This window comes from Notolabrus celidotus, chromosome 5 (genome assembly GCF_009762535.1).
Source record: "Notolabrus celidotus isolate fNotCel1 chromosome 5, fNotCel1.pri, whole genome shotgun sequence".
Lineage (NCBI taxonomy): Eukaryota > Metazoa > Chordata > Actinopteri > Labriformes > Labridae > Notolabrus > Notolabrus celidotus.
Genome location: NC_048276.1, coordinates 23,855,725 through 23,986,521, shown reverse-complemented (window position 1 = coordinate 23,986,521; position 130,797 = coordinate 23,855,725). Strand labels below are relative to the sequence as shown.

General features: G+C 39.7%; 5 protein-coding genes and 1 long non-coding RNA gene across 8 annotated transcripts; 5 read left to right on the top strand and 1 right to left on the bottom strand.

The window, feature by feature from the left end:
- The first annotated feature begins 16,611 nt into the window (after window positions 1-16,611).
- Window positions 16,612-28,736, top strand: kptn (kaptin (actin binding protein)). Its single transcript, XM_034684400.1, has 12 exons — window positions 16,612-17,094; window positions 19,592-19,674; window positions 19,771-19,855; window positions 19,934-19,988; window positions 20,234-20,312; window positions 23,249-23,322; window positions 23,472-23,578; window positions 24,164-24,268; window positions 24,382-24,445; window positions 24,664-24,799; window positions 26,089-26,262; window positions 28,278-28,736. The coding sequence occupies exons 1-12, from the start codon at window positions 16,893-16,895 to the stop codon at window positions 28,440-28,442; spliced, it is 1,329 nt and encodes a 442-aa protein (XP_034540291.1). The 5' UTR covers window positions 16,612-16,892; the 3' UTR covers window positions 28,443-28,736.
- On the bottom strand, window positions 25,476-27,033 carry LOC117813273. Its single transcript, XR_004631384.1, has 3 exons — window positions 26,993-27,033; window positions 26,519-26,547; window positions 25,476-26,277 (listed from the first exon to the last, which is right to left on the bottom strand). It is a non-coding gene; the product is annotated as an uncharacterized LOC117813273 (long non-coding RNA).
- A 4,639-nt stretch (window positions 28,737-33,375) lies between the features above and the next one.
- LOC117812275 (RNA-binding protein Nova-1-like) lies at window positions 33,376-73,506 on the top strand. The gene is made up of 4 exons (XM_034682945.1): window positions 33,376-34,096; window positions 43,410-43,553; window positions 62,505-62,671; window positions 64,517-73,506. The coding sequence occupies exons 1-4, from the start codon at window positions 33,922-33,924 to the stop codon at window positions 65,531-65,533; spliced, it is 1,503 nt and encodes a 500-aa protein (XP_034538836.1). The 5' UTR covers window positions 33,376-33,921; the 3' UTR covers window positions 65,534-73,506.
- Window positions 73,507-92,946: 19,440 nt separating this feature from the next.
- Window positions 92,947-108,758, top strand: LOC117812883 (calpain small subunit 1-like). Its single transcript, XM_034683869.1, has 11 exons — window positions 92,947-93,185; window positions 98,039-98,092; window positions 98,181-98,217; window positions 98,306-98,398; window positions 98,787-98,844; window positions 98,961-99,025; window positions 100,964-101,032; window positions 101,462-101,540; window positions 102,559-102,675; window positions 106,652-106,710; window positions 106,802-108,758. Exons 2-11 carry the CDS (start codon window positions 98,049-98,051, stop codon window positions 106,826-106,828), a joined length of 648 nt encoding a protein of 215 aa, XP_034539760.1. The 5' UTR covers window positions 92,947-93,185; window positions 98,039-98,048; the 3' UTR covers window positions 106,829-108,758.
- A 1,963-nt stretch (window positions 108,759-110,721) lies between these two features.
- On the top strand, window positions 110,722-116,774 carry zgc:153990 (uncharacterized protein LOC768125 homolog). Of its 3 annotated transcripts, none has more exons than XM_034683796.1 (5): window positions 110,722-110,905; window positions 111,566-111,787; window positions 112,015-112,431; window positions 113,539-113,592; window positions 115,401-116,774. In XM_034683796.1, the coding sequence occupies exons 2-5, from the start codon at window positions 111,655-111,657 to the stop codon at window positions 115,820-115,822; spliced, it is 1,026 nt and encodes a 341-aa protein (XP_034539687.1). In that variant the 5' UTR covers window positions 110,722-110,905; window positions 111,566-111,654; the 3' UTR covers window positions 115,823-116,774. The 3 variants fall into 3 exon arrangements, with proteins under 3 accessions (XP_034539687.1, XP_034539689.1, XP_034539688.1); XM_034683798.1 differs by having other exon boundaries at window positions 110,723-110,905; window positions 111,566-111,781; XM_034683797.1 differs by lacking the exon at window positions 110,722-110,905 and adding an exon at window positions 111,003-111,099.
- A 3,984-nt stretch (window positions 116,775-120,758) lies between these two features.
- LOC117813255 (dimethylaniline monooxygenase [N-oxide-forming] 5-like) lies at window positions 120,759-127,509 on the top strand. The gene is made up of 9 exons (XM_034684383.1): window positions 120,759-120,984; window positions 121,641-121,829; window positions 123,080-123,245; window positions 123,352-123,494; window positions 123,611-123,807; window positions 124,666-124,801; window positions 124,898-125,117; window positions 125,865-125,937; window positions 126,871-127,509. Exons 1-9 carry the CDS (start codon window positions 120,853-120,855, stop codon window positions 127,259-127,261), a joined length of 1,647 nt encoding a protein of 548 aa, XP_034540274.1. The 5' UTR covers window positions 120,759-120,852; the 3' UTR covers window positions 127,262-127,509.
- The last annotated feature ends 3,288 nt before the right edge of the window (window positions 127,510-130,797 follow it).

The following is a 130,797-nucleotide window of genomic DNA, read 5'->3' as shown; positions in this document are numbered from 1 at the left end:
TTATCTCCAGATAAAGGCAGGAAAGTCAGAGCAATCCGTTCAGTGCTGGAGCGGGAAAGGAGGCTGGAGGGATCTTATAGCTGAACGAAAGAGGGAAAGAGGGAAAGAGCGAACGGACTTAGTCTGTGAAAATTAAAACAAAGAAATCAGCAGAAGATGGAGACTAAGGCGAGACGGAGAATCAAAGATGGAGGGGGGAAGATGAGAAGGAGCAACATGGACAGAGGCTTCAGCTCATGGGGACCTACATACAGGCTTATCAGTTTTACACCGACCTGGATGAAGTGAAGCATGTGTTTTAAGGAGTCTCACTTTGTTTGTGTGGACAGCAGTGGTGCCAGTGCAGAGAGCATATTGTGCAGGAACAAGTCTGAGATACAAACATGTTCATGTATTGTGACTCAGAGGAAACTCTGTGTTTGTGCTTATATGTTTATATCATGTTCTGAAAGCCTCTGACAAACTTTTATCAGAGTTTTAATTTGACAGTTCTTCTATTCTGACCTGTTTTGACTGGTTCAAAATATTTTGTCTTCACTTATCAGCTGTTATTGTTGAGCTGACTACTGGTTCAACAAGGATACTGTATGTTATACTGAAATACTGAAGGATAATTCATCCAAGGCTTTGCAATCAGTTGCCAAAATTTGGTTGCTGAGGTGGGATTTGTGTAAATTCTGCCAAGTATGACTATCACTTGAGATTTTTTTTTATCCCGATAAAAAACCCTCTATGTTTATACAAACTGTGTACAGATGATGTTGATGATGGAGATGTAGTGTTCACGATAATAGTGGAACAGCTCGTCCTGCAGCTGCAACAAACAGCAAATAGGGAAGTAGGGAAGAGGACTGAGCTGGTTTAATCCCTGCCCGACTGCCCTTCCCCCCTAAAAGCTGGACTCACGGAGAAACTCAGAGTGATGCAAGCAAGCACTTTTATTTTAAGACCGAACAGAGTTTATGTTGGACACAGTGTAAGCTGACGGAGGCCTGAAAACTCAGGATGGAAATAAGAGGGAGGACAGGTACGTCAAGTGGACAGAGGGGGAGAAAAGGAGGAGGAGAAGGGGAAGCAGGTGAAGGGGCAGCGGGTGGGGGAGGCTCCGGTTCCCGTCCCCACTGACACACTGCTGCAGTTAATCCAGATTAGAGTGTCTAAAACAGGTCGGCTAAATCTGCAGGCCAGCCAGCAATACAGAGGCTGCTGTCAGACCCAATCACTCACCCTGCACACACACACGTACACACACACACGTACACACACATACACACAAATAATCTCCTCTGTGCAAACCAGGTGCCACCAGCAGCTCAGCATAGACCGCCACTAACCAACCCACCAACACCCCTCTTCTTCCAGTCAGGACTCCATGCTGTTCCAGTTGGAGCTCTGCACCGTCACATTCAGCACTCATTTATACTCAACACCACGTCACTGTTTTAAGTGTGGGAGATGGGAGATGGTTACCCTGATATTGTGACCTGTGGCCCAGTGAGTGCAAATGTCCAACCTGAAGCCCAGTACAAGCAGATTTCACATGTCCTGTATCAATGAAACTGACCCGCTGAGGGGGGCAAGTGCACCTGAACACCTGTAGATGAATGGGTTACACATCAGTGTACTCACAGGACCATATGAACCTAAATGCATGAAGTAACAGTGCTAATGAAAACTCTGACACACAGGTGACTTGAGGCCTTTAAGTACTTTGTGTTCCTCTAGTTCTATAAATAAACACAAACCAAAAAAATAAAACTACCCCTTCAAGCAGCCCACCACTTTACACATCCATCAGTGTCTCCTAAACAAAAATAGTTAAACTAGGAACAGGGCCCTTTGTCAGTCATGGCCCTTTAACATCAACCTTATTTGTACTCCCTCATTAAAGCACCTCTGATGTCACCCATTACTTTCTGAAGGTGTGTTAAAAAGCCATATCGGAAATGTTGACTTCAACTAATTCGTAGTGGATCCAGAAACCAGCTAGGCTTTAGTAACAACACGCCAACCTGTCAGCCAATTCTGCCATGGCCCCTGATTCTGTCTAATTATGGATAACTTTACCTTTAATATAATAAAAACAGACAACAAATAAAATGTTCGCCCTCTGAATAGTCGTCACAAATAATAAGCTGAAGTATAGAAATCACAGCCTCGTATTTTACCAGGCTGTAAATGTTGATTTGACTGTAAAACATATTGCACATATTAATACAGGCCTGAAACAATTTATCTTGGCTTTTGGAGCCAGCCTCAAGTGGAGACCTGAGGAATTGCAGTTTTGTATATTTCTGCATAGCTTCATTTTTTACACCCTAGGTTGCTAAAGAGTTTACCCTCAAAGCATTCTTAAGATATTGAATTCAAAAGAACAGGAGACTTTAATCCCCAAAACTGATAAGCAGTGCAGAAATGCTCCTTGACAACGGATTCAAATTTTACTCATCTTGCAATGAGCTGCATGTCATCCCTGTTGATGAAATAGCTGCAACTATCACAGCTCATGACTTTGATCTGCTTCAATAACTTTAACCTTTAGAGGAGTTACTATGCACACCTAAGCTAATGTTTTGTGGTAGATGCAATGATGATGTAACCCAGAGCTGTTATTCATGTTCAATACACTTTCCGAAAAATAACTTGATTACTATTTTTAACATTTTTGCAATGTCATACCCTGCTGAAATAAGCATTAGCTTGTTGGACAGCAGGAGCCACTCATCATTTGCCACTGAAGGATGTGCAAGTGATAATATGGGCTGTTCATCCAGGTCTTGCTGACCTTGTAGGTATTCCTAACCCTTATAACAACACGCACCATTATTCGGCTTATAACACAGCTATCTAAAATAGATCAATGTATCACATTACAACAAAAACTAATTTGGACATAATTGCATAGTTTAAATAATTAAAGTGGAAACAGTCTGTACCCTCACAATTTGATCTGCATCCGTATAACACGTCCACGGTGAGCGTTTAGTCTTAACTTAATAACTTATCTTTTATTACTTCCATTAAAATGGACATGTCCATTAATGGTGAAACAAAACATGGTGAACAAACTAGTTTTCAAGTTCCAAAATGCACGTTAATGCCTGCTCTAGTTGGAACAATACCTTGAAAACTCGGGCAAAAATTTGGTACCTGACTCACCAATGATGTAATATTTGTTATCAACATTGTGGGCAAACAATGTTTTGGTAATTTCAAGAAACTTTTTTTTATAAATTCACGTTTTGCACATCAACTTTTGCTGAAATGCAATTTGTAGTATGGTCTCAGCATTAGTTGTCCACATAGAGGGACATAGTCTCATTAGGATAGTTATTTATAAACATTTGTATGGTATTTCACCCTTAATAATACACCAGGTGGGTTAGCTAAAGCTATATTTGAATATAAATCAGAATCCCACCTGGATTAAACAGTCAAATAAAATTAAACCTGACTCTCCTAATTGAGGCACATTAACACCAAAGTCAGAAGCTGTGAATGCAGCATTTATTTTTTATTTTTTTTTAAATATATTTATTGCTTTTATAAACATAGAAATACAGACTTAACAAAAAAACCAGCAAATCTAAAAATAAAAGCTGACCCCCCCACTCCCTCCTAAAAGGAAAAAACAACAACAACAACAACAACAACAACAACAACAACAACAACAACAACAACAAAAACATGTCTGTTGCAATAGCAGCCTTGATCACATGACTCAGAATATTAATCTTTGCCTTGAAGAAAGTTTAGCAAAGGGTCCCAAATCTTATTGAACACACTTCCCCTGTCTTCGTTGTGGAATCTCAGTCTCTCAAGATGCAGAGTGTTCGCCATTTCTCCCAGCCACAGATCAAAGGTGGGCACGGAGTCCATCTTCCACACTATTAGTATTAATTTATTTGCAACCACCATTCCAAACAAAACAAACGCAGCAATTAACACCAACGTATCCCATACTGTGTTGTTTTAAATATTTACCTTCAAGTTTCATCTTGCAGATTTTGTGTCTTTAACCTATCTTACCATTTCTCTGTTGTCTCCATCCATTTTCTGGGTTTTACCATCACAAACAAATCAGCATCAAATTAATTAGGCTTATTTCTGTGCATTAATATGATTACAACTTGTCCCCCAGGGTCTATGATTAGACCTGTATCCATAGCAATATTGTGCTGTTGAAGAGTAACACACCGTTGCTCTAGAGTATTGATTAATGAGAAACAAGTATTCAACACAACTGTATCATAAATGCAACCAGATTATCTATTTCTGTTTTATGGTCTGACAAAAGAAAAATCCATGCTGGTTAATATAGTATAATTCTGTCACATAAAATCACTCGATCAGCCTGAGGATACAAACTAATGATTTGTGTTTTACTTATTGTTCATCTTTGAACATACACAGATGGTGCAACAGGTGATGTGGTTAATTATGTGTATAGCTGAACAGGTGGTTACTGCATAAGAACAAAACTAGCCAACCAAACAGAAGTAAGGTAAAGTCAACCTGGTGTTGCCCCCACAGTGTAAAAAAAAGCCACAGATACACGCCTCTGAGAGGGAACACCAACTTTTTGGGGCTCATGGTGAAGCCAGCAGTTATCAATAAATTATCTCTGACCAAGACATCTTTTGTAAGTGTTTTTAGTAACTTAAGGAGTGAGAATGAAGTTGGACTTGAGAAACATTGTCTCAAAGCTGCACCTGCATGCACTTTTCTGAGTAGACATTAATCAAAGCTCACTCAGTGTGAGATGACATTTGAGGGTTTCTGGGATTGCATTACAGTGGAGTGTGTTCTGCATCTTGTGATCTCTTATACACAATCAATAGAGGTAAAAACATCTCTGTGATTAATTTCATAATTATGTCATTTTTAAACATATTACATTTTTGTGCAAATGTTCTGATTATAGTCATATCATGTTTAACATGGTGGTGAATACGCTTATCAGCATCCTCCCACCAGCTACATAAGAACAACAATGGCAGCTTATTTCTGTTAAATTGAAAGCTGCAGCCACAGGTCAACTTAATTAATCAAGACAATAGGAAGGTAGGGTGAAACAGGTCATTTGGCTGAGTCCAAAGATAGAAAAATTCACCTAACAGCACCTCTAAAGCTCACTTAGGAAAGAGTTATATCATGTTTGTTTAATCCTCGTAGCTATGGACAGAACAAGGCTTGCTCTTCCGCTGTCAGCAGTTTGAATGTCACTATAAACTTACCCTCTGCGAGCATCGAAAAGAGGCATTCACTGTCTCATCTATTTCTCAGGAAGATAGCTAATAATTTATTTCACACAGTATCAAACTATGTCTTTATGATTTCAACTAGGGTTAAATGGATTACGATTCTGTTTTTTTCATCAGCAGTGTCTCAATCCAAACAAATTCATGAAGCCCACTTTGACCAGGGGGTCACAGTATTCAACCTTATCAAGTAAAAAAAGAAATAAGAAGAAATGTCCTGAAGCCTGGGACTTATATTTGTTATCAGAACAGAACTGATCAAATTCTTTTGTGAAAATGTGTCACCTTCAAGTAAAGATTCAAATTTCAAATGTGCCCCATTTTTGTCTGTTTCGAATATTCTGCAGTTTCTAGTTTTTGTTTACTCTTAAGAATAGAGAAAATATTAACCCTCCTGTTATGTTGCGGGTCAAATTGACCCATTTTAATGTTAAAAAATAATTAAAAAAAAGTGTTAAAAGTATTTTTTAACATTTGTAATGTCACAGTGGATGAAAGGCTACTGGCATTAAGAGGTTCCTTCCATCTTAGGCTTTATATACCTTCCAAACCAGCTAAATGCAGCATCAAAATCTGGGCAGCATTTGACAGAAGAGCTGTCTCTTAATTTTTCAACATCATTACATAAAAAAACCAATAGTTCCAAAATGTAAAATAAAATAATCAACAATCTATGTCATGTTAAACTATTGTATTTATATTTAGGGCTTTTCGTACATTGTACATTAGAAAAAGCTTTAACATTCATTTTCATAAAAAAACGAGTGAGTTATCCTCATTGAACCATGATCTGTGAGGATTAAAGAACACCATTGCACTAAGTATTGATTTAAATGGTTAATAATGGAGTTAATAATGAGATTAAAAACATGTTTCTTTTGGGTTCTAATACTTTTGGATTAATAAACAGCCCCGGATCAAGTTGACCCAGGAACATTATTGCTGTCCCTAAGAAACGAACATAACAGGAGGGATAATAATAATTAATAATATTACTTTTTAAAACCTCTTTCTGGTCAAACTGATGGAGCTAACGGATTTAAGCCCCTTAGGATTGTAGTGACAACAGTGAGGTTTAAGGTGTACATTCATGGTGACGGGAATTGTTTCCAGGTGACCCCAAACTGCTTGATATTTTTTCTAAGGAACTTTGATTAAGGTCAATTAACTACATCCGGGTATCATGGTGCACCTGCAGTTTGGAGGAGCTTCTACCATAGCCGTATGCCACAATGCCTTTTAGCATCAGCTTTCTTAAAACTGTCAGTAAAGTTATTTGTCAGAACTCGTTCTGCAAACAGTTTGGCTGATGAACATAGTGACTCTTAATTCTCCGAAGCAACATATTCTGAGTCGTTTAAACAGAATTTTAAAGGACGAGCCGACTACAAATGCCTGGTATCACTTGTATGCTGATGACTCCATTATTTACTGTTGTTCGTCATCATTAACTCAGGCTTTTGAGTTTTTACAGTCTGCCTTTGATGTTATTCAGTCTCGTCTGCTGAAGTTAAAACTAGTCCTGAATGCAGACAAAACCAAACTAATGCTTTTCTCTACTTCAAGCGAGTCCCAAGAAAACGTCCCCTTGGTCGTAACCTCATAAGGGAAACCCATAGAACTCGTCACTAAGTATAAATACTTGGGCTCTATTTTTGACCAGGAGCTTTCGTTTAAAACTCATATAGCCAGCCTGGTCTCCAAACTTAAGGTGAAACTGGGTTTCTTCTTCAGGAATAAATTCTGCTTCTCCCTCAGAGTGAGGAAACTTTTAGTCTCTGTAACATTTCTGCCTCTGATAGATTAGGGTGATGTGTTGTATTTGGGAGCCTCTGCTAAATGTTTGTTGTCTTTAAATAGTGTGTATCACTCTGCTCTGAGGTTTGTCACGGGTTGCACACGCCTCACTCATCACTGTTAACTTATGTCAAAGCTGACTGGCCATCTCTGAGTGTACACTGGCATACACATTGGCTACGTCTAATTTATACATTTCTTCTTGGCTTGGTCCCAATGTATTTGTGTGTGTATCTACAAAGTTCTAAAAGCCACTATGCCTTGCGCTCCTGCAACACTTTACAAATGTGTGTTCCCCATGTTCGGATAGAGTTCGGTAAGAGAGCATTTAGTTTTGCTGCTCCTACTGCTTGGAATATGCTCCAGAAGGACTTGAAATTATCAGATCTTATCTCACTTGACGCCTTTGGCTCCATCTTAAATAAAAGACAGACCCCAGAACAGTGCTTGTGTTTTTAAATGCTGTTTTTTAATCACAAATTGCACTTTATTTGCAAATTAGTTGCATTTTTAAATGATTGATTGTTTCTACATACTGTCTGTATATATGCTCCATGTTGTTGAGTTGTGCTGCTGACCTCTTGGCAAGGTGGCCCTTGTAAATGAGGTCTTGATCTCAATGGGTCTCATCTGGTTAAATAAAGGTTAAATAAAAAAAAAAAACCTAGTTCAAAGGTAAGAAAACACTAAAATAGAATCAAAATGAGCATAATTTGCTTGTCATGGCTAAACACGAGATTACAGAGTCTGGATAAAGGATGTAGAATTGGTTCGCTGAGTTTGGCTAACGTCATCTGAGCTAGCACCACCAGCCTTCAGTCCTCCTTGCAGGTTAATGTCCACATGCCTATGCTGGTTACACATTGCTCTGGTCGAGTGGTTATATGTCAGTTTAACCAGACACAGCCTACACACAACTTTATCTCCATTTTCTAGGTCAAAATACAGCTGAAATTGCGCTGTGCTTAGAAATGCCATCTATCATCTGTGCTTACTTACAGCTACGACTCCTCCTGCAGACCAACAAGGCTGGCAATGTTTTATCATTCAAACAAAGTGTACATCCATCAAGATAAGCCTTAAAAATGTGACTTATGATAAAATGGTCAAAATAATACAATAATAATAATAATTGATGGGACTTGTATAATGCTTTTTGAGTACAGATGCTTAACACAATTACAAAATATAGAAATGTCCATATAGAAGTTTGTCAGGAGTGGCAGAGGGAGTCAGATGTTATAGGCTTTTACGTGTGATTAGAGGTTAGAGAGTTCGAGAGGGTTAGGGCAGCAAAAGGCAAAGGCTCTGTCCCCCAAGGTGAGGTACTGGTCGTATCTGAGGTGGCGAGGGGGGAGTGACGTTGGGGGAGGTCTGTAAGGTAAGGGGACGGGGTCATTGAGGGCTTTGTAGGTGATAAGCAGGATCTTGAAGTGCATGTAATGGTGTATTGGGAGCCAGTGAAGGTGGTTAAGGATAGATACACTGCCGTGAGGCCTCAAAGCTTCTTAGCTAAGTTAACAGCAGACAAGCTGCTGTTTTTAACTTTCTCAACAATATTAAATGTTGGATGGCCCAAAGTTTTTTTTACAGCTCAGCGATTCCAAAATCCTACTCTTCAGCTATCCAAACTTACAGATTGATTAGACTGAAGGCTCTCTTGGTCCACTGTCATCAAACATCATACCAACTGCAAGAAACATAAGAGTAATTTTTAATTCAGAGTTAACCTTTGATCAGCACATTAAGAAAACTGTCCAGTCCTATTTCCTCCACTTAAGAACCATCTCCAAAATGTAGTCAGTTCTGTCACAAGCAGACCTGGAAAAAGTGATTTATGCACTCATCTTTTCACCATTAGACGACTGTAACTCAGTCCTCGCTGGTATCACCCAGGAATCACTCTCTCGACTCCAACTGGTCCAGAACCCAGCAGCTCGGTTTCTTACTGTTTTTAACAGACAACATCCTATTACTCCTGTCCTTGCTTCTCTCCACTGACCACTTTTAAAGCTTGTCTGGGTCTTGCCCCGAGTAACGTAGTAGAAATGTTAACACTGTATGAGCCCAACCCTTTTTATTGTCCTTTAATGCTTTTTTATCTGTTTTGCAATGATTTGTTGCTCAGCTACTGTTGTTCCATCGCTTTATCTGTTTAATTTGCATTCATTCTCATTGACCTTTTGTGTTGTATTCTGTTTTTGCAGTATTAAAATAACCTACACTTCTCTCAATCTGTTAAAGGTTTATTTTATCATCGCCTGTAGTTTCTGCTATGCTTTTTCTGTCAGAGCACTTTACAAACATTTGATTTTAAAGGTGCTACATGAATAAAGTTATGATTATTATTATAAATTACTATTATTATAGATATTATTATTATTATTATTATTAATCTTATTATTATTTTTTTTTATGATTGTTTTTTTTAATTATTATTATTTTTTAAATTTATTTATTTTTATTAAGCTAGTTAAGCTTCTTCCCACAGCTCAAAACAGCAGCATGATATTTGTTTAATATTTGGCTGTTTGATTTAAATTAGATCAAAATAAATGTAAATATTATGTAAAATAAGATGACATAAGGGTTGATAATGCATTGTTGTTTGTTGATATTTTGCCATCCAATGCAGAAATGGTAGACACATGCATAAAAATTAGCAGGGCACAGCATATTAAATATCTGAGGAGCTTATTTTTTTTAATGTATAAAGTCATCCCTGTTATTTTGTGCTTACAGTCATGTTGTTAATACTGTATTCAAATGTTTTAGAAGCACTGTTTTTATCTCCACAAAAAAGGAAATGTTCAGTTAGAGTCAGTATAATGGTTGTATTAGTGAATGAACCAGATTAACATGTTTAACAACACAGAAAACCAGCACAAACTTATTTTGCAAGGCGTAGTGTGTGTATGTGTGTGTGTGTGTGTGTGTGTGTGTGTGTGTGTGTGTGTGTGTGTGTGTGTGTGTGTGTGTGTGTGTGTGTGTGTGTGTGTGTGTGTGTAGTGAGTCAGGAGTGTGAGGTGAGGTGTGTCAGTACTGAGGATGAGTGATTACAGTGGACAGTAATCCTGCAGATGGATTAGCAGGTGGTATTAGGAGAAGTGGGGGTGAAGCACACAGCCACCTCTGAAATGTCACAATATGGAGCAGCAGCTCGCAGGGCCTCACCTCCGTCTGCTCCACCCCAGAAATACACACACACACACACACACACACACACACACACACACACACACACACACACACACACACACACACTATGAGACGACAGGTTAGATCTGATAACTTGGTTATCGTTAATTATTTTTAAATATGGCTGCTGTATCGACTACAACTCCCCAAAGAAGGTGTTTTTTAAAGTTTTTTTTTAGCTATGATAACTGGGGCAAATAATACGAGAAGCCAGGATTGATTTTAACACATAAACACATGTGTATTATAAGTTTTCAGCGGTTGGGATCTTCACACTGAGGCCATTTTCTCTGAAGTCAAACTCATGGTGCAGAGCTCAAAAGCTGGTTAATGTCATACTGCAGGTTTATTTATTTTTTTATTTATGTTTTTCGGCATTTAGGCTTTTAATGAGTCGGACAGCTGAAGAGAGACAGGAAATGTGGGGAGCAGAGGGTGGGGGAGGACATGCAGCAAATGGTTGAGGCTGGAATCAAACCTATGACCTCTGCAACGAGGGCCACAGCCCCTGCACATGGGGCACACGCCTAGACTGCTTGACCAACAGTGCCCCCATTCTGCATTTTTAAAGAAGATTTAATATTGGGAAAAATAGTTTGTTTGAATTTTAATGCTTCAGTTGGTTAGTGGAAGAAACGACAATGGAGAGAGAAATTCTGGAGGGATATCAGCCTATCTTTAGGAGAAAAAAATTAACAACTTTGAAAACCTATTGCCTACAACTGAGTCACAACAATTTTTAACTACTAAATTTAGCTCACTAACAGTATTGTTGACTGGATTTTACACCCTTCCTTTCATATTGTACAACACCATCCAATCATAATGTAAGCTAAAATAGCTGTTAGCTATGCAATCGCTGCTTACACTTTTATTTGATCATAAACCCACATGTATGAGCTTATTATAGTGTTTGATCTTATTTTTTGTGTTTGCTCATTTTGGTACGGCGTCTTATGTTTGCATTTTCACCATGGGCAACTTTCAAAGGAAACTGTAACTCTCATTGAACCCTTTAGAAAACGTTGACTTCCGTTTCAGCATGGCAGCTAGCTTGCAGATCCTGTGTAACAGAGTTAAAATGCACTTGATAAGTTTGGTTTACATTCATATTTGAGAATTTTTATTTTGAAGTCTGTCAATGATTTGAGAATTGTATCTAAATTTGTTATTTAATTTACTGTAATTTGCCCCTTGAGTATTACTTTTTGTGCACTTCTGTACCTCATGTGTTTCCGTAGCTCCACCTGTCGGTCCCTCAAAGTGCTGTTTTTCAATGTTGAGGGTAAGTGATGTGAGAAAACGTTGTTGCGCTATTCTCATTATGTACCTTGACAATGATGTCATTTCAGTTGTAACTTTTGGTGCACATTGGCTAATGTTTATGTTCAGACATCTAGCCACATATGTCATGTTTAAGGCGTCCACTAGGTGTCACTGTTTCAGTTGTCAACAGTTCACAGTTTTCATGAAAAATGTCCATATAATGTTATAATTCAATGTAATCTAAAAGTTTCTCAGCTTACATGATGCATTGAGTTAGTTGACATACTTCAGTGTAATTTGAATGTAATAATGCATTGTCTAAGCACAGTAGCTCCACACAGTGCAGTTTTGCAATCCTGAGGAAGCAGAGGTACAGGAACCAGAGAGAAGGCAATTTGTTTGTTTAATTGTTTTCTGCAGAGCGAGTAAATGCTGGAGAACAGTCCATGTATCAGCTCCTAGTAGAGCTCAACTACACCTGGCAGTATGAATAGCAGTGCTAGCAATATTGATTGACACATGAGCAGACAAATCAGTATTGATCTAGGTCTTGCAGTGCATTTAGGATATTTTCCTATTGGTTTGAACAGCAAAAGCCTTGCCTGAGACATTGATATATATAAAGACAAATCGGCATTACAAGCATGGAGCTTTGTTTTGGTATTTTGATTGACAAAAACTGGGGTATATTTGTATCTTATTTATATTTGTTGGGACTCGGGATGTTGAGCTTTATGCACTTTACATCTTGATATATATTTTTATTCACATTCTATAAAATGGCATTGATGTGTTCTGACACTAGAGGCTTGCAAACATTAATAGATTCAAAAGAGGGACACTACTTCAACGGGTTTTTTTTTGTTTTGTTTTTTACAAAGTATGACATCAGCAGAGACAAAGGCAACCTAACTAGTCAATATAGTCAATACACCATCCTAAATCAGATGATACTTATTTTACAATCTCTAACAGAAAAAAGCAGCAAGTCCTCACTGATGCGAAGCTGGATGCACATTTTTGTTGACATTTCAGCATGTGAAATAAATCAAACATAAACTTCACCTCAGAACTGTATTATATTTACTAATGCTAACATTTTAAGTACCTAGATAACAAAACAGTTGGCTGGCTAACATTAATGTTCTGCTTTTGAGCTGTTTTTTGTATTGTTTCATCAAATGTAAAGAATGTAAGCTCCACCTTTCATATGCTGTGAGTCTGTGACATAGCTGTTTTTTGATGGTGGCCAATGAGGTATCATATGTGTTTTTCTTAAAAATGGCTTGTTTTCCCTTCAGATAAGCTTCTTTCATGTGTTGTGGTTACTCAATGAGAAATTAATTTGTCAGAGATTTATACCTGGAACACAACATTACGACAAGAACTGAGCTTCCCACAATGAGTCAGACTCAGTAGACATGTTATGATATTGTATATTTGATTAACTATCTTGTCCTCAAATGCTCTTATTTTTACCTTTGTAAGGAAAGCTTCACTATCTTAAGAGGATGGAGAGTGTCATCAGATGGGGAAACAAAGCTGCAAAATTATTTAATCTTTATATAAAGTGTAGGAAAATAATGTTACCCCAGATGTGCTTCTGTAAAATACACCCAGTATACTACAGTGAAAGTAGGTCATTGATGTATACAGAGTGTTTCTACTATGTTCCCTCCCCAGACTTTTTGAATTAGTGCCAGGCCTGGCTTCAGACTCTGAGCACTGCCCTTAATGTCTTTTTGTTGTTGTTTTTTTTGGTGTGTCCTCTGCTAATTCCATTAAAAGTGATAACGACAGGCAGGACCAGGCAGGAACTTAGGTTCACCTGTGCTCCCCTTTGCACCTCAAAATAAATACACAGATTTAGCTTAGGTTGAAGTATCTTTGGCCTGATCGCTCTGACATTACCTTGATTCTGAATTGTAATCTATCAACCATCTGGTTTACGGTCAATTTCCTGTAGACTCCTGTGTCATTGATCTGAACCATCATATTTAAAAAAAAAAAATCTATATATATTTATTTTTTTTCTAGTAAATTCTAGATGCATTGTTAAGCCTCTGGTGAAAATGAGGATGTGGGAGCTGGTTTCTCAGATTGACTGCAGCAGAGGATTGTAACTCACTAACGAGTTAGACAGGCATTGGGTCACGTTTAGGCTGAGCGAAGAACAACTCATCCCAGTGTTGGCATATGACTGGTCACAGAATTCAATTCAATTCAATTCAATTCAACTCAATTCAATTCAATTCAATTCAATTCAATTCAATTCAATTCAATTCAATTCAATTAATTAAATTAAATTAAATCAATTCAAGAAAGCCTATGTAATGTTTTCCCTCTTCTTTATCAAATTTAAAGGATTTTTACTATCCCTCATTTCATGTCCTTTTAATTGAAGATGGTCAGATTTCCGGTCAGGATAGAGTCACAATGCTTGGACTGCATCGACATCCACATCTACGGACAAAATATTTTTAAAGTTAAATATTCAGACTACAAAACATATTTGTTGGACTATAAGCCCTCTTTTGTTCCACTTGGTTTTGGCTTTCGTCTCTCTTCTCGGGAGTGAAGAAGACCCTCTAGAGGCCCTTTAACATCTTGATTGTTGAGTTTTACTGACATCTAGTGGACAAACATTAACTGTACTACATTTGACTGATCTTAGCTATAATGTTGAGTTGTTTGTAAAGTGTGCTGATGGTTTGGTGAGTATAATGGATCTAAATTCAATTGAATTTGTTTTAACTGAAATAAATAATTAAACTTTATAGTAAGTTAGTAGATATCACAGTCATGTTCGACTCTTGTGTCTGACAGGTTTTTCTGCCAACCATGATTTTATTTGTCATCACCATAGACATAATGCTCTTTATTTGGACAAAGATTTGAAAAAAAAAAGAAGCATTGCAGAAAAGTATAAATTCAACCGTTAAGGAGACATTAGCCAGATCATTTTAGGAACACAATCGCCTTGGAAAATAAATAATAAAACTCAGTGCCGTTATTATAGCTGAAACGTATCCTTCTGCTAGATCAAGCTGAATCAATCCATCAATCTTTATTTATATAGCTCCTTTCAGGCAAATCAAATGCAATTCAAAGTGTTTTACCCAGACTGAAAACAAGAAAAAGAAACAAAATAATAACTCGAATCAACTCAACTTTATCTTATAGCACATTTGAAACACAATAGGATTCAGCCCAAAGTGCTTTACAACAAAAGAGAAAAAAGGGATGTATAGACAGCAACAGTTAAAATAATAAAGATAAAAAATAAAATAATAACAGTAAAACATTAAACAAATAGAAATCAGAAAAAACGATTAAAACATAATTTGAATCAAATAAATGAATACTCAAAATCAAAACTATTGTGAAGCCATTAAAAACGTTGACTAAACTATTAAAGTACTCTGTGTTGATAGCTAAATTAAAACTAAAATAGCAACAAATTTATATGAAATATAACAAAATATGGGACATTTTAAAACAGGAAAGGGTTTAGAGGCAGAGATTAATGCACACCAATAGCAAGAAAGTATATGTGACTGAAACAATATAGGGAAAGAGTTGGAAATTAATTAAAGCATCATTAATAATAATAACAAATAGTTAAAATAAAAATAAAAAGTAAAGAAAAAAGTTTCATCCTTCACAGTATTTCTCAATTGCTAAAACACTGAACCCTGTTGTCTGAACCAAATGCCTTAGCGGCCTGAACCCATGTATTGAATCAGTCACTCTTTTGGCAAAACCACAAGCACTTTTCACCTGTTAGACACAACCTGCAAACACACTCTCACTCACTAAAACACATGTTGCATCGTGATGCACTTGTGTAGCATAATGGTAAGCACAGGTAGCAAAAGTTAAACACATTTGAAGCACAGGTGTCACAGCTTAAACACAACCACTCAAAACTGATCACACTTGTGGCTAATGATGTGAGGAAACCAATATAAGCCAGTTCAGAGAGCACTGGTTGTTGAAGGTTGTTCAATGAACAGAAATAATCTGAGAGGAAGAGGAAGAGTGTGAGTAAGAGGTGGTCGAGGAGGAAGAGGAAAGGAGCGAAATTGAGAGAGACAAAGAACAGCCACTTTTGATGAAATCCGAGCTACTGTGATAGACCATGTTCTTCTCATTTATATTTGTTTTTACATTATTGTTAGTGTATACAGGTGCTACATTCATTTAGCCTACTGTGAACAATAAACATTATTTCTACAGCTTCATGTCCTGAGCATTGTGTTTTCAATGTTTTGATGTAGTGTGTAATGACTGCTCAGTATTGTTTTTAATTTTGATTGACTTGGGGTATGATCTGACAATATTCTTTGATTATGCAGGAAGAGTCAGAGGTTTGGTGAATGTAGTTTGGAAATTGGGTTTTGTGCTCATAGTGTTGAGAAAAGCATGGTGGATATCAAGAAATATGTTTTAGCAATTGAGAAGTACTGTAAGTGGAAGCATTAAAAACGCCATGAAAATGAGTAGTTCAATAATAAAAATAGAATAAAAAAGTAGAACAACATTATCAAACCATACTTTGACGGACTGAGTTGATAGTTTTCTTAATTACGTTTCAAACTAAGTCTCATTATTTCCAGATGGCAGCATTTTGGAGAGGACGCGTCTAATCCGTCATCAATCTACAACACGAAGAAGAGCAGCGACGTGTTGCCTTTCGGAGCGTCGGATAATAAAGAATGGTAGTGAACAGTTACTTCTTCTAAAGTTACAGTGTGGATTTTAGAATGGACAAAACTTTTTCCCATTCTCCCTGTTCAGTATAATCCCTCCTGAACACGGTGTTTGACATTTTGATGAAAAGAATATTAGTGTAGAACTTAGTATCATTGAATAAGGTGTTACTTGCTATTCAAATAAAATAAACATAGATATATTTTAAAACATCCAAATATCAGAACAGTAATATCAAATTGAAAATCATCCTGATACAAGGATGTTGTCTTTTTCAATTGAAGTCTCACTTTTCGTGAAATACTCTTTCTTCAACACTTCATTAGAAGGTGTAAGAGCATTAATACTTTAAAATCCAATAGCCTTGAACGCAGCTCGTCACAAACCCGGATGTTTTGCTCTACAATGGTTTCCTCGAGCTTCTTGTGGAAATAACGGAGACTTTTAAACACGCTTTTAACAAAATGACGTTTTAAACTTCAACAAGTCACGTCTGAATTAACGACAAAATATTTATATATGTATATATTTTTATTTGAGTTCATCCATTCAAACACACATGAAGTTTAAGACAGATGTTTTGCTGTGAAGCATGAACGGGAAGTCTTATTTTTCCTCGTTTCTGATAAAGAAGTGACTCACGTGTGGTCTTCAAGGATGCTACGGGAATTGTATCCCTTCGTGGAGGACAGTTTTAGTCGGTTCCCCTCTCAGAGTAACATTTATGGGCTCTGTCAGGCCGGGCAGCAGGAGCTGTTAGCGGCCACTCTCAAAGGAAAGGTGGTGTGTTTCAGGTACCAGGAGCTGCAGCACAAAATCAGACCTGTGGCCAAGGAGGTGCAGTTCACCTACATACCAGGTAATCTATGGCAGGGGTTCCCAAACTTTTCAGCCCGCGACCCCAAAATATAGGTGCCAAAGACTCATGACCCCCACTGTCCCTCAAAGTGATTTAATGTGGCTTAATTTAGCTATTCTGCAGAAAATGACCCTACCTATATGAGCATGTGGCTGTTTCCGGCTCCTTTATGAATTAACTTGCTGCTACTGATGCTTTTGATAATTAACTGTTCACTAACCCTAAACTTAGGAGTCATCTGGCAAAAAGTAAGGCAGAAAACTCATTACATTTTCAATTTTCAAGGTTTTATTTCAAGGTTAGCTACTGTTTTTGTCGATATTTTTTTTTATTATAATGGGTAAAATTTACTATTTTTAGATAACTTTTGTCATTCAACTTTTTTTATTACATTTTTTCAGTATTTCTTTGTTCACCACAAGTTAACAAATTCTATATAAATAATACAAAACCAACAAAGAGAAGAAAATAAATACAAAAAAACGATAATAAAGAAATAATAATAATTAACGGTACAAAGAAAAAGGAAGATAAACATGAGAAAACAAGGTAAATTAAAAAATAAATTAAAAAAAGATTAATATTTTTAGATATCTTGCAAAAAAAAAAGACATTCTGGAAGACATCTCACATCCCCCATTTGTGTCTCATGACCCCCCAGGGGGTCCGATCCCGACCCACACTTTGGGAACCCCTGATCTATGGGAAACCTGGAGACGGTAAAGGCAGCCTTTGGCACCTTAAAACAAAATCGATAGTAGAGCATTACAACTTCATCTTATATCGGCTGCATTAAAACAAAACAATGCTAACAAACATCCACGTATATGCATATAATGTGACTGAATATACATCTGAGGTTCAATTGATCAATTCCATGTAGTGTTTCTTATAAACACAGTGCAGATTAAAGCTACTGTAAGAAGCTTGCTGTCTGTGTCGATATTAGCTCCCCCCTGTGGACAAAACGGGATGTCAACTTAGTGTTGTAGTACTGAAGACTGGTCTCAAGACCGCTTATTGAAGGTCTCGGTCTCGTCTCGGAATTGAAAGCATTTGTACTCGGTCTTGTCTCAGTCTCAGACTGGGCGGACTCCGTATTTTATATCAAAACCGGTCGAGACCACCACTGATGCACTCTGTGTCCCTCTGTCATTAATGTGATAAGAGAGGCAATAGCAAACACAGTTTTACTTCTAATCTAAAGCGAAAATTAAACTTCAGATGACCAAAATTAAACAGGAGTCAAAAGGCTCTCACAGCGCATCAAAATAAAGGCAAAACAGACAAAACCAAACCTTGTTTGTTGCTGTCAATTGTATTTAAAGCAAACTTAAATAAAGTTATCAGAAGTATTTTATTTTGGAAAATCTCATGATGATTTTTCATTGATATATTTGGTCCTGGTCTTGTCTCAGTCTTGCCCTGCCTTGGTCTTGGTCTTGACTCGGTCTCGATCACTAAATGTCTTGGTCTGGGTGCACTCTGGTCTCTGACATGTCTTGGTCTCGGTTAATGTGGTCTTGATTACAACACTATGTCACCTTGCTGATCTCATCCTATTCATGTGGAAATAGTGTTCACTGACTAAATATCTGATCCTGCTCTCTGTTAATAGTCAAATTAAGAAATTATTGTGTATAGTAACGACCCAAAGAGATTGTCAAATATGTGCTATCATCAGTGAAACCAAAGTAAATTTACTGTGCAGTACATAACAGTTAAATTAGGGATGCATATGCGTTTTATTCCCTAAATCGTATTTTCCACAGCAACACAGTGTAAAAAACTAACAGTATTAAATAGCTATGGATCATATAGAGGCGTACAAAATGTTTAACGCTGAATATCAAATTGTCGAGCAGGCCCATAAAAATAATCTCCTTGGACACATAGTCTTATAAAGTGAAGGCACAGACTACAAGATGAAGATTTACTGCAACAAGAGAACTGAACAGAAACATTTCAAATTCACAGTGTCCAGTTTTCTGTCTACGTGTTCTTATTGAATAGAATAAGTGGATGTTGTCAGGTGTCAGTCTGGAGTGAAAACACATACTCAGGCAGCTCTGATGTTGGCATATTAGCATGCCAGCAACATCAGTGCCTTCCCAGTATAGTACCTGCTGTACAGCTGCAGTACCCAGCTGAGCGCCTTGGCTGTGTGCAACACCTTTTACCAGCTAATTCACATTGAAACATGCTTTAAACGTTAAACTTGCCTAGCATCTAAGTGTAAAATGAAGCCACATGATGTTTGGTCCATGTGATAGAAATTCGAAAAAAGAATACATGTCCGAGTACATTCTTAACAATTAATTAATCGTCACCATCCCTCACCTCAGTCAGCTTACTGTAACTGCCTTTAACAGTGAGCATTAATACTTTGTAATAAAAAGCCACACTATCAGAGTTTATTTAGTGATGCACTTGTGGATAATTCAGTTCTGAAACTTGTGTTGCAACATGAAGATCTGATCATGTCTCCTTTATTTAGTTGATGCAGAGATTGTTTCAATCGATGCCTTCAATAAGTCTCCGCCCAACAGAGGCCTGGTGGTGGGAATCACATTCGTAAAGGTATTGGCATATTTAACTTGCATACTTTAAAAATCAGTTTTAAAATTCTCCCACACAACAAAAGAAGCACAGTTTGTAATATCTGATTTTCTGCAGGACTCTGGTGACAAAGCCACACCATTCCTGAACATCTACTGCGACTATGAGCCGGGCTCAGAGTTCAACCTGGAGTCCATTGCACGTGAGTAAAGCTGAGTTCAGATGATTATAGTGCCCCCTCCGACAGACAATTTCACATAATGTCTCTATCTCTGAACAGAGAGCTGCCTCAACCTGGAGCTGCAGTTCACTCCCTTCCAGCTCTATCACACAGAGTGAGTGCAGGGAAAGTTCAGCATCTGGTATCTGGACTTTCATCTTCTCTGACTTAATATGCTGCTTGAAATCTGTTTAAGCGACTTCTAAAACTACCATTTCTCTGATCAGGTTTTATACACAGATTTTTTGAATGTGTTTGTGTTTTTATGGATGTCGCATGGCCTGTTAGAAGCCTCTGTACAGACTGTGACAGGAAACATGACAGATGTTAAATGTCAGCAACCTTTTCTGTCTTGCTCAGAGTGCAGTGTGACGACGGAGGCAGGGAGACAGTCTTTCTGCTCAGTGGACACGACCAGAGGATCCACCTGTACAAGGAGGTCAGATCAGAGACTGCACTTACCTGTGGGTGTGTGTATGTGTGAGAGAGAGAGAGAGTGTGTGTGTGTGTGTCTGTCTGTGTGTGAGAGAGAGAGACCTTCAATTAAAATAATTCCTACTTTCCTATTTGTTTACTGTAATGCATATTGATTAGCCATGACATTATGACCACTGATAGGTGAAGTGAATTTCCCTGATTATCTCGATACAGTGGGAGGATTATGTCAGGCAGCAAGTGAAGTTTTCTTTTTGTCTTTGAAGTTGATGTTTTGGTAACAGAAAAAATGGGCTTGAGCGGATATGAGCGTGCCAGATGACCGGGCCAGAGCATAATAATAATAATAATAGTAATTCATAGAATTTATATAGCACTTTTCTAAGTACTCAAAGTCGCTTTACATAGGGTGAAAACTAAAGAAAGAAAATAAATCACATAAATAAAACAAACAAAACAGGGACAGAGGTGGGGCGGGGGGAGAGGTCATGTGTGGTATGCTTTTTGGAACAGGTAGGTCTTGAGGTGGTTTTTGAAAGAGAGGAGAGAGTCAGAGTTACGGATGTGTGGAGGGAGAGAGTTCCAGAGAGTGGGGGCAGCGATGGCAAAGGCTCTGTCCCCCAAGGTGCGGTGCTTGGACTTGGTGATAGGGGAAAGGAGGTTGGCATCTGATGATCTGAGGCTGCGAGATGGGGAGTGGCGTTTGAGGAGGTCGGTCAGGTAAGAGGGGGCGAGGTTATTGAGGGCTTTGTAGGTGATGAGCAGGATCTTGAAGTGGATTCGGTGCTGAATGGGGAGCCAGTGGAGGTCCTGAAGGATGGGTGTGATGTGGGCTCTGGAGCAGGAGTGGGTGAGTAATCGGGCAGCTGAATTTTGGACATATTGAAGCTTTTTGAGGTCAGTGGAGGGGAGGCCGTAGAGAATGCTGTTGCAATAGTCCAGTCTGGAGGTTATGAAGGCGTGGATGAGGGTTTCTGCAGCAGAGGAGGAGAGAGAGGATCTGAGCCTCCAAACCTGCAGCTCTTGTGGGCTGTTCCTGGTCTGCTCTGGTCAGTGCCTACCAAAAGTGGTCCAAGGAAGGAAAACAATGATGAGGTGAAAGGGCCTTGGGTGGCCAAGGCTAATTGATGTGTGGTCATCAACAGAAGAGCCACTGGAGCTAAAAATATTTTAAAAAATAAATATGGGCTCTTACAGATATGAGTCACAACACACACTGCATCACAGTTTGTTGCATATGGGGCAGCCACAGATGAGTCAGGGTGCTCCTGCTGACTCCTGTCCACTCCGAAAGCACCTACAACGGTTATGTGAGCATCAGAACCAGAGAAAGATAAAAGAATGAGGTCTGGAGGAACACAACATTATTGACTTGGTCTCCAAAGGTCACCCGATTTCAGTCCAGTCGAGCATCTGTAAGATGTGCTTGACAACATAGTCTGATCCATGGAGGCCCCACCTCAAAACTTCCAGTACTTAGAGGAACTGCTGCTAACATCTTGGTGCTAGATACTACAGCACACCTTCAGATGTCTAATGGAGTCCATGTCTCATCAGGTCAGGACAGTTTTTGTTCTGACCTGGTGAGAACAGCCCCACACAATGTAAAATATAAAACAGCTTGACAGGTGAAACTTATGTGGAGGCCTGGGGAACCTCCCTGTAGGCTAAGAGAAGAAATAGCAGCCACTTGTCCAAGTCTTTACCCGTTTCTGACACAAACTTTCTGAGCTTTCCTTTCAGGGTGTGGTTGAAATGCTCCACCAAGCCATCAATCTGAGGTTGGTAGGTGGTCCTTAGTCTCTTCATCCCTAACAACTGATAGGCCTGTGAGAGTGTACGGCTCATAAAGTTGGGACCCTGGTTTGTCAAAACCTCCCTGGGTATCTACCTGAGCAAAAAACTTCAGCAACCTGCTTAGCTGTGCAAGGGCAAGCCTCTGGGTATCTGGTGGCATCTACTCTTATGCACTCAAATGGAGTACTCATGACCTGAAGTGGGACAAGAGAGACCGGGGCAGCTGTCAACAGGCATTCAGGTCAAGTTGTGCAGTACTCCTTTTCTTGGCTGTACCTCCCTGGCCAATAAAACCTCCTTTGAGATGAGCATTAAGGTTTTCATGAAGCCTAGGTGACCTGCCTAAGGAGCTGTATGACCAACCCTTAAAACTTCCTCTCTACAGGACCTGGTGAGAACCAGCTGTCTGACATAATCACTGCGTCTGTAAAGAAGGTCTCTGCCTCTTTAAAACACTGCACAGTTAGAGTCTTCGCGCTGCTGCTCAGCAAGGTCAAAGGGCAATAACTCCATCTGCAGCTCTGGAGTTAAAAGTACCTGCTCTGTTTGCTCTGGTTGCTTCAACATAAGTTCCGTCACCTGCTGCCTGAGACTCTCTGATCTGCCCTCTCTTGTGACCCTCTTCTGTGTTACTATCCCTTTCCCATGGAATGACATGAGCTTCAGTTTGTCTGCTTGAGTGTACTGACACTTCCTCAGGTGCAAAGTCTGGCTCTTCCAGGTGTGTTTCTGAACCCACTGATGACAGTGGAAAAGACATTGGATCAACTTGGACTTGCCTTGCTCTGCACCACAAAATCCTTCCATGATCTGATGGATGAGATCATAAAGGACTGGCAGATCAGTTTCAATATACGGCAATTCTGGAGAAACATCCACTTTGTGAGGGCTATGTCGCTTCTATTTAGCCGCACAGTGGTCCGAAGGGAGGTTCGGGGGAAACAACAAACTCAGGTCTTGGGAGATACCAGAGGCTGGTCTCTTTGTTTGTAGTTGGTTTGGTTTTTATGGAGACTAAGATGTTGACTGTCAGCACTCTCTGATAGGTAAAGGTTCAAAGCTTACTCAAGAAAGAAGCATGATGGTGATGAGTTTTGCATGTCTGTAGAAAACTTTGACCTTGACACATGTCTGTTTTAACAGAACGCCTCCCTACACCAGTTTGAAGAGCAGCCAGTGGAGAGACTCTTCCCTGAACTACAACAATTACCCAGCAAGTCAGTCTGACTACCTTTAGCTCTGATAGCTTTGTATCTTTCCCCATATGATCACATATAGGACATCATTAGGTGACCTGTAATTCATGTTAATCAGTCTCATGAGTCTCCTGTGTAACAGTGTTCTTCATTTCGAAATCCTCCTGCAGTGTGCTGTGGCTGGATGTGTTGAGTATCGCTGGAGGCAGGCGACTCTCTGCGTTCGGCTGTCAGAACGGCTGCGTTGGACTGGCTCTGGTCGACCAGACGGGACCAGGTGAGGCAGAAAACATTTGCAGGAATGAGCAAGATGTTCAAGTTGATCATTCTGGCTTACTTCAGACCCTGAAACAGAAACAAAATTTCTTGTGATTTATTAACATTTCACAGGTCATACGTTTTCCTAAATAACATCAAGCTGCAGATTTGTAAAAAGTAATAATCCAACCTTTGTTGGGTCTGTCCTCAAGAGGAGAAGAAAATAACTTTTAAGATATTATTGAAAGGAGGTCGCATCGATCATTTTTGATACGTTCCAAGAAGTCAGGAAATTTGATTCATGCAGGTTTGTCACTCGAATTGAAACACATAATTAACTGCACTTGTATTCAGATATCTGTTCATAGAGATGAATTGTTGTCAGATTGTGACAATGCCGGATATCATCATCATGGGCTGTGTTCGCCTGTTTTTTGCTCTCCGTACAAACAGTTTTTCCTGAGTATGCCAAAGCCTTCTAATGCATAATTGGTCACTACTACTCGGAATACTACAAAACAGAACAGGCAGCTCACACGGTTGGCAGATAAGAGGAAGAACCATACATGAGTAATAAACATGGAGATGTTGTGCTTTGTTTCAGTGGTTTTGCAGAGCTGGAGGTTCCAGTTTGACAGTCCGATCTCTGCGGTGCTGCTGTTCCCTCTGAGACGCCAAACTGAGCAGGGCCAGTCCAGCGGACAGAAAAGTAAGCTCCTGGTTTTCCTTTCTGTGTCACTTATCTGCTGCTTTTAGATGTGCAATTCAACCGTTGTGTGGCTGTGATTATTGGTTTGGACTAATCACCTGTGTCTTTAACAGATGTGGAAACTGACAGCTACAACCTTCTAGTGACGAGTACTATAGAGATGGCTGTTGTCTACAGGTCAGAATCATTACTTTAAAAAACATCAGTGCAGTTATAACTTTATTTTATGTACTTCCATGTGTCTGATTCTGAGTTCAGCACAGGGTATTTAGTGTGTTTGTGTGTTTGTGTGTTTGTGTGTTTGTGTGTTTGTGTGTGTGTGTGTGTTTGTGTGTTTGTGTGTTTGTGTTTGTGTTTGTGTGTGTGTGCGTGTGCGTGTGCGCATGTGTTGTCAGGGATGTGGAAGGTCGAGGTTTGTCGAGCCCAGTGTGCCTCTCAGAGAGTGATCAGTGGGATGCTGTGCTCTGCGCTCTGGTCATCGATCTGGATTTCGATGGGCAGAAGGAGGTGCTGCTTGGAACATATGGGCAGGTATAATATTTTACTGACATGAATCAAAAGCTAAAGCTGTTGATATTTACATTTGTAATTAATCCCAGGGGTTAAAAATGTATGAGTTACACCCAATGCTTTTTGTCTCCATCTGCCTGTTGGCAGATCAGAGCTCTGTGTTCCTACTGAGAACATCTTTGTGTTAAAGGTAGTGCTTCAGGCAGTGGAAAAATTATTACAGTCAATTGACTGATAATAATTACTCAAAATGAACCTCATATATCAATCATTTTTGTAAAAGGAACTACACACCTGCACCCCTGCATAGCAGCATTCGTTCCTATGTTTGTCTCTCAAACTGAATGCCAGGTTAAGTCTTATTTAAGTTATGTTCCTGTCATGTTTGTAACACTACTGCAGATGGTTCTATGATCAGTTACATATTACCAATCTGTGTTAATTTATTTTATGTGCTTTCTTTTCTACGATTAATTAAACTAAATAAACAAATTAACAAAGTCTGCAGTGTTTCAAATGATCTCAGCTTTAGAAGCCAAACAGTGCTAATTCTGTGTGAGTGTATGTAAACCTCTAGCTGTGAATGTATTTTAAATCCAGCAGCTCTACTGTGTGTGTGTGTGTGAGATGAAGTCAAAATAAACTACAGTGAGTGTGTGTTAATGGTGATGAAGGAACAAGCTGCACAGTGCAACAGTTTGGCTCATTGATGTATTTTTAATAGTTTTTAGATAACAGTTCTGTGGCGCAGAGCAAAAAGTGTCTGGGAGGCTTCACATTGTTGACAGGTAGAGAAACAAGAAGTATCAGCAGACTTACTTTTCAAGGACAGGGAATAACAACAAAATATCAAATCACATACTGTAAGTGCTGTTTATGCTGACAACCTTTCATAGTCTTCACTCTGGATGCAGTATCCATACAATTCAGACATACCACCTTGGCACCTTGAAATGTAGTCATCTTGCCCCTGCATCCCTCAGAGTCTGCAGCAAGAAATTAAAAAAAAAGGTGCTTTGAAGCTACAACATGCTGTCCACCTGCAGCTCACTCGGTGTGATACATTTACTGCTGCAGAGGATTATGGGTCAGAATAACACAAAGCATACTGGCTTGCCTGCTGCAAAATATGACCAGACATTGAAGGACATCTTGGTGTTCTGGATGTGTGCATCTGTCAAACACGTCTTATCTGGACATATTGGTGTTAGGGAGCAATCATGTTTGTTGGTTCTTTAAATGATCAGAATGAAATAACTGTGTGGTGACATCTTTGTGATGACATTGTTACCTGCCGCTCTGTCGTGCAGGAACTTCTCTGTTATAAATTCCAGCCAGCGGGGAGCGGAGGAGACGGACAGTTTCAGCTGCAGTGGAGGCGGAGCTTCAAGAGTCCTCTGTTGTCCATCATCTACTTAGACCTGACAGGGGACGGAGTGAGGGAGCTGGCTGTACTCACACTGAAGGGGCTGCATATCTTACAGGTATGCTGCAGAAAGCTGTGGAAAAAAATGATAAGTAAGACTAAAAGATGGAGTCAATGCTAATCTGTTGTGGTTCTGCAAATCATCTTAACCTAGAACTCATCTGCTTACTAATTAAACTCTAATAACAAATCTGTGAGAGAGGGAAAAGATTGAATGTACTGAGAGGTGAACAGAAACAAGCTTCAGCTCCTTGCTGACCTCTACTGGCCAACACTATAAACTGCAACAGGATGATTGAACAGATTTTACAGACCTGTCTGCTGGATTTATTGTCGCCTGCATCTGAAACACATTTTTTATCTTCACATTAGAACCACACACAGTTACAAAAACTTCAACTAAATTACTTCCTTATGCTTTGTTTCCAAAAGTCATGTCTTTTCAAGTATTTCATGAGGTCTACAGAAACAATGAAGGAGGAAAATCATTCTGATGATGGTCCTTTTTAAGTAAGATGACTTGGAGGGGAAATTCTCTGTTTGTTGTTGTGATCCTCATTTTGGCAACATGAAACTGAAGTGCAACAATGCCACATGTTGAAAACAGGACTTTCTTTTTGGTATGCTTTGAATTTTACATGTTGATAGAGATCCTCTGTTGTGTGTGCAAATCAAAATCAGATTTATGGGATAAGCAGGTTTACTCATACAAGACATTTGTTGTGATGTTTTTGTGTGAAAAGAATGAAAACACAAGTAGAATTATAAAATAAGAGAGCTACTCTTACCACGAAGAAACTTCAAAAGAATAACCTTGAACCTTGAACCCTGGAATAAGATTAAAAGTAACAGCAATGAATGAAAATATATGAAAACAATATAAAACAATACCAGATACATGAACTGGATTTCATGGATGAGCTGTACAGTTCTGCTAAAATGTGCAAGATGATGGTGAGTGCAAAATTCTTGAAGTATAAAACTAAAAAACACTGCAACTTGAACACACAATATAAAACACTATATACAAGTCCACTGCTGCATCAGTCAGGACCACTTACGTCTAAATAATCAAACATTTGCATGCAATAAGTTATACTTGTCAGTATGCCTCTGATCTTGAAGCTCCCTGCCCTTCCATGTGCCTATGTGGAATGCCAAAGCCTGAGGTGGGGAGAGCATACCTCCCTTCTCCTTCATGTGAATACATGAAAAGCCAAGGCAGGGAGAGCAGCAGTAAAGACCACCAGGGCTACATAACAGTGTGGGCATCAGTGACATATACTGTACATACCACACTAGTTTCCTCTCAGGGTTTTGCCTGTTCTTCATTCAAACAGTCCTGACAGTTGATAACAATTAGCTGCTAATTAGCTACAATTAGCAGATTGTTATAGGGAAGGGACCCCTTCAGAGTGAGACCAGACACCTCTGCTTGGAGTCTAGCTCACTCTGCAGGGATTCCTCCACTATAACAACCCGCTTACGTTACATTATCCTGCTTTTACCCACTTCCTGACTTAATACATTGATTTTTATGCACTAAATATTGATGACCAGTGATTTTATTTACAAATGATATTTTTTCTGTTGATATTTTGTTAAACTTAGTTCAATCTGCTTCAGTTGTAACAGTTTGACTTAGCTGTTAGCTGTTTGACTCGCATTAAACTGAGCACTATTGTAGATTTCTTTGACTAAGCCTGGACTGTTTGTCTTTGACCTTGCCTGACTTGTCTCCCATGTTTACCTTTTTTATTTTTGTCCCCCGTAAACATAACGGCATCAATTTAAGACTTTTCTGTGCATTGATATTGTTCAGTCAGTCCTCCAGAGTCTGTGATTGGAGCTGTATCCCTAGCAGCAGTCTCTTCTTTATAGCAATGATCTGCTATTAAAGAGTAACTGACCATTCCAGTGAAGTGTTGCAATGTAATGACCAATCAGAATCAAGTATTTGACATATTATATCACATCCACTTCTCCAACAACAGCCCAAAACAGACCCCACAAAAGACACCTGATACAGAACCTCTGAAGCAAATCTTCCTTTATCGCTCCCTGTTTTTTCAGCACTCTCTCACCAGTATGGCTGATTTGGTCCTGGAGCGGCTCGCCTGCAGGGTGTCAGCGCTGACGGTCGGCTCTGATGAGCAGAAATCGGACAAAGCTCCAAACACGGAGGGGGACGCTGCACCTGAGACAGAGGAATTTAAAGATCAGACACCATCTAATTAAGGAAAGAGGTGCATCATGTTTACACAAGGAAGTCCCAGAGGGTCAGACTGAAGAGTTCACCTCATTCACAGGCGTGATGTGAGGGATGTCTTCAGGATGAACACGTTCATTTATTTGTGATGATGGACACTAGCTTTAACAGCAAACATCATACTCAACAACACCAACACCAACAAAATCCTGTTTTGTTCTGAATGAAGGTAAAATAAACTGAAAAACTCAAATGAATCATCAAGCTTTACATTGTGTAGTGACATTTGTAGATAATAAATTAAACATTTGGATGTACACAAATATTATTGTTGACTTTTTATTTTTCCAGGCCCAACTGTTTAAAAGTAATCTGATGGGATTAAAGCTGTCACACTGGATCAAATCTTATTAACAAATGAAAACATTAATGTAAAATTAGACGAGCAGAGGGATTTCTCATCTTGTTTTTTTGTTTCCACTTTGCATTCAAAAGTTTTGAGTAAGATTGGGATAACTCTGATCCTAAAAATCTGGATTTTTGTGATTCCCACAGAATGATGGATTCAGTTTGGATCATAGGTACAGAATTGTGTAAACTTTTAAATTGGTGATACTTGAGACATTATTTTGCTATTTTGCTGTTGAGATGTTTCATGGATGCGGTGATGAAGTAGTTAGGATTTCAATAAAATAAGGACTTTGTTACCAAAAAGCTTTTACTATCAAGCATAAATATTTGATATCTTGTTCTTTGAGCGTGTGTGGGCTTTGGCAGCCCTTGAGGAAAATCAATGATATGTAGTCCCGTTAAGAACTCTGGAGATCTCAGAGCCTGTCGTCTATCATTGTCTGATGATACTTTTTGATATAAACCTCTAGAGTCAGATGCCAACTTTTCAGCAACTCCAGTGAAGCCAGCGATTAGCGTGAAATGACTTCCAGGCAAGAATTCACTTTTCATGCAGCTGCAACGTAGACGCCATCATTTCTGGTCTATTAAATCCCCTGGGGTAGCACCCGTTCATCTGTTTTAAGTAGGTCTCTGTTCAACAGCAGATAGTTACACAGAGGTTTCACTCTGGCTTACTTCAGCTACATGAATCTAAAACAGAAACCAGCTTTCTTGTTTTTTACTTATATTAAATAGGTCTTGAGTTTGCTGAAATAACATCATAATGCAGATTTGTAAAAAAGTAAAGAGTCAAGTTTTGTCAGGTCTGTCCTCAAGAGGAGAAGAAAGGAAGTTTGTTTGGAATGGAAGTCAGACTGATCCAGTATTTTGGGAAGTCTAATGACTGGTTGGATTTTCAGCGCTAAACAGATCTGTGTCTCAAGTTTAAATTTTTGAAGAGAACGGTTAACAGAGGTAAAAAAAATTGACTGCAGTTAGGAGCTGCATTGTCACTACAGTGGACTGTGTTATGCCTGCTTTTGCTCTTCATACAGACAGTTTTTTCTGCAAACACCAAAGCCTGCTGATCTGTGATTGGTCAATACCCTTTGGACTATATTTGCAGTTTTATATTAGGACAGCTGAAGAGAGGCAGGAAGGGAGAGGAGCAGACGGTGGGGAAGAAAGACATGCAGCAAAGGGTTGTGGCCATGAGTCCCAACTGTGACCTCTGTATATGGGGCGCATGCTTAAACCACTAGGACAACCAGCGCCCCATTTATACACCTTTAAGCTGAGGCTGTTACATACGTATGAACATTTATATTTGTCAGGACCTTTCCAGACAGTAGCAACACTACTAATGAAGCCCTGCACCACCAGGTAAGTCTCTCTATATTTCCTTAATACCTGATTTTAAAAAATGTGCTTTCCATGTTGAACCCACAGACCCACAGTTGTTTTTCACATCCCCTAGTACTGACTTTTTTAGAGTCGTTCTGAGTTAGGGGGTTGAGCAACCATGGCAACAAGTTACAACTGTGGGCAAAGGATGCTAAGGAAAATAAATTCATTTGTAATGCACATTTTGTGCACTACAAATAATGCCCAAATTGCTTTGCAGAGTACACAGACAAAACAAGAAACAAATTGATTTTTAAAAGAACAAAGAAAGCAGCAAAGGAAAGCACTCGGATGATAATAAAGGCTGGAGAACACTTCATAAAAACATTACATGACAAAATGTAAAGCACAGAATTAATCATTAATGTAATTGTGGAAAAAAATGATCTACTTACAATGTCTCTCAAAGGTGTGATGAATTATAGTAAAGATCATTATTAAAAAACACAAAGATGTTCTGCAGACTAAACAAATTATCTGATTTAAAAGGTACAGGGAGATCTATCACTACATTAAAACTATCATTAGTTTATACACCAGCCTCTACTCACCAAGTGACATCAGGTGGAGGCACAGCTGCTTCAGCAACACTAATGTCAGGCTATAAGTATTAAAGAATGTAGAACATAATCTTCTATTCACAGTAATGTACACTCAGAATAACAGGCAGAGGGAAACGGTTAAGTAAAGGATAATGCGTGGTGAGACAACACCTTTCCAGGTCTCACCCTGTCGGGATTCTATTTCGCATATCCACTGCTAACCATACATTACCCCTTACTCCCTTACTCATTACCCGGCTTGCCTATCACCAAATACTTGACTCTGATTGGTCAAAACCCCTTGACAACAGTTATTTACTTTGACTAACCTGAGAAAACGCCACAGACAACCACATCACACACGTCATGTCAAATCAGTCCGTGGAAGAGAGTTCCGGCAGGTTTTGCTTCTGCTTATTGAAACACTGGACCGTACGGGAAACCGTTAGTTTTCATTAGCATCATGCTGGTAAATGATGTGACAAAAAAATGTGAATTTCAGTTAGCATCATATCAGTACACAATGTGACAAAAAAAAAACATTGATTTTGGTAAGGCCTAACATCCGGGATACTTCCATGTCAGACCCTGTCCGACAATCCTAGTAACGCCAGTGGAGCAGGTGAGGTTACTGTTCGCCAACATAGACTGTATGATCGCCACTAAGCATACCATGAACGCGGTGATGATAGCAGCAGTGTTAAAAGTTGACATTTGCCTGATTTATTGTCACAGAGCTCAGAAAAAAAGAAGAGCTGAAGTAGGACCAAAGTTAACTTTTTATAATCTTACAGGAGACTCTTTTATAACTTTACTGTCAGTGTAATGTGAGCAATAACACATAAGCTAGCTAATTTGTGACCTATTAATGTTTTAATCAATATGTTTTTTGCTAATGTGTTTGTATCTTAAGTTGATAGCCGAAATCGGAAAGTTTTAATAATAATCTAAACTGTTTCAAATAGGCTAATTTGACTAAATAACGTTTGATATCATTATGGATTCATGGAGTCAGAACACCATGTTCTTAAAAAACTACATGATGGCATATCTTAATCAACCCAAGCATTGTTTCTCCAAAAAATCCAGTATACTTTGAGGACGATGAAGCAGCTGTAGGATAAAAATCAGCAATAATACCAGGTGACAAAAACCCTGTACTGTTATCCTACTCAAGACTGTGACACCTGTTACTGCAGATGTCCAGATACATGTGATATGTACTGTGCTGGAAATAAAATGCAAAACAGGCATGTTCTATGATCTCATATGAATAAAAATCAAATGATTTGAAAAGAACATCACACATACACTTATTACCTGTGTTTTGAGGTTCCTTAAAAAATTAATGACAGACAATATTACTACATAATAATGGTACAAATATAAACCTACATAGTGCTCAGCTATTGAATGAATTATAATAAACGAAAGCCTTAATTATTTCAAGGTTTATCGTACATTTCTGATCAACACGCAAAGCTCCTGTGAGAAGCTTTCTATTTGTGTTGACTTTGGCGCCCCCGGTGCACGAAGCAATATCACTTGTCTTTTTCCTGATCTTATCCTGTGCGCGTATGACAAAAAACATATCCAGCTGTTCTTTTACAGATGAAACATTTCCTTCACTGTGAATATTTGGAAAAAGTGAAAATGGCCTTTTCTTCAGCGTGCTGTCAGTCTTATGATCTGACACCTTTCCCCTCACAGCGGTCACAGGCTTTAAAACTTACAGTATAGAGATAATCAGTCTTGTTGCTGATGGTCTCCTGGAGCCAATAAACGGACATCAGTGTTGACTTCACTCTGTTTCGTAAATGGTCAAAAACTCCTCACAGGAGCTTTAAATAAGATCGAAGATTTAGTTTGGTTTGCTCTCAATAGAGTTCAATGAATTACAGTCAAATTAATCTTTATTTTAGACTGAATTTGCTCAGCCTCTCTGAGGGTAGATTATCTGTTTCATATAGTAATTGCTGTTTAAAAGAAGGATTGTCAGATGCAAACACTAATAAGAAAGTCTACATACTGTTACATTATGTCGTAAAATCTAGCTAACTAGAGTTGCATCAGTTTCTGTATTACGAAATAATTGATTAACAAAGTATTTATTACTGTGAAGTTATCAAAAAGTGATTTACAATACACAAAACAATAGAAATGAATAATAATAATAATAATAATAATAATAATAATAATAGTATTAATTATATTAATAATAATAATAATAACAGTATCATTATAATCCTAAGCGTTAATGTCCCTTTGTTTACTACAATCCAGATTTATTTCAATATATAAAGTCACGAATTATAATTCCTAACTGATAATCTCTAACTGTATAGTCCTTCCAAAACGTGTTGTTTTAAAGAATCCAGGCAGGTCGCATTTTCTGGTTTGTTGATTTACTTCAAGACATTCCCAAAGTTGATTAATTTTCAGTCTTTTTTTTTTTAGATCTGACTTCAGGTAAATATTATTCGATAATTTTCTTATTTATTACTTAAAAACAAAGGTCTAAATGTAAGACACGTTAAAAAAAACCCCCGTTCTTTAATATTTGGAGCTGACATGTAGAAACATGTAGAAACATAGTAGGAGTTCACAGTTTGTTCTCATCAGTCGGATCTGTTCCTGGCCTCGTCTTCGGCCGGTCAGTGGCACTGTGGTCCTCTGTGAGGCTCTCTAACTATATTTCTGCCCTCTTCACTACAAAGAAACAATAACAACAGCTGCTCTGATCACACTGAGGACTCACTGAGACATGACGCGGAGATGACTTGAAGAAAGCTGTACTCCTGCTCCTTCCCTCTACTGAAGCTGTTGCACTTGTCTTAATGGCTGATCTTCTCTCTGCTGCTTTATTTTGAGGCTGTTTTTTTGCGCGTCAACAATGAGGAGCATGCTGCTGCTGCTGCTGGAGAGACGCTGAGCGCGTATAATGAGCGCGTTTCACTCAATGGGATTTTTATATTTAGCTCTGTGAGAGAGCGGAAAGAGGAGACCCTGATCCCGGTCTTGTCTGACATTTTGATCCCTTTGAGATCGCTCGAGCCCCCAAAACTTGTCGTCCATATCGCGGTGCGCGTTATCAGGCTATGTGGTGGTGAGGAGGGCGCTGTGTGTGAGGAGGAATAGCGCAAATTTATCTACACCGCCGGTGGAAAAGATGATGATGGCCGGTGGTGGCGGAGCAGCCGTGGACCACAACGGGATCTACTCAAACCCGAATCTCCTAAGCCTGCAGCAGCCACTCATGGAGGCGGATAACCCGGACTCCCGCAAACGACCGCTGGAAACTCCGGCGGAGGAGGCCGGCTGTACCAAGCGCACCAACATTGGAGGTAAGAGAGACTCAATACGCAGCTCGTGCACCGTGTCTCCTCCACCTGAAGTAAAAGCTGTTGTTGGAGAAGCCTTCGCATGCACTGGTTGGAGTATACAAGCAGAGCACTGCCTTTAGTATCCCCCTCAGTGTATGCAAAGAAACTCCATGCAGCATGGAGGCAGATTATGGCTGCACATTGGGATCTAACACGCAGCACCTGTGCAGTTGGCACTTAGAACACTGACCGTGTTTATAGCTGTTACTTCATATCCCAACAGGGAGACTGACTGAGTGTCCAAGTGAGTAAGTGGCCTCCTCAGCTCAGGTCAGCTTTGAATTTGACCCAAATCACCCCTTTCATCTACATCTATAGAAACACCATGAAGTGTGATTTGTGTGCAGATCAAGGCTTTGATATAAAAAAGGACGAGTATTCAAAAGTCCTATCAGTGTTTGTAGTTGATGTTTTGCATGTAGTTTCAGACAGGGATTCCCTGGTGCTCCCTTGTGCAGAGCCCAAACATAAATCAACATTTTTTCCTGAGAAACATGGTGACAGGGGGTCTTTGTCGACACACAACAGGAGTAGGTGCAGGAGGGTCTCTGTAAGAGAAATAGCATTGTACATGCTTCTAATTCTGGCACCATGTGAATTAGGAGCCACACATGCTGTTGTGCCCTCTGTGATTTCTGGATCCTGTAGTTCAGGAACCTGACATTGATCAAAACATGTCTCGCACTGATGCTGTAATGTCTAGCCTTGTGAGGAATAACCCTGTACATTAGAGCCAAACCAATACGAGACTTTAAGGTCAGTACTGAAACTGATTTAAGAAGGAGAGTGGTGAATTTTGGAGCTGGAGTGAAAATAGACCTGTTCTTTTATAGTGAACCCATTCTGCAGCAAAATAGTGGCAAATGCGTTGTCAGGTCTACCGTCTTAAAGAATCATCAAAGCTTCTGTTGGGAACTTCCTGTCCTGTTCACGCAGAAGTAGTGTTTTCTGACCATAATCCGATCCTCCTGTCTTTTATCAGTCAAACTTATCACTCGCTTTGAACCTTTGCTTTGGAAAAGGTCAACAAAAGCTGTCCCTGCAGTGTGCAGTTAATCGCCTTGTTGAACACCGACCAGGATGTGTCAGTTATTGACATTCAAACTAATAAAAAGAAACAGTCCATCTTCAGTGTTGATAGTCTCATTTGCTTTTGTAGGCCATATAAAGCATCAGAATCAATTTGTGTTTCATATGGTACGCCTCACATGAGCTTCAAAGAGATTGCATTGTTATAAAGCATTGTCAACCAGATCTAGTGTTGACCATTGGCTCAGCTGTGGTGCTCTGCTGTATGTTCTGCAGACAGTGCTGTGAGTGTTGTAGTCCATTGAGTCAGAGCATGCTCTGCTGATTGATATCTCAATCTCTTCAATCATTGTTTTTAGGATTTCTGGTTTGCTTAAACAAGTTTTTACAACTCTGCTTTCATGAAAAATACAACATGCCATTCATCTCTGTGATAGGCCCCTATTGGCCAGTTGTATGTAATGTAATGGTCCAGCTTTTTTAAACACTAGGTGGATGGCTGCAACCTTAACATAAATTGATGTTTTGAGGCATTGGTTTGGCTCAGCGGTAAAAGTATGAACACCTTATACAGAGGTTTTAGTCCTCGCCACAGCGGTTGCTGTACAACTCCCAGCCATGACCATTTGCTGCTCGTGTTCCCCTCCTCTTTGTTTTTTATTTTAAAGTTATTTGGGGTATTTTTGCCTTTATTTGATAGGAAATGTGGGGAGCAGAGAGTAGGGTAAACATGCAGCAAATGGCCATGGCCGGGCGCCGAACCAGCGACTGCTGCGTTGAGGACTATAGCCTCTGTATATGGGGTGCACGCTTAAACTGCCAGGCCAACTACACCCCACCCCCTCTCTTTAGAGCTGTCCTGTCCAAAAAAGGCAAAAAATGCAGAAAAAACATAAAAAAAACATGAACTTGTCTTTCATCATGTAGAATAAAGTGTTGATGAGTGAAATCAAAAAGAAACATGCAAAGCAGAACTGCTCACTGCAGATGTACAGTTTTTGCTGCTTAAGTGTCAGACCAAGTTGTGTGACTTCTTATTGGGACATTTCATCTACCAAGGGTCAAGAACTAGGATCTGTCAGTGTTTTTTATTTTAACAGTCAGGTATTAGTTGTGTGGTTATGTAAAAATGTTGGAGGTGCATGAGATGAGCAGGGAAACCATTCGGTGAAAACTGTACAACTCTGTCTAGCAAGTAGGGTACACACTGATCACCACTTGCAGCCTAGATTCCGATCAAAGTGAGGTTATTTATAGAGTGCAGGGTCAGCCAAATCTCAGCATCTGTTTGGTATTTTTTGTTAGGCGGTCATGATGCTCCCTGTACCAGCTTCAAGGCAGTCTTAACTTCTAGACAGCAACACAATGTAAATTAAAAACACGTAATCACTTCAGGCAAAGTTTATTGACAATGTTTGAAAGTTGAGATATTAAACTGAAGAAAGTGGAAGCCTTTATCTATCCTTGTATCAAAATCTTCAGTCATCTTTAAATTCAAAGGCTAAAAGCAGATGGTGGATCGCTATAGATGCATAACTGATAATCAGGCAGCAAAGTCAAGTCACACTGCAGCGCCATTTTAGAAAATTCCTCCTCATTTATTTTTCCTTAAGGAGAATAAGTGGTGTCCAGCAAGCAGGGGAGATGTGTGAACACTTGCTTTATTACTCATCAGTGTGATGTCGGGGTGCAGCAGTGAGGATGACAGCTGATTCAGTGTGCCAGCTTCTGTACATCTTATTTCCTGTCATTGTTACAGTCTGCAGCTCAGAGGGACCACTTATTTTGGAGCTTAATGTTAATTAGACGTCCGCAGAGAACAGGCAGTTTCTACACCATATGTTGCTGAAAATTGTCTGTCTTTGTGTCCCAGTCAGTCGATGATAGCAGCAAGTAATGTATCCCATTTCTAACAGCACCGGTGTGCCTTTGCTGCACCTCAGAAATGTAATTTCAGCAAGACACACAAGGACCCTTGTGCCACAAGATAATATTTTAGTGCAGATTCAGCCCCCGGATGTCCTCCATTAGCACCCCGAAAACCACTAAAGAACAGAGATGATGAGAGATTTAGACGTTCAGCTGCAGCACAGAGACTTTACTATTATCTTTCCATCCACCATTCAGGTGACATGAATGACTAGACAGTAGGGAATTGCACCTGAGAAAGCTTAACAGATGCAGGAAATTCACCAGTGGGACTGGAGATTAAAAAATATTTATAATACTTGAGCAGTGTATTGCATGGTTTTTAGTATTGTTTTGAATCTCAGACACACCATCGATTCTCTAAATTGAAAAGATTTCATTCACACATATAATTGTGTTGTTTTTTTTTTTTTGTTGGAGCAAGTGTTTGATTTTAGCTGTCTGTGACTATCACAAATCCAGATTAAATGTTCTTACTGCAAAAAACATGAAGGTCAAAAAGAAATGAAATATTACCTCACCTGCGTTTGGGAAATTTATAATATATGAAACTGAACCCTGCTATATCTGATGTATGGTATTGCCATACTCCTGCCAAAAACAGCCTTGATTCAAACAGACTGCTCTAACCCTTTCAACCGCTTTAATTTCGGTGATAAATTACATTTTACACACTGGACTCCATGTCCTCTTCAGGATACATCATGAATGTGGAGCTGCACAATTAATAGTGTCCTGATGATGGATGCACTCCAAGGCAGGCTTCTGAATAACTGAGCATTTAATGGGAACAATGAAGAAACCTTATTTGTAAACATTAGCATCTTTAACTGTACGTATTTTACGATTGTAAGAAAACCATGGACGCATGCAATTCTGGGTATTATAAATAAGTATGCAGGGTGTAATGCCAGAATGAGTGTTATGTAGTGAATGCAGGGAATAATATATGAGAGTAATTTCTTTCTTAGGACCTTTAAGAGAAGAGCCATGTTGGATTTTTTAACCTACATGTTCATAATCTGCAAACAGGGCAAGTTGTTTTTTTAATGCTGACCTGAAAGTGTCAAAAATAAATCAAAATGCTGAAAAATGTCAGAGCAGTGATATGACTACAGAGTAATAAGTCCATAGTGTGTACAGCTACACTGATGTAGGTGACACAGATTAATTCAGACACTAAGTTGGTATATTTTGGTGTCTAAACCCTTTTAATGTGTAAATTGACCTGAGCAGTTGATACCAGCAGCTTCCATGTTCTGTCCCGTCGTGCAGTAACAGTCCACGGCTCTTTATTGCTCTCTAAAGTCAGCCTATAAAAGCATTTGACTCTATGCAAACAGACCTCTGCAGCAGCTGCAGGAGATCTTTGTCTCTGTTTAAACGGATCTTGAGTTAAAACCATGTCAGCTAGAGCATAACTGATGTAACCTTTAGGAGGTTCATAGTTAATGAAAAAGAAGCATTAGCAGATATTTAGAAATTATATTAATGTAAGCAGAAATTCTAATGTAGGCATTGTATTTGTAATGCAGATAAATCGCTTGTGCACTCAGCTCATACATATTTTCATATCCAAACCTAAAGTTCAGATAACTCTTGAGTTACAAGACATATTTTATAATGTTTCTACATTCAGAACAGTTCATGTGTCCATTAAGCATAGTTAGATTTTTGGGATATATGAAACAGTTGCATTTCTTATCATTTTTATGGATTCTAGGAATATCACATTCAAAGACGTTTCAAAACTAGACATCACAAAAAGCAAAAATACCAATAAAACCACCGACAGTCTTCTTCTTTTGAAGATTTCTGAAGGTTAATGCATTTTATCACTGAGGTTAATTATGCAATTCTGAGGTGCATGGTAGCTATAGTGTTAGCATAAGCAGAAGACTCCCACAGTTTTACTCATAGAGGTGACATGGCTGCAAATGTTGTGGTCAGTCTCAGTATGTCATTTGTGTTAAAATGCAGGTCTTTGCAGATAATATGGAGCGCTGTGCTGCAGGCTGAGCTCAGGAGCACATACTGTATGTGTTCACACGAAAGGCACATTTAAAAACCAGCAGATGTTTTATGAATGTTGCTATCTCTGTGCTTTATGTAATGCATTATATTATCACCGTCGTTCCATGTATTCTGCATGCATTGTGTGTAACACTGCACATTCACAGCCTGTTTGGCAGTGTTGGGAGACAGGCTGATAATCGTCAGCCATCCCTGTAATCACCAGCCCTCCACCACGTCTGATATTGATCACGTTATTCCTCCAGAACTGATCATTAACGTGACTGGCAGTTACAACAAAGAGAAGAAAGCCTGTGCTCTCTGAAAGCCGAGCCCCCTCGTTGTGCATTAAGAGCCGTGGACACTGAATGAGGGAAATTACTCCTCTTTTATCAGCGCTGCCCTTCTCTCCTCAAAATGAACATCTTTCATTCATTTCTCTTTCTAATTACCCAAACTCTGAGCCCATGTTTCTGGCAAGCATGTACCTTCCAAAAGGTTGTGAGGCTGAGGGATTAGGTATGATCTCGTAATGTTGCTAATGGAAAGGTTGGCACAGGAATGTGGGCTGTATTTTTTTATTTATTTTTTGGTGGGAAGGACACAGGTGCCCTTGCAGAGCGATGTGACGTGAGTGGACTGTGAATTTGCCAGGTGGCAGTGAAAGAGAGAACGAGAGAGAGCGATAGAAATGAAGACAGAGCAAAGCAGAGAGGAGAAGAGAGATAGATAGAGTGGGAGAGGGAGTGGAGTCTACAGGGAGGCTGTGTCTATAGACCGGAGCATCTCTCACTGAAAGAGATGGAAGAATTTTCTGGAAGGCATTCGCTCCAACAAACCAAACAGGCCACAATTTTAGGGTTTGATTTGTAGATGAAACTAATCAGCAGCCAGGAAAAGAAAGAGTCTTTTTTTTTTTTTTTACAGCTCCATTATATGACTCTGGACCCCCCCCGTTGTGTCCACACACACACAGACACACTTCCACACACGCACAATCATTTTACACACATTCAGTCACTTAAGATACCTCTCGGTGTAAGATTTATAGGCGTAGTGATTGGCTTCATCACCCCCCTCCACCATTCTGCGGCACTGCCATTTGCAATGGTTGATGAGCCCCTCCGCCCTCTCAAACATGGCCGTCTAAGGGATTGGGGGTGGGGGAAAGGAGTAAAAGGAGGGTGGGTGGCGTAAGGCACGCTGTCTCGGATCACTCCACCTCCTCTATCATCTGCTCATGCTATCCCTACACCTCTTCAGGCGCCGCTGAAGGTCACTCTTCATGCCTCCTTGTTCACGGCTGAAGCCCGCTCCCCGAGCCTCTTCACCTTTGTCACTTTCCGCTAAAAAAGTGAGTGAATGGGCTGCCATACTTTATAGTGCTGCGTCAAAAGAGGCGGAGTGGAGGAAGAGAATTCAATTTTTCGGGCCCGGCATCAGGGGGTGGGGATATGACGTATTGAGGGGAGGAGGCCACCCATTGGCCAAGCAAGGCGTCAGTCCTGCGTGCTGCTGCAGACGGACAGGCCACTCGATGAATATGGATGAGAGCAGTGAAAAGGGTGATGCGGCAGGGAAGACCCCCCCCTCCTTCAAACCGATGCAGGCTTGAACAATGCGTGCCGTCTTTCACTGAAAACACTGAGAGCCTGCATTAGCATTTTCTCAGACAATTGAGGCTCTGGCCAGCTGCAGGCATGGCTCGGATGCTGCGGTGAAATCTCTTTCTCTGCACCCACTGATGAATTAGACCTCGGTGAAAAAAGTCGAGCGGCCGCATTCCTCAACACTACCACTGCACCTATGCCGAGGCTAATGTTAAGATCCCCTTTAGAGATTGTGCCCCGGCATTGATGGCGATCTGACAGAGGACTTGAGCAGCAGCAGATCTCAGAATGGGTAAGCCTCAAAACTCTTTTTGTCTGACTTGTTGAATTTATCCTTCATGCATTTATCCTTCGTGCAGTTTCACACACCTACATCTCATTTTTGCTCATTTTTTGTTCCATCGTCCTTGCCGCCTGACAGCAGCAGGTTAGTCCATTGAAATGCAGAATGGGTACTCGCAGGGGTAGTGAGAAGGAGGGAGGACGGTCACAAGGCATTTCCTCCTGACCCACCCCCCTTGAGTGACTTAACTAAACACATTTGGCTCAGCGTCCGTGTCTCTGCTCCAAGCCATCCTTCCAGTCTTGGAAGCAGGGGTTTGAACTAACACCCCACTGGCTCTGCTTCCCAACGTGCCCCACTGCTCCCGTTCCCTGGCGGATTGCAGCAACAGATTGCCATGTTTACTCTACCACATGACGCCATTTAAACCTGTTACTGTGATCTCAGACACTAGGACAGAATAATTATTGACTAATGACAGCAAACGTGGCTGTAAGGGCAAAGGAGGGGATCTTCATCTGCTGAGTTTTACTCTGGGTGAAGACGAGCAGAAAGTTACGCAGTGGTTTTTTGGCTTGTCTGTCAACAACAGGTCCTTGAATGTTTGGATTCTGCAGTCATTCAAATTAAAGTCTTTGTGTGGCAATGATATCCGATATTTTCATGATAGAAAAGAGGGATGAAAGCTTTTCGGCACCCGTGTCTTACATGCATGATCTTTCTTTTCCCACCAAGGTCATTTTATTCTGATTCGTTGCAAGGAAAGCACAGAGCAGACTGCGATAAATCATAAAAATCTAAAGATGGGACGAGCATTTTGAGATGACAACACTGGTTACGAGATGTCTGTGTAAAGGTTTATCTCCTATTCTGAAAAAACAAGCAGCACCTGACATATTTATTCTTGTTCGAAGGTGCTTTCAGGTAAATATGGGTACAGTATGTTCAACAATTTGGGTATCTCTGCTGCTAATGAATCCAGATCAAAAGTGAATCCCATTAAGAGTCATGTCATTGTGTGCATGTATTTGTCAGAGCCATTGCACGCCAAACAAGCGTGTGTCTGAATGGAACATGAGGGGCATATTAATGCAATAAGGAGAGGAGCAAACATCTAGGCTGTGAAATCCCTTAATGTCACAGTGCCATGTTCATTCACATCTGAATCTAATGAGTGCATTACTGAGGCAACAGGTTGGTCTCAGTGCAGGGTGGTCCACCTTCACCCATCCCCTTTTCCATTTTCCCTCCACGAACACACTGGTCAAGCACCCCGCATCGATACCCTCCACAAAACATAGATGCAGCGACACGGTGAAAGAAAATCTGCATCGTACTACAATTGTGTTACAAACGTACAAAGATGGACGGTGCTTTTTTACATCTCTGTCCGCTGGAGTGACGTCACCTTTGAGGCAGCTGAAAAGGATCGAACATGACGTCATTGCATCGATATCAGCATGCAGAGGAGAGCACTACGAATGCACCTGTACAGAGTGTTTACTATGACATCATTGATACAATACAATACAATATCTGGGATTCAGTGGGGTATCACAGCTGCACGTCTTCAAATATCATATTTTGGTTCTTCGAATGTATTCAGGTCTAAGCTCAATATGTGGTTGATTGCTTTTTACTAGATTAGCACACTTAATTTGATTTTCTTGGACAAACACTTTACCCACTTCTGTGCTGATTAATTCTTAATTAGCACTGAAAGAAAAGGAACTTTCCCAGCTATAGGGTGGAAACATGTTTGGCTCCAAACTGATGTTCTGTCAATCACTTCCTGCTAAGCCACAGAATCCCCTTTCAAAATGGAGGAGATTTAGACCATCTTGGCAATGTAGCATCCTACAAATCTGCAGGATTGGTTCCCATATGTTCCTTTCACGACTGTTCATTAAGGGGGATCAATCTGTGTTGCTGATCATGAACTGCGTGTGTTTGCGTACAGTCCTGTGTGTAACGTTTCTTCTCTTATAAATACAGACTTATTCTTTTTGACTCTAAACAGTGGACCGAGCTTTGCATTCAGTCAGAGGTTGCTAAAACTCCTTGAAAACAGTTAAAATTAGACCTCTGCAAACTGGAAAGGAGGTCATCATTTACACCACGAGAAATCTGGGACAGGACAACGAACATGTCGCCAATCTCTGATAAAATGTGAATGCACTGAAAGCTCCAAAGAAAGCAACAAAAAAGATGAAACTGCAGGAAAAGAGACACATTCACATAAAGACATTACGTAATACCTCCTCCATATATGTCAGAGTAAAGTATGTATCTATATATTTTTGCTTGCTAAGACTGGGGAGGGGGGATTCTTCAGTATGGTGTATATGATGATGTGCAGAGCGACTTTACAAGATGTGACCCTCTCCCACTTTGTGTGTCTCTTCCCCAGAGGAGGGTGAGTACTTCCTGAAGGTGCTGATCCCCAGCTATGCAGCCGGCTCTATAATTGGTAAGGGCGGCCAGACCATCGTACAACTGCAGAAAGAGACGGGTGCCACCATTAAGCTGTCCAAATCCAAAGACTTCTACCCAGGTAAGAATGGACACTGTGATTATAATTGATGGGCATAGAGGCTTATATGAATATCTATATATACTGTATATCTGTGAGAGGAGTCATCTGAATCATTACACAGCTGAAAAGTGATGCTTGGGTGCAAGAGAGCATCTGATATATCCTCTTCATTTAGCTTCCCATGAGTTATTGCGCTCCATTTTAATCACTAGCCAATCATAAACACTCTGATCTTGATTATCTTTTTGTCCTTGGGGGACAAAACATGCATGTAGATGTTTGAGACGTAGCTTTCAAGGCTGCAGGAAATATCAGTCTCTGTGAAGTAGGGTTAGACAGAAGTCATTGCAGAAGACATCGTGCCGATTGAAATGAAGTTAGATCCATAAGCAGAAACCAAAAATACAAGCAGTAGCTTATGATATTTTATACATTTAGGTAAATATCATAAGATAACTTGCACACAGATTGGCCTTCCAGCAGGCGTAAGATTCGCAGATGTCCTCCTATTTCTTTCCCTCCAGATATTAATTGTTCTGACACCTGAGTAATAGCAGCCTTTAAAAGATCCTCTCTGCTAGCTCCACACTAGTCCATCATCAATGGATAATTGTTTTTATCAGACCAGTTAACTTTTTGTGGCTGATGTCTCATCTTGGTCTGTATCAGATGGCGAAACAAATACTTGTACTGGGACAACTACTAACAGTAGTTTTGTTTAAGAGTGCTCAGACAAAGTGAATAGAGAATTGTTGTACTTCTGTGTTATACTGCAAGGAGTTGATGATTTGTCTTTTTTGCATTTAGCAAAAGCAGCTGAAACATGACAGGCTATTTCTCATTGTTTCATTTGCAAGCTGTTTTGGCATACACCAATGTCTTGCCACTGAGACTGAGTGATCGGCCATCTCACCACTAAAATGGTGACTTAAAGGAGCAGTGTGTAGTATTTAGTGGCAGTAATCAGAACAGACTTGTTACAAATGACTATGATATACATAAGTATGTTTGAATTAGTGTTTTATCATCTGAGATTAATAATAGTTTAGTTTTTGCTCACTTAGAATTACCCTTTTATATCTACACAAGAAGCCGGTCCCCTTCTATGGACCGCCATCTTGCACTGCTATGTTCCTGCTGTAGCACAGAACGGACGAACTGATATCATGCAGGACTTTGTATTTGTGGCCTTGAGACAAGCACTGGTAGGAGGACGAAGTAGAAAAGAGTGTGGTTTGCGCAAATTAATTTGTATTGATGTATTTGATAGTAAGAGCTTGATGAATGGAGGATCATACTTATCGTGCATCACAGGGACTTCTTGTTGTTGAATGTCATTGTTGCTTCACCGTCATGAGGGGTGAGCCACGAAGTATACAACTTCTGTGTAAAAGATGTGTGAGGAAGGTGATGTGTGCTAAGTGCTATGAAGTTAGCTAATACTGCAGACTTCAGGAGAGCGTTTGCTGCGTTCATAACCATCACTCTCTTTTTTTCATGAACTCATATTCTACAATCATTTAATATGAGTTCCAGGCTGAAAACGTCACATCATGGCTGTCATTTTTTTTTGTACGGTGCCGCCATTTTATTCCCCTCAAACACAAGCAATGGTTGTGTGCTGCAGAGAAAACATTATGTACATCGAAGGACATAACTGTGCTGGAGAGTATCAGTAAAAAAAGGCAACAGGAGGAGGATGCTGGAGCAGCTCGCTGACCCTTATCACATGGAGGTCAGAGCAGAACAGTCGTCTCCTGCAAACACAAAAGCCTGAGTTGTAGAGGAGTCTGCGTGTTTGTCCTTCATGCCTCAGAGGAGGCTTCAACCTGCTGAAAAATAACAGGTGCTGAGCGTCTCGCTGCTTATTAGCTCCAGATGTTCTCTGTGATAACTGAAGTAGCGTAGTAGTGGTTTTCCTTTTTACAGTATATTTATTTTTAAAACAAATCTAAATAATTATTTAGATAGGAAATAGGTAGCTGGGCTCATGGCCTCTGAAATATGAGAAGCACAGAAAATGCCTGTGAGAAATAAAATAGACGGGTTCACACTCAGTTTTCTTGTTGCCTTAAGCAACTCAAACCAAAGGAGTGAGCCTCTCTGCTCAGATGACTTCAAAGTGATATACATGCAGACCTGAAAGTCACAAATTTAGCAAATTAAGCCCTCATAACTGAACATGTAATTGAACCAATGATGCACAACAGCAGATGAATAAAAATGTTTCAGCTTAAGGTTTAAGGATGTGACTTTTTGATACCAGTGAGAATACCAGAATATACAGTAGCTGATACACAGAAATATCAAAGTCAGCCTGTCACGATACATTCAACAAAGAACATGGTATGATTTACAATACTGGGATTATTATTTTATTTCTGATGCTATAATTTAGCCTTCTTTCAGTACTGGGGTTACCTTGTGTTACCTTGTGTCCTGTTTGATCACAAACATGATTTTAACAGGGCACAAAAGCTACTTCTACTAGATTGCAAAACACAGGAGTAAAAGCAAAATGAATTATCAGTGGTTACAATGTTGGATGTTTTAACACTCCCCATAGAGGCACAAGTTCTGATGTCGTCATATGTTTGTCTGTTACATATCTCTCTCTCTGCAGACACAACTTGTCATGCGAGGAGTAGAAAGAGAGAGAGATTGTCGACAAGTTTATCTCTAATTCGACGGCAATCTTGTCTGGATAAAACAAGAAAATTGCAAGATTGTCAGCAAAGATAGCTGTGTGGGCCTTCCAGGTATCATTATCCTGAATGATTAATTATCTCACTAGATTCAGTTTGTACTGATTTTTAACTGTCATGCAAGGTACCAGTGCATATTTCTACTAGTCAAAATAGTACAAAGAAAACACAAGTTGTGAAAAAGTTGTAGACGTAGGGAACAATATCGCTTTCTTCAAACGTCAGTGGCAACTTTTATAAATCAGATTGTGTTACGGACTGGTAACACAACACTTGTCTTTTTAGACAACTCCTAATCCAGATTTTGATTATTTGATGCTGGTTATATACCGATGTTTTCCTGGCTACCACTCGGCTGAGTATCTGTGTTTTATATGCTGGAGTTAATAGGTCTTTCTGCTTTCTTGTGCCACAAACCCAGGGTACATTTTAACAGGGAATGGAGGTTTGATCGAGCTGTAAAACTGAACCACTTCCTGATAACTTGGGAGCCTTTTTGGGAATAAACCCCACAGTTAAATTAGCCCCAGTGCATGCCGCCATTTTGACATTTTTAAACCGTGTGTGAGGCAAACTCTGGCAGCATCTGCAGCATTTCTTCACCATAACTCTCTGAGAAGAAGAGAAAACTAGATTTCATTTTTAAATACCATAAACTTGAATTAATTAATAAAGCAGATTTACTGTGTAGGGTCTACCTGTGACCTCTGCGGCTGCATCTGAAAGAGAGTCTGAACATCTATTTGGAGCACAAAATATTTCACTAGCGCCTAATGCACAGCATGGCTTGAATTTGACCCGTTCTGCAGGGAGTTGCTCGTGATATATTGCGCTGACTGAACCGTGGCAAAGAATTACAGAGCACTGGAGGGAGAGAAAAAAGAGGGATGAGCTCACAAATATTTTTCCTGTCGTTTTTTCTTCCACTATGTTTCTGTTAGCCCTGATTTCATCTCGTGGGTGTGCGGGCATGTCTTGAAATTCTCCCCACACGACTGTGTTTTAGGGAGTGAAATATGGCTACTTCAGGAACAAATGTGGGGTGTTTGTGTGTGTGTGTGTGTGGGGGGGGGGGTATTCTTATTTCTCTCTTTGAGTTGTAGATGTGTTCATAGGCCAGCACCTGCTCTGCCCATCCCCCCACTCATTATGGTGATGAGTGAGAAGAGGAGTTCAGGGAAAGGGTGCTGGCAAGGATTTGATTGGGCGGTTGTTCTGGCCCACACAAGTAAAATGAAACGGCCGCTACTGTACACGGCACAATAGCTGAGGAGTAAGTGGAGACTAAACTGTAGCTGTGGGCAGTACTGGAGAGTCGTTGGACTTTTAAAGATGGCATTTGTTTGTTAAAGGGGAATTCGTGCATTTTTGATCCTGGGTCTATGTTTGTGGTTTAGATAAAGTTTTTGACGTGCTGTAGATGCTTCTGTGGGCAATAATGAAACAGGCAGTGCTAGTGGCTGCAATGCAGTTCTTTGGGGCAAATGGGCCTGATAAAATTAAGTCCACTCCAAGTGTGGATTGTCAGACAATGTAACAGGTATGATCCCCATTAGGATAGCACATGATAAATTGACTCAATGATCACCATAAGATTTGGTGTAAATGACGTTCTTTGAAGGCTCGTATGTTGCTGTGACTAGTACAAAATGCAAAGAGGCATTCTGTTGTGTTTTTCATCCAGATGATGTCTTTACGACTTGATGACTTTACTAGCTAATCCATGGACATGTGCGCTCAGGATCATTGGTGCATTTGCCTCTATCACAACTATCAATGTTACTGTAGGCTGAGCTCTACTACCATACCAGTAGCTAGCAGGATTACAATCTCAAAACAGACAGTACTAGAAAGAGCTAAACCTAGGACAATGAACTAATTCACGTTCATAGTTTATTATTTTAATGATCTTTAATTATTTCTTTTATCCAAGTTCATGGTCCATCAAATAAACTGCTTTGCGTTAAAAAATTTTGGTGCACCAATTTTCTTTTCAGTAGAGCCTCCTGTTCTTCAATCCCTCACCCTCAATCATTGGCATTTGCTAAACTAAATTAATCACTGTGCTTTACTATCAAACCATAGACATATATTAAATGTAAAGGCCAAGAAAATCCCAATTAAATATAGGACAAATGTAGCTGCTCTGCTCTGTCCTGAATTTATCTCATGCACCTTTAGGAGCAGTTCTTCTAATTTCATTGTACACCTGGAAATGACAAACAAAGGCTATTCTATTCTATTCTATTCTATTCTATTCGTTCATAAAACTCCTTAAAATGTTTACAACAGCTGGCCCTACAGGTACTGCTTCCTTCAATTGAATTGCTAAGCGCATATTAAGTCATGCTGAATGCCTTCGGGATGCCGTAAATCCGACCTCAGCTGCTGTAATACACAGTGCTCGGTAACTCTCTGTAACTTTTGGATCATCCTGGAATGTTAGCAGTCGTTCACTGCCTCCAGAGTGAACTACGCTCATGTTCCTGTTGATGAGTTGCAAATTGTGCTGTGTTCATTTTAACGCTTTCACGCACATTGCTGCCCAATACCTATCAGAATACACGGCCTGTATTCTAATTATTCCTTATTTTGTCACCCTCGCTTGTCAGGACCAGAAATACAAGTGGGTCTAACTTAGTATTAATAATGTAATGAATGTAGGCCAACGATGCCGGTTAAATGTTGTGTTATAAGCCATAACATTGCCACCAGCCACTAGTCAGGCTACGGCTCTGGTTTATTTCTCTGAACTGAAGTGTTTCATCAGTGGATTAAATGCCACATAATATGTGTGTGCTAGCTATTTAATGTGATAATTGACGGTAGCATGCCGTTTAACAGCCACTAATGTGAACCTAGGCCTGTTATCATCTTGTTGGTCTATGACTGGTATTTAGGGTTAGGGTTGATTACTGATTGTATTTCTGATGACTGATTTTAATTTTTATCTGTGAATATAAGGATATTACATATTATCGGTTAACTTTTATTTAGTAGTATTTAGTTGTTTGCAGCCACGCTCTGTGGGAGTATGTGCCATGTTCATTACACACGTCGCAAATGTCAAAGTGCTCTTAGTGGACATACTTTGATCTAGGCATTCACCCAAAAAGGATTATGTTGCAGCTAATGTGTCCCAGCTTTGGGAAGAGGTGATTTAGTGAGATGATTTTGAATGTCTTTGTAACTAAGAAAATGAAACCCCCAAAACTGAAACAATGGAATGGCTCATTAACATGAAATCACATCCTGAAGTTTTAGCCATATTCGACATGTCGGCTTCACGTGTTTTACCTTCCCTCATTGTTGAATCAGCAGCAGTTTGGGCTAACATAGCATGCAACACACACAGTCCCTGCCTTCCAGTCTCCTCCTGCTGCAGCCTCAAACCGCAGCCCAATCCCACACCAGAGAAATCAAGGGACAACAAGCGATGCAGCCATTTTTCCCCCGAAATCCTCCCTCTGATGTTTCAGTCTGAGACTCCCACCGTCCTCACACCTCCCATCCATCAATGTAAGACATGAGGCCGTGAATTCAAAAGGTCTTGATAGGAACTGTACAACTGGGCTGTGCTGCGGCGGGCTGAGATGGATGAGCAGAGATAGTGAAGGGTGTGGATGATGCATGATTGTATGTGAGCGTGGGGACAGGGGGGCAGGCCCAGAAATAGCCTGTTTCAATCTCTCTCTGTGGACATGACCCCTCTCCCAGCTGTACTCAAGCTGCTCCGACGCACGCCAAGTTTCCTCTTTCCTCCTCCCTGCTCGCTCTTTCTCTCTGATTCTGTTCCTGGTAGTTTGGAGAGTTCAGTCAAGATACGATGACATCATACCTCTCTTAAAATCTTGTTTGCATGCTTGCCTCTTAACACATCAACACTGATTGTTTTTGTTTCTATTATTCGTTTTGAACCCATCTGAACTGTTGCATGGCTGCGTTACTCGAGCCCCCATAAACGCAGCACGCTTTGCATTCACCCACTCTCTCTCTCTTACACACACACACACACACACACACACACACACACACACACACACACACTCCTCCTCACACCTACTTACACACATCCGCATATTTAAGCAGCTGCAGAGAGAGCCGTGGGAGTTCACGATTTGAACACAAACTTAGAAACTAAACTTCAAACCCGTTCGTGCTGCTGGCCCCCGGCCAACTTCATGTATCGAGTTACTTTGTACAGCACGAACAAATAAAGCTGTTGTGATGTCATCGAAACACTGGGTGTATGTTTTCTATTATCTGATCATTAAAGTATCAATCACAGTTTCTGACCTCATGGTGGAAAACAACACTTTTCCATAAATCACAAGGTGAGGAAAAGAAACAGACAGAGCTATGCACTTCAAAGAAACAATGTTGTTTTCAGACTACTCTTATAGTGTAGTTTCTGCTCTCTGAAGTTTCCTATTCGACAATCACTCCTGACAATGTGTCATCATTGTCAGGGCAGAGATTTCAATTTCAAATTAATGGAAAGAGGAGCTTTTTTGTTTTCTAGATTTATGTCAGGCCCCGTCCACACATATGTAGATATTTTTGAAAATACAGTTTTTATCTGCATCTGGTCTAAATGGCCACTGAAACCTCAGGTTTTGGAAAAAACCATAGACTGTATAAAATATGGACGTAGTATCCGTGACGTCACCCATCTGTTTCTGAATGCTGTTTTGAAGCCAATCGGGAGCGGCAGCAATATTGCTTCTGTCGAGCCAGTGTGACGTAAAGAGGCGGGCTTTGAGCCTCCTAGCCAACAGCTGCAGTGTTCCTGCAGGCAGCTGTGTCTCTCATTGGAAGACTAGGAATCTCAATATCTTCAAAATTGCTGCGTTAGAAAAAAATTCACCCCCCTCACAGTGAGAGGACATCGAGAAATTAGCTATTCAGACTACACTCGTCTTTTGTACCAGGCTGTAAACATGTTTATTTCTGCTGCAAAGATCGTCTTTTTCCCATTCATGTGTATGTGACTTCCGGTACTTCAGGAGCCAGCCTCAAGCGGATCCTCAATGAACTGCAGCTTTTAACACTTCCGCATTGGACTCATATTTTCAGACCAGAGGTTGTCGCTTGGAAAAAATCTTCCAAGGTGGAGTTTTCTGAAAACTTCATATTGTCTGTATCCATGTGTACAGCAAAACAAACATTTTGGTGAAACGATAACGTCATTACCTGAACTTGGAAATTGTTGTTCACATGTATTATGCTCGTGCCAAGTTGGCAGGCTACCAGTTTATTTATGTCTGCTTGGTACTGTTAGGTTTTTATTGCATTCTTACAAAGAAACCTCAATGTTCTAAGTTCTAAATAAGTCAAGCTCAATAGTTTTTAATTCACCTCTCTCTACACAGTTTAAAGAAACCATTTTTTAATTGCTGCTTGCTCTAGAAGTTCAATACACATGCGCACAATATTCTTCTCTCAGACTGATTCCACATTATCACCACCTGCAAGCCTGGCATACCTATGTGATATATTTAAAAACACCTTAAGATGTTTTTTGGAAAAACTGAGAGAAAAAAAAAAATCTTTGAAAATATCTGTACAGGTGTGATCATGGCCTCAGTCTTACTGATTGAGGATACAAAAAAAATGCTTGGTGTTGCACAACTCTTGCTATACACAGTAGTATTCTGAAGTAAGGTTGTGAACGTTTTCATACTTCAATGCTTTCAATACCACATGCCTCAAAATGATTAAATCCCTGTTATTTTAATGTCTGAAACTGAAAAGTACAGAAGCTTATGAAAAAATATCTTCAGTCATATTTCCACCAAAAGCTGCCACATGTAAAAGAGAAAGCAGCTGTGGTCATCATGGGACACAGATAGAGAATAAAGAGAGTGAGCAATGCTAATGAAAGCAAAGCAGTGAAACAGAAAAATAAGACATTGTTTTTTGACTGTTTCACAGCAGTTACGCTAACTAAGCTACTAAAGTTTTCTACACCTCTGTACTGATGTTCAGAAGAGTGCCTGCATTTGTTTGTTTGCATTTGCAATTGTGTGCTTCTGCTCCACTCAGCCCCAACACACCATAACCTGCTCTTATTCACAGGTCAGCAAATACCACATTTTTTTTCCCCCTTTGATCCAAGCATGATCTCATGTGTTACAGATACAGACCGCAGTGATGTCACCTGCTCCCTATACATATTTTATTACTGCTGAAAGGAGCCTCACACTGCACAATCATTGATGATATAAAATGTCCAAAATAAGAATAGTTGAAAACAGTGGGACATCAGAACCTTTGCAAACACACAAGCACACTCTTCTTTTGGATTATAAATGATAATTTAGAAAGATAAAGTCTGTCTATTTTGGATTATTTTGTTAGCAGAGTGGTTTTAACACATTTTGTTGTATGGTGTTGTAGCTTAAAATTCTTGTTTCCTGATTAACCTTTTGAGGTATTTTGTTTTAATATCATCTGTAACAAATCTTACAGACCATATTAACACAGCGGCCATTTTCCTGTGACATCATGCTCATGGTGGGAAACTTGCATGTTGTAATCATGTCCTTGTGCTTGCTCCAGGATATAAGTCATCTAAATGTCAAGATTATTACAAATTGATGTCACTTCATTGCTTCCTGATTAAGATGCTAATTGAACAAAGACAACATTGAGCCACTTTTCACCTTAAAAAAACACATTTAATATGCCATTAGCCACAGTCAGAATACAGCCAACGATAGCAGGCAGACACTACGTAGCTAACATATAGGTTGAAGAATCACAGATATGATGAAAGAAGATGTATATGAAGTTCAGATGTTAATGCTCATCTTGAACGACAGTTATTTCCCAATTCTGGGTGCCCAGGACAGCTAACTGTTAGCATACTGTCAGAGAGAGACACTATTGGTCTGTAGTAACAGCCTTTGTAACGACAGATAGATAGATGGGCACAAACTCATCAGGGAAGAATACAGATGCACTGGTTTATGTTGTTGTGTTGAGCCATTTAAACAGTGGAATCAACAATCACATTATACACATTTGGATTGTGTAATATTTTTTAAAAAGAGGTTTAAAACCAGTGACTGAGATAAGTATTTTGTCCTGATACTCACTAAACTGAAACTGGGACAAATAAATGGGGTCATCCACTCACCGCAGCTTGACCCCAAACTAGAGACTAAAAATCAGGATATCTCAGCCTCAGCTACTGAAACTTTGACCATTTGTTTAAATGTGTCTCTTTCAAGTCACCAAACTTTATGTAAGTAGAACTGAATTCTAAGACACCCCTTAAGAAATATGTGACTAGAATAGTTGCTCACAGGACACCACGAGCAGTTAAGATAGCCAACTTAGCTGAGGTATCTCTTGAATTTGTACCCTATTATCAAAGCCACTTTTTGTGAACTCAGTGATTTCAAGGATTCAGCAGGTGAAGCTGTAGTAACATGTATGACGTGAATTCTATTTTACTACATTTGAGACATTTTGTCATGTTTATTTAACTTTTACTCACACTGATTGATATTTATTTGCAGTGCACCACAAACAAGGTAACAGGACCTGTGTCCACTAATAGCTTTGTTTGCATTGGCAGGGCCTATTTCTGTACAAAACCAATAAAATTCAGCATTGAATCAGCACTCATACGCCCTCAGCTTAGGCTGTATTTTGTTGACGGAAAAAGTTCAGCCTTTGGAACAACACTGTGCTCATCAATGTCACGTCTTCCTCACCAACCAATCACAGAGGAGAAAGGGAGGTGCTTCCACGTCAACATTATCAATAAGAAGGGCGAAACAGGAACTACTCTAGCAGCTCCTGACGGCCAAAACTAATTTTTCAGGGTAACAATTCCGGGTCTAAATATGCTGACAATGCTCAGAGGTTTTCTTTGCAAATTGTTCTTAATTAAAAGCATTTAATGAGAATACATAGGAGTTTAACACATACTTAAGGTCACTACCAATGGAGGGGAAGTGCTGCAAGATAACTAGTTTATTTTGTCCGCTGGATGAACAGTTTTTTCATTTCAGTAACTTTGTGGTTGTCCACAATTCTTGTTGTACATTGCATTATCCAACGCTGTGTCAATCAACACTAGAGTCAAAAATAAAGCTGCTCTGTCTGTTGTCATTCGTCACAGTCAAACTCATTCACCGTTCAGCCAGATCTCCTCACATGAAATGAAACTGTGTCACATGGCCAACAGTTTTTTTCAAGTTCACATCTTGTTTCACTTGTGTCTGCTTTTTATTACGACTCTCCAGCCTCTCTGTCGTTTGATTCATGTTATCAATTAGGTGTACATTTCTGATACGCACTAGCCTGATTTTATTGCCCGTCTCTGGGCAATAAATGGGTTAAATATTTGATTGAGGATAGATTCTATGATACTCTTTATTTTAGAAAAATCCTCATATATATATTTTTTTCTTCTGTGCCATGGAGCTCCATATTTGTCCAAAAACTGAAATGTATAACACCTCGAGGAGCCACATTGATGAACACCTATCATGTCCAGGTAAACACTGACTAAAGCAACATTAAACAGCATTTTTATTACATGTGATTTATGAATTGACCATCATTGTCAGTGTTTTTTTTTTCTTGAATTGAACCGACATTATCCCTTGGACCAGATGTCAAGCCTGTGTCTACCATCTGCTTCCTTTACTCACTCTTAGGCTACCACATGATAACTTTAACCAAGGGTGTAAAACAATGACTTCCTTATCCCATGCTGCCTGCATGTCATTCATCTCATTATCTTTAAGATTTCTCTCTCCTGATGGATTTGAGCCTCTTTGGGGAATCTTTCCATGCTGTGTGCAGGGAGATAAGACTCCTGAATTTTCCCCTAAAATGCTACGGATGCTCATGTATAATTTTCAGTGCAGCTTCCAGATTTCTTGACCATAAAAGAGGCAGAAAAATGCAACCAAGCTTCATTGGGAAATAGTTCAAACAGTACAACTACCAGAATATGGACAATTTGAAGAAAAATTAAAAGAAGAAGTTATAACTATTAATATAAATTTGTATTGGTTGAATATAAGCCAAGAAAAATCCTGCAGTCTGAATCCATGCAGTAAACACATCTATCTACAGAAAAGGAAATTATAATAGACCTGATGTGCCACTGTAGAAAAAGCTACTTCGATTTTAAGTATATAACTGGGGCGTTTTATTGATGCAAATTTACCTGAGGTTGGGGAGGTAGGAACATTATCGTGGGATGTGTGGTTGGTTTCAGCAATTTCATGAGAGCTGTGGATGTATGTTAAAAGTATAGAGTATAGCCAGCCCTATCCATTCATAATCTGATAATGGTGTAAGACCAAAGATTTTGTGTAACTTTAAACAACTGCAGTACTAAATTCTGCATCACTCACTTGCATTACATGCATCAGTTGAAGTTTTAAGTGAATCACTAACATTAGATCATTCCTATCCGATGTTATCTGTTTTCCCAAGATGTTCCATTTGTTCATTTTTCTGCTGACATTTGTGTACTAGTTTCCTTAAACTATCTCTTTGTCTGACTTACAGCACATAAGGATCAGACTGAATATAGCAAACTAGTCAGAATGGCGTATATCTCTGTAAATACCAGAGAAACTCTAAGACAGGCGTGTGGAATCTTTTTTTTTTTTTCAAAGATTGCGACAGTGTTTGTTGGGAGCTGGTTCGGCTGTGATGTAATGTAAAAGTTGTCCAGGAGGCTGTTTCTGATTTACTGCATATAAATGACTCGCCACAGAAATCCCCACATTAGAAATTAGTGTTTACATTTTAGAAAAGCTGCCATATGGCAACAGCATGACTTAATGAATGTGTTCAGCTCTGGGATTTTACGACAAAAAAAAAGTTGAGCTCAGTGTGTAGTGTGAATAATTAGTTTAAAAATGTGCTGATGTGATGACAGTAATTACCGGTGACACTTTATGTGTGACATGCTCTGAATAAATCAGACAAAGTTTTTGTTCTAGGAGAAGCTCAGGCAGGAAGACTAAAGAGTTGAAACTTTCTTACTTCAGGATCAAGACAGAAGACCTGAGAGTCTCTGCTCTTCTGGGGGGGAGCTGAAGGCTGGGAAGTGTTGCTCTCATGGGCTCTGACACATTTCTCTCTCCTTCTGCCAACAAGAGGACGAGATAACTTTTACTGCTACTCAAAGCAGAGTGAGCTTTTATTATGAAATTCTTCACCCTCAGAGAAGGCAGCAGCTGATGCAATTTAGGAAGTGAAAAGGGTGGAGGACAAAAAAGTAACATTCAGACAGTTTCATGTCCTCTTAATGGCGTCTCATCTGAGAAACAGAAGTTGTATCACAGTGTCTGCCTTCAGTAAACCGACCTGGAAGCAGCACTGTTACTCTTTCAATAACTCTATAGATGCAGAAATATTAATGGAAAGGTTTCTGTATGGAGTAAATATGAGACATTTCACCCAAAAGTGAATGAAGGAGTAGTCACTCTTCTAACTGTTGTGTCACCAAGATAGTTTGCGGTAAGGCTGACACACAAAGGGATTGCCCAATCTAGATTAACTCAGACTTTAGTAAAATCACAGTCTGCAGGCACAAGTTCCCATGCTAACTTCCAGTATTATAATGTTTGCACACATTTCATTATAAATACAGCCCACTGATATTTTGTCAGCTTTAAAAAAAAAAATATCCATCAAGGTAAGAACTCTCAGACTCCATAGTTTCAAACACTCCACACTGTCTGCAGCACATATAGCAGATAACTAAATATGAGGGTATACTGGTCCTTACTAGAATCAGTGGTTAATGTGAGAAATCTGCCTCCAACCTGCCTCATGAGCATCTCTACAGTCGTATTCCCTTTTATCACTTATTTCACTCATTACATTTTTACTGTTTTTGTTAAATGCCTGATTTTTCCGGAGCTTTTAAAGAAGTTACAGTACAATTAGCTATTTTTGAGGCTTATTTTGATTTAATATCAACTGTGAGTGACTAGGACAAACACTCCCATGAGAGCTGTTTGTCTCCTCATATCACTTCTGCTTTTCTATGTCAAGATGCAAAATAAAAGCTTAAGAAATTCAATGAGAGTGCCCAAAGTTTGGAATACAGTGTCTGATTGGTTGATAGGTTTAACAAATGGCATCAGAAAGTGGCTGTGGATAAAAAAAATAAGAATACATTGAGTGTTAAATTTGTTAGCCAAGTTCACTGCTAAACGTCTTCATGTAGACCCCCCAGTGGGTACAGGCTTCCGATGCATGTCTCTGACAAAGGTGACATGAGATTTATATTGGACTATTGCTGTTCTTTGCTGTTGTTAACTCTAATAGCTCTGTGTCGAAGCCTTGATTGATCCTAGCTTTGCAATGTGTTAGAGAGCACATTTAGTAAGATGTGTCATGGTTTTGATGAACTCTAAATAATCAAAGATGACAAGGCAGCTGAGAACGCTGTGAACCGAATGTCTGTCCAGCCCATCTGTTACCAAGGGCAAAGTTAGGGGCGGTCGTAAAAGAGTGATACATTTGTTCACCGCACGTTTATTTGAAGTCCAACTTATAAAATATAGCCATAGTGTCCAAGGAAATGTTGTTTAACTGCTTGACTTGGAGTAAGATTCATTCCTCCTTAGTATCAAATCACATACAACCTGTGGGGAAAGTAGGGTAATTTGTCACAGTTGCAGGTATTGGCTGAAATTAAGAGGTTTGTGATAAACTTAGTTGAATTTGTGTAAATTATTTGATTCACAACCTCCCGCAGGGGCTACTTGTTTATGAAAAATGGGCTGCACAATTCAAAAAGGAAAATCTAAAAAAGGCTTGTTTCATTTGAGGGAATAACAAGAGATGTTAATGTGGTTCAAAATGTAGCTACTGACCACCATATTGATACCCTGTGATAGTTTTACCTCCAATATTTGCATCAGCACAGCTCTTTACACTCCCTGATTAATTGAACTCCAGCTCCAGTTATCTTATATTTAAATGACAATTTGTGACCAATTTCCTGGCTGCAGGTGTCTGAGCAATTCATACAAAGAGACAGACTTCTCCAGAGTCCCAGTCAGACAGTTATGTTGTAATTCATGCTTTTATCACCTCTCATCTGGAATATTGCACTGCTGTCTTTGGATGCCTGGGTAGAAACATGACTAAACTCTAAAATATAACCACAAAATGTAAGGGCTCTATTTAAACCACCTAAAACAAATGGTCTAAAGCCCATGGCACAAAGTGAATTAGGGCGTGTCCGACCACTTTTTGCTAATCAAGCAGGGCACCCTGGGGCTAAGTGAGCTGAGTCCCTTGCTTATTTAAAGGTGTGTTTTGGGCAAATCATGAATCAGACCAATCAGTGTGTCTGCTCCAGGGGTGCAGCTCGCTCAGCTGGAAGTGAAGCTTCCACAAAAACTGCTCCCCCTGGTGGCTGGCTGCAGTATAGGTCAAAAACTCCGTCTCCCCCATTCATTTGAACAGGGCTGCGGTCAAACTTTAAAAAATAAATACACGTTGTATGATCGTTACTCACATCCGTATGCTGTGGTGATATGTAGTTATTGTTTGACTGTTTTGTGTTCAAAGCCTCTTTTTTATGAAAAGTTTATTTTTCGTTGTTATCAGAGGTTAAAAAACAGGGTTTTAATTCTGGGTTTGCTTTGATTGACAGCTGCCGTAGAGGGAAACTCCATAGGATCTTGTGACGGTACGCTGTAGGGCGGAGCTCGTTACTGTGGCAACACAGAAATTACTGTGGCAACACAGAAATGATCTACTGCGCAGACTCTGGCAGCAGAGAAATTTAAAAGATGGCAGCGCTCTGGAACGAGATATTTTGGCTTCAAAACAGTTCAATGGGAAATGGCGGAGCAACGTTGTCCATTTTATTTACAGTCTATGGTCTGCTCTCATTCCCTTTAAGAGCCAGGTGCACCTGCAGACAGGGATGTTACGGTTTACATGGTTGATTTTAGCTTTTCTACTTGAATAGACCAGGCTCAAGCTGGCTCACCAAACTGCTCCCCTTCCACTGTATCATAAAAACACAGAAAACATGCACACCACTATATGAATTATATCAATGTATGGATTGATGTTATATGAACTGAAACGATCTCTCTGTACAGTAGAAACGATCAGGGACTTTCCAAATTATAATGTGTACATTTACTGTATGCACGAGACACAGCAGCATAACTTCATTATTTATTTAAAAGTTGATAGTATCAGACATCATTGATAATAACTAATGTCCCGTGTGCTCAACACCAAAATCCATAGGCTGGCATTTACTTATTTTAGCTGCCATCTTACATGGCTGTATTCTGCACTGCATGTGTTACAAATAGATCTTTTTATATATGGGGCACCATGGTTTGCGACACCCAAAGTAAAAAAAATACTCTAGTCTTGGATGAGCGTTTGTGTGATTGTGCGTCAGTTTCTGAATTTATTCGTGAAAGCATGGGTCAAACAGAGCATGCATGACGGGGAACTTGGTGACGTCGCTGGCTGACATCTCTTGAGAGGTAGCTGTGACAGTGTCCTCTTCTTCTGGCATTAATAGATCAGGTGCAAAAAGCAGTATCATGATGTGAGAAGACAAGGGACACTCCCTGTGTCCCAATAAAAACTCACAGTATCAGCAAAATCAGTGATATGTTATAATGAGCGGGAGCAATGCTGCATGCCTCTGTGTGTAAAAAGAAAAGGAGTACACATCGTGAACGCCTTTCACTATCTTACCAAAGCGCCATCTAAATATCAGGAAAGTACTGCATCACTGGCTTCAGACTTTAGAGCAGGTTTCATTTTTTAAGGTGCAGACATTTTCTGCTTCCTCAAGATAGCAATGCGCCACCTTTGTGACCAACCACACCTCACTTTAAAACTAACACTAACTGGCACTAACTGGGGCGCCAGTTCATTCACTATTTATTTACACAACAGGGCGTTAAAATGACAAGTGTGTCGGGATGCTTTGTGCTGGGTGTACGATGTGCTCCTAAAATCAAACCACCAAAGCAAGATCATGTCTTCTCTATTTTGGATTCCTTTACTGATGTCTGTCTAGAATTGCTGTAAAAATGTTGTTGAACTGGAAGTAAGATTATATTGAAAAAACACTTTTGAAATTGAACATTTGAAAATGCGTCCTGCATCCAATACTTGTGATTAATATAATAAATAGCACCTTCTGTCATTCTGAAATGTTGGGTAATGATTTCCTGTGATGAATGCATGCGCCGACATAAAAATCTACAACGGGTCAAGTGCCTGCAGTCTGTCACTTTGTCACTTTTAGTATGACAGGCAGGTGCAGAGCAATGACACCAAGTAGTACAGACTGTGCCTCAGTGGGACACACACTGATTTCATTTATAGGCTGTTTGGATGTCAAACAGGGGGGTTTGTTTTTTGTTTTGTTTTGTTTGTCACTGTTAGTAAAATGGGCAAAGCATAAAATTAGAAGGGCAGTCTTATTTCTGTCCTCTATGAGGCTCTATATGTCTATTATTATAAGGAATTTAGGACTAAAGAGATAAGGTCAGTCATAGGTCAACTACTTTTGTTTCAACCATTTCGCTAATTAGAATGTTTTTCTGATAAGAACTGACCTATTGACTTTTTAAATCAATTATTAGGCACGTCTGTGGTACAGAACCAATCAGGAATGACTTTAACTGGAGTTCATTTTAACATTTCTGAGTAATGTTACATGGCGAGGGGTACAGATGTAGATGTCTGTCTCCCAATAAGTGATGGAAACAATGAAGAGCAGCAGCTCTGAAGAGAAAGAAAAACAGAGCAATAACACGAGGGAAATACTAAAAGAATAATTTCTTCAAACAGAACAGGAAACTTTAACTTGCCAAGATTTTTGAGAACAAGTAAAAATATCCAGTGTCAAAGAAGCCACAGATATCTTATCTAACAAATGCGTCAAAACTGAAACCTTATTCATTTGTACATATAAAGGAAATGCAAAATACAAACAAGATAGATGTAAGCATTATTTTCTCAACATGAAGGAAAACCTGCTAACTTATGGAAATTATGATATTTCCTATTAAATAAACTTGTTCATCATGGAATAACTGAGAACATTTTGTTTAGAATAAGACACTAAGCTTCAACACAAAATGATATTGGCTGAGAGGAAGAAATAAATGAAAGAGGAAGATTCATTTCTTTGTGAAGCTAAGTCAAATACACTTTTGAGATATAACAAAACAGCAGTTTAAAATGAGTCAGAGTGTAATTTTGGTCTTTACGTCTTTTGATATACAGGTTGTGAGAATAAAACAGTGAATCACTTGGTCATTATCTGTTCTCAGTATCTGAAGAGATGAAGAGGATAAAATGGTTGAAAAGACAAACTTTGACTTTGCCAAAGCAGTTTTGTTGATCAAACAGATTAACATTTAATTTATCTTCCCAGAGCAAGAAGTTGCTTCTCAGTAAGGAATAATATCCAGATCAATGAGAATACCAACACTTGAAACAAGTGAAATCTGAGACGTATAAACTGACGTGTCAGAAAAGACATCATGTCAGCTTTTATGTGTTATTGAATGATACTTTTTTACATCACATCTTCCCCCTTTACAGATCTCACTCCTCAGATGAATAAAAAGTGACACGTTCCTCTCACTAAAATACTTTCCTTATTCACATTTATGCTGTCTGTTGAGTCATTAAGGAAACTGGGAGATGTTTCCCTCTTACTTCATCCACAGATCAGTGAAATGCTGAAGAAAGTGAGGCAGGGAGGTTGATACAAAAGGGAGTGTGTTTAAAAAATCGTCTCAGCGAGTATAAAGGACTCGCTGTTGCATCACCTGTTTCCACGGCTCGGCCCCTTCGCCATGGCAACGTAATGCCGGCTGGGTCGTCAGTGTGGGTGTAGAAAGAAGCAGGAGGAGGAACAAGTGTGTGTTTAGTCTATTAGAGCGGCCTGGCTCAGCGTTTCAGCAGTGAAAGAGTTACATCATTGAAGAGGAATCCTTCTCTCCCCATGTGGCTTGCTAACCGAGCACAGTTTCTTTCTTTCAGCTGTTTCTCTGTTGATTGTGTAAATGGAGGAAGCGAGGAATGGCTTAGTAATTGGGACTCTTTGTAAGATGTCAAGGAACGTTTTTCATTGCCAAGACATCGTAATATAAATGTAGATTTTCGTCCAGCCCCAAGCAAATCCCTCAAATCTGCTCGCCAAGTACCCACTCAGAGCACATTACAGGAGCTGATCACTTGTGTTTGTGCTCCTCTCTCATTACAGGAACAACAGAACGTGTGTGTCTGATACAGGGTACAGTCGAAGCACTCAATGGTGTCCACAACTTCATCGCAGAGAAAGTTCGGGAGATGCCCCAGAGCGCCCAGAAACCAGAGCCAGTCAGCATACTGCAGCCACAAACCACAGTCAACCCCGACCGTGTCAAACAGGTGAGATACTCCACAGTCAACAGCCTAATTTGGTGTTGTGGTTCATGTAAGGAGAGAGAGACAGCAAACATCAGATGGATTCGGTTTGTCTCAATAAAGATGTCTGAATGCTGAGCGACATGATCAATCTGTTAAAGCCTGTTAAGTAATTTAATGTTAGAAAGAGTTTGATAATAGCACATTATCAGAGTTTCATCATATAAGTGACAGCTGCTGGCCAGACACAAGAACATATCCAGGCAACTATTTTCTAAGTGTTTCATAAAGGTCAGCTAGTAGCAGTTCAGCTTGCTGCCCCCTAAGTCCTGTGAGGTGCTGATTTTGATGTAGAGGTTTTACTAGTTTGTTTGGAGAGGTCAAGATCTTTACAAATAATTTGGCTCCTGTTAAAATAAAAATAAGATAAGACAAGATAAGATACTCCTTTATTTGTCCCACAACAGGGAAATTCATGGAGTTACAGCAGAAAACAAAAAGGTGTACAGTACAAGAATTTCAACAAGAATATATATAGAAAAGAAATGTTCAACAAAGACGACAGCTTGATCATAATTCTCCTGTCAGCCACCACCTCCACAGGGTCCAGGACTGAGCTGGCCTTCTTCACCAGTTAGTTCAGTCTTGCTCTCCTGAATCCTGTCCGCCCACAGCAGGTGAAATCCCTCCAATGTGGCGTTTGTGTCCGGTGTTAGCTCTGTTAGCATGATGCTACTCTGCCAGTATTCCCTCTGGTGCCGGGTTAGCTCGTCCACCTTATCGTAGATAGATCTTACATTCCTCATAACGGTGGGTGGAAGGACAGGTCGATGTCGTCTTTTTTAGCTTACACCTCAATACTAGCACTTCAGCCATGCCTCCTTCTCCTCAGCTTGCAGGGAACATCGGGCCTAGCATCGTTTAGCATCGACATTTTACGGGCTGCTAACAGCTGATCTTGTAAGGAAACAATGCGACCATGGTTACACGTAGGATCTCCGGACACACACAGGAACTATGTGTCAATGGCCAACAAATGAGTCATCAAATGTCATGACAGGCTCCAAATGCAAAAATAACTAAACAGATATGAAAAAAGAGTCCAAAAAAGAACAACAAAGAGAGAGCTGCTGCAACAAGCAGCCACTCAGCGGCGCTAAGCAACGGAAATAAGAAATAGATATAATATAAAATAAGCAGATTAACACTGGAATCCCAACCTTTAGGTGAGCCCCTATGAACAAGCCAGCAGCAGCTCGGCTGGCACCCCTTCCATACTTTTTGTGTCTGCCAAAGAAAACTATTGGAGAATGTAAACGTGTAAAACACTCACGGTTCATTTTGAGACCAAATTTGTAAAGTTTAGAGTCAGTCATGGAGTTGCTTCTGTAATGCCCTTTGCACAGTGACGCCATGGAAAGAATCAAAAGTGCAGATTGAGCACTAACAGAGTCCACTCAGGGTCCTCCTTACTGATGACCATTGATTTGAACCCTCAGCTTTGTGGAGGTTATACTCATCAATAGTCTTATGGGTCTGGGGTCAATATGTGGTGGATAAACGTTCACTTCTAGGACTCTTAGTTTGTTAGTCAACAGTCTTGTTCTCTGTGCCATGACCCAGAGTCTGGTAGGGTCAGGAAAATGTGAGGGTATGTGGTTATTTTTACCTACAGTCTTTCATAGCGAGACAGAGCCGTGTGGCAGCTGCAGCCTAAACCCCAGGGATTAACAAACCGCTGAGTAAAGCGGGGGCTGCTGTAGTACTCTGACTCAGGGTGAGATATCCCTCTTTCTGTCAGCCATTTATGCTGTTAAATCATACTCCTGTTACCTTTTATTGCTACTTATTTTTTCTGTTTCTCCACAGGCCAAACTGATCGTACCCAATAGTACGGCTGGGTTGATCATTGGAAAAGGTGGAGCCACAGTGAAAGCAGTAATGGAGCAGTCAGGGGCGTGGGTGCAGCTCTCCCAGAAGCCTGAGGGCATCAACCTGCAGGAGCGAGTGGTGACCATCAGTGGGGAGCCTGAACAGAACCGCAAAGCTGTGGAGATCATAGTACAAAAGATCCAGGAGGACCCTCAAAGCAGCAGCTGCCTCAACATCAGCTACTCCAACGTCTCTGGCCCGGTGGCCAACTCCAACCCCACAGGCTCACCCTACGCTAACACGGCTGAAGTGCTGCCCAACGCCGCAGCAGCAGCCGCCACTGCCTCCAGCCTTCTGGGCCAGGCCGGCTTGACAGGAATGGGGGCCTTCCCTGCCGCCATGTCGACCTTCTCTGGCAACGACCTGCTGGCCATAACCTCAGCCCTCAATACGCTGGCCAGTTACGGCTACAACACTAACACCCTGGGCCTTGGCCTCAACCCTGCAGCTGCGTCCGGGGTCCTTGCTGCAGTAGCAGCTAGCGCTAACCCTGCTGCTGCTGCTGCAGCTAACCTCCTGGCCTCCTATGCTAGTGATGCCTCAGGCAGTGCTGGCCACCCAACAAGCCTCGGGGGCTTCTCCCTGGGCTCTTTAGCTGCTGCGACAGGAGCTTCCAATGGTTACCTAAATGCATCATCTCCACTGATGGCCTCCTCCCTGTTGGCAACAGAGAAGCTGGGAGATGGGGCCAAGGACGTGGTTGAGATCGCTGTGCCCGAAAATCTTGTCGGTGCCATTTTGGGGAAAGGAGGGAAAACGCTGGTAGAGTACCAGGAGCTAACAGGAGCCCGCATCCAGATCTCCAAAAAAGGAGAGTTCATTCCTGGTACTCGGAACCGTAAAGTTACCATAACAGGGTCGCCAGCCGCTACGCAAGCAGCACAGTATCTGATCAGCCAGCGGATCACCTACGAGCAGGGCGTGCGCGCTACCAACCCACAAAAGGTGGGCTAAAAAGAAAAAGAAGAGGAAAGGATGAAGACAGAGATAGAAAGGAATTGAGAGGGTCACGATGGATAAAAAAAAAGAAACGTCCAAATATCTGTTCAATATTTCGGTATCAAATGAGAGAATCACTTAAGGAGGAGGTGGGGGAGACAACCAAGATATGTGTGTGTGATATGTGAATGTGTTTTTAGGACTGATGTCCTGATGTTTTTTAAAAGTTTGTGTCGAGTCCTTTTGACGATGGCGATCAGAGTAAGCTGGACTGGTCCACTGCCAAGCTGCAGATTCAAGGGTGAGGCCGCAGGGCTTCATCCTCCTCCAAAACCTCATAGCTCTTACGTTTTATTTTCTATCTGATCGGGTTTTTCTGTTGGTTTTCATTTTAGTTGCAAACCCTCAGCTCCCGGTGAGTTGAGTGACGTTCCAGCCAGCTGATTGAGCTGTTTTACAAACCTTTGCTCTTCGTGTACAATGCAGACGCGTTGTTAACAGGGGAGAGGTTTATGAGAAGCACCTGAGGTCATCTCAGTCCACGGGGAAGCAATCTTGAGTATAATTTCTTTCAAGAAATCACATCTATGTTAACGTTTGTTAAATTCAGGCTCATATCATAATTGACATTTCTAAATTTGGGTATTTTATACTTCCATCCTTTATTTATTGACATGGTCTCATTCAAACACAAATAGATTATTTAAACCTGTGAATACAGGTTGATCTGAATGTAAAAACAATATTAGCCTATTGCTATTTTTTATTTACAGGGATCAAATATTGTGTTGCAGTGAAAGAAATGTATAACTCTGTAAACCCAGTCTGAACTTCACTGTTGCTGTCTGCAAGTATAGTTCAGGGGTTAAATAATCAATGTGAGAGGATAGAGGAGACACACAGGAATGTATAAATATATTTTACATGAGAACACACATAGATGATGCTCCCGCAAAAACCACAAACACTAAGAAACATATTCAGTTACAGCTACAAACATGGATATGTTGTTGTTGTTTAACCCTTTCTTGGTGCTATAGGATTAGATGTATCTCTCCATTAAATCCAAATCTCTCTGGCGACTTCTCTTTTTATTTGAAGTGTCGTCCAGCCTTTGGTAGCCCATTGGACGTGACCCAGCCTCTCACCTAATGAAAATGGATTGATTTCAGCATTTCGAGATGAAAAGCAATCCAAACCTAGCATTTTAAGTCCAACTGCAGGTTATTTTTTATTCAAAAAATTGGCCCCACTCTTGGTTTTTACCTGACAGTATTTTTGCCTTAGTCACACACTTATGAGAATAAACTTAAAGCTACCTTGAAGCAGTGTCTCACCAGTTCAGTTTGCAACAGGAACAAAGCACTATAAAAAGCATTTTGATAAGAGAAGCTGTATGAACCAATATCTGTGAACAAAGAAACATTTGCCTTTACATTAAGGGTACCAAATAGTCTAGAGACATACTCTAATGAAAGGGAAGAAGAATGACACTTGAAAAGAAGGATTGGACTCACTTTTTTTGTGTGCCGTCCTTCCTAATTTGCATCAAGACAAAAAAAAAAACGTATCCTGCAGTTCATCCAGGCAGCCTGTTATCACTCCCAAAACACGTTAACGCTCACTAACTTCGAGTCGGAACTCGTAATAAAACATTATGAAATGTTTCGGCATCGTTGTCTTTTATGGGCAATTGTTTGTCTAATGCAGGGAGGCTAATTGTCTCAAGCATTTCCAAACACTCTGAAGATTACCTAGGCTTCCTTCTGTGCTGCTATCCATGGTGTTCATCCTGAGTACACTGGGTCTCTGAAGACTGCACTGTGAGACATTAAGAACACAATGTAAAGCGTGTCTGTCCCTGCTGGGGATGTGAGTTATCTTTTAATGTGCACATCTATGTCACATAACCCACCAATACTGACAAGAAGGGATAAATCTCCACAAGAGCATTTATACTCCAGCGTATTGTGATGTTTCTGTTTACCAGTACCAATGCACTGCACGTAAATTAGCAGACATTTTCAAAACCACAAATTTACCCTCGCCACATGACCGTGCATCTATAACGTCCTGGAGACATCTATCAGTTGTCCTTCACATGAACCCCTGCTTTCAGATCAGCTTTCAGGACACAAGACTGTGAGGGTTGGTGCTCGGGCTGCGATGATTAATCGATTAGTTGTCTGTCAGAAAAATTTACCCCTAAATATTTTGAAAAAATGCTAAAATTTGCAGGTTGTGCTTTTTTTGTCATTGGTAAACCAGAGTCTTTGGTTGGATGGTCAAAAGAAGTAATTTGAAGACATCACTTTGGGCTCTTGGAAATAGTGATGTGCACTTAAACACTGACCGATTAATCGATTAATCATAAATCTACTTAACATACAAAAACAATTATTTTGTGCAGCCCTGGTTAGCGCAGTTTAGTGTTCAGGAAAATCAGAACCAACCTCTATACCTTGGTGAAACTTAATGAAATAGCCTTTTCATTTTCATGATTCATGTTGGAAAGCAAAACTCTTTGTGTGTGAACATTAACCGTGGCAACACTGAAATCTTTCTTTCACTATGTGTCTGGAAGGTTCACAGTCATCCATTAACTCCAATCTGGCCAAGCATAAGAAAACCTCTTACTGCCCAAGATTTTAGCGTTATAATAAGATACAAGCACAAAACAAGGGGGGTGTTTTATCAATGCAACTGGACTGCTCGACTGCAGAGCTCTCCGTCAAAAGCTCTCGATCTCTACATTGTGCCAAATACTGTTTCTCTCTGCCCCCTCATTAACTTTCCTCTTTCTCTCAACATTTGATTCCCCTGCATGTTACTGTTTCTCACCCTCCTGTGTCTCTTATCTTTGTGCTTCTTCTTCTACCTACACTGTGCTCTCCCCCTCTTTCTCCTTCCTCCTGTCTTGTCCTCTCATGGGTGGTGTGCTGCTGCTGCTGCTGCTGCTGGTTGCGGTGCTGGTGGTGGTGGGAGTTATGCACTATAGGTCATGAGGGTATGAAAATATTTTCCCAGGCCGTAGAGTTCACAAGGCTAAAATGCACAGAAAACACCTGCCTCCAAATACTGTGACACCCACAAGACCAGCCAGCAACATTAGCTCCAAGTATCAAATTCCCTCTCCAAGAAGAACATTTAGACGAGTTTAGACCGTGAACTATGGCCTTTCTTTGGTCCAGAAGAAGGCAAATCTTGGTTGAATAAATATTCAAGTGTCAGCTGAACAAACTGAGCTCAAGTTTCAGCCTCTAAATGAAGCGTAGTAAGGACAGAGCGATAGCGAGAGTAGGGCGGGAACTTGTTTGTGACCTCAAGCCGAAACAATGACATCCTTTATGCATATCCTCTTATCTGAAAAATGACTAGACTTCATTTCTGTGGAATACAATATGTCATGTCATATGATCTATATGTACTTTATTGTAGCTATTCTAGTTTGTAGTCCAGATGCAGTCCAGCGTTGTCGATACAATGTGAACTATGTTATATTTGTGTGGATGATGAGAGTGCCAACTAAGCCTGATTAAGATTAGCTTCGCGATTTGTTTGTGCATTATGATGACTCATCATCAGCCGGTGGTGTCCATATTTCTGTCATTGATGATTTAGTTTGACAGTAAGAAAATGTAAAGAATATTGGAAGCAATATAGTAGCATGTTGTCCTGTTTTGTGTTTTATGTCTGTTGTATGAACCTTTGAAATTACTAAGATTTTGAATGAATAGGTTTACATGTACTTTTTGTAAGTTATGAAAATGCTGCTATTTGATAAGTAAACTATACAAAATATTTTAGTTGAAAAGATGTCTGGTCTGTTGATTAGAAACATGCTCTGAAGGCCGGAGCATAAAACGAGGTGTATAGAAATACTATACAGTATTGGTAAGATAGTAAAAGTAATAATAGACTCCATAGTACAACCTGTGCCAAACTAGACCTCTGCAGCTTCTGAAATTGTAGATGTGCGATCAAATGTTAGATATCACTAACTTGTTTAGAAGTGCTGATCAAGTGCCAATCAAACACTGTCTTTTAAGTTAAGAAAAGATAATCAAATACATTACTCAAGAAAACAAAGGACAAAGAACTTTTTGTGCATTGTTTTATCCCATAGGTACATAGAGTAAGAGTTAAAGATTGTGATTTTTATGGATCCATGTTGTTTTACACTCCATGCATCCCTTGTGTGTTTGTTTGACCTGTGGCTTAAGTACTGCTGTCTCACAAATGTCTCTCTATAGGCCAGCATGGACTAAAGCATAACATGTTATAAGCATTCATAACATACCATTAACAATCAAAAATGTGTTTGTGGAGTTAGGTGTTATCTTTTTGCACGTCTTCTATTGCATGGTATCAAAAAGTTAAAAATTATGGAGGAAAAAAAAAGAACAAAAATTATTGCGAGGGTGTCTCGCAACATTCAAAGACATTACACTGCATGCAGTCAAATGTAAAAGCACTTAAGTTTTCTCGCCTCATGTTAAAAAAAAGTTGTTTTCTTATGTCGTGAGTTGGGAGGGAGCTCATTATTGTCATGTTGGCCCAAACACACACACACACACACGTACACATACACATACATAATTCTCAGATCAAGTTGTCATCTATACGTCATCAAAGGAGATGTTTTGATTTTAGGTACAGTGAGGAGTATTACAAATGTGAAACAAGCAAACGTGAAAATGTTACTCAGTGCATTGGCTCTTTGTGTTGTTATTTTTTTTTTATTATCAGGCATGCTTTTATTTTACAAACAGGTTGAACCTCATGTAACCTGTCCCATAATGTTCTTGGATTTTTTTTATGTCACAGCTTAAAAAGCCCAGATCTAATCTATGAATGTAACCATATAATCTTTTTTGAAGTCACCTTTATTTCTGCCGAATGTTATCAGTCTTTAATGTAAAATCAGGGCAGGAATGTCAGATACATGTAGAGTTAATATCTATGTCAATAACAGATTTCAGCTATAGTCAGGTAGGCCTCACACGGCCACAGTCATGAACCAGATACGTTTTTAACACAACTTCCGATTCGCTGTCAACATTATCTTGTTTGTTTGGTGTTGCATAAATGCACTTTACTGATCAGTGGGTCATTTTGGGTGTAAAATGAAGCAAACCATGTTGTTTATTATTTTTATTATTTTGTTTTTGCTGTTGCTCTGATGTTACCTTTTATTTATTTATTCCCTGATCCTGTTGGGTCTCATGAATGATGGAAAAGGGCTGGAGTCTCAGACAAAACAGAAAAAGTAGCACCTGTTTCCTCACATTCCCTTCAGCAGAGGTCTGTGTCAGTCACTGAGTGCTTTGTTTTTTTTTTACCAACATGACAAACCAGGAAGGATCTGTACATCTTTTGATTTCAATTACAAATTTAACAAGCTCTTTATTTATTTAGATCTTTAAGAAAAACTGAGGGATGCAAACTCAAGCTCTATGAGGTCAATTTTGTGTCTTTATGCAGAAAAAGAGAGTAAAACTTTTAACAATGCAGTAAAATAATCACAGAGAGCACTGATCACGCTCTCTCGTCTCTCTGACAGTTCCCTTTACAGCGCAGTGCATGATGGAAGATGTGGTTCAGTTGGTGACCATCAGTTGTACACTACTTTTCCAGATGCATTGTGGGAAACAATGAGTCCACTATACAGGGTATGATAATTATCACTCAGAACTCAGCCAGCACTGCAGAATGGCGTAATCACTATATAGAGCTCTATGTAGTGAATAGTGAGTGATTTCAAACACAGCCTATGTGTTGGTTCAAACAGCAGCCATTTTCTGTGATGTCACACTCAGGGTGGGAAGCTCAAACGCTGTCATGTTGTTGTACAGCTATCTTCACCTAGTTGATTATTGCCAATGTTAGCCTTAATGGGTCAAAAAATATTTGGTTTGTAAAAACATTGAAGTCAGTGTGCACCATTCCTACAGCATCACATCATTTCAAAAGGTAATGTTAGCATTCAGTGATGTCTGAGCAAACTGTTACAAAAGCTATGAAGTCATTAAACTATTGTAAAAGCTGTAGACTGACAGCAGCTGAAGTGCGTTTGAATACTTGTTTAACTACAAACGTCCCTTTTATTGTCTTCTCAGTTGCTGATTAAAAGGGAAGCTTGAAAGAATAATAATCTGCCCGATTTCTCACATTTATGGGGCTACACCCTGGAACACAGCAGTATTCTAAAAGTTTTTGAGCTTCCCACCCTGAGTGGGATGTCGGTGGTAAATGGCCAAAAAGTGAACAGAGCTGGACATGGTCAGAGATGATCTCACAGAAGATTCAAGTCCACCAAAAGAAAGCCTTTTACTTTGTGAGAAAAAGTTTTCTGAACAAACTTTTAACTACAAATGTATTATCCCTGCAGTAAAACATTTTTGTTGCAGTGTAGATTGTTTGTTCGTCATTGCATTGTGTAAAGTTATACTCCTTTGACTCTTGAGTTTGATTGCACAATAAAGACACAAAAGCTTAGAGAAGCAGTAAAGCTCTGGCTGATGTACCAGTCAGGGCTGGCACCAGCAACACGAGGAGTGTCCCTGCACTTTGACATCAGAAAAATCACAGAGGAAATCCAATAGAGTGGCCTAGTAACATGAATATTTCTGTCCTTACTTTTGAGTCACAAACCCTTATTGTTGGATTTATTTTTCATCTAGAAGCTAAACGTATCACAGTATCATTCCAGAAAGTTACGTTTGTTTTTCTCTTCACTCCTAACATGTCCTGGATGTTCATTTGCTGCCTCCATGAAAGCCCTTTCTTTCACATGGAGGACTGGTTTTTACAAACTGGTGAAGGCTCTCTCACAACCTGTTCTCTCTGAGTGTCATGTAATGTCACGTTTTTTGTTTCATCCCAGTGTCCGCCCTTTAAACGGAATAAAGTACCTCTGAGCCCCTCTTGTCTGAGAAAATACAAGATCCTTTGCCAACCAGATATAAGGCCGTTTTTCATCTTTGACCCTTTGAACCTCTCATGAACTTATTTGACCTTCTCCATCCCTCGAGAACTCATGTATTTTACACTCTAAGACACTGTTCTGTTGTTTCCTGGTTGTTTTCCTGGACAGTTCTGCTGGATTGCTGAGGTGTAAACTGGAGAAAGCACCTTGCAATCATGTTCTCATCAATGAAGGTTTTCTTTTTCAGGGTTTGGTTTGACTTCTGTTCTTTCCATCTCAGAACAAAATGGACTGACAGCATAAGATCAAATATTGCAACTTAAGAAGAGTGATGTTTTCATTGATTGAAAAAAAGTTCTGTGTTTCATTTGTGACGAGAATAATCTGTGAAAGTCCACAGTGTTAACTACTTAAAGGGCTTTCCGGGACAGCGTTTGTATGTCTTTTCAAATGAAAAAGTCCTCTGAGTATATTAAGTAACAAGAGGAACATGTCTTCTTGTGCCATTTTAGAAAAAGTGAAAGCTTTTCATGGCAAACACTGTCTGCAAAGAGTGCCAAATAATCCCATACTGAGCCAAAAGGCAGCCAGCCTACATGACTAAATGTTAGATCACTGGAATGGTTACGTCCCATTTCCACTCCCCTTGAAAAACATCACCCTAATCGTACGATGTTCGAGCTCATGCACCGTTATTGTTATGCTGCCAGTCTGTTTTCTGCTTTTGTCAGAGAAACATCTCAGAAGCAGTATATTTTCTAAATGAAACACTGTTGATAAACTGACAACAGCTACTATGGTGAGGGAATGAGAGGATTTTAAACGTGTCATTGTTTTTATTCTTTGTTGATTTGAACATTATTCATTAATAGATTTAACGGTAATGACTATTTAATGTAACTGTAGTACTGTGTTTGTAAAAGAAATTCAGTGAGTTGTGTTTTATGACTCGTGGACTACCAGTGAAGTCAGCATTTCAGTGTTAATAATTGAATTGTTTTTTAAAGATTATTTTTGCGACGGCAACAAAGAGTCATTATAAATGTTCATTTTAACATCACTTGCCTCGTGTTTCTTTTGTTCTGCAACCTGTCCCTCTGCTCTGTATCACTCTAGAGAAAGGTTGAGTGTTTATATAATTGCAACCAACACAATTCTATGAATAGATCGATATTTGGAGTGCTTTTAAAGTGAACAATGCCAGTCTCTATGAACACAATATTCAAATAATGAGGGATCACATGAAGGTGCATCAATTACTTTGTGTAAAGCATGTATTTCACACCTGATGTAAATTCCTCTCAGAGGTGTGTTTGTTTACTGTTGAGTGTTAAATAATGGATCTGACATTCGGTACATCATCACGTAGTTCAGCTGGAAAAGCTACAATTTAACCCGAGATGGGTTTTTATTTGGTCAGTATATGACAATGTTAGAAACAGGTGTTAAATAAAAATATGAAAGCATGCGCTTGACATTGATATAGTGAGAATAGATTTAAAAACTGATCAATAAAGATGCAGTGTGCGGTATTTAACGGCATTAAGCAGAACAGACCTGGTATAAATGGAATATAATACTCTTAAGTATATTTTATTCTAAATTAGTGTAAAGTCACCTGAATATGAAGATAGTTTTGTTTTTGTCAACTTAATAGTGCTTTATATCTACAAAGGAGTGGGCCCCCTTCAATGGAGGCTGCCATCTTGTTCAGCCATGTTTCTACAGTAGCACAGAACTGACAAACTAGTTACGGCCATACGTGTTTTGTATTTAGTGAGTGGGTTTCCAAAATGCATAGGAGAGAGAGGATATTGAGTGCAAAAAAATTGTACCGAAAGATGTTTCTATAGGTAAAAAACTGATAGAGGGAGGATCATACTTATCATGCATTACACAAACTTCTGACAGGAGGGGTGAGCAAGGGAGCGTTTCAATCTAACCCTAACTGCTAGCTTTCACCAAATATTCCCATTTCTACATACAAACTTCTGTTAATGCCGGGTATTAGTAAAAACAAACCAATAAAGGGTGTTTTTTATATTGATATTAAGGTAAAAATATCAAGATTTAGGAGGATTTTTTTTCTAATGATTTTTTTTTTACTCACCATTTTCACTTGATTTCCAAAAGAAAATAGACTTCTGGTTGAAAAGCACCTTTTAATGGTAATAAAGGAGGAAGGCAGATGAAATAAAAACACTGCCGTCACTCTACCAGTCAGAGATGTTCAGCATTGCAGGCCCTGCCCCCCAAAGTTCCTCAACCTTTTGAAAGTACTACACCCAAAGCAGTGACTTTTCAGAGTGTGATAAACTACCCCATAACTAAATTTAGACACCTAGTGTCAGAATATGCACAGTTCCTCAAAGGATCCTGGGGAAAGTTCCTGCGGTCGAAAAGCACCTAAAGATGACAAATTAAATTAATTGATATGGTACCATAATTGAAAAGAAAAAATTCAACACTGAAATAATGATGCTGTGAAGTGACCCAATGTTGATAAATATAACACCAGCTGACAGCAAAATATAGTTTAAATTGACACTATGTTTTATTTTGAACCAGGGTGAGCGTTAAGGTTATCCATGAGTAGAAATCCCAACAACAGTGATTTATTTTTAATCCAGACACCAATGGTAGAGCAATAAAATAATAAACATCCTCTAAGTACTGAATCAGGTGGATCCACTGTGATAATAAAGAAACATGGTGTTAGTGTGACTTGTGAGTACTAGCAAAAACTGATGGACTCTAATCATGATGATTTTCAATACTGTTTAGGAGATAGCGTAACAAGAATTTGGTCATAAAGCATTGGACAGACTGAGTTTTTGACCTGAAATAAATCACTTGTGACAAAATAAAAACGTAGAAGTGGTTGTAGCCTCTGGGTTCATGCTAAGCCCAATGGGGAGGTGCCTTTAGCCTGTATTCTTTCTCATTGTCCACAAGAAGATATCACCGTAAGCTAAACACAGCATGATGTTCCTGTTCTAATAATGGTCCCATGTGCTGCAAAATGGATCAGGGGCTCCCAAACTTTTCCACTCTCGACCCCCAAAATATGTTCCTCACTGCCGTAGGAATACACGAATACACAAACAGGTTTGTGAGATACTTAATTTAGCTGGTCTGTAGAAATAGACTTGCTGTGTTATTCTGCTGTCACTGATACTGTTTTTACTCTGGCTTAGTCACCACAAGGTCTTGTGGCAACAAAGACAGGTGGAAAGCAGATGAAACATCTTGTACTTGCATGATTTTATTTTAAATTTAACCTCCATTTTTGTTTATATATTTACAGTAATTAATCAAATATGCAATTCTAAATGCTGATTGCACAGCATTTTGTGACCACTGGGAACCACTGAAAAAGATAATAAATCAACCATGGCAGCCTTGGGATTGATAAATTGCCAAGCAAACCTGTTAACCCAAACTGGCAGAGCAATGTGTATCCTGTCACTTGTGCATTAATAATCACTTCTCTCCAAAAAACAAAGATGGGAACTGCCAAAGTCCAAAACCTAAGGCCTCAAAATAGAAGCCTGTAAGCCAGTGGGTGGTGTCAAGGAGGTTTCATCTATTAGTCTGTGGTCTAAACAACAGTTAATGGAAATAAACTCAACATGCGTTGAGACATTACAGTCTGGACTAAAGTGGTGGATGGGCATTTGAATTTAACGTCCCGTCCCAGACTCATTGTCCCCTCCAGGATGTACTGTCTCTCCTCCCTTTTGGAAGTGAGCGAGCATTTATTTAGCATTAAGGGTAATGAAAACCTTTCTGTGTTACAGGCTACTTATTGCAGAGTGACTCACTACTCTATTCAAAGCACAGCAACTCTGGGACTGATTAGACTGTTATTGCTTAATCAAGTTGAATAAATTAGATCTAATATGAGAATTCTTTGCAGCTGCAGTCAGAGGGAAACCATTTGTTATAACAGAGCTAGAGAGTATAATGACCGATATATGATATCCTGTGAGAGCCAATAATGATGCAATATATCAGTCTATGTATGCAATTGGTACACATGCATACACAGACATTTACTATCACACAATTACTACAAAATCAGTGTTAATGAGAGAGAACAATTGTTGTACAACCTTATGATAGCACAGTATAACATACAACATATGATATCAGTCCAAGCTCAGTCCCTTCCACATAAACCCACAGTCAACTAAGTGGGTACAGTGCAAAGTTCTGCCATGGCTTTTATGTAATGTCTTCTATGAGCCATCCAGCACACAGTCATTCCTCCTACACCATCTGACCTTGTTCATTATCCAGCAAATGCAACTCCAATCTTCTGAGCTTAGCTGCAGTGAGGAAGGTGACATCACACACACATTTATAGATACCAGACAATCAACATGCAGTCACATGTCACAGTGTTTTTACCTGCTTATCTTTAGGTGTTTACGGCTCTGAGACGCAGTTCACATTATGTCAACACAACACGCAGTATTGATAAATTAATCAATCTTTTTTATTCATACAATGCTAATTCATGACAAAAGCCATCAGAACACTGGGAATAAAGAGCAGGTCTACTCTGTAATGTTATAACTGAGACCAGCTTTGTAGTTGAGTCACCAAACCTTGAGTCCAAGTCAAGTCTTGAGTCTTCGGTGTACAAGAGAGTTAAATCTGGGGTTGGTAGCCGGATTTAGATACACTTTTTGTTATACTGGTTAGAATTATCTTTATTTCCCGATGGCAATCAATACATAATGTGTTCTTAAAGAAGAGTGAAACAAAGCTGCTATCTACAGCCGAAGTAAACCTGGAAAAACACCAACCTATCCCTGCCATCAGGAACCAAAATATGAAACCAATCAAATCCCGTCCTGCCGTTCTGCCCGCTACCTGCACGTACATTTCATGTTTGTTTGTGTTTTTAACTTTCACTATGATAATGTTTTGGTGCTTTCTTACCGCTGAGTGAGACATGAGTTGACATAGTGCAAAACACAAACGATGTGCTGAGGACCGGTTTTGAATCAGTCACGATCACAAAGCAGCGGCGCTCGCACATGTGAGTGGGGGCATCATTTTGGAGGAGCTCTGAGTGCAGGGGGGGAAGGGGTTAGACGGAGTCCTGAGGAAATGCTACATTCAAATTCATGCTAGTTTTCCGTAACTACCAACACAAGCTTTAAGTCAACTACTCCTCCATTCACAGGACTTGGATGTGGAATGATGAGGTGGGCAGAGTCAAACTTGCCCAAATTGCACACTGCAGTGAGGGGCTTCTCTGTAGATATACACAGCACTTCTCTCAATGAGGGGATGCATCATTGATTCTGCTGCAGATCACTGCAGGTATCCAATAAACTCAAAATTACCTGCAGCCCAATCACTATAAATCAGAACTTTAATCAACCAAACATCTTAGACCCAATGCAGGGTTCCCACGCATCCTGGAAAACCTGGAAAACCTGGAAAACAGTTGACCAGTTTTCCAGTACTGGAAAACACCTGGAAATGGGAGAAAGAGTAAAATGTCCTGGAAAATCAATCATAGTCCTGGAAAATTATTCCAACATGGCTGCGTGATTAGGGTTAAGATTAGGGTTAGGGTTGTGATTAGGGATAGGGTTAGGGTTGTGATTAGGGTTAGGGTTGTGATTAGGGTTGTGATTAGGGTTAGGGTTGTGATTAGGGTTAGGGTTCTGATAAGGGTTGTGATTAGGGTTAGGGTTGTGATTAGGGTTAGGGTTAGGGTTGCGATTAGGGTTAGGGTTGGGGTTAGGGTTAGGGTTATAATTAGGATGGGTTGTGTTTAGGGTTAGGGTTGTGATTAGGGTTAGGGTTGGGGTTAGTGTTAGGGTTGTGATTAGGGTTAGGGTTCTGATTAGGGTTAGGGTTGTGATGAGGGTTAGGGTTGTGATTAGGGATAGGGTTGGGGTTGTGATTAGGGTTAGGGTTGGGGTTGTTTTTAGGGTTAGCGTTGTGATTAGGGTTAGGGTTAGGGTTGTGTTTAGGGTTAGGGTTGTGATTAGCGTTAGGGTTTTGATTAGGGTTAGGGTTCTGATAAGGGTTGTGATTAGGGTTAGGGTTGTGATTAGCGCTAGGGTTAGGGTTGTGATTAGGGTAAGGGTTGTGATTAGGGTTAGGGTTAGGGCTGTGATTACGGTTACTATTATGATTAGGGTTATGATTATGATTAGGGTTAGGATTAGGGTTAAGATTAGGATTAGGGTTGTGATTAGGGTTAGGGTTGTGTTTAGGGTTAGGGTTGTCGTTAGGGTTAGGGATGTGATTAGGGATAGGGTTAGGGTTCTGATTAGGGTTAAGATTAGGGCAAGGGTTAGGGTTAGGATTAGGGTTAGGATTAGGATTAGGGTTAGGGTTAGGATTAGGGTTAAGATTAGGGTTAGGGTTGTGATTAGGGTTAGGGTTAGGGTTCTGATTAGGGTTAAGATTAGGGTTAGGGTTAGGGTTAGGGTTAGGGTTAGGATTAGGATTAGGGTTAGGGTTAGGATTAGGGTTAGGATTAGGGTTTGGTTTAGAACAAAACTAAACTTAAGCATACAGAACCAGAACCAAACTCATGCAAACAGAAACAGAATCAAACTCAACCAGAACCGAACCGGAACCGAACCAGAACTGAACCAGACCCAAACCAGAACGGAACAGAACCGGAACAGAACCGAACCGAACCAGAACCAAACCAGAACCGAACTAGACTTGAACCAGTTAGGGTTTTGATAAGGGTTAGGGTTGGGGTTAGGGTTAGGGTTAGGGTTGTGATTAGGGTTGTGATTAGGGTTAAGGTTGTGATTAGGGTTAGGGTTGTGTCCATGTTACGGTTGTGATAAGGGTTGTGATTAGGGTTAGGGTTAGGATTAGGGTTAGGTTTAGGATTAGGGTTAAGGTTAGGATTAGGGTTAGGATTAGGTATAGAACCAGAACTGAATTGAAGCGTACAGAACCAGAACCAAACTCATGCGAACAGGAACAGAATCAAACTCAACCAGAACAGAACCAGAATTGATCCAGAACCAAACCAGAACCAAACCAGAACCAGAACTGAACCAGAACCCTACCAGAACCGAACCAGAACCGAACCAGACCCAAACCAGAACCGAACCGGAACCGAACCAAACCAGAACCGAACCAGAACCGAACTAGACTTGAACCAGAACCGAACCAGAACCGAACCAGAACTGAACCAGAACCGAACCAGACTTGAACCAGAACGGAACCAGAACCGAACCAGACCCGAACCAGAACCGAACCAGAACCCTTCCAGAACTGAACCAGAACTGGAACCGATCCGAACCAGAACCATACCAGAAATGAACCAGAACCGAAGCAGAACCGTACCACAACCGAACCAGACTTGAACCAGAAACGAAACAGAACCTTATTACATTAACCCTACATTATTAACGTCCTCAGGTTTGCATTGAGAAAAATCCGATGCCTCAGCTTGGATGGGCTGATCCTATTTTTTCCTCTCATCGAGTATTTGCCCTGTCTTCAAGAAGACTCTCTCTGATGGAACAGATGAAGCCAGGATACACAGCCTCCCCTCCATCACCTGTATCCTATATCCTCACATATGATTGGCCGCCATGCTGACCAATCAAAACAAAGTTCTGCTGTGAGCAGAGCTGGGGCTGAGCACTGTGAGAGCTAAGCAGGGAAAGGAAAAAACTGGGAGCCGGCTCTCTCTTGATGCGAGCCGGCTCTTCTGATTCACTATAAAGCATTGGCTCTCAGAGCCGCAGCTTTTGATCATGACACATAACTAATGTGCTTAATCTGTGTTACAATTATGAGGGGGCCATGGACAATTTTCTCACCTGTAAGGGGTCCCTGGCTCCAAAAAGTTTCAGAACCCCTGCTCTAGCTAGCAGGAGTGCAAACTCGCGATAGTGAAAACAAACGAAACAAAAAGAGTGACACAGCTGCACAGAAACTCCACGCTGTAGACATCCCTGATCATAATAGACATCGCCATGCAGGAAGACAGTTTACATTTTTTTAAATATCTGAGAGATCTTCAAATACAGAGTGCGTCTTTACACCAGTGCAATTTTTTCAGAGTTTACTCAAATAAAAAAACGTGACATTTGCTTTGTTTTATATCAACCACTTAGCAGGATGAATATCATGATGAAGCAGGTATATTTTGAGTCTGAGTTGAGTTTAGAAACATTTGTGGCCATTTTTGTCATTCAGATCTATTTAGGTCATTAATGCACTGATCCTCTGATCATTATTATTATTTAATTATTTCAGTAAGGCAGCTTCCTGCTTCCTTTGCTGGTTCTTTTGTTTTTTTCTTAGCTCATTTTATATTTTTTGAGAAAAGAGAAAGCTGAGAATAGAGTTGCCCATCATTGTTACTTAGTTGCACTAATAAAGTGTTGTACATCTGTGGTTGCATTATTCTATTATCAATTTGCCATAATTTTTAAGTGTGTAAGAGATGATTTCATTGATAGCCATAGACTACATGTCTTTCAATGTAGACTTCCACTGAGAGGAACATATTAGACTATTTAGGAACTAAATTAGGAACTAAATTTAGACGGTCATACCAGCTTGATCATCAATGAAAATGTCCTGGAAATGTCCGGGAAAATGATCTCTGGAAAAGAGTGGGAACCCTGCCAATGGTTTAGTCACTTTATTTGCTAACATTACCATTGCCAGCTAACACAGTAACAGTTGCAATTAACTTTGGCATCTCACTTTCTGGGTTCATCCTGTCTGTGTAAGTTTGAGCTTGTCCTCATCTTTCACTCAATGGTTCTTTCACATATCCAGCATGTTGCTCTGCTCTTGCTGTCAATTACTGTGAATTCTTTGAAAGCAAAATGTATGATTTGTAGCGTCCCTTTATCCTGGCAGAGACTGTAGCTGAACAATACGGCATGGACACACTGTACATGCAGGCGAACACATGTGATAGCCCTTACTCTACAATGAATAAATTATATAAAAATGTACATAAAAAAGCAGTCTATATCAATATAATGTATAAGTCGGAATCCTTCTCTCTATCTTTCAAATCCTAATGCAGTCAGTGTTCAGGATCGAGTCAAATCATGAGTCCTGAAATCAGGATTTGAGTTGAACTCGACTGTGACTAGAACACTGACAGAGAGCCAACATGAATCCAACCTGAGTAAGCCTTTGGAAACCCCTGGCAACAAAAGCAAGAAAAATCATCCTTTTGAAACACAGAAACCTTAAACAGGACCAGACTCGTGTTGAACAGCCTTCGGTCTCGACTCGGAAATGATGATAGATGAATAGAGACTAAACAAAAACAAACAGCAACAACAACAGCAGGTCATACCTCATGACCACAATTTTTATTTTACTCATTTAATTTTATTTAACCACATTAAGATTAAGAATCTCTTTTAAAAGTGTGTCCTGGCCAAGATCGGCAGCAGCAACAAAGTTACAGACAAACAACACAGAATTCTAAAAGGTGACAACATATCATGAAAACAAAAATCATCAGTTAAAGCATCTAGAAGCTGATGCATCTTCCTCAAATGCCTTCAGTCTGCTATTAAAAACATTTAAAGAGACAAGCTCACTCAAACCCAGGCTCTCCTGCAGTAGATTCCAGGCTGCAGGAGCAGCGTATCTAAAACTCTTTTTACCCGCACTCTGGGGACCGAAAGCAAAAACAAGTTTTGTGACTGGGTCACAGAGCGGAGACTGTAGCTTCCAGTATTTTTTAAATTAATAAAATTGCATAAATACGAGGGAAACAAGTTAATTATTCCCTAAAAAACAAGGACATGCCAGTGATGTAGCCTACGGGTAGACAATGCAGACCAGCCAACTCGAGCATACAGGGAGCAGTGATGGGGGAGAGACTTATAACTTGTAATGAACCTCCGAGCTCCATGGTGTCCAAGAACAGTAGTCAAATATGTGTACTATTAGCAATATCATCATATATGTGAGATATGACTGATGATAGTTATTGTTGCAGTTTAGGTTAAACAGGTCTTATGTTAGCATTCATAATTGAATAATGATGACATGAGTAAGGCTGATCATAATATTTGTAGCACTTGGAGTCAAGACAAAGTGACCTTAACAAAAATGGCAGAGTGCTGCAGTATGGAAACAGAAGACAGACTTGTCTTCTTCAAGTCTTCCAAGAGGACAGCTGTAGAAAAAAAAGGAAGCTGGGAGAAACATAAGCCTGCCTTTGTACATGTCTACATTTGCACTGAATTTAGCCGTATGTTTGACATTGTGCAAAGGAGTTAAATGCCAGTTTCTATGTCTTCATCATGAGTAAATAACACAGTGAATTGAAAGGTTAATGTTTCACAGGGTAAACATAGAATTTATATTGAAACAGATGCCACAAGTGTTAACTTACTGCGAAGCCATAATCCTCTCACTGACTGGCTGCAGTTTCAGTCGTAAACCCTGATGGGACACGGGTCAATCTATGAAAACTAAGTACATGTCAAAAACATTTTTCAAACATGCTTTCCGTTATCATAGTTAGCTCTTCTCATGCTGATTAATGTCCAAGAAGTTGTTTTACATAAAAGTTCAGTTCAGTTTTAATTGGTCATTTGATTTTTAAAAAACGAATTGATTGACAGGTGTGTTGACAAATGTGGGCTCCTGCAGTGTTCTGCGACTGATCATTAGAGTGGAAGAAGAAGTGTGAGAAAAAACACAGTGAATACTGACTCAGAAGTAGCTGAACTCTCCAAAGTGTCTGTTTCAAATCAACACAAGAAACATTTCTGTTGTGGACTGTACTCATTCACTTGAAGGATCTTTGACATTTATCTGTAAGTTAAACTTGTGTTTTTGATGGAGGTAAGAATGAAGTGTCACAGCTCTGCCAGCCAGATTGCTTTTGCACATGATCCTTACTCCACCAGCGCAGTCCGTCAGCACCCATGGAGGCGCAGTGTCCATTTCATAGATAGTAACTGAGTTTAATTAATCTCATCAGAAGTCAGCAGCGCTATGAAGTAGTGTGTTTCATTGAGCATCTAAAGCTACAGCTCCTGCCGTGATAAAGAGACGCTGTTAATTGTGTTTTGCTTTCAGAGATTTTACTGTAACTACAGAAAGAGCAGAGTAACATGTTGGATATGTGAAAGAACCATCGAGGGGAAGACGGAGACAAGTTTAAACTTCAACAGAAAATCTCTCCTGGTATGTAAGTGAGATGCCAAAGTTACTTGAGACTCTTGATTACGTTACTGTGTTGGCAAACTAATATTAGTGTTTGCAGCTAAACTGATTCGACCGTTAGATCCAAGATGTCTTGGTGGTCATAATCCTGGTTAATAGAGATTGGGCTGCAGGTAGTTTTGAGTTTATTTGACACCTGCAGTGATCCAACGTCACACAGTGCTGTAGCTTTATCAGACTTAATCCTACATTCTCATTAAACAAAATAACGCTTAATCAATGACTTAAAGTAAAATAATTATCTACATGAAATAATGAAAATAGCCCCAACACTAATGCAAATAGAATACATTATTTTTTCTACACATCCTAAACGTCCCAAACAGTTAGTCCAGGTTCAGATAGTCAATAGTTTGGAGTTAAACAGATGCCCTCCTTTTAACAAACAATATTAACAATGAGGACTCATTGCAGATTCTTCTCTGGTGACTCGGACTTGAACTCAGAGGACTTGAGACTCAACTGGGACTCGAGGTTTGGTGACCTTGCTATGACACAGTTCATACACTGTTAGATGAAAATACTATGGAATGTGCCCGTCAGTATTAACTAATCTTAACACACAGACTGCTTGCCCTGCCACCCTGGACCAGTGCTGAGTTCAGAGGCTTGCCCAAGGACACTATGACATGTGGACTGCAGGAGCAAGGATTGAACCGCCGACCAAGAAGTCGGAGAAGACTCCACAGCTGAACAACAGCAGCCCCATATTACATACATGCTTGGTCAGATTGTACAGTGTATGAATTACAATGATTTAATTTTATTACTGCTAAACATAAAAATATACAGTTCTTCCAAGGCCACATAATATCTAATCTGCTTCTTCCACCTTGTTCTTTAAGCTGACTAAGTTTAAGGTGAGTCATGATCATCCTTCTGAAGGGACGATGTCAAAGTGTGAGAGCTGTTAATGGTATAAACAAGATTTAAACATCTTGGTGGGACATGATGAGGGGGTCCTGCATCGAACCCATGTACTATATAATACATGTTTGTTTCTGAAGCTGAGTTTTGAAGCCTATCATCAGCGATTGCCATGTTGGAAAATGCTGACCCAAGCTAACTTTGGTCAACATAACATGACGAAAAGAGGTGGAGTTGAGGAGCGTCCTCGCTAACAGCTACAGTCAGTCTGTCAGTCTGTCAGTCAAGTCAGCTGTGTCTCTAATTATTATGATTAACTTTAACATTTTTTTTTTGCTATTTAATTAGCTATTCAGACAAAAGTCATTTTTTGAACCAGACTGTAAACATGTTTACTTTTGCTGAAAAGATCATGTTTTTTGAATAGGTGTGTGTGTGGTTTCCGTGCTTCTGCAGCCAGCCTCAAGTGGACCCTAGAAGAACTGCAGTTTTCAACACATCAGCTTCATATTTTAAGACCGAAGGTCAGCACACCTATGAACAAGACCTGTGAGGAAAACCTGTTTTTTTTTACCAACTGCGTGTGTGAGTAAAGTGTTGCAAAGGTTTGATTCTGCCTCTCTCACTAGATCCCAGTCTAACTTTATATAAAACAAGTCTTAACTTCTGTGTATCCCCCTCCCCTTACTGCCTTGAGCTTCCTGATACAAAGTTTAATAGCTAGTATACATTTTGGAAAACCGTTTACACCCTCCTTGTGCTATCAGTAACTGAGACACAGCAGCAGACGTACTTGTGTAGTGGAAAGCATGCATGTAGTTTGCATAACAATTGTAAGAATGACTAACTCTAAATATGGCCCGACAATTAGGCTGCATGAGTAAACGATTGGAAATAGTCACCAGCCTGAAGTCAGAGGTATTCAGGGACAAACATGGTGCCAGTGTGAATTCATGAGCTTTTCTCTGTCATCCTCCTCTTTATGCCTGACACATGTGGAATATGTAGAATATCTGTTAGTGCATCTATGAAAAACAGCAGCTGTTTTTGCTTTAATTACCTTCTTAAAAAAACCATCCAGTATCTGCAGTACTCACGCTCTCAGAGCAGCTTTTTGTTGGGACTGGGATCACCTTCCTCACATTGTAAAGACATGAAAATCATCCCACATTGTCCCCTGTGCAAAGCAAGAAAACATAATTCAACATTTTATGCGCATCTCGCCCCATTCCATGTCTCATTTCTACCCTGAATCAAGGTGTAAAAACCCTGCAGCGGTATACGTTTAAGGCACATTTGATTCCTGCTGTGAGAGAAGGTAGCAATGGGCTTGAATGATAAAATTGCGTTGTCAAGGTAACAGGTTGTTCTGAAGACTGCAAATATGTCGTATCGGGGATGCTCCTATACGACGATTCAGTGTGCAGCCTCTGAAGCACCGTGTTTCACTCCCTCAAAGTCAGGCAGGTGCTGCAGACGTAATACGGTTTACATTTATAATTCAGAGATGTTTAATAGTCGCTCTGTCTCCATTAATGTTATTGAAATTATTCTCATTTTATGAAGCATGGCTGTCGGAAACCTTGGGGTTTGCAAAGTGATTTCTTTCACATGATGAATGGAGAGAAAGGTGGGGACTGCCAGAGAAAAGAGATACTCTGAGGCACCCTTTAACATGGCTCCTGATGTAACCATGGATACCTCTATTTCATGGATGGAGTAATTTTAGCTGGAGTGGGATCTGAAGGAGACATATCACTGTTTCTGCACTGCACATCATATATTATCACATCTTACACTACACATACGTTCAAACACATGCATCCCAGTATATGTGCAGTTTATGTGACATGTGATGAGTGTGATGCAGTGCACAAAGAAACTGACATGTGGGATGTTTTCTGGTGGATACATTTGTGCATTCACAAGATCAGGTGTCAGTGAAGCACAGGCTTGACTTGTTTATTATTTAATGATAGAATAAAAAACAGTCCAGATAACCAAGCCTGAGTTCTGACAGGTTAGATACAATCCATCTGGTGAGGAGCATGCAATTTGAGGACATCTTCAAAGAAATAAATAATTATCTGTAATCATTTCATACTTAAAATGTCAATTTTTCTTTATATGCTAAAAAACAGTACAAATAAAGATATTGCTGTTGTAGCTGATATTTCACAGAGTATTGTCTTATTATTAGAGGTCAGTCTGTTAGCATCAATTTGAAGTTCCTCCAGTTAGAAAACAATACATTATCTGTATTCATGGATTTTATTTTCTTGTTTTTATGCTGTTTTGATTTGTCTTTGCCCATCCCTCTCTCTCTTCATCTCGCTCTATCCCTCTTTCCAAACCCAAGAAGGTCTCAGCAGATGTGTGTCTAACATGAGTCTGGTTCTGCTGGAGGTTTCTGCCTGTTAAAGGAAGTTTGTCCTTGCTACTGTAACTTGCTAAATGCTGCAAAGTGCTCTGCTCATGGTGGATTAAGATGAGATCAGACTGAGTCCTGTCTGTAAGATGGGACTGGATCTTATCCTGTCTTGATGTTGTGTCTTTGCTTATATTATAACAAGGAGTATGCTCTGTTTGTATGTGAATAGACTGATTATTTCTTAAGTGGTTGTATTTTTACTGTACTCTTCATGGTGTCAGTTCATTTATTTTATTTTGTCCTGCAGTGTGTGAAAACATGGAGATAATACAAGAGCAAGCCAGCAAAAGAAGGCACAAGTCATGGTGTTTGTGGACAGTTAACAAACAATCGGGATATTTTCAAAGCAGAAATCAAGTCATCAAACAAACTGGACTAAGGCACCATTGGCCTTGCAGTATGCAGAGGCTACAGTCCTCGTTGCAGTGATTGCTGGTTCAACTCCCAGCCTCGCCCATTTGCCGCATATCTTCTTCTCCCCACATTTCGGGTCTCTCTACAACTGTCCTATCAATAAAGGCGAAAACACCCAAAAATATAACAAACAAAAAAGCCCCAGAACAAATAAACTGGAGCAAAAGCAGATGTGTTGTTATATTTTCTTCTTCCTCTTATTTCTAGAATTCTCTTTTTTTTTTCATGCTTTCGTTCACAGGGTCCTGCTTACAACCTTTTACCAAGACATAATAATGACATAACATATAACTGAGTTTAAAGGATTCAGGGATCACTTCAAAAGATGAAACACATTAAGGGTAATGAAAACCTTTCTATGTTACAGAACACTTACACAAAAGACATGCAAATTCATACCCTATTCATTCATCTTACTCATCCCTCAAATGCCACCCTTCACCCTCTCCATACATCAACACACACTCACATCTCTTCAGTCCATGTCCTGTATCCTTCACTGATTTCTCCCATCGACCATGTCACAGCTTGTTTCACATTTCATTAATAAACTTCCATACTCATTGAATTGATCAACCTTTTTGTTGTCTTCAGGTAATATCTTCTCCTTAGTCAAATAATATGTAAGATTAAATACAAAAAATATCAAACTAGGTATGTTAATAGTGTGATTGGCTGCAAATTGATAACTAATTATCGTAACGTTGTTAGAAAACTAATGGTGTGAGAGAGTGTCTGAATGTGTCACCTTGTCCATAAATTGAGGTGTTACCCAAACATCATTATTTAATAACCCCTTTTAAAACCATGTGCACACGTTCCTCACAGCATACATGTTAAAGTTTATTCAGGGGGTCGGAGGAAATATTGTAGATTTCCTCCACACAGACATGATGAAGTTCAAATTCTGTGTTATACTGACACATATATATACTGTATCTGTGAAACTCTGTTCACTTTGGTTTGTCTTATTATTTAGTCTAACATTATGGCATTATTTTTAATTATTAATTATTATTGCTTCTGTAACAAAATATAAGAGTGCGATCAGTAAAGTACATTTGTTCGTCTGTTTGCCTGTCCGTTAGCAGCTATGAGTCCTCATTGTTCATGTTTTATTAATAAGTCATACTGTTGTACTGTAGTGGTGGTGGGGAGTTGTAGTTCTGAGTCTTATCAGTTGAAGAGAGAGCTGAGGAAGTATCTCCACTGTCAAGGCAACCATGATAGTGCCAACCACAAGGGATTAAAGGAGATGTAGCTATGATAAAAACTGAACAGCACTGACACAAAACTCCACAAGTTAAAACAAGAGAGTAAATCATCAAAATGTAAGAAAGTCAGGACACTGAAAACATGTTATTAAGGTCATTTTTACCATGATGTCATTATTATCCACACAAATATCTGCTTTGTGTCACTATATAAGATTAGCCTGTTTCTCATGGTGTGTTTATTTTGCCCTTTTTTGACAGATTTATAAAATAAATATTGTCATTCATCATCAGTAATCCTGTCATGCTTCAAATTACAATTACATATGCCAACCTCCACATTTCCATGTGAAAAATGATGCATATATATATGCAGACATACAGATTGTACAGGCCTGGAAAAATGTGGCAGTGCAGACAGTGTTTCATATCTATTCAGCAGATTGCAGACAGATCAACATTTATGCAAATGACTTGTACCTACAGTGTTTGCATGCTGAATACAGAACATACAGTAGTGTCTGCTCTGTCAAGTGCTCTCTGACTCCACCTGCTGGTTTCATTCAGCATCTGCGTCCACTTACATTTCAATATGCAAGCTTGGAGAGCATCAGATGTAATTTTGAATGGAACACTTTAGAGATAAGGTGTTACACAAAGTGTGTGACCTTCAGCTGGTGTTCAATGACGACATGGTGAAACCTTAGATGGGCGCTGTTTTGAGATCCCCTGACCAGTGTGGAGTCCAAAAATGATGTGATGATTGGTGTATTTATAAAGATGGTATGCACAAGTTACAGCAATAAACCTTATTTTTAATGCTTTGAAAATGTTTTATAGTTACTTAGTTATTTGCTTTATAGATAATTTTAATAAACTGAAATTCAAGAATGATAATTAGAAACCACTGATTTTGATGTGTTTCATGTTATGTCAAAGAAATGTTGCGTCAGTTGTGAATAAAGGTTAATTGGGGCAGAAACATAAAATCCTGGCCTGTTTGGAGCTGTAGCAGGGTGAGCAGCTGGTTAGGTAGGACATGTATGCCAATACTGAAATTATTCATATGTAACCTTTTGCATGCCAGTTTGCTTTTGAAACAACTCATCATGAAGGGAGATTACAATAGGGGCAACTAGCTGTGTCATCTCCCTGAAAATGAGACTCAATACAATCATGTCAGACATGGACTCATCAATTTTGTCATCATTGGTTTGTGCTGGTTTGAGGCTTTTGAGTTTGGCATTTTGGCAATCCCCATATTGGATTCTGGGAGCAATGAGTGTTTACATTGAGGTGGAGGAAGAAACTGGAGAACAGACACTTTTAGAGGTAGCTGTGTTAGCAAGGTGCTCTCTGCATTCCAGACTTTTTTGTAATGGGTTGGCCAAACCAGGAAACAGACTTTTACAGGAGTAGCATGAAGTATGCAAATACACGCATGAAGAGCATTTATTTACCCCTTTTACCTCCACTTATCATGCCTACTTGTATAACTGACATTTAATTTTAATACAGAGACATTTAATATCTTGTAGTATTCAACGTTAAAACCAACACAACAGAGTTGAACATCTCTCTGGGAAACACTTTATTGTTCTGCTGCATAGAACCAATGCACTGCAAAAAAGTCTGATTTAATTTTACAACATATACCTTTTAAAATCCATCCATCCATCCATCCATCCATCCATCCATCCATCCATCCATTCATCCATCGACTATCTTGAATGCTTATCCCGTTTGGGGTCGCGGGGGCTGGAGCCTATCCCTCTGACAAGGCACAGAGTCAATCATAGTTTAGGATTTTGGGTTGACAGCTGGGGTGACCAATCAGATTTCAAGAGGGGCCAATGCCACCATTGGCCACCCTGTGGGACACACCCCTGCAAATAGGGTTGCTGTGGTTCATGTTTGTAAAGGCCAAAATCAAACATCTAACATTTGTATCTGTGAAAACTTTGGGCTCTTTTCCCACAGAATCATTCTTTCATATAGGGCTGATGTCAGGACAAAAAAAATCCTGTGGCAATTTGGCACAGTACATTTCAGGTTTGGAGTAATCACAGCTTTTATGATCCAATTATCAGAGAATAGGATTTTGTCAAAATAAATGAAAACACAATTTTCTCTCGTTCTCATTAAGCTGTGTTTAATTATTCAACGTGTAGTGCTATCATTTTTGAACATGCTCACAGTCCTTGGCAATTCTTCATAGAGCTTTTCAACACTGCTCCAGTTCCTCTATCAAAGTTTTAGACCACCATAAAAATTATTACACTCCAAAGAAACATTTCATTTTTAATCTCTAGCAAAGTTAAACTGACATGTGGCAAAGCCTGCTGAAGCTACAGCGGGGCCTCAGCTGTCACTTCACCACATTGATTCAAAGGACTGACCTGGGTGACTGATGGCGCTCCAGCTAAACAAAGATAGAGGGAAACAGAATGAGAAACAGTTGACCTTCCTGAACAGAGGGCTCGCTCTGACCTTTATTATGCAGATAATACCAGTAAGATTTGAATGTGTCATACGAAATTAATAAAATACGGGTCTATGAGACATTCACAGAGGGTAATATATTATATTTGGATTTTCTTAATAGTTAAATTGTATAAGTATGTCCAAGGGATATAATTATATAGCCACCATTAACTGCATTTTAAGATAATCTGTTTACTATAATTCAATTTAAATATATAAAATGTATATGTTGAAATACTTTAAGTACGGCAAGTGATACAGGAGAGGAAATTACCTGTTAAAATCTCTAAATCAAATGAGAGGCAGATAGTGGGTTGTACAAAGTGATGTTTAAGTAGTGTAAATGTATTGTCTTTTATTTATTTATTTATTTTACATTTGTTTGATAGTAGTAGTAGTTACTTTTTGTGCATTTCACGATGGGGGGAGTGAAAATTAATCAAAGCTCCTTTAAGGAACTTTCTGTTTGCATCTACTTTGGTGGAAAAATATACACCTCTTACATCTTTACTGAATTTGTCCTGTACATGTGAATGTAGTAAAAATAATCTTCTTTAAAATTTAAACAGTGAAATGTATCACATACAAAATATTAGCTGTGGGAAATGTCAGAAAAGGCTGTTTTTTCTGCTAGCTGTAAATAGTCTTGTTTGAAACATTCCCACACACAGCTGTCACAGACAATTAACGTAACAATATAGAAATTGTCAATCTTGTCGCTTATGGTCTTGTTTGTTTTTGTGTGTCTAAAAGAGGCATCACTGTGAATTTCAATCTGTTTCCTAACAGACAGAGACTCCTCAGGGGGCTTTAATGAGGAGAGGGACTCACAGAAGTATGTGAACCACAACAAAGATGATTTAAGTATCAAGAGGAGATTGTCTATCCCGGAAATGTCGTGTTTGGATGGTCGGTGGTTCCCTGTTCATCAAAAGTCTGGAATCGTTTGATATGAAATATTTGCTTTTAATACATTGTTTGACTGGATAATTAAACCTTGTTACATTAAAAATAAACCCGAGAAGTGTTTCTTATCACTGTGCGCATGTCTAAAACAAACTGGAATAACTTGGTCAACTTGCGTCTTATCGTGATTTCATCGTATTTTTCCCATCTGAATTAGAGATATAACGTTGACGAATGTTTGAACGGCTCTTTTAAGTGAACGATGAGAACTGATTAGCAGTTGTGAGCCGTTCATTTGGGAGCCGTTTTTATATGCAGATTGCCTGTGCTGCCTTCACGTGTCACCTGCGTGCTCCATGAGTCTTTTGTTTACACTTATTGTCTACACTTTGTTATTGTTGTCATTGTTTTGATGTGGATTTATGGAGCTGAGCTCCTGTTCGTAAAGTAGTTCAGGTGTAGAAACACCAGATGTGGTACAACTTTGCATTCACATTTTTAAAATGTCCTAATTTTTATTCTAGTTGTATTTATATTTTCTATATATATTTATTTTATTTATTATTTTTATATATTTTTCTGTCTTGTTAAAATGTTCTTGTGTTGAAAATGTTACAGTAAAGTTATTTTGCATGGAAGTTATCTGTAGCCTTTGTAGTTGTTACAGTGCCACAAAGTTTTTTTAGGTTAGGGAAAATTCAAAATAGGGATCTCACTGTTGAAGCATGGGGATATGGCATCATCTTATGGAATGTTTACAATGCCTAATGAAATTATAATCAATATTTCTGAATAATTCCCACCAATAGAGTATATATATATTTGTGGGATGTGTAAGTTTGAATTATTCTGATCCAAATCTTATAACTTAGTTATAACTGCGACCAGTGATTGTTTCCTTGATAAAAACGAGTTACCCCAGGTTGAAAAATAAATAAATATAACACTAAGCCAAAGAGCCAGTCTTTTGAACGGCTCTTTGAAAGGAACTTCTCCTCAAGATCCGGTTCAAAGAGCCTTCAAAGGGCCATGAATCCCATCTCTAATCTGAGTAACCGAATGCGGAAGCACTCTGTGGCTCCCCCTCTCGTCCCCTCATCATCTCCGCAGCGTCAGACGGGCTGTGTTCACGGACCCTCCTGTCAGCGGAACTCAGCCAAATATCCCGAACTCAACTTTACAGCTCGCTGTGTCCCTACGGTAAATACAATCCTCATTTTATTAAACCGGAGAGTCATTCACCGAGGAAACAATGTTGAAATACCCTGCTATTAATCGGGGAAATTAAAGATATGATTGATTAAACTGAAAGCACGTTAATACTCGTAGAAGTTAGCTGTATGTTAGCTTACCCTGTGCTAAAGTTAGTTAGCAGCTAATGCTAACGTCCATGCTCTCTGTACATATGTGCTGATTAATGTAAAGGTTGCATGTAGACAAGATTATCAAACAGTACTGTGCTGCAGCGGAGGAGGACTATAACATAGTATCAACAATACAATGCTAACCTCAGAGATTACTGTCTGGTGCTAGTAAGAGTACATTTACTTTATAAAGGCCCTTATTTTATTAGACAGTTAAACAGTTTTAATGCTTTTAATGGCATTTTAAAATCTGAATGCACTGAGGTTACCAATGAAAACGGATCTGCCCTTGCTCTTTGGGTGTGGCATCAAGGCTTTTTTTATTGTTTCCATAACAGGAAATATTTTAAGAGGGTCTGCTGGGTGTGCCTCTGATCACTAGAGTAAAAATACACAGTAGAACCCTGTCCTGACAGATAACCAGCCCAAACAGTGCTGCTGCACAGCTATACAGGTTAACAATAACATGGCAGGAACTAATACTTAACTATGTTTAACCAAGGGATTTATTGTTGCAATGACTAACACTCACATGAGATGTTTTGTGTTGCCAATGTTTTAGTGTATGCCAACAAAACCAGTAGCTTCCTGGTTCTTATCGACCATTTCCCAATAATAATATTAGTGAAAAAGTCCACTGCAAACTGAACCATGACTCTGACTGCGCTCTAAGATTTCTACATAGCACTGAATGTTTTTTTTTTTCGTTTTGACTTTTTGTTTCCAATTTCAGTTTCGCTTTGACTATTTTTTAATGCTGGTTTGTTAATTTCGTTTAGCTTTTATCATTTTGAAAATGCTTGTAGTTTAGTTTACATTAGTTTTGGGGTTAGCTTTTTTTTGTAATATGGGATACTGTTCTCCTTCCCCAGCTCTAACAAATACACAGTTTTTTTTCTTAAATTGAAGTAGAATTTAGATTTAGATCTTTAAAAACTTCAAGGTCGTCAAAGAGGCAATTTGTGGTACAGTAGAGCAGGGGTTCTCCTAGGGGCCGCAAGACACAAATTGGGGGTCGTGAGATGTTCTCCAAAATTGTTTTTTTTTTTAAGTTATCTAAAAATAGTACATTTTACCCATTATAGTAAAATTATTGACAAAAATAGTCGCTAACCTTGAAATAAAACCTTGAAAATATAAAATGTAATGAGTTTTCTGCCTTTCTTTTTGCCAGATGACTCCTAAGTTTAGGGTTAGTGAACAGTTAATTATCAAAAGCATCAGTAGCAGTAGATTAATTCATAACGGCGCAGGAAACACAGACACATATGCTCATACAGGTAGGCTGATTTTCTGCAGACCAGCTAAATGAAGCCACATTAGATAACTTTGAGGAACAGTGGGGGTTGCGGGCTGAAAAGTTTGGGAACCCCTGCAGTAGAGCATACAAACATTAAAAGCACTTCGGACACAACAAAGATTCAAATAATCCACAGCAGGTGTTATCAGTATTGCAATACGACCACATCAACAGGCATGACAAACATTCACAGTAATCCACATCAGCTGTTGTCAGTCCACTCTCTGTCAGATGCATGTCAACAATCATATACCAAAAACCTTAGTACAATAGTCATTGTAGACAACCTTGTCAGTCTGAATATTAATATCTACAGGTGAACAAAAACTGTTTTAGTATCCTAAATGTTTCAGAGAAATATCTAAAGCAAGTCATTTAAAAGTACCCTGTAGAATATGGAATAACACAAGGAAAGGGTTTTAATTGCTGCTGTTGAGAGGTCTAACCAAAATTGATCCCTTAAGGCAGAACCATAAGGAACATGTATCTGCTGGGTTGCTGGTGTCAAAGAGGAATACTAAGGAATCATGTTTTATTTTGTTTCTTTAATTGAAAGTGTATGTGTAAGTCTAAAAACAATGTCTGAAATTTTGGAAACAGTAATTTTATTCTTTATTTTGAAAATAATATGCCCATTTTGTATTAGATGCCAGCAAAACATTTTAAAACTTTGGGACAGCGGTACAAAAGACTGGAAACGTTGTGAAATACCTAAAGAGAACATGTGAGGGACTGTCTCACAATTAACTAGGTTTAATAAAGAGACAGACTCAAGCTACCCAGGAGATAGAATGGCAGAAGTCTAAAATCATCATTTTTTTGACATGAAAGTTAAAACAAGCTGAACATGTTCCAACATAGAAGTGGGTTTAATGTTTACGATGGAAAATATAAATAAACTAAGAGGTGGAGTTATGTCAAACAACGACAAAATGAGGTTTGGAGACTTACGATTTAATTTCGATAACGATAATCAACAATATTTTGTGTCCCTCAAAAAAATGTATAAAAAATCAAAGTGTGTTTGTAAAAGACGTGTATGGTACTAGCTCGCTACAATAATAATAGTTAATCTACTAGTTAATAATAGCCTACGTGTTAATGATACTGATAAGAGCAACTCGTGAGAGGAAAAGGTCAAATTTGTTAACTTAAAAGTGAGTAATTTCTTTAACTACAAAACAATAACTCTAAAATCACCAGAGCAAGGATTGAAATCAAACAGATCAGGTATCAGGTAAACCATTTCAAAGTGACCTACTGGAGTACTTTCTCAAATACTGAACTAAGACCAACAAAACCTGTTTTGAGATTTTCTGATGGGCTAGTAATCTTCAGAGATCTGTTCACCACTTAACGGGTACATTTTCTGACCAGAAGTTACATACTTTAAACTCTGCTTTGTTGGACCGCATTTTCGTGAGGCTGCCTGGAGCTTGTTTCTCCTGCTCTTCTGCTGTCTGCCTGTCAGAGCTTGCAGGGTCAGACACATAACAGACACACGCATACATACGCACTCAAAGAACTGCAGCTGTTAACTACACTGGACATCAGCTACCCCGCTGAAACTGGGTTTTCAGGACCAAGACTTTAGGACAGGAGGACTACTAATTAATTCAGTTTTGTTTTCTATGAACCTGCAAGATGATTGACATGACTGATGCTGAATTTTTGAGTATACTCTTTACTCCACTCTGCCCCAACCACTCCTCCAAAAAAGGATTTGTTTAGAAGAACTTGTTTAAGGGGATATATTGAGAAAGTTACTCCTCTGAAGCCAGTGTTACAGTAGTTCAAAATTAGGGACATCCTCGATAATGTCATTTCGCACAACGTTAAAACAACAATTAAGATATTATCTTGGACCAAATATATGATACCTCCCTGTAGTGGTGGGCGATATGAAAAAAATATTCTATCACGATATGGACTACTTTATATCACGATAACGATATACCACGATATACGTAACGACATAGTTTTCACAGAATAACTTGAAAACGTTCTGGACAACATACTACAGAAACTGCTTACTTTTCCCTCTCCCTTTATTTGGAAGTGACATGAAAATGTCACAAATTGGATTGCTGTACAGGAGTGCAAAATTATATAATATACAAAAAAGGCAGAGCGGCGGATCGACCAAAGCCTCCACATTTGCTTTTTCTACAATCTTTATCTTTGTAGTTCAAGTCAGAGCAGTATAACAACAACAGTACCTAACATTATTGCCCTAAAGAGGCAGGTGGAGGTATCAAAATAGTAGTTCAAGTCAGAGCAGTATAACAACAACAGTACCTGGGCTATCATAGCTCCTGTGTGGTCTTCTGGGAAGTAGGCCGTCTGTATGCAGCGAGAACAGAGGGTCCAGTCGTCATCGATGAAGTGGATAGTTATGCACATGTAGGGCTCTGTCTGTCGGTTCGTCCACAGGTCTATTGTCAGGGAATAATGTGCCACACGGTTGATTTCCCTCGCTACTTCAGTCCGGCGTTCAGCATATAAACGAGGCACCTCGACTCGAGTGAAGTGCTTCCGACTGGGCATTTTGTACCGTGGATCGGCTAGTTCCATGAGCTCTCGGAACACTGACTTGTCAACCAGCTCAATCGGGAGACCACCTTTACATATCAAACGCGTAACGCCATCATTGAGCTGTTTATGGCGCCGTGAATTTTTTTCACACGGTGTGCCTCGTGCAAAAGACTCCTGCAGGCTCCGTTGAGTGTAGTAGCGGTTCTTCGTCCGACATGGCCCTGTTTCACTTCTTTCTTTGCTCAAACGCAACTTTTGAACATCTATGTACTCCCTCTCGTGTTTCTTCTGCAGGTGATAGAAGAGGTTTGTTGTGTTGGCATCAGGCGAGGGAACGACCTTGTGGCACAGTTTGCAAACCGCGGTTTTCTGCTCCGTGTCAGACGCGTTGAACCCAAAGTGTAGCCAAACCACAGACGTGCCCCCTCTTTTCGGCACAAGCTCGATTTGAGCTTCCTGGGACTCTGTATGTGTCCATTGTGACTGGGATAGAACTTTTTCTGAGCCGTCCTCCTCCATGTTTACCTGTCCCTGCTCGTCTGCATGTGTTGTTGTTGGTGTTGTTGTGTCGGCGTGTTTGGTACCACGTGACTAACGTAAAGCAGCGTAATGTCGCAAAACCACAGTCGCAGTACAGCCTATGCTGTGAAGATTCACTTTAATTGATAAAACGACGATGGAAACGATAGAAGAAAAATGACACGATAGACAGTTTTCTATCGTATGTACAATATATATCGTCATATCGCCCATCACTACATCCCTGTCACGGTCACACAGCGTTAAACTCAGTTTGAACTTTAGTTCTGATAATGGTGATTTTGCTGTGAATAATTGTGTGTGTCTGTTTACAGTTGACAAAAGATGTTTCTCAACAAGTTTGTCAGTGGCCTCATTGATGTTGTCAGGTGAGCATCTCCTCAGAGTATTCCTCAAGGCTCAGTAAAGTTGTGGGTTTGTGGTGTAACTTATTTTATGTTGATCCTGTCTTTGCAGCAACATCGACCCCGCCCAGTTTATGCCAACTGAACCTGTGAGTAACATTAACATCAACAGCTCCATCTGAATATTGATCTTGTTTAACATAGGATGATAATATTTGCTTTGACTCTGTCCCACAGCCTCCACCTCGCAGGCCAGCAGTGTTCGCAGAGCAGCATGAGAATGACGAGGAGAAGCAGTTCCGCAGAGTCTTCCAGCAGCTCGCTGGAGAAGTGAGTGTCACGGTCTCCAGTGTGTTAGAAATGATTCCAGATGTTTGAAGTACAACAAAACTAAACCCCGACTTTCTAAGTTCAGAGTGGATTCACAGGCCTTGAAGCATCAGACAATGAGCAGGGCGGGTTTGTGGGGTTAGGGGTCCAGTCCAGCATGGATGTTATGTAGAGCTGTAAACGTTTAATTATGTTGCAAGCACTGCAGCCCATTTCACAGCTGCTCTGTTAGAACAACTTTAACAACTGTTTTTTACCCATGAGTCAGTTGGAAATCAAGTCGTCAAAATAAGTTAAAAAGCCTGTACAAACATGCTTCAACGTTATAAATGAGCCTTTACAGGTTTCTGCTTTCTGCATAATTGACTTGTTGTTTTTTGTCACGTAGGACATGGAAGTGAGCCCAAATGAGCTGATGAACATCCTGAACAGAATCATTTCAAAACGTAAGATCTCATTGTGTGTGACATTTTTACAACCCACTCTCCAGTGTGAAAGATAGTCAACCTCATTCTGTCGTCTGTTCACAATATTACGCATTCATGCCTCTTTTGCTTTTTAGATGGAGACCTGAAGACGGATGGTTTCAGTATTGAGTCTTGCAGGAGTATGGTTGCAGTCATGGATGTATCCTTTCTATCATTAGAGGGCTTTGTGTGTTGTATTGTGTTGTGTTGTGTTGTGTTGTGTTGTGTTGTGTTGTGTTGTCCAGGTGACAATGACAACACAAACACATCAACACAACAACAAACACAACTGACAGAAAATGTTTCACAAATCGTACTGCAGTTCTGGAAATCGTGAGTACTAAAGATCTTGTGATTCGAAGGGTTAAGCTTGAGACTGTTTGGCTCGTTTGAAAGTTTACTGTCCTGAGTGGCGCCAGCAGGCCTGTTTATCCTCTAAAGTAAATAGTTATAGCGCAGCTGAGATGTAGTCCAGTTGTGAGTTTACATCATGTTGTTACTCCCTCCCACTGTGTGTCAAAGCTAGTGGCAGAAAGCTGAATCAAGTTAGTTGGATGAAGTATAGAAAGAAATCATGGTGGGCTTGTGTTAATGTGGGCTTCATATAATTTTAATACAAACTTGAAGTGAAGCCTTTGTTTTTCACTTGCATATTTAAGAAAACAAGTTGTTAACACAGCCCTGTGCGACCAAGCTAATTCAACATATCACACATATTTTGTCTCATCTAGCTTTACTTACCCTAACAGTTGAGATTGCACTAGGGTGTTATAGGAAGCTGGGCATCTTCTTAATAAATCAACCCAGAGTTTACAAAAAGAGGCAGGATTAGCAGCACATGGCCAATCACAAACATGAACATGTCTGCATAGCAAACTACGATAAAAGAAAAATAAGTTGAACTTTATAAACCAGAATTAAATCAACACAATCTCAGCAGCGAAGAACAGCTGTAAGAAAAATAATTTCATCTTATATCACGTTCATCATCCCTGAATAGATCTGACTTCAACACCCATTTATTCCATTACATTAATTCATTGCTTACATGTACTATTGTGGCGGACAGGATGGTACTACATGTTATATCTCGGCTACAGTTCCTCGATAATCAAACAGAGAAGAATGGAATTAACTAAATCAATACAGAGACCTTATTAAAAGCAGTATGTCTGATCCATTATATATGTTCTAAGTACAAATACAAGACCTCTGTACTCTGATCGTTATATGTTTAAGGATGTCAGAACAATCAATAATTTTTGTGAAGATAATTCATAAATAATTTCATAGTAGAAAGATGAAGTGTTTGCCAGTCTCTCCCTCCTCCCACCTATCGATTAATCAATTGTCTGATTGGTCGGTGGGCTATTTTTTTCCAAAAACTGAACTCAGGGCTCAAAATTGCAACCATTTTGGTCACATATGCTCCTGAAATTCAATCTGTGTGACCTCATGAATATTGGAGCATTATTGTAGTTGTGATACTAGATACTAAAAGTCTGAACCCAGACTTAAACCTGAAATTACCTTCATAATTGAAAGTCTTCCTTCGTAGTACAGACCTTTGTTATGTAAACTCTAACTAGTGTTGTGAACAAGTCCAACACAGAGTTTACTCTCATTCCTCCCTCTACACCTCTTGAACGAGGGAGGCACGTAAAACACGCCTTGTGTAAACACATGGTACAACTGTTTGACTCGGCCTGAGCATCAGACGAAAACACGCCAGCTCAGGTTTAAAGTAAAGTCTTTGTTTTTTAGATCTCACTGTGTGGTGCTAAAATAATGGACATCGATAAAACAGAGACAACCCCAAAGACACGCTCAGGTGCTTGAACTGCTTTATACTTGTGGTTGAATTTGTGCTTTGAGTTGCACCCTAAATAAAGCTGACTGTGCAGTCCCTCAGTTTGTATCCATGCCTTTAGCATTTAACCAAAATGTGACTCGGATAAAAGCTTCTAACTTTCTGCCTGAAGAGTGTTTTTTACTCTCTTGAGTTTTTATGTTCCCCATCAAAGAGCTCCTTCATCGCACTTTGTATTTGAACACAGAAGACTCTCTTTTCTGCCACTTCTCTTTAACACTGTTTCAGAGTGACAGCACTGGAAAACTCGGCTTTCATGAATTCAAACACCTCTGGAACAACGTGAAGAAATGGCAGGCAAGTGCTGTTTTATTTGTCTTACATGTGTGTCTGTGTGCTGCTCAGTTACGTTCCTGTACTATGAGTTACTAATCTCCTGTGATAGTGAGCTCAGAAGAAACTTCATACTAAATAAAAGATTAACAGTATCAGCGGCTTATTGATAATATGGATGACTTTGATTTGAACGTCCAGTTGGCTGAACCAAATTTTTTGTTGACAACCATGTTGCTGCTTTTATTTAAGACGCTCATTTAAGTTGACTAAAATTCATATTTGTAAAAAAAAAAAAAAAAAAAGGCATTTCTAATGCACAGCAGGTTTGGAAACCGTAATTGTTTCTAGTAAGGTTAGAAAATAGTTATTTCTGCCATTCTTCTTCAATGAAAATCAAATTTCCATGACACTTTCAATAACAAACTCTTTAAATGTTTTCATTGTTTTTAGGGAATTTACAAATCCTACGATGCCGACGGTTCTGGTGTCATTGGTGCAGAAGAGCTGCCTAATGCTTTCATAGCTGCTGGTGAGGAGTCATTTTTTAAAATTCCTCTGATCAATGACTTTTAAAAAAGTTTTTAGAGACGCTGTGTTTGCACACTTGCATATTGGCATAACTTTATTATATATTATATCCTGTCAGCATGTATATAACTTCATTTATAAAACTACAACATGCATTTATTTCACATAAAAGGTAGTGTGTTCCCATGGTTAAGTTTGAGCGAGTATCTGTTTGATGTGTGCAAGGAAGTCAGGTTGCATGATGGAGAGCTTGGTATCAGTCTCTGGCTGTTGAGGGCTGGAGTTAAAGACCTGTGCAGGGATGTGGTGAAGCAGAAGTGTAAGGAGATAGGGATGAGGGTATCCCGTGCTTTGGCCCCACCTTGAGCAGGAACATGATGTTAGGAGACGAGGAAAACAAAAGCTCACCACCTCCAAGCTCTCTGTTGTGATTATATTTAATTTAAATGTGATTACTTCAATCTTACATGTGGGAAGTTTTTAAAGGAAACTTTATTGAAAATGATTAAAGCTCCATCCTGACTCAACTCGTACAGTGTGAGTGCAAAAATCGTGAGCTTTGGTTGTGCATAGTACACAATTTGCTGTTACACTGAGTTCACTTTTCACCATGACATTTAAAAAATGGTACAGTGTTTGCCAGGCCTAAGTCAGAAACCTTTTATAAAAGGTTATAAAGAGCTGTGGTTATTGACTCATGTGTGAAATTTGTAAGTTAAAGTTAAAGTTAGCTCTAAATTCTGCTCAAACTTTTCATACAAACGTCATGTCCAGCACACACTGGTTAATAAATGAGCTGCTCGGTCAACGCTCCAACACCTTGTATGGATAAATGATGAGTCAGTCAAAGAACTTATCTTTGGGCTTTTGCGTAAAGGGTTAAAAATTGTACTATCATACTCGTTTTTTTATGTGTTTGTGATAAGCAGTGGAGCATGAAGCCTGTGCACATGTATCCTTTGTGTAACTGTTGATGAAAATTAATATTAAGTGCTTTCATCTGCTCCTCTCTTCCTCAGGCTTCCCCCTCAAAGACCAGCTGTTCCAAATGATAATCCGCAGATACAGCGATGAAAATGGAAACATGGACTTTGACAACTACATCGGCTGCCTCGTGAGGCTGGATGCCATGTGCCGTAAGTTTCACAGATCAGTCCTAAAACGAATCATCTGGTTTATCTGTGATACTAATAAGTCACTCAAAGTAAAGATGATAGAGGACAGAGGATGATATCAAAGCTCTGACCAGTGAATCTATACTGTGAAGTGATATTCAGCCACAACATCATGACCTCTGACAGTGAAGGGGAATATCAATGACTATTTTGTTATAATGGTCGGTGGGTGGGATCTGTCAGGCAGCAGGTGAACATTTTGTTCTCGTAGTTGATGTGTTAGAAGTAGGAAAATCGGGCGAGTGTGAGGATTTGACATGCAACCAAACTGTGATGGTTAGACGACTGGGTTAGAGCGTCTCTAAACTTACAGCTCTTGTGGGGTCAGAACCTACCAACAGTAGTCAGAACTAGGGATGTATACATTAAGAAATTACTCAAAACACGCATTTCTGTTTTCAATTTTCCGTCACGTGGAACAAACATCATGTGGTCTCATATTACACTCAGCTTTCAGGGAGGTGTTTTATGTTTAAAGCATGTTTCAAGTGAATCAGCTGCTAAAGGTGATACGCACAGCAGAGACGTTCAGCTGGCGGCTGCAGCTGTGCATCAGGTCTTCCATGTGCGCTTTTTAAAAGAGGATCAATGCGCAACTGCTACCAACAACGACACGGACATGAGGGTTGACAACTTTAAACAGGACATTTCCCCATCTTTGGATACAAAGCCAACAGACTGTTGGGAATTGCTAGTACGCTATGTTTGTAGGGCAGCAACATCAGAGCCTTCACAGCTTTTCTGCCACTGGACTGATTATGACCCGGTTGCACTCCCAGCTGACACCTGACCGAATACACATGTTTATTTTTCTCAATAAGAACGAGGAGACAGAAAACTGGACACTCTTAGTCTGAAGTACTTTTCTGTTCGTATTTATGAGCCTTCACATTATAAGACTATGTCCGCGGAGAATATTTTTATGAGCCGGATCGTTGATAATCAGTGTTAAACATGTACCTGTATTCAATACTGTCAGTTATATGCATTTTGTTGCTGTAGAAAATATAATTTAGGGGGGAAAAAAAACGTATATGGACTTGTTTTATATACTTAAAATGTACATCCCTAGTTAGAACCTACCAAAAATGGTCCAAGGAAGGAGAACCAGTTACCTGTTGACAGGGTCATGGGCAGCCAGGGGTCTTCGATGTGTGTGGGGAATGAAGGCTGGCCCATGTAGTCTAGAAGAGATACTGGAGCTCAAACTGCTGAAAAGGTGAATGCTGGGCCTGATGGAAAAGTGTCAGAACTCACAGTGCAGTGTTTCTCACACTGGGTTATTAGCTGCTTGCTAATGTGACAACAGATGACGCTGTGCTTATGATACGATATTCTCCTGATCCGGTTTCAATTAGCGCTTCGTTTCTGCGTGTCTTTGAAATGCAGGCTGTATAAAACGTTGATGTTACTGAGATCCAGAGCTCGGTAACTATATCCAAAATTAGAAAATCAGGGCACTAAAAATTGTATAAATACAACATGGGAAGTAGGCATGTTTTCCTATCAGCTGAAGCTTCTTGTTCTCTCTGAGTTGAGTTGTCCAGTTTGCACACTTTTTCCTGCATTTCTGTTTGATACTAATCACACCCCCAAACTACTTTAACTTGCTCATCTCACTTCCTATCACAGTCTGTGATCCGTGAGAGGACGAGGCTAGTTACTGACACAGAATATTTCAAGGATTCAGAACTAGGAGAGTGCAGAGCATCATCTGCAGCAACCAACTGCACACAACCTATAAGTAGCCGTATAAGAAGGTTCATATGTAACTTGAGACATCCAGCCCCAATCAATGCATCACAGAGGGGATGTGCTGGACCTCTCTCTCTGATCACTTGCAGCAGAGTACATATCAGTCGCTTTATTCTCTGTAGGAAGTGTACAGAGCGATAGGAGATGATCATGATCTTGGATGGTGATTTCATACAAATAAAAAAAACAGAAACATTCAAATATGGTTAACTGCAGTCAGTGCCACCTACCCCTATGTGCACGTGCAGCACATAGGGCTTCATCATCTATTGAGGTCCTTATGTTTGCACAAGTGATTGCAAGAGTTTGCCTACTTATCGGGAATGAGTCGTGAGAATAATGAATATAACTAGGCCAATGAGTGTCCAGCGTTGGCCAAATATAGACTTTACCTGTGTGTCACACCCATTAGTAGTCACCTTGATACATTTGGGGAGCCACACTAGCATTAACTATATTTATTTATTTATTTCGGAAGATATTACACTATCCACAATCGGGTCACGAGTGAGCTCTGTTTGCTCGCTCAGCTCCTCCTGTTCACTTTGACAGACACTCACACTGCGCTGATGAGCATCCTCATCCTCCTGTACGTGCACTGTAGTGTTTTTGGACCTCTCCTGATAAATATCAACGTGAATTGTTCCCCACTGTAAGTACAGCTCTCTGTACAGATTTGGTAACATTACCACGTTGATTTGAATCATTTGATACATCATGTAAGTACCATCAAGTGTCCTCCTCATGTGGCTCAGCTGCTGTAAAAACAAATAAAAAATGGAGTTACATTTGAGGTGATGTAGGCAAGTGAATCATAATGCTGATGAACCAAGTTGCCAGAAACACACAATGTGGAAGAAACAGAAAGAGCTAGACAACAGAGAAATTGTGGCGCGGAGGAACAACAGTGAAGACAGAGGTTGTTTTTTCGAAACTGCCTGCTACATACTAGCTACTAATGTAGTAGGCAGTAGGTACAGGCTACTACATACTGCGTTTGAATTGAGTATGTAGTATGACTGTTCTGTTCGATCTGTGTTGCAGTACACTGGGCCAGACGTCACTGGATTTACGTTTGGGAATGCAGAAGTAAACAACAGCGAAGCTGATAGATAAACTGCTTCTTTAGCATCCACTTATGATTTAAAACGTTAGGAAGTGGTTTATATGGAATTTAATAATTTTCACAGCACCTAAAAACTGAGTTCTCCTGTCAAAAAAAGAAGAGAAAAGGAAACGCTGAATGAGCGCTGTGCATTGTGGGAAACAGTACATGAGGCAGACTGGTCCGATGCATACTGCTAAATTTTCCCGAATCAGTAGACATCTGGGTAGTTATGGCATACTGCAGATTTTGGGCTTGTTCACATACCGCTTTCTACATACTGAATTTTGGCCAAATCAGTAGGTACTGCTGGTATAGTAGGCGGTTTCGAAAACAGCCTTTGTCTCCAAATTCCCCAGATCTCAATACAATTCAGCAGCTGTAGGTTGTGCTGGACCACCAAGTCCAACTATGGAGGCCCCACCTCACAGCTGTCAAGACTTAGAGGAGTTTCTACTGACATCTGGTGCCAGATTCCACAGAGTCCATGTCTCATCAGGTCAGGACTGTATTGTCCTGATGAGAGAGGGGCCTACACAACAGTAGTCAGGGGTCATAATATTATGGCTGATTGGTGTTTGTGTTACTGCTGAACTGGGCTCAGTACTGTTAAGTGTACATAAATACAAGTGATTAAGGATAACGTATTTCAACATTTCCACCTTATGAAAAGTAGTTATGTTCTGAAAATAATCTTGTAATGTAGTAAATACCGCTCACTTAGAACTAAACATTTTCACTGTGAGGTTGAAAACATGAGCCTGATCAGCACTTTGACAAACTACACGAACTTCCTGTTGTTAAATAGTAACGCTGTGCACAAATATTTTTACTTTTAATTCAGGTATTCTTAACACTTTTATATAGTTTTTTAAAAAACACAAAGTCTTCATCAACTTTTGTCACTGACACCTACAACTATAAATATCAGCAAGGTCTGGCGATGCTTCAGTCCCAGTCATGAAGAGCTGCCTCAAGTTTCCTCTGTGTGTCTGGAGATGTTTCCCCTTAAAAGTTCCCTTATCCTCACTGTTATAGACTGAGGGTGTCAGATTAAAGTGCTCTCTTCTCATTCAGGTGCCTTCAAAACCCTGGATAAAGATAACAATGGGACCATCAAAGTCAACGTTCAGGAGGTAACGTGGTCTCAGTTATTGGTTTTTATTTAAAGCATTGTGACAGTTGAACATAGACATAAACGTGCCTTCTTTGCTCTTGTCTTTGCAGTGGCTTCAGCTGACCATGTACTCTTGAGTCTGGAGGATTGCCTCACCTGCTCGTCATAGGGAACCACTTTGTTTGTCTACACAGTACCAAATCTTTCTCTATCCCCACAACCTTCTGTTCTTTAGCCAACCCTTTGTGAGTGGACAAGTTGTTGCAATGTTAGTTTGGTAGTATACCATGTAATACTTGCAAGGAAGAACTGATACCGTATTACTCACCCAGAAAAGCAAAAACCTGCACTCACATCGGTGCACAACACTGAGGAGCAAAATAAACTCCTCTGAATCCTCTGAAAAAGTCTCTAGCTAACAGGATTCACTTCACAAAAGATATAAGTATGTTTGAGTGGTGTGGCTTGTGAGTCATTTGCTTTTAATCTGCTTATTGCCCTCTAGCCAAACTGAGAGTAGGCCAGACAAAATCAAGACAATACTTGCATCCTGAAAATTTGGAAAACTCTAATGTGAAAGCAGGAAGCTTCTGGCTGCAGTGGCTGTTTCCCAGAGATTGTATGCTGGAAGGGTCAGCAGCGATAGTCTAACACTTGAAACAGCATTGAAATACCTAGGAAGGGATTTGTCATGATATTAATTGATGTTTAGTGTCACCAAAAGTACAGAGTGTGAGAAAGTCAAACATGACGAAGCTGTGTGTCATGGTGGAGGGACAAAAATCAACTTTTCCTTGGATTTTGAGGAAATTGAAACTTAAAAAATATACATTTTAAAAACTCTAAAAAGACTCAATTATGGGTTTGATGCTGGTTCATGAGTGACAATCAGACAAATATCATTAAAACCCAAACATCTTTTTTGTTTGCAAAAATAAAGACTGACATGTCTTTTCCCAAGGGTTAGTCACTTTAGTATTATTATTTTGGAACACACCATCTTACAACTCCCCAGCAGACAAAAACTGGTTTACTCATCTCTGTAAATAATCTTCAACAAGGCACAAGTTTTCTTTTGCTGGGAGCAACAGTAAACAGGTAAATGGCACATGTATACTGCTTCAATGACATAACTTTCGCTCAGCTGCTAATTAAAAAAACTCATAGGGATAGGAAAACATAAACTTTTAACATCTACCATAGGAATTTAGTCACCTAAACATTGCTACACACTTTTCCACAAAATGGAAATTTGTGGATGGAACAGATCTACACTGACAGAGGAGAGCTGTATAAATTGTAAAGTCATAGACAGATCTCTAATTAAACTACTACTTCAAGTACAGTCATATTTACTGTCCCCATCATAGATTCCTCTGGCTACATTTATTTTTACTAAAATAAAGTTAGATATATTTCCACTTTGGTTATAGATACAGTAACTGAAAGAGAATAAATGTTTATTTGATGTCAAACTTTGGTACACATGCAGATCATGGTTTAATGATTTGTCGCTCCCTTATTTTGCATGAGAGTTGCACTTTTGCTGTATTGCATTATAGCAGTTTGGAGGCTCAGTGCTTTTTACAGCCACTAGACAATCTAAGCCGATAATAAATACCTTTCATATATAACTATTTTAAAGTGACATATTATCCATGGTTGTTAGTATATACTCAGTATATACAGCACCATGTTTTTTTTCTGTTTGAGCAATATTCACATCCCAGGACATCCTGTTTGTTTGGCCAGGCTTTTACTTTATCAATTTATGTTTAATGCTGGTCTTGTGACTTTGCCATAACATTTTCTGTGTCTCAGTTCACCAATCACTTCTTATTGTGTACTTACTGAAATGCCTGCACAAGATAATACCAAAACAATGTGTGGATTGATATTATAAAACATGAATATGCCACCAATGCATGCAGCTAGTAGTAAATATGCCATTATTAATGGTTTTAACAATGTAGTTATAGCCAAAGTTATAGAACTGTTACTGAAAATGCTTGGTCAAATAAATACCTGTGCCATATTTGAAATAAAAAAGGTTAAATGTTTCTGTTATATTTGTATGCACTTGAATTGCTGTATCTATCTACTTTTCGCTATTTATAACTCACTTATATATTCTTAAAGGCACTATGAGGAGTTTTTCACCAGCTGAGAAACAGACTGAAACCAACACTGATGCCTCTTCATGACCTTCAAAAAGCAAACAAAACCATAAACAACAACACTGATACCTTCTCTGTTGTCATTTTAAATGCCTTATACCACTCAGTGGGGGTAGGTCTCAGACCACATGATTGACATTTGACTTTAGAAACCTCCTTTGTTGGCTGTTTTCATGGCAAATAATCACATTGAGTGATAAACCTGGCTGTTAAAAGACAGCAGGGTGAGGTTTTTGTTGAAAACACTACTTTTGCATGTACAGAACAAGAGATAAGAGGTATCACTTTGACCACAATGGGGCACCAAAATTGATATAAATCAAAAGTTCCTCACAGCAGCTTTAATTAAAGAGTGAGTGGCTTATAACATTGGTAATTTTTAATGTAACACCCAAACAATGCAGCTAGACTGTAGGAGAATGATTTGGATGCTTGGCTTCCAGAACCAGTTGGTGAAGCCAAAAACGACCACTTGTGTGATCCCGACTTAGACCATACGTGTGTTTGTGTGGGTGAGTATTTCGGTATTTTGATGGTTAATGAATCAAGCTAGTCTACATCACAACATAGGCGTGCACCTTCAAAATAAAAGCACGTTGAAACAACGACATAATCAGCAATTAAAGAATACAGAGTAATTTACGATATCAATAGTCTTGTTCGGGGTCATTGTTATGAATTAGAAATAAAAACAATACTACAGGGTAACCCATCATTGGCATACGAATACAAATATGCTCCTAAAAAAATAAATCTTAAATCAACTGCTTTAGCTGGCGAGCTAACTCAGGTTAACCAGTGTTCTAGTAGAAAGTGCTTCCTTTCGAGGTGTGCCGTGTAGCGTCTCTACGCATGCGCACGCCCACGATCCAGCGTGTTTGTTACTATGGTTTATCACCAGAAGTGATATTGCGACACAGAAGTATACGGCTTAACGCTTCTCTTCGCCTCAAATTGGTTTTTAAAAACATGCTACCCATGTCCTGACAATGCAAACGAAGTGGGCAGTGATGTAATATAAAGTGATTCTTTGAGCATTATCTGTTAGGCTGTTGAGATACATTTCTGTTGAAATATCAGGGTTCCCACTCTTTTCCAGAGATCATTTTCCAGGACATTTTCAGTGATGATCAAGCTGGTATGACAGTCTAAATTTAGTTCCTAATTTAGTTCCTAAATAGTCTAATATGTTCCTCTCAGTGGAAGTCTACATTGAAAGGCGTGCAGTCTATGGCTATCCATGAAATCCTCTCTTACATGCTTAAAAATGATGGAAAATTAATCATAGAACAATGCAACCACAGATGTACAGCACTTAATTAGTGCAACCAAGTAACAATAAGATAAGAGATTCCGTTTATGGCCAACTCTCATCTCAGCTTTCTCTTTTCTTAAAAAATATTAAATTAGCTCAGTAAGAAACAAAAGAGCCAGCAAAGGACTCTGGAAGCCGCCTTACTGAAATAAATAAATAAATAAATGAATAATAGTAATAATAATAATAATCAGAGGATCAGTGCATAAATTGACCAAAATAGAACTGAATGACAAAAATGGCCACAAATGTTGAATGGGGATGCGGTTTTTTTTAACGTTTCCAGGTCGCACACAGTCATGTTGGAATAATTTTCCAGGACAATCTGATTTTCCAGGACATTTTACTTTTTCTCCCATATTCCAGGTGTTTTCCAGGACTGGAAAATTGGTCAACCTTTTTCCAGGTTTTCAAGGTTTTCCAGGACGCGTGGGAACCCTGAATATAAAACAAAATGTTTAGAATAATGTACAAAAACACGTTCACCTTATCCTTAGAGTTCATTCTCCCTTTGCAAACGAATAAATGATGCGAATTGCTGGCCTCTGCTAGTGGTCCACGCTACGACATCATTTCGACAGGGTAGCACAATCCAACAGAACACCGGATATCTTTTGTGTAGCATTAGCTTCATGTGGGCTAGCTTGACGATTGCTATTTTGATGATAAGGAAGTTTGTCCCTGCGCTTTTGGACTAAATACCCAACTTTCTTGACTTTGAGGTAGGATTGTAATGAAATAAGTTACTTTTTCAATGTATATTTTCATATACAGATGTAGTAGGGGTACGGGTTAAACTCAATCGTTAGCGGTTTCGGAGTCTAACCTAGCGCTAGCAAACGTTCCTGCACAGACAGCTAGCCTAGCGCGTGCTGTTGTGTAATATTCCACTACAACTGCATATATAGACCTAACTGTATGTTGTGACAGAGAAGGCTGACACATTAACCTTCATTCATTTAAAATAATCAGGGTTTTTGATCGAAATGTGTTTTCCAGTGCAACGACTGGGCTTTAAATACAGCTAACATGGCTAACGAGCCTGTGTGAAGGGACCATTGCATCGTCCATTGTTCATTTACTCTTTGCACTGACATTATTATCACGCAAAGTTAACCTTGCTCTATTTTCTTTACTTGTGCTATTTTAAATGTTTAGCCTTTGCATGCATTGACTTTGTTTGATATCAAAATATTGCTATAATTATGATGTATTCAGTTCATAGATTAATCAACAAGACTTGCATACATCTTCGTGCCCAGCTGTTGAGCTTGAATGAGTTTGTGTTAAGTCTGTCTCAAACTATTAATTGGAACTTTAATTGAGTAAAGTTTTTGTGTCAGATTTCCCATTAACACTTATGCTTTCCCATTGTTTCTCAGGATTTTGACACAACTGACAGCTAGCTGCATAAGCTGCAGCAGAGTGGAGACAGCAAGGCAGCTGGAGACCTACTGACAGTGTGTGGAGGATGTCTTCACCATTATACTACCATCATGACAGCGGTACGCGCTTAAGAAAAAGGAAAGCTCGTTTCACCTTCAGTGAAGTGCACATACTGCTGGATGAAGTGAGGAAACATCGTATGGTCGTTGTTGGTATGTGTAAGTGCTTATCTTTCATGCAATGATTCATTGACCTGCTAAATAATGAGTTGTCTGTCCTAGCTCCCAGAAAATGAGTGATTACTCAGCAGCAGGTTGATTTAAAACATAAAATAAACAAAGCATAGATTAGGCCTTGTATCTGTGAATCCAAAAGTGTGATTGTTCACTGACACAATGACATTACATTTCAAATACTTCAGGTCATTTTGTTTTTCTCTTGACAGGTAAATTCAATCGCGGCGTGCCAACAGACGCAAAGAAGCGCACATGGGCAGAGATTACTGCACGAGTCAATGAGATTGGGGAGTGCCAACGTGAGGTTATTGAGGTCATCAAAAAATGGTCCGATTTAAAGTGTGACACTAAGCGGAAAGTGGCAGCCATGCGGTCGGGGACTGTTCCTCACAGAGGCCTCAACTCACGTCTTTCCCGGGACCTTAACCCCACAGAGAAAATAGTGCTCCAAATTCTGGAGATGGATGAGGAAGACCAGAGCACGGCTGACTTTGGTCCACTTGGAGATGACGACGATGTGCCAGAGGAGGAAGAGATGGACGAGGAGGATATGTTAGGAATGCAGAATTCTCCCAACGGAGGGTTGGAGTTGGCATCTATGCCCCCACCAACCTCCCACAGCACAAGTGCGTGCTCCAATACTCAATATTTTTCATATTTATTCACCATTATTTTAGGGATGCACCGAAATGAAAATTCTTGTCTGAAACCGAAAACCAAAAATGAGGAAACAAGGCCGATAACTGAAACACCGAAATAAATTATTATGCCAATTGTTAGTAGGGAAACCGGGGACAGTTGTAACACTGGTCAGTTTAACACTTGCACCTGCTCCAATCAGGAACAAGTTAGGACTCACCTGATTCACTCTGCACATGCTCAGTTTAGTTGCAGCTAGTTTGTATAACAGTTTGAACACACTGGGTTAAAAAGCTCAAAGTTATAGACAGAAATCTCAAAAATGTTACAATTGCCCCGGTCTCCCCTACCATTGCATTTATGGCTCTGACTGTGTACTAACCTCACTAAAATCAAGGATCTCATTGAACGTATCAAAAAACGAGGGTGCTTGCCCCTCATCTGGTTCAGAGAGACGAGTCCTTTTTTCTGCACTCTGTTCTCCTTCTCCTGCGCTGTGCGCTTCTCCGTCTCCAAGCAGGATCTCCGCATCCATTGCGGCCTGGATCATTTCTCGTGCTCACTGCTTTATTCCCACATCCAAGTAATGATCTTTATAACGTGGATCAAGTACAGTCACGATGAAGTGCGGAGGATCTGAATGTATCTCAGAGAAACGTGTGCTGACTGACTCTAAGAGTGTACTTTTCATTGTTTTAAGTCCGTGGTCCGTCTCAACCTCTTTGCTGAGAAGACTCTTTCGTGCTGCAGTTAAAGTAATAATAACGCGTGCAGACATGTTGGCCCTTATCCCAACAAGTGCGTACTGGCTGCGGTTTTTGCTTCATCACAACATTCTGTTTCGGCCGTGTTGTTTCGGTGACAAGTTTTTCGGCCAAAAAACAAAAATGCAATTTTGGGCTATTTTCGGCCAAAAATCTTGGCCGAATTTTCGGTGCATCCCTACTTTATTTCCAACTTAACATAATTGAGAACTTATCACAATGGGGACTGGTGTGTGGAAAATCAATATGTAGCTATCAATGGCTCTGTAAATAAGTTGTTCATGAAACATGCATGCAGACAATCTGATTCAAATGCTTTGAATGTTGCAGGAGACTCATCACAACGTTCCTATGATGTACAGTATGAAGTACCTCCAACAGATGGTGAGTTGTCAGAACTTGGTTACAAAGTAAAAAGGCCTGGCATCAAGTTTCAGTAAAAATGTCCCAATGCCAAACCCAGTATTTGGCATTAACATGCACCAAATACTGATAATTGTAAATAGTCAAGTGCACTGGTCCATGTACCTGTCTAAGCGCCCCACATACAGAGGCTATAGTCCTTGTCCCAGAGGTCGCTGGTTCGACCCCCGGTTGTGACCATTTGCTGCATGTCTTCCACTGCTCCCCACTCCCTACATTTCCTGTCTCTCTTCAGCTGTCCTATCATGAGGGCCAAAAAGCTCAAAAACACAACTTCAAAAAACAAACAAAAAAAACTTTAACTTGTTTCATTGCTTCAAAGAGAAGTCTACACAGCAGGTTAAGCTGAGCTTCCAACAGGGATGGTTAAGATCAGGGATGTCCAAAGTCTGGCCCGGGGGCCAATCAATGCCCGAGTTCCTTTTTTATACAGCCCCCAGCTTCCATCTTAAAATGTATTATTTATGGCTCAGTGCTTAATCACTTTCTGAGTCATTTGTAAATACAAATTTTGTTTTGAATGCATATACAAAATGATGCAGCAATGTCATACAAAACTACACATGGACTATACACAGGCTATATGTATAAAGCTAAAGCTCTGGAGATTCTGCAGGACTGCAATAGAGCAGATGCACAAGAGCTCTTCGAGTTGACGTGTTATTAATGTATTTATTAGGTTGTAAAAATGTGCTTGATTAACACTAAATTTCAAAGGACACAAAAGAGGACAGAAGACTAGATAAGAATGATAACATGGTGCAGAAAAGGCAAAACTTAGTGCAGAAAATGTATTCAGAATGTAGTATAACACGTATTTGGTGGTAAAAATATTGTTTACTGGTGAAAATAGTCTTAAAAACAACATGAAAAATATTGTAATAAAATCCAGATTGTGATTCTGCCATGAAAAAAATTGTGAAACGGTATTTTTCCCATAACATCCACCCCTGATGGAGAACATCTTTCTTTAAAAGAAGCAAGTTTGGTAATGTTGATAAAACTGTAGTGCAGAGAACTGAAGACATATCAGCTATCAAGAGACAATTGGGGGACAGGGGTGGTTTCATTTTCATAAGCTGCTGGCTCTTGGGCATTATACAATATCAAATGTGGTCCTCTTTAAAGACAAGTTTGGAGGCGCCTTTAGAACTTGGCTGCCACCTTGCAGTTACTATTTGAGAGCAGCAACCCTTCAGATAATAAAACCCCTGATACAAGCCCCTTTTCTCTCACCACTCTCCTGTTGTCCTTTGTTGTCCGGGTGGGCTGCTTGTGTGAAACAGGGTGTATAAAACACGGATGTAGTCTCTGTGACTCAGTCAAGAAACAGACACTGTGGAGATGAGGTGGGCCTTAAGCCTCCTGGTAAACAGCTACAGTTCCCCCACCTATCTGTCAAATCAGCTGTGCCCCTACTTACACCATGCAAGGAGAGAACCAAGCACACCCAGAGGATCTGCAGAACCTGTGATGTTGGCTCAGCTTGTACTCAAGTTAGGACTTCTTTCTGTTTTAAAAAAAAATACCTGTAAAATCACAAAAAAAGCAGCATAACTTTAAAGATACATGTCTCTCTCTTGCACGTTTATCTGACTACACACAGGCGTAAAGAGCTGTTACACTGACAGTAGCACTGCTAGTGGATCAGTATCTGGTATTAGCCTGTTGGCCATTTACGATATCAGAACCCATATCATAAGTTCTATATGGTGTTGCAACATTTCTCTTTTCGGCAATAAGAAAATAAAGCTGTTTTTTCACTTCAGATGCTGAAGCTGCATTTGGGGACTCAGATGATGACATGCTTCCTTCTACTCAAACGACAAAACCAACTGAGGATCACCTCAGAAACAATGGCATCCAGAAACGACCTCAGACCTCGGGACCTTCAACGTCATCCGCAACGCCTCCAACGCCTGGCCAACCCTCAGAGAACTCAAGAGAAAGCATGCTGCATAATGCATCTCTGAGCCTTCAGGAGCAGCACGCCACCAACATCCTGCTGGAGACAGTTTCACGCTCCCTGGAGCTACTCTCTGAGTCGGTGCAGCAGCTGGCAGAGACTCAGCAGGAGTTCGTGCGAGAGTCGCTGCAGCTCCAGAGGGAGACGGTTCAGGTTCTCAGAGACTTCACAGGTGGAGCGATCGCACTCATGCACGACAAACTGAATGGACGGCCGGCATTATAGCATCAGAGTCAGACAGGGGTGGTACATCACTGACTACATTCATGGCCTTCAGGTGTAGGAGCCTTCACGTTCCTCTGGACTCCACTGCTGGTTACTGTACTTTTTGATAGTGCTCTACAGATTTTAAAATTGTATTTGTAGAAACATTGTGTCAACAGAGTTTTTGTCTGTGTGGAAACATGAAAACAGATTGAAAAAATAACTTATGTTATCCTCTAGGAGTTTTTTTTTACTACTGAACTGAGTCTCCTACCACTTCTTTTGTAAATTATTTTTTATTTACTGTACACCACATTGAACGCCTTGTCATTATTTTACTATTGACCTGCAAAGAGGAGATCGTTTTTTTATCTTCAAATGTCAGTTGAGTCCATCGGTGTGTTCTTTCATGAGTTGTAGTTGCACCTGTGTCTGGAGATTATCACATGTACTGTATTGGTGAGTGGATTTCCACACCTAACAATTCTATAGTGTCTGTGTGTGAAAGCTGTGTTAGTTCATTTGAAAATACCTGTACATGAAAACTTTGTGATTGTCTTATGTTGTTTTTACATTGCAAACATGAACACTTGAAAAGACAGTTTGAATAATTTCTTTCAGATATGGAATAAACCCCTCTCTACAGAAGTCACTATCCTGACTGTCTGCACAGTGCTCTCTAGTGGACTCTTAAAGATGGTTACAACGGCAGAAGTGTACCAACAACTTGACCCTAATTCATTATGGAGGTCTGTGCTCATTCTGTCATTGATTTTTTAGGTCATCAGAGGGTTTCTAATCAAGTTTGGTTTGCAGTAAATGAAAACGTTGCGTAACTAAATTTGTGGCTGTGCAACTGCACGCCTGTGTTAGCTGATCGAGCTGCAGTTTACACCAGTGTTTATCACAGAACAGTGCTAGGCCATTGTTGCAGGGACTGGCATTTCAAGCAAATACACTACTTTTGAATTTACTACTATTTGTACTATTTGATTGTCAATGCTAACTGTTTGTGGATTATTAGATTTTTTAATAGTCCCCCCCCCTTGCAGACATAACGAGGGAGAGACCCATATTAAGACCATGCAAAGTTGTGGCTATGATTGTTAGATATATACAAATGGATATGATCTAGATATTCTAGTTTTACCTGGTAAAGTTCTCAACCTCATTTTTTGTTTCTCCCAGAACTCGTCAGTGCTGCAGAAGCCTGTGTTTTTCTCCACATCTGAATCTGACAGGGCCACATCCATTTTTCTGGCAACTGGCCCTTGTAAAAAGCAATTAAAAAAAAAATCACATGAACTATTTGATTTTTTTATTGTTAAACAATGAATTGAATATTCAAAAATCACGACTCATCCCTACCCTGTAGCCCTGCAAAGGCAATAATCGTCGTATATATAAGTCGTATTGGATGTGGTAATGTACGCTGTCTGTTTCCATGTGTTTTTAACAAAACATAAACATTCATTTTGGCACCAACACAGTTTAGTCTGTTAACACAAGCACATCAGGTTCCTTATAGCCACCTGTGTGGTAGTAAGAAGCTAAGGGAAATGCTAGAGCACAGATGACAGTATCTAGCCCTGGAGATAAATTTAGTCGCTTTTATTATCTAGTAAAGATCATGGTGAGTTGCACTTACTCTACATCAAATCCACATATCCTAATCACAAAAGTGTTTGATATAACATGTACCGCATGGATTAAAAAGCCCTTAAACCAAGAAAAACTGATTTAATTGAACATATTTTATCAGAGCTTTATTCAAATCAACACAACATGAGTGCACCCTTCAACTCTGCCAAGCAGAGGGTGCCCCTGTCTCTCACATAATACAAGTCCCAGTGTAACACTCCAAAAATACTAAAACTGTTCAAGCAATCAAAAAGGCAAATTACTGACAAATATAGGCTGTTAAAAACAAATGATAGCAAGTTGAATCATTGCCACTTCAGCTTTCACAAATGTCTATATCTTGTGCCCACAAGATTACAACCTGTGTGCCTGTGTAGGGTATATACTTGAAAATAAAAAAGATAAGATGATTGTAGAAAATGGTGACTTGACTACAACACTGGTTCAGTAAAAGCTACTTTATGTTTGTTTTTAATATCACTACAACATATGTGCCATATCAGATGGCTAGCAATTAAACTATTTGTCTAATGGAATGAATATTGAGTTACTCAAAGACGTTTCACCACTCTTCTGAAATGCTTCTTCAGTTCTAAACAGCCTGGTGGACAGAGTGTGAAATATAAGCCTCAGGGTCAGCAGTATGCTAATGCATGGGTTCTCAAACTTTTCAGTCTGGGACCCCCTAAATAACAGTGCCAGAGACCGGAGACCTCCGCTGTCCTGAGGTGGTTAAATGTTGCTCACAGCCACATGCAGGAAGTTTGTGGCCAGTCCAAACACCAATATGTTTTTTTTGTAACTTAAAAAAGGCTGAAAGTGGCATCATTTCATCAGGGTTCCTGTGGCAACAAAGTAAAGGCATTTTGCAACCCCACCATTGGTGTGTCCCGACACCCCAGGGGGTCCCGAAGCCTACTTTGGGAACCACAGTGCTAATGGTAGTCCCATGGGGTCAAAAAAAAAATGTTTCAGAAATTTTAAACCGAACTAACCTTTTACCTGACCTGCAGATGAACCCTGACCTCCAGACAACAGTTGTTTCTGAGTTGAACATAAAAAACAGCAGAAATGATGTAATTCCAGCAAGAAAGAAAGAAAAACAATGGTCAGTTAGACAGTCAAATACTCTTAAAAACACAGAACAAATGCTCTTATCTAAACACGCAGGTATGTAGCTGGTTAAGACAACAACCCATTACATCCTGCCCTGGATCAGGAGTGTGTACTGACCTTCACAGTGCGGGGGAGTAGCTCCAGTGATGAGGTCACACCAAACAGGAAGTCTTTGAGTGTGTTTTTCTTTCTGCATGTGTAGAGAACGTGAATCAGAGTGAATGTGCATGACAGAGATCCTTCATAATGTCGGCATATAGTAAGAAGGCAAGGGAAAAAAAGCTCACTATCCCCGAGACCCTTTGTACTCCCATATTATTCCCAAGTGAGTAGCAACACTGCTTCACATCCCTGTTTAACAAGCTCAGGAATGTGCATTACCCAACACAGTGGCCCCAAAAAGAGGATGTTTGCAAAAAGTCACCATTTAAAGTACATGATGGAAGACAGACTTATTAACATTCACCATGTAAATTAAATAAGACTTAAGACTAAACTGTAATGACTGTGTTGGAATTAACAAGTACAGCAGAAGATGTAATGTTAGTTCTTGCAGACATTCTCAGAGTGCTGAAGCTGCACTTTGTCTCCTGGTTTAACATTTTTGAACTGTCTTGGTACTTATTAAACAGAAAGAGCTCACAGTTAGTGACACTCAAACTCCCAGTCACACATCAGTTTGACGCTGTCACCTTAACACGAGAGGGGTAACGGTGATTTTCCTACATGTTACAATAATTCTGATACTATTTGATTAGATATCTCTTGATAAGAACAACAATACACCCAAAAGGACAGCTCGTGGGACTTTTTGTAAGTTTGTGAAATCCTTTTTCTGTTTGTTTGTTTTTTGATGCAATTATCAAGCTGCATTGATGTATGTGTCTATTTGTCCATAAGTCCTTTATATGCTTTTGATTAAGTTTGCAGTTTGATCTAGAAGGCAAGATTTGTGGAACAAAAAATGTTTGTTCCTGTTCCTTAATCATTTACTTTCTAACATTTAACCTGTGTAATTTATTCTCGTTCCATTGTAGTTTCTCTGTAAATATCTCTCAGCATGGTTTTCTTCTGCAAAGAGGATTGACCTTACTTTTAGCTGTTTAGCTGTTGCATGAAAATTAATTACGTTGTAAAATTTTTCTTTTTTGACTCATTGCCTTGCAGCTTTTTGGCTTGTCGGCAGTAATTGTAAATTTGTGCGCAATGCAATATTGCCCCATATTTAACAAAAAAAAAAAGAAATAACATAATTTTTATAGTTACTTTGTCATATTTGTGTTTTTTTAGATATTCTACCCATAATGTCGCTGTCATGTCAAATCTTAGATCTAAATGTTAATTATAAATCTACATTTTTCCAATCGTAGAACTAAATGCTGAATATCAGTCTAGATAGTCAACGTCTAAACTTAATGTTAAATGTTTACGGTAAATGTTAAGTCTAAATATTAATAGTTACATCCAAATCTTAATGTTTATTTCGATGTTTTAGATAACACTTATCGAGACTTCATGTATAGATTTAGATCTTAAATATTAGCATTTAGACTTATAAAACATTTACATTTAAACTTTAACGCTCACGATCATATGATCTTTACTTTTTTTAAACACCAAAATTAATTTGTTGACAAATTTTGCATTTGAACTCCTGGATTTTTCTGATAGTGTCAGTTTGTGGACTACTCCTGTACTTGTGTAAGTTGTGTTTTCTGACAAAAAATAAAACAGTCAAATGTTTCCATCAGTGATATTTGATGTGGAAGGCGTCAGAAAAGAGGTTTCCTGTCTTATCAGACACCGACTCCTCCCAGCTGCTGCAAACTTAAAAATCCCAACATAGAAATAGTTGATTCTGTTCCAGTAGTTTTTCCTTCAGTAGGTTATACACAGGTCTTATTTTTAATTTCAATTTGTTTCATAACCAGTTAAAATCTATTCAATGGAGCTTTAGTGGGACACTATTGATTTTGAAAACTTCACACCATGTTTCTCTAGAGTTTTTTAGAGATAAATGTGGGGCTGTTGTTTTTTTTTATGTGCTTTGCACAGAGAATCAGTTTGAAATGTTCTTCAGAGTACTTTTTGCTTTTCTTCAGTGAGCAAATACCAGAGGTTCAGCCCAGGTTGATGTCGTTATCCTTGATGAACTCAATTGGCTCCGGAAGTTGTCAATTGTATGCAAATTAAGACAATGAGTCATATAGTTGGCATGAAACCACCTCCATGTTTACTATTCCCTTTTATCAGACCTTCACTCCAGCTGCAGCTAGCAGTAGTCCACATCCAGCATGGTGCAGAGGGTGTTAGTAATCGGTGCAGGAGTCTCTGGTCTGACCAGCATCAAGGCCTGTTTGGATGAAGGGCTGGAGCCTACCTGCTTTGAGAGCAGCCATGACTTAGGAGGTCTTTGGAGGTTTAAGGTGAGATGGTTTTAACTGTTATACGCTCACACTTTGTCTAGTCCATGCACTGCTTGAAGACTCACTTTCTTAGAGTATGTTTGGTGTTAGTTTTGCAGTTTGCATGTGATCAAGTAAATCTGACTGCAGCTGAAATAAAAAAAAAACCTATTTCCATTTTATTAGCAAATATTCACAGTTCAACATAAACAAAAAAGCTCTGCACTAAGTGTTTCTATGATTTTTGTCCCTGTAAAATTATTTTCTCTGTTCTTTCAGTCAGTCCAGTCTTTTTGTGGAAGGTTGGCTGTTGTTACATCCTGGCTGTAACACCTTAATTCTCTGTCTTAGTTTAGATCAGTTGTCTCTTCAACTAATGACAAATACTGCTGCTCATCTTCTGACTGGCAAAAGACAGTATGACACCATTTCGGCCATTCTTGATTGGTGTCCTAAGGATTATTTTAAAGATTTTTTATGGCACCTTCTTCTGACACAAAGAACAGTTCAGCCACTTGACATTTTCAAGTAGTGGCTGAAAACCATAGAGTGTGTCAAACCTGGACATGGTCACAGTGACATAACTTAAGTTTTTTGTTCATAATGCAGTGACAGGATTTATATTTGCTGTGTCAGACAAAGCGACTAAGTGAAATAATCTCTCTGTCATTCTCCAGGAGAAGCCAGAGCCTGGACGAGCTAACATCTACTATACAGTGGTCATCAACAGCTCTAAAGAGATGACCGCTTTCAGTGACTTCCCCCCTCCAGCTGAGCTGGCAAACAACATGCACCATTCTGAGGTGCTGCTGTATCTGCGGCTCTATGCTGAGGCCTTTAATCTTCTGCGGCACATCCAATTTCAGGTTTGTCACATTTAGCTCAAGCCATTTTTTGTGAGCAAAGAAAGTCTTTACAAAAGAACCCAAGTCCAACAGTAAAGGTGTCAACAGTCCAAGTCTCGTCCGCATGTCACGTTCTTTCTGCTGCATCTTGGACAGATGTATTTTATTTTTGCATATCAAACATGTTGAACTACTCTTGTTTACAATATTTGAAAGCAAAATGCACAACTTGTGGCACCTCTTCAGGTGACCTGACAGAAACTGTTGCTAAACACAGCACGCCTCAATTCAAAACCTTGAATGACTCGCAGAAGAAGATGGAACAAGTCCAGGCAAATATGTCACAGGCAGTGGATCCCTATTTTGAAACTATCACGGTGCTGAGTTTTCAGTTTTCCACGATCAGGATGAAGTCTGTGCAAATTTACATCGCACTAGGAGTCAGGGGGAATGGGAAGGACTTTGCTGCTTGTGCTTGCTTTATAGATGGGAATGATCATGGATATAATATAATAAAACAACAATTTTGATGCAATGATTATATTAACCGGCCTCTCTCTCCCCCCCTCCCTCGATCTATGTGCAGTTGGTATACAGTCTATAGTTGGCATAGAAGCACTCTCTCTTAATGCATGATAGATTAATTCATACAAACATTTAGGCTGTTGGATCATGGTGGTTTGGCCTTGAGCAATGTGAGTGCAGACAGGGTAGGGGCACAAGCATGCTTCAGCACGTCACAGGGAAACTAGTTCAGCATTAAAGTGAGGAGTCTTTTCAATCACAACACTCCACAGGGTTTAGTTATTTAAAGGAGGAACACCCTTTTCCTTATAATGCATAACGTTGACCTAAGAAGGCAAATAACCTGTTAAAGTAGTGCTATCAGTAACTCTGAGAGAAACACATGATTAGTTTAATAACAAGCTGACACATGACAAACATATTTGTGGTGGACTGCCAGACATTCAAAATCCATTACATTTTCCCAACTGTGCATCTAATCTGTGAAAATACAAGCAATGTATTCCTGAACTCACTGCCTACTGATCCTGGGGAGGGAAATGCACTCTCCTCTTTTAAATAATATTTTGTGGTTGTATTAAATCTAATCTATACATCTAATATTTTTGTTTATTTTGTTTCATTTTTAAATCTTTTGGGACACTGTTTCTTTATAAATAAATATTTGACAACTATGTCATTGGTGTACCCATGTATGTTCTGTATGAGAACATGAGGTATATTGTTCCTGTGTGTGCTTGTCTCAGATGACGGTGCTCAGTGTGAGGCAGAGAGCAGATTTTGCTGTAACAGGCCAGTGGGAGGTGGAGACAGAGAGTGGACAGGGTCAGAGGGAGACTCATGTTTTTGATGCAGTCATGGTTTGTACTGGACATTACACCCACCCACACCTGCCTCTCAAAGACTTCCCAGGTAGCACAATCAGTTAATTCATTATTTTTGCAGTTTTCTCTGATAGGTATATTACTAACATAAAGCTCCTGTGCTATCTTTTCAAAACTCTGACTTTTATTTCAAGGTATTGAGAGCTTTGCAGGCAGATATTTCCATAGCTGGGATTACCGCAGTGCTGAGGGTCTGCAGGGGAAACGAGTTGTGGTGATTGGGATTGGAAACTCTGGAGGTGATATTGCTGTTGATATCAGCAGAGTTGCTGAAAAGGTATGACACCTGAACTGTATGCATGTGTTATTGTGTCTTTTTCTTAAAGAGCAGGACAATTTAATTTGTATATTTTACTTAAGCTAAGCACATGAATGTCAACTCCCTTTCTGCAGGTGTACCTCAGCACGAGGAGCGGAGCGTGGGTGGTCGGCCGTGTAGGACGTGGGGGGATCCCAGGTGATCTTTTCTTGACTTCTCGCATGGATATGTTCATGTTCAAGCTCTTCCCCTCGAAGATCAACAAAATGTTGGAGAAGGGCCTGAATGGTGCATTTTGCCACAGACTCTACGGCCTGAAACCAAAACATGGGTAAAGAGACACTTGTACATAAATACCTTTGGTTTCATTGTGTCATCCAACTGTCAGCCAGGAAATTCAGTACACAACAGAGAAGCTTACATCGTATGTACCAAGGCAACAGACTGCATGTTCATCAGTAGACAAAGATTTGCCTGCACACTTATCAATGTCACAAGAGGTTTATTAATCACCGCACACTGGCTACATTCTTTCTCAGTTGTGACGGATGAATCTTTAAATTAGAGCCAGGTGATCCTTAAGGAGGATATTGTCTGCTTCCATTAAGACAACAGGTGTTCCTCAAGTTGATGAGGCTTGTTGTTTATGCGTAGTGTGTCTTGATGATCCAAAACGAGGAGAGCGAAATAACATTCAGGCTAAGAGCAGGAGGGTCAAGTGTGTGTTAGTAAAGCAGAGAGTCAGAGTTGGCACAGAGAGAGAGACTGCAGTTTTAACCTGCATTCATGAGCATCATGCGACCTATAGAAGCTGCTATCCTACATCTTTCTGTTTTAAAGGTAAAGGCAAGACTACTAAATGTACAATAGGTCTTGAGCTGTATTATCATCAAAATATAGTCGAAGTTCTTATAAAACTAAAGTTTTGATGCTGCACTAAAAGGCCCCTGTCAATGTTTAACTATTACATATGATCTATTGCTGCTCTATATGTTCAAGCCTTCAGTATTTTTTTATTTTAAAGCTGTCATAGCTGAGTTGTTGAATATATAGATATTTTTAAATTAACAATTTAAAATAATCGCTATGTTTAATATTGATCTATAACTTTGATGTTAATATTGATGAAAATAGTCATGATTAGTATTTTGGCTCTATCCTGAACACAACTCTGCTGTCCTTGTGGCAGTTTCTTCGCAAAAATCCCGGTGGTGAATGACGACCTGTCTGCACGGATAATCTCAGGTCGGGTTCAAGTGAAATCAAATGTGAAGGAGTTCCGCGGGTCCAGTGTGGTCTTTGCGGATGGGAGTATCCTAGACAAGGTGAGTGACTGTGGATCAACACATGTATCTGATTGTTGTCATGTGATGTAAAGCAGTATTGTTTCATTATCTTACATCTTACATGTGTGTCTACAGGTGGATGTGGTGGTGTTTGCCACAGGCTACAACTACAGCTTCCCCTTCCTGCCTCCAGATCTGCAGGCTAAATATGGTTATAGGATGCGTCTCTACAAACACGTGTTCCATCCCTCACTGACCCAGCCCACGCTGGCTGTGGTGGGCTTTGTGCATGGCCTCGGGGCCATCAGTCGCCTGGCTGAGATTCAAGCTCGCTGGGCTACAAGAGTGTTTAAAGGTTCAGAGCAACACAGACACCAATGATGAGTTTGATGCTCATATGCATGCTGCTGTTTTTTTTTTTTTAGAAACATTGATGATGATTTAAGTTGTTTGCCAAAATATTGGGTCTATTACGACTTCAGTCCCTTGAGTCACAATGCCACTTTTCTAACAGTTGATGTAAATTCAACCAACCCTTGTGCATTGTCTATACACACCACAACTCTTTTGTAAGGTCATATCATTCCTTGATATCAAAAACAGGATTCACCTCATATATTTGATGTCTTAAACAACTTCAGATGACAACTTTTACTGTACCCCTAGGCCATCTTTGACTGAGCCTTACTAGAGACTTACTGTTTTGAACAGATGTGTTGTTCCCCCAGGGGTTCCTGTGGGATCAAGGCACTTTCACAGGCATGATAAAAATAGTGTTTTGGGGGGATTGTTTCAAGTAAATACGTAATGATAATAAATACAACAATCAGTGTCTCCTAGCAATTGTTTTAATTTGCTGTGCTGGAACAATTAGGATTAAGCTTTTATTGCAATGTGCATGCACAGTGTGAGTTTAGTGTCCATTGCAGCTGAGTTTAAAAGTTCGGCCCAAAATGTGAATGTTATATTTACGAGCACTTCCCATGAAATTGGTAAAATGAAGTGTGACGCTGATTCAAGAGTGTTTATTATGTATTTTGTCAGATTGAGGTCTGTTTCTTGTGCCTTTCAGGTATAATGATGAATTATTTTTACTTTGCAGACTTGATTACCCTGCCCTCAGAAGAGAACATGATGAAGGAAATAAAGAACGACACAGACATCATGCATGAGAGGTAAGAAACAAACCAAGCAATTGTGCGACGCTGCTCAATTTTTTTGTTCTGGAACCAAACCCCTGGAAAGAGTCTGGACTCTTTCCTTTTTTCAGAGTTGCTCCAGTTTCGGATGCTCTGGGCATACTCGCAAGTCCCCTCGGTGACTATAACAGTTCAGGGTTTGCAGCCTTCTTGGAGTCACTGGGTGGAGACCAAGGGGGGTGTCTGCCTGATACCCTATGGTTCAACTTGGGAAATTAAATACTTGGGAGGGCATTAATGTAGACACCTCGAGTGGAATAAATGGGACAGCCTTCTAAATCTGTTCCTGAGGGGTGTTTTGTTATCAGACCTCTGTGCTTGCCATGATTTGGCCATACAACACCATGTTAGAGCACAGAGAGATTCAAAAGTGTACCAGAACACCCTTGGTGAAAGATCAGTGATGGATTTTGTTTTCCCATCATCTGAGTACTTTGTGCCTGTATATCGAGTGAAGCAGAACTGATCGACGGTGGTGGTCAGGTGTGATCAGATGAGGGGTTAGGCTTCTGGAAACCTAAAGAAGTAGTTATAATGAAATTAAAACTTCCTTTCCTGATTATGTAATAAATGCTGACGCTGAGGGACAATGCAAATGCCAAATCACATTTGATTTTGATAGAAAATAGGCGCTGCAAGCACAAAAAAGAACATTAGTAGACGCAGCAGCTTACTAACAAACTTAGTATTTATCTATGACTTCTGTCACAGATGATTGCTGCCTTTGAGGAGGCTGACTGACACAGGGTTGTCTTCAAAATTTGTTCTTTGGTATTAGAGTTGCTTAACTAAAGACAGGAATATTTGTGCATTAAGACACTTAATGCCAACAAAATGTTTGGGCAGCAAAGAAGACATTGGTAGATTTTCATCAGATTTTTTTAATTTTAAATTTCTTTCTCTCTGCAGATTTGAGTGCTCAGAGTATAATCCCCTCCAGGTGGACGTCGTCCCTTACATGGACTCTCTGGCAGAGCTGCTGGGGGTTCGACCAAACATTCTGTGGCTCTTCCTGACGGACCCCAGACTGGCCCTAGAGGTTTTTATGGGTCCTCTTACAGCTTATCAGTACCGTTTGAGTGGACCGGGCCAGTGGGCGGGAGCCCGCCAGGCTATCCTCACTCAGTGGGAGAGGGTGCTTCAGCCTTTCAGGACCAGAGTGGTACCAGAGCCAGAATCTAGACCCTCACGTGGTTTGAGTATCATGGCTCTCTCAGGTGCAGCCCTGCTGTGCTGCTTCTTCATTAACAAACACAGCCATTCCTCCTTCTTTTCCCTCAAATTCCCTCCCAAATTTTAATTGTCTTTAGCCAATGAACCTGTATGTTAACGTTTTTAAATCCTATTTAGATCCTACCCTCTAACGTGGTGAGTGCTTGCTCAGTCTAGGAAGCAAGTCTTTTAATTCTAAAGAATCTGAATCCCTCTGGTTATAAGTCTTCTGCTCTTTGGATCCTGGGGTGTAACTTTTACACCTAGGAAGGAGCAGGCTTAATTCAGAAAGTCAGACCATCTTTTTTTAAGATAATAAAAACTATTAAAAAGCAATGGCAGTACGTCTGGATTTTCCCTTTTCTCGTATCTATCTATCTATCTATCTATCTATCTATCTATCTATCTATCTATCTATCTATCTATCTATCTATCTATCTATCTATCTATCTATCTATCTATCTATCTATCTATCTATCTATCTATCTATATGTCCATCTGTCCGTCTGTCCGTCCGTCCGTCCGTCTGTCTGTGTGTGTGTGTGTGTGTGTGTGTGTGTGTGTGTGTGTGTGTGTGTTATTAAGGGAAAATACATAAAAAGGTTTCAAGAAGGAGCCGACATCACATAAGAGAAAATAAAAACAAATTAAAGGATGTGGGCAATGACATGAGAATAAATAAATCAGTACTTGAAGAAGTGAATAAATAAATGAACAAATAAGTCAGACCAATAAAAGGGATAAAAGGAGGTCTTGGTGAAATCACGTAAAAGCAAGTCTTAAAAAGTGATTTAAATTAACCCTCATTGACCCTGCGAGCCTTACTGTAAAGACAGAATAAACATTTTAAGACTGAACTTGTAAAAACACTTGCTTTTCCTGACCAATAGATGGTGCTGATGTTTCTCAGCAGAAAGTTTGTCAAACAATACAGTAAATGGGAACATCAGCATTTAATTTTTATTCAACTTTAGTTTACCTAAATTTGATGAAAGGGCTGCATGACTATGTTGTTTAAGTGTTGTGGGTCAATGTTGCAAACACACTGCAAACTATAATATCAATTACACCACCATTACTGTTTTCTTATGCTTCCATTGTGACTTTTAGGAATAGAATTGGTCATAGGCTATGTTTGTGTGGATGTACGGTGTGACGATTGGTGTTGACGTTGGAGCTGCTGCTAATAAAACAACATCAAGCTCATCCGTGATATAGTTTCTTTCAGATGCTCAACTGTTTACTAGAATAAATTGATCCTTTGTTCTCTATTTGACGTTGGAGTAACAGTGAAGGACATTTTGATTTTGGAATAGAGACTGTCTGATCTATGGGGGGCCATTCTTCATCTAATGCTCGTAAAAAAAACCTCACACACACACGCACACATTCACACACACAAACATAATGAGGTTGAGTTAAGTCAGATTGCATTGTTCCCCTTCTGCCTCAAACAGCTGCCAGGGGCCGGCTCCGCGTGCCGCAGCAGGGAGGGGAGGGGAGGGGGAGGGATGCTGTGGAGTTCAACAGTCTGCAATGGCTTCTTCCTCCATCACAAGGAGCAGGAGGCAGCATTAGTGTTGGTCTGAGGGGGGCTGGGGTCCTGAATAGGCAGCTGTATTCACATTATGAGCCGGTCCTTTACCTTCAGTTCTTTACAGAGCACTTAAACCTGAGACTAAAGCCTCTCTGAGCAGGGGGTTATTCACTTCGAGAGCCTGTAAAGCTGCATCCAAACCCCTTCAGAATAAAATACCACCATGTCTGCTTTACTGAGAACATAAATACTTATCCATAACCTGTACTTAAGTGAAATTTAACTCTTAAAGTCCTGTGTCAGCTGATTTTCTTTGTGCATGTCAACATGAACTTCTGCATTCATGGACCCAAAGCGACATCAGCAGAACTAATGTTCAGGATGAAAATATTTTCCAGTCTTCTTCCTCTGTGCCTAATCCTATAGACATTTTTAAAGTTTCTGCAGTTAGTCGACATCTGGCGTAAATAGACGCAGATTCAGAGGGGCCCAATGAAAAGGGGAAAAAAATCTATCCATCGATCGGTCCCTCCTCGAGTCTATATGTATGTTTCCTCCCCTTTCTATTGCTCCAGTTGACCCCTGTGCCCTTTTCCTTTTCTTCAGTTTTCACCCCCACCTGTTCTCATACCCTCGCTCCCCCAGCTCCCTCTTTCATCTCCCATCTGCCACTGAAGCTGCTGAAAGACAGAGTTTACGGCTGAAGAGGAAAGGTAGGATTGGAAGAAGGCGGATCTAATGCTCAGGTTTTTAGGGATTAAATAATTATTATTCCTCCTTTCAGGCCACAACAAAGGAGTCATGAAACATGTGCTGCTGAGACAAAGCCCTCTTTTTTATTTACCTCATCTTATCTGTAGTTTCAGGGAGGATTTCTGATGCCAGCACTGACTCACTCTGTCAGATCTGTTTGCTCCATATGTCGAGGCAGTAATCTGATTGTGTCTCAGGAAACAGCTGAGCCAAATATTTGTAAACGTGCCTCCTTATTCTGATCCTTACTTAAAAAATGTCAATAAGTTGTGAGTTTTCTGTTTTAGTGCAACTACATACCACTGCAACTGGACCTTTGAGTACACAATATCAACCGTTTGGGATATTTTCTAAGCACAGCTAATTCATCTGTTCAGAAACCATGTATGTTCCAAAGGCAAAGTAACATAATTTAACCATGGATTTCTCTAAATGAATCTCTAAATGTGCAGTGTAACTTAAAAATCTGTCATGATGTAGCACATAGACACAATATGCGACTTGTGTTTACTTTGCACATGACTTAAACAAATTGTGATGCATTGATTCAAATGTGCCCTACCCTTCCTCTTTGCCTGACTGCAGGTGATGTAAGATGGTGTGCATAGCATGGGCGTTTCTAGCCCATTTTTGGGGGTGCTGAAGCACCTCTAAATTGAATGCTAGTACCCCACACAATTTGAGAGATTTTTACATGTTTTTTTACTGTATATCCTTTTCAACAAGCTAGAAACGTTTTAAAACCACACAGTACTTGGTTGAAACATAATATTTTAACAGGAAAAATACAGCAGCTCCACTGCATATTACATGTTGTGCATTGCATTTCAAATGAAAGTCCAAAAAATAACTCCAATGTCAATTTTTGGTATTTTTAGTAATCACTATAGGGGGCTGTTTACTCCATAAAAATACATACAGTTTATGTATATGTTGAGAAGCTGCTTAGATTTGAAAACAATGTTATTTTTTGTGTTACATCAAATCACCAAAATATGATGTAAAAAAAAAAGAAAAAAGGACATAGGCAAAATTACTGTGTCTGACATTATACTCCTCATCTGGGACTTTCTTCATCTTCCTCATAAGCTTTCTGTAGCTTTTCTGTCGTGACTACTTATCCACCTCATGAGTTCTACCTCCTCCATGTCATCAGTGATCATCACATCAGCTCTGGTAGGAAGCAATCTTTCCAGCTGGTACATGAAATGTATGCAAAGTGTACGCAATGCTGTTCACAGTGGACAAGTACTAGCTGCTCTCTCAGAACAAGTACTAAGACATACAGAAATGTTTTGATGTTGTCATTGTTTATCTGTTTTTTTTTTTGTCCT

Bases quoted from the DNA above. Each gene is read 5' to 3' on its own strand.
- kptn (XM_034684400.1), top strand. From the start codon at position 16,893: ATGCTACGGGAATTGTATCCCTTCGTGGAGGACAGTTTTAGTCGGTTC. The intron at 19,856-19,933 runs GTGAGTAAAGCT...ATCTCTGAACAG, and splicing joins CAACCTGGAGTCCATTGCAC to AGAGCTGCCTCAACCTGGAG. The intron at 23,323-23,471 runs GTCAGTCTGACT...ATCCTCCTGCAG, and splicing joins CTACAACAATTACCCAGCAA to TGTGCTGTGGCTGGATGTGT.
- LOC117812275 (XM_034682945.1), top strand. From the start codon at position 33,922: ATGATGATGGCCGGTGGTGGCGGAGCAGCCGTGGACCACAACGGGATC. The intron at 43,554-62,504 runs GTAAGAATGGAC...CTCTCATTACAG, and splicing joins ATCCAAAGACTTCTACCCAG to GAACAACAGAACGTGTGTGT. The intron at 62,672-64,516 runs GTGAGATACTCC...GTTTCTCCACAG, and splicing joins ACCCCGACCGTGTCAAACAG to GCCAAACTGATCGTACCCAA.
- LOC117812883 (XM_034683869.1), top strand. From the start codon at position 98,049: ATGTTTCTCAACAAGTTTGTCAGTGGCCTCATTGATGTTGTCAG. The intron at 98,093-98,180 runs GTGAGCATCTCC...CTGTCTTTGCAG, and splicing joins GGCCTCATTGATGTTGTCAG to CAACATCGACCCCGCCCAGT. The intron at 98,399-98,786 runs GTGAGTGTCACG...TTTGTCACGTAG, and splicing joins TCCAGCAGCTCGCTGGAGAA to GACATGGAAGTGAGCCCAAA.
- zgc:153990 (XM_034683796.1), top strand. From the start codon at position 111,655: ATGTCTTCACCATTATACTACCATCATGACAGCGGTACGCGCTTAAGA. The intron at 111,788-112,014 runs GTAAGTGCTTAT...TTCTCTTGACAG, and splicing joins TATGGTCGTTGTTGGTATGT to GTAAATTCAATCGCGGCGTG. The intron at 113,593-115,400 runs GTGAGTTGTCAG...TTTTCACTTCAG, and splicing joins TGAAGTACCTCCAACAGATG to ATGCTGAAGCTGCATTTGGG.
- LOC117813255 (XM_034684383.1), top strand. From the start codon at position 120,853: ATGGTGCAGAGGGTGTTAGTAATCGGTGCAGGAGTCTCTGGTCTGACC. The intron at 123,246-123,351 runs GTAGCACAATCA...TTTTATTTCAAG, and splicing joins GCCTCTCAAAGACTTCCCAG to GTATTGAGAGCTTTGCAGGC. The intron at 125,938-126,870 runs GTAAGAAACAAA...TTCTCTCTGCAG, and splicing joins ACAGACATCATGCATGAGAG to ATTTGAGTGCTCAGAGTATA.